Raw genomic sequence first — 144,179 nt, 5'->3', positions numbered from 1 at the left:
CGCAAAAAACATCAAAAAAGCAGACAGATGCCGTTCATGTTTTGCTGTATGTTCATGGGTGCTCAACCTTGTGTAGTGGCCCAGATGGTCCTCCAGGGTAGCCACACAGTCATTAATCCTGAAGCACCTGGCTACGTGCTCCTGCAGAGAAACAGAGGATGTTGTACGTGAGAAAGACCCTGTCTTTCCCCTTTCTTCACAGGATTAAGCTATCTGCCTGGAAAACAGCTTGCTGCTGATTGGCTGCTTGTCATTCTATCCCTTATTGGTAGAGTGGGAAAATGAGCAGGGTGAGGAAAGTGCAGGAGTTAAGACAGGAAGTGAAGGAGGAGTTAAGGGGAGTAGTGAGGAGGTTGTCGGAGGAGGAGGACATGAGAGGAGGTGCGCAGCAGAGCTGCACAGGAGTAATGTTATCTGGAGTGAAAAGCAAACACTTTCACCCTTCTAAAACAAGCTCTGTGTGGAGGAGAAAAGACTGGGACCCGTCTACACAACAGTCAGTTGCACGAGCGAGTGTTAATAGTAAAGTCAGGGAAAATGAAAGAGGCCCATCTCTGAATAACTTCAACTGTATAGTAAGCCTTTGGAAATCTACCCTCAGATAACTAGGACTGTGGGAATTCTCTTCCCCGTAACCCTAAATACAAAGAGAGAGATAGTTGAAGATAAATGTGTTTTGTGTTATCTTGATACTTGGCGCAACATTGTTATAGTGTGAAGCAATACCTCCTGCATTGCTGTGAACTGTACAATTGTGTTCAGCCGTTACAAATAGCTCAAGTAAACCGTGTACCTTCGGTTTCTCAAAAGGCTACTAGGGCTCGTGTCAAGTTATTTCAAATACTAACAACCGGAGTCCGCTAACAAAAGGTACTGGTGTCACGTGACAAACCACCATTGACATCCATCTTGTTTACCCGTGGTCTCCCCCATCTTGGCTCGACTCCGCTCGGCCGCCGCACTTGCATGTCCTATTCTCGTCCATGAAAACAGACAAGGATAGGTCATTTTCAATCTATTTCGAACCATGTAAAAAACAGTCAGTGTGAATTATGTGTTATGGGTCCGTGTGCCATCTATGGAATACGCAGCATGCACATCAAAGCTTAAAGGGGTTGTCCCGCGCCGAAACGGTTTTTTTTTTATTCAATAGGCCCCCCGTTCGGCGCGAGACAAACCCAATGCATGTGTTAAAAAAAAAAAAGTTTAGTACTTACCCGAATCCCCACGCTGCGGCGACTTCTTCCTTACCTTAGCAAGATGGCCGCCGGGATCTTCACCCACGATGCACCGCGGGTCTTCTCCCATGGTCCACCGTGGGCTCTGTGTGGTCCATTGCCGATTCCAGCCTCCTGATTGGCTGAAATCGGCACACGTGACGGGGCGGAGCTACGAGGACCAGCTCTCCGGCACGAGCGGCCCCATTCACCAGGGAGAAGACCGGACTGCGCAAGCGCGTCTAATCGGGCGATTAGACGCTGAAATTAGACGGTACCATGGCGACGGGGACGCTAGCAACGGAACAGGTAAGTGAATAACTTCTGTATGGCTCATAATTAATGCACGATGTACATTACAAAGTGCATTAATATGGCCATACAGAAGTGTATAGACCCGCTTGCTTTCACGGGACAACCCCTTTAATAGACTGCAATACATGGCAGCACTGGGAGCCTTCACTAAGCTCCAGGCTGCCATGTGAGTCCATTGGCACCCCACAGAGGTGTTGTCGGCTTTGACAGCAGCATCTAAATAGTTAATGACAGCAATCTGAGCTAGTTCGGATTGCTGCTGTTGTAAGCAGGTGTAAGCTGTCAGAAACAACCCGCACCTGCTGGGTATAAAGAGGCTTGGACCCTGAGCCCACTCCATACACCATCTGTGATCGTCCGTCATATGTTTATGGTAGGTGGTCCTTAAGGGGTTAGAAAAACATGTTTATACGCCCCATATTCCAGGACTAATGTTAGAATAGCGTCAAATGCTGTTTAGCGATTCTGTTTTGGGTCCACCTCACTAAATGTTCTGGGGTGCTCACACCTACCCAGTCTTGCTTCTCTGCAGTAACCCCATCTCAGTCACTTATCACTTGTTCAGCATCTCTTCTGACATCGAAGAAGATGCAGAAACTTCAGAAGCGGACGCTCCCTCCACCAGGGAGCCCTCTGTGTACCCAGGGGGTAGAGAGAGCAGCACGGAGCAGGTGGAACAGATACTGAGTGGACTCGGAATAGAAAGTTGACATGAGATATTGACAAGCTGCTGAACCCATCATCCACTTCCATGGACACCCCAGGGGGTGATCCGGTTGATATTAAAAAAAATCAGTCACACCTGAAACTTCCACATAGTAATATCCAAACCCCCTTCTGACTCAGCTGTAGACAAAAGACCAGGCTGTTGGAAAAAAAGGCAATCCCCTACCCCTGCTGGTAGCCACAGGTCCTCCAGTATCTGAATGGAAATATGGTGGAACATTTCATGACAGCTTCAGAGAAAGCCTGGAGACATATCTGAGAAGGGTACTGGAAGAGCTGCGAGGCAACCACTCTACCCAATAACCCCTAGGAATGCTTCCAGACACTCCAGCAGTAGCGAGTCAATGGGCTTACCACACCAACTATCTACATGCCCACTCATCTTCCTGCCATAGCGATTCCAATCTCTCCACCTCCATGCACTTCTTATTATGTGGCTCATGGACAAAGCCAACCTATGGTCTATCAACAACCCTCTCCTATTTTCTTCCAGGATATGCCACATTATGGGGGCTCACAGTTTTGAGCTGGACACCCACTAATATACTGTGACCATCCCAATACTGAGCTATAAACTGTGGAACCCCATTATGCACTATCCTTCTATGGGTCATTGCCACCACCAGGCCTCTGAAGGGTCTGCCACCACCACCAGGGGACCTTAGACTTGGGACTGTGTCCTCACTTTTCAGGTCCTATGATTTGTAATTTTCTTTTTTCACCTAAGAATGTGTCCATGTTAGTTACTCTGTGTGTCATTGCACGTTGTCGTACAGTTTTCATTTTGTTTATTTTTGGAAACAGTAAAGATTCTGTAAATCAAATTGAGTCTTTTTGAGTTGAGCAGGAGGTGGGGGTTATGTTATATACAAAAGCCCCTTAGGCCAAACAGACAGGGTAGTACATGAATTCTTATAATTTCTGAAACTCCAGAAAAAATAACATAGCCAAAAAATATGAGCACCGCTATCTGCCTCCCTGTATAGAGCCCATGGAAGATTTCCCTCAGGTGTCATGAAGTAGTCTCTCAGTCCAGAGGATGCCAATCTTGTTTGCGGTCATTGGTCAGGTCGGACAAGTCATGTAGGCTATGCTGCTGTTCTGTCATAAATCTGGGCGTAGTTGTGCAGGAAAACACAAGCTTTGATGATGTAGTTGACATTATTAACATGCATCTGGATGTTAGCACGACTCTCCAATTACTGCAGGCCCTAGTGAGCCTATGATTAAGAGTATGCTCCCTGTCATCCAAGCGTCTTCATTGAAATGGTCGCATTACATGAGTACTTCGACCAAAACCCTTATCTGCTGCATAGATAGATGGGTCAGGCGGTCCCGATGATTTGGGCAGATCTGGAGTTCATGGAACCTGAGTCTACGGCACTAAAGAAAAGTATTGTTTGTACTTGTAAAATCAAGACCCTGAGTGTGCTGGGCTCATGGTGTAATTTGGCTGGCAGTCTGGACTTTCTGTTTGTCTCTTTAGTCATTGTCTAGTCAGCCAATCACCTTTCCATCTGAGTAACAGTGGTTCTCGAGCATGAAGAAGAGAAGTGTTGCAGCATGCTGCCACTACAGAGGTTCCTTGTGTCGGGGTTGGGAATACCTCAGAAGTCCTTGCTGCAGAAGTTCCTTGTGTTGGCTGTTTGGTATAACTCAGGGTTCCCCTCTTCTCTTCCCTGCTGCATCCCCCCTGCAGTGCATGGTCTGATTGGTTGTCAGGGAGGCGGTACCGCTGGTCAGCTAATCAGTGATAATGTTATGCTACATAATCTGTCCACGCCCTGTCATGGTGCTGGTCATACTGCTTATGTCTGCGGTGATCATGCATGTCTTCCAGAGTTCTGGCCATCTAGATCCAGTTCTGCTGTCATGTTTCTACTGCATGCATGCTATGCTCTGTCAGTCTGTTTGCTCGCCCATCTGTAAATGTTCTATTTTTTTCCTATCCATCCATTGGTGGGCAAACAAGTGTGCTTCATTCTCTTTGATCCCCTTCATCTGTTAGTAGGTGGATGCTAGGTCCCTTCCATCTGTAGGTGTAAAGACGCCCGGGTCCCATCCGTCTGTAGGTGTGAGAGCACCGAGGTCCCTTCCATCTGTAGGTGTGAGGATGCCCAGGTCCCGTCTGTCTGTAGGTGTGAGGACGCCTGGGACCTTTCTGTCTGTATTTGTGAGGACGCTAGGTCCCTTCCATCTGTAGGTGTGAGGACACCTGGGTTCCTTCCATATGTAGGTGTGAGGATGCCCGGGTCCCTTCTGACTGTAGGTGTGAGAATGCCTGGGTCCTTTTCATCTGTAGGTGTGAGGTCGTCTGGGTCCCATCCGTCTGTAGGTATGAGGACACCCGGGTCCCTTCCGTCTGTAATTGTGAGGACGCCTGGTTCCCTTCCATCTGTAGGTGTGAGGGAACGCCTGGGTCTCTTCCATCTGTAGGTATGAGGATGCCCGGGTCCCTTCCGGCTGTAGGTGTGAGGACACCCGGGTTCCTTCCATATGTAGGTGTGAGGATGCCTGGGTCCTTTTCATCTGTAGGTGTGAGGTCGTCTGAGTTTCGTCCATCTGTAGGTGTGAGGACACCCAGGTCCCTTCCACCTGTAGCTGTGAGGATGTCCAGGTCCCATCTGTCTGTAGGTGTGAAGACGGCCGGTTTCCTTCCATATGTAGGTGTGAGGATGCCTGGATCCTTTTCATCTGTAGGTGTGAGGTCGTCTGGGTCCCATCCATCTATAGGTGTGAGGACACCCAGGTCCCTTCCATCTGTAGGTGTGAGGATGCCCAGGTCCCATCTGTCTGTAGGTGTGAGGACGCCCGGGTCTCTTCCATGTATAATTGTAAGGACTCCTGGGTCCCTTCCATCTGTAGGTGTGAGGACGCCTGGGTCCTTTCCATCTGTAGGTGTGAGGTCGCCTGGGTCCCGTTCATCTGTAGGTGTGAGGATACCCGAGTCCCCTTTATCTGTAGGTGTGCAGATGCCTGTCTTCTGTCCCATTTGGTGTGTCTGGTTTGGCAGTGTTCTCTGTCTGACTTGTACTTGTATCCTGTTGTCCTCTACTGTCATCTAGGGATCGACTAGGCCCTGTGGGTACGAGCTGTGTGTCTGTCCTTATCAGAATGAACGTGCTCTTTTCAGGCCATCACCCTTTAAGTCCTTGTTTCGGTTGGAGAAAGAATTCCCAGTTTTTCGTCTTTTAAGTCAGTTTTTGTCTTGTTTTGTGATGCCTGTGTAAGGCATCGTGGTTGGAGTATTGACAAGGATGTGCCATCTAGTGTCCCAATACAGTTTGGAAACTGAAAACTTCTATTAAACCCATCAGCAATGTCCAGCCATTGTTGTGCCATTTGCTCAGGCTTCATTGCTGCAGTTCGTCTCAAAATGCCATTACATTTGCTGAAGAATCCTTACAATTGATCCCAACAGGAACAAAAACTGCAGTGAGGCAAAGTTGTTTCCAAAGGCAACAAATCTACAATGACAAAAACTAGAATTAGGAATGTATTAGCTCCACATTCCTGGTCTGTTATTGTAGTGGCCCGGAGTTAACAGGGCCCTTCCATAATGTATGCATGCATTTGTCTCATGCCTATGTGTTACCAGTGTCTTTTATGTTGTATGAATATGGTATGTATTGCATAGCTGCAGCACTGAATGGGTTAACTGCCTGGTATGTGAGATGTCTGGAAAATGTATCTTGTTGTTTGTCACATGATCGTGCTATGTATATGTGAGTGCAAGGTGTTTTGCAAGGAGTTCCGCTCTGGTCTTGCAAGAGAGAGGAGCATTGAGGATCTGCAAGTGAGCCACACAGACACCTTCAGTTCTGTGTGGACCGGAGTGGAAGAGGCTGAAAGGTAACCTTAGTCTTCCCTGGGCCTGCTATACGCAGGTGATGCCAGTGATATTCTGAACTACTGAGGAGACAAGAGAGCGTGCAACCACCATGCTGCATGGAGTGCCAGCCTGCCAAATGTGCGTTCTAACCGGTAGAGAGCTGGTGTGTGTGAAGGAGTTTGTACCGGGAACCCTGCAGATAACTTGGACTGTGGATTCTTCTGATATCCTGTGATTTCCTTCCTGTCGCACAACTTTGTGATTTTGCACCATTTTCCAGCTGGCGTGAGTTTATGCCTTTTATTGGACTGTACAGTTATTGTTCAAGTAAACGGGCTCTGCCGACCGTTCCCGGCTTTGCTCCTTAAAAGTTTCTCTGTGTGTGGATCACTTATTTCATCACCTGGATTCACCGCAGAGGAAGGTTCATGAGTGACAGGACTGTTTAAGGTAAACCACATTTTTGAGTTACCCACGTGAAAGTCCCCCTAGTGGTAACTTGGACGGTTCCCATGCTACCTACGGCGGAGGAGATGGTAGAGCCCCGTGACAGGGCCCAACTCTATCCCGCTGTCTCCTCAGCTGTGGCCCGCTCCTCGGACGCTGCATTATCACCTCACCACCCCTAACATGAGATACAGTACACTAGATTTCTGGAAGCTATTGCAATTACTGTTCTTGCACATGGTGTTTTGTGCATACCCAAAAGCTGGGCAGATGACCACATTGGATGAAGGGTGCAGTATGTCATTTTACCTCAGGGTGACAATGAGTTGTTCCTTTACTGATATTTACTGCATATATTTGTGTTCTGGAAAATAATTCCATAAATCAGGTCCTCCAACAGACGTTCAAAAGTCTCAACAGACATATGGCAGAAGGCATTCCATTCATCAGGGCACTGCCATAGGTCTGCATATAGGGTGGGGAAGTGGCCTTTGTGGGCCCATTGGTAAACTATTGGATGAATCCAAAATATTTTCTTCCTCCTCCACTCCTCTAGGATTTCTTGCCAAATCTCCTTGACATCAGCCAGGTCAATAGGAAATGGTTCCTCCAAGTTCAGAACAGAGAACACATGTTCAAGAGGCCAACAACTATCCATTCTCAGAAAACACCATGCCCACTATGCTATAAGATAGCTATAATTCTCGTATATGGTAAAACAAACATAGCATCTGAGTGTTCATGTGACCCTAATTTGGGTGTTTTAAGCGGATTCAGTTTTTCTCCTTGTGGATATGAAAAGCAGACATATAGACCGCATACAGATGGCATACTGAGCTGTATGCAGAGGAAAACAGCATCAGTTTTTTATGGACACAACATGGATGAGTTATATAGTCCTGTGCATCAGGCTGTAGGCCGTATCTGGACAGCTGTGAGAAACTCTGACACTACTTGCATCAGAGAGCTGACCATACTTACGGACCCTCTGAAAACAGAAGCCAGTAGGACATGCAGCTCATGTTTTTCACATGAGCTGCATGTCCTACTTGAAAAAGACTCCGTTGGGGTTGAGACGTTGCCGCCCCATTTTTATGGATTAAATAAAACAGCAGCTTTTTGGAAGACCTGTGGTGCTGCTCCGTTTTTTTACAATCATTTGGTACTGGGGTCCCAGGAGTGGGGACCATTGGAGCCTGCATTCAGGACCGCGCCTCGCACCAGATGGTGTTCTACGACTGAGTGCTGCTGCTCCTTTGTGTTTTGTGTGAACAACATGCGATACCGGCGGCATGGAAGCTCTAGTACCCTGTTGTACCACCTCTAGCTTAGATACAGGATGTGATGCAGGCAGACATGGAGGCTCTAGTACTCTGTTGTACCGCCTCTAGCTTAGATACAGGATGTGATGCAGGCAGACATGGAGGCTCTAGTACTCTGTTGTACCGCCTCTAGCTTTGATACAAGATGTAATACAGACAGGCATGGAGGCTCTGGTATGCCATTGGTCCGCCTCTAGCTTTGATACAAGATGTGATACGGGCGGGCATAGAAGCTTTTTTACCCTGTTGTACCACCTCTAACTTAGATATAAGATGTGATACGGGTGGGCATGGAGCCTCCAGTAACATGTTAGGCCACCTCTAGTTTGGATGCAAGATGTGATATGGGTGAGCATAGAGCAGTAGTGGTGAACCTATGGCTCGCGTGCCAGAGGCGGCACGCAGAGCCCTCCCTGCTGGCACGCGCTGCCGTCGGCTGCCCACCACTAGTGAATACCGGCAGGGGCCGCGACTCCCCAGTATTCTTGTATTGTGTCGCCACCAGAAGTTAGGGGTGGCGACACAATACATGGGTTTTACATGTTGTAACGCCCCCAGCTTCTGGAAGGCTGGGGACGTGTGTGGCCTTATCAGCTGAAGTGTCAGCGGCGAAAGTATCAGCAGCAGAGGGGGCGGCAAAGGAGCAGCGCGGACCAAGGCAGAGAGATCAGCGGCAGCAGCAGGGACACTAGAGGGAGCACTGGCGGCAGCAGGAGACGGAGATCCAGCGGCAGCAGCAGGGACGCTGGAGGAAGCGCTGGCGGCAGCAGGAGACGAGATCTGGCTGCAGCAGGAGACTGAGATCCGGCGGCAGCAGCAGGGACGCTGGAGGGAGCGCCGCCGGAAGCAGGAGACGAAGCGCCGGAAGTTTGAGCACAGCCACTGTCAGCAGAGGCTGGAGGGAGCGGCAGCAACTGGAAAGCAGGGCACGGAGCGGCTGCAGCACAGACTGTGGGGATTCACTAGTACCCGGGGGGCCCGCTGGGGGTGTGTCACTGGTACCCGGGGGTCCGCTGAGGGGGTGTCACTGGTGCCTGGGGTGGGCAGCTGGGGGTGTCACTGGTGCTTGGGGGTCAGCTGGGGAGGAGGTGTCACTGGTACCCGGGGGGCAGCTGGGGAGGAGGTGTCACTGGTACCCGGGGGGTCAGCTGGTGAGGAGGTGTCACTGGTACCCGGGGGGCAGCTGGGGAGGAGGTGTCACTGGTACCCGGGGGGGGGGGCAGCTGGGGAGGGGGTGTCACTGGTACCTGGGGGGGCAGCTGGGGAGGAGGTGTCACAGCTGGGGAGGAGGTGTCACTGGTACCTGGGGGCTGCTGTGGTCTGTCGTTGGTACGCTGGGGGTGTCGCTGTGGTCTGTCGCTGGTACGCTGGGGGTGTCGCTGGTACGCTGGGGGCTGATGGGGGGTGTCACTATTACGCTGGGGGGTGTCACTATTACGCTGGGGGCCGCTGGGGGGTGTCACTATTACGCTGGGGGCCGCTGTACTGTGTCACTATTACGCTGGGGGCCGCTGTGCGGTGTCACTATTACGCTGGGGGCCGCTGTGCGGTGTCACTATTACACTGGGGACTGCTGTGCGGTGTCACTATTATACTGAGGGCCGCTGTGGGATGTCACTATTACGCTGGGGGCCACTGTGCGGTGTCACTATTACGCTGGGGGCCACTGTGCGGTGTCACTATTACGCTGGGGGCCGCTGTGCGGTGTCACTATTACGCTGGGGACTGCTGTGCGGTGTCACTATTATACTGAGGGCCGCTGTGGAATGTCACTATTATACTGGGGCCACTGTGGGATGTCACTATTATACTGAGGGCCGCTGTGGGATGTCACTATTATACTGGGGCCACTGTGGGATGTCACTATTATACTGAGGGCCGCTGTGGGATGTCACTATTATACTGAGGGCCGCTGTGGGATGTCACTATTATACTGGGGGCCGCTGTGGGGTGTCACTATTATACTGGAGGCCGCTGTGGGATGTCACTATTATACTGGGGGCCGCTGTGCGGTGTCACTATTACGCTGGGGGCCGCTGTGGGGTGTCACTATTATACTGGAGGCCGCTGTGGGATGTCACTATTATACAGGGGGCTGCTGTGCGGTGTCACTATTACGCTGGGGGCCGCTGTGGGGTGTCACTATTATACTGGAGGCCGCTGTGGGTTGTCACTATTATACTGGGGGCCGCTGTGGGGTGTCACTATTATACTGGAGGCCGCTGTGGGATGTCACTATTATACAGGGGGCTGCTGTGCGGTGTCACTATTACGCTGGGGGCCGCTGTGCGGTGTCACTATTATACTGGGGGCCGCTGTGCGGTGTCACTATTATACTGGGGGCCGCTGTGCGGTGTCACTATTACACTGGGGGCTGCTGTACTGTGTCACTATTACGCTGGGGGCTGCTGTGCGGTGTCACTATTACGCTGGGGGCTGCTGTGCGGTGTCACTATTACGCTGGGGGCTGCTGTGCGGTGTCACTATTACGCTGGGGGCTGCTGTACTGTGTCACTATTACGCTGGGGGCTGCTGTGCGGTGTCACTATTACGCTGGGGGCTGCTGTACTGTGTCACTATTACGCTGGGGGCTGCTGTGCGGTGTCACTATTACGCTGGGGGCTGCTGTGCGGTGTCACAATTACGCTGGGGGCCGCTGTGCGGTGTCACTATTACGCTGGGGGCTGCTGTGCGGTGTCACTATTATACTGAGGGCCGCTGTGGGATGTCACTATTATACTGGGGGCCGCTGTGCGGTGTCACTATTATACTGAGGGCCGCTGTGGGATGTCACTATTATACTGGGGGCTGCTGTGCGGTGTCACTATTACACTGGGGGCCGCTGTGTGGTGTCACTATTACACTGGGGGCTGCTGTGCGGTGTCACTATTACGCTGGGGGCTGCTGTGCGGTGTCACTATTACGCTGGGGGCTGCTGTGCGGTGTCACTATTACGCTGGGGGCCGCTGTGGGATGTCACTATTACGCTGGGGGCTGCTGTGCGGTGTCACTATTACGCTGGGGGCTGCTGTGCGGTGTCACTATTACGCTGGGGGCTGCTGTGCGGTGTCACTATTACCACTGTTTTATGTTTGCATGTTGCTGAAATGGGCAGGGCTGTTTCAAAATAGACAGCGTGCAGATTTTGACTGCTTTTGGCCGCCTGCAGACGAGCGGGTCGGATCCGGCGGCGAGAATTCTCGCCGCGGGACCCGACCCAAGCGCCTGCAGGGACGAGCGCGTACTCACCCGCGCTTGGCGGACCCGGCTCTTTCATGTGCCGGCTGCCGATCAGCCGGCACATGCGCAGACTGGAGCCAGCGGCCGGGTGAGTGACGTTTCTGTGCGGGGCTCTGTGAGCCCCGCACAGAAATAGGACATGCCGCGGTTTGTTTGCCGCACGAGATTTCGCGCGGCCAAACCGCGGCCGTCTGCATAGGAGTGCGTATTGTAATGCACTCCTATGCAGGCTTTCAGTGGCGGAAATCCCGCGGGAAATACCGCCGCGGGATTTCCGTCCGTGTGCAGGCGGCCTTTTGGATGTGGAAATACTGCAGAATTTTCCACAGTATTTTCCGCTGAAGACATTCTGCATTATTTCCACATCCAAAAAGCAGTCACAATCTGCACCCCGTCTATTTTGAAGCGGCCCTGTCCTTCTTAGAACGACGGCGGTAAAATCATACGCCGTGATAAGCCCCGACCCCTGATGTGTTGGCACTTTGCAGTGAATAAGTGGGTTTTGGGTTGCAGTTTGGGCACTCGGTCTCTAAAAGGTTCGCCATCACTGGCATAGAGGCTGTAGTACACCGTTAGTCTGCCTCTAGCTTGGATACAAAATGAGATACGGGCAGGCATGGAAGCTCTAGTACCTTATTGGGCCATTTCTAGCTTAGATACAAGATGTGATATGGGTGGGCATGGAGGCTCCAGTAGCCTATTGGGCCACCTCTAGCTTGGATGCAAGATGTGATACGGGTGCCATGAGAGGAACACATGTGGCTGCAGGATGGCAAGAACATATCGCTGAGCGGTCATTGTCCCTTGGAACACTACTAGGGGGACCCACTGTCGTGTGCAATGGCCCTTAGACCATTACACCAGCAGTGGGGACAGTGTGCCGCTCCACAACAAAGACAGGATTGAGGCACTCACCCCTAGATCTCAAAACATAAACATGTCCGTTGTCAGTTTCCAAAATAAACCTGGATTCATCACTGAAGACAACCCGGTTCCACTCCATAGCTGTCCAGTTTTATTGTTCACAACACCACAGCACATGGTGGTAATGGTGAGTGTCAAATGTAAAACATGTAATTGGCACCATGCTACCAAATGTCCTTCAGCCAAGCACCTGGAAATGGCTTAGACAGACACAGGGATCTGTAATGATAATGCCACCTGTCTCTGGATGAAACTGATCTTCCGATAAGCATAAGCAGATCAGACGATCCTCTCTAGTGGTGGTCTGTCGAGGGTGTCCTGAGCCCAGTCACCTTGAGTGCCCTCACACATCCACTGATCCCAACACCTCCTAACAGTCTGGTCAGATGCTCCTCTCTACTGGTGATCTGTAGGAGGCATCCTGAGCCCAGTCACCTTGTGTGCCCTCACACAACCACTGGTTCCAACACCCCCTAACAGTCTGGTCAGAATTGTCCAGGTGGGGAACAATTCATCAATATGACCATTCAACTTCTTGTTTTCCAATAACTTGCCTCCTCTCAGACATTGGTAACAGGGGGAAAACTCTTCTCTGCGTTTAGGGGTCAACAAGCTCTACAAGCAGAAGAGGTCACTACACACAAGGAGCCTCTGGGAGCCTTTTATAGGCCAAGTGGGAAACCACTTTTAGGGCCTCAGGTGACAAGACCGTTCATCTAATCACCACAACTCTGATCATTTATATATCTACCTGAGATGGAAGCACATGTTGAGTTTTGCAGCAAAATGACAACTTCTTCTGGGGGTCGGATTGTTTTTTTAGACGAGCATCGTTGTCAGGAGGAAAGTCAGAGGTCGGTATCAGGTAATCTCAGATTGCAGTACAATGGAGGAAGCGGGTATCATTGTCAGGAGGAAAGCCAGAGGTCAGTATCAGGGGGTCTCAGGTTCACTTGTTGTGGAGGAGAAGCACAATAATCATGCGCTGGTGCACTGGCAGGGTCAGACTTTTATAATGAGCCTAATTAAAAACAGAGGTGGGGTTAGGACAGGGGCTGGGTTTGGGATCTGGGAACAAGGCAGAGAGTCATACAGGGGGAAACTGTCCAAAGGCTGGAGGGCTCAGTAGTGAGAGCTACTGAATGGAGTGCAGGAGCTCCCCGGTTCGATTCCTGACAGCGGGCCCCTACTTCGAGGATGGCCTCTGGACATTCCAGGGCCTGGTTTATGGAGTACCTCTTGTGGAACCCCCCTGTGAGCCTTGGAGTATGTATATTTTCGTCTGGCTCACAAGACTTTTTCTCTGGCCCGTATCTCTGCCACTGCACCAGGTATTGAAGTCTTCCTTGGTGCCTACGGGTGTCCAAGATTCCCTCTATGATGAACTCATCATGCCCCTGAACCTTCACAGGAGGGGGAGGTGGTTGTTGTCTTCCCATGAAGGTATTTGCTTGGAGTGACACATGGATCCTCAGACTGCCCGGGAGCTTCGAGCGAAAAGCCGCCTGGCCGACCCTAGATGAAATTGGGAAGGGTCCGATAAACTTTTGCTCAAGTTTGTGAGAAGGTACGTGGATCTTCAGATTTCTGGTGGACAACCACACTGTTATGTGTGCTGCTGGGATCTGTAGTTCTAAGCTTCCTAGCAGCACAGCCCTCACAGAGTTGATTGATTGAGCTGGCTGGGTGTGGTACTTCCTGCTAGCCAATTTCCTGGGTCTGTGCTCACATATAAACCCAGCTCCTGGTCAGTTCCTGTCTGGTGTTCTTGGTGAGCAGTCATGAATCCTTGCTTGTTGAAGTTTGCTGTGTGATCTGTGTCTTGCTGGTTCATGTCCGTTTGTTCGTTTATTTTCTGTCAGTTTTGTGTTAGCTTGCTGTGTGTCCTGCTATCTGTGTCCTGTTGCAGCGTTCTGTGTTAACTCTGTCCGGTTCTGCTGGACTCCTGGTTAGTGTAGGCCCTAGCAGTATAACCAGGAGACATGAAGTGGCCTGCTAGCTTTCACGTTTTGTACAAAATGTCAACTAATGCCTGGTATTTTTATTCAGCTTCCCATCTGTTACTAGTGGTTGCATTTTGGCTGTTGTATGCTGTGTATTCTGGCTCTATGTGTCCTGTTGTTCAGTCCCTGTCATGTGGCATGTGAATGTGTCCTGTTCTGGTGCGTGGCTCCTAGGATCAGCTAGGGCCCAGATCCGAAGACCACTGGGCTGCCCTTATTGGGCCATGCCATTCCTCCCTTGTAGCACAGGGTCAGTTTGCCAGAAACCCGTGTGCGTACCCAGTCCCCTTTGGTTGCGATCGTGTGGGCCTTGTGCCTAGGTTGCCCACACGATCGTAACACACACCTTCTCTCCAACCCGGAAAGGAGGAGCTGCTTGGTGCTTTTGGTCTCCCTTTTTTGTGTAGGCATCCTGAGATTCCTGTAAAGCCTCCTTCAATTCTTTCTGAATATTAGCCAACACCACCTATCTGTGGTTGACGGTCGAGACAGGAGTGTTGATATGAAGGCCAGGAATGAAGACGGGGGTTTGTCCCATAGTTGGCATAGAATGGGCGGTTGAACTGTCTTGGGCATTGTTGTATGTAAACTCCACTATTGATAAATAATCCACCCAGTTTTCCTGAAGATGGGAAATGAAGCAGCGCAGATACTGTTCCAGGGTCTGGTATGTTCTCTCGGTCTGGCCACTAGACAGAGGAGGAAACACACAGGAGAGATTCACGCTAGTCCCCAGGGCCGTGCAGAAGTGTTTCCAGAATTTTGATGTGAACTGAACCCCTGTGTCAGAGACCACATTATCATGAATTCCATGTAGTCGGAAAACTTCCTGGATCATCAATTCCGCTGTGTGCTCGGCGGGGGGAGTCTTTTTGATGTTTCAAGAACATACTTCGCAAGAGGTGACATACCTCTTCAGATCCCTCCTGCAGTTGGGCCACCAGAAGGAATGAAGCAAGAGTTCTAAAGTCTTTGTGACCCCAAGATGACCAGCAAGCTTGGAATCATGAACTAATTTAAGTACTTCAAGTCGACGAGCCTCAGGAACATATAGTTAGTGTTCTCGCCTCCAAAGTCTATTTTTGAAAGCAAGCTTCACATCCTTAGAAGGATGACTCAGGAAAGGGTCATTTTTGTATCCTCCCTTAACCCTTAAATGGTCTTCAGGGTGCAGGATACCCCCCCAAAATTTTTGGGTACTGAATTGTCCAAATATAGTCTGTGTTTGACCCCTCTTCAGGGTTCGAAAATATCCTGGACTAAGCATCCGCTTTGCTGTTTCTGAAGCTGGGGCCGTAAGTTTACGATAAAATTGAACCTGCAGAAAAACGGGGCCCATTATGCTTGTCTTGCAGATAACCTCTTGGCAGTATGGAGAAATTCTAAGTTCTTATGGTCAGTAAGAATTGTTACTGAATGATGGGCTCATTCCAAGATGTGCCTCCATTCTGTGAAAGCTACTTTGATAGCCAGAAGCTTCTTGTTCCGACATCATAGTTTTTCTCCACAGGTGATTAGGTGTAGGACAGAAATGTACAAGGATGTAGTTGCGTCTTATCTCTGACTCGTTGTGACAGGATAGCTCCCACTGCGGAATTGGAGGCGTTCAACTCAACAACAAAAGGCAGTTCTGGTCTTGGGTGGATCAGTACTGGTGCTGAAGTAAACAGTGTCTTAAAGCGACTTGTGCCTTCGTGTACCAGGAAAACATTTGTGCTTTCTTTGTGAGGGAGGTGATAGGAGAGAGATGACCTTTGAAAAGTCCTTAATAAACCTTCTGTAGAAGTACACAAAACCGATCAGGTGCTGTATTTTCTCCAAATTTCTTGGAATGGGCCAATCCCAATCCAGGATAGCTTTATTCTTCCTGGGGTCCATTTCAGGCTAGGGAAATAATGTATCCCAAGAATTGCATTTGGGTCCGTTCAAACAGACACTTCTTTAGTTTGATGTAGAGATTATTCTTTTGGAGTCGTTCCAAGACCACCCGAACGTACCTGCGATGTTCCTCCAAGTTATAAAGCACTGTGGAATAAGTTGGCGCTATACAAATAAAGATTACTATTATCAGAAAAGATGTTGTTGAGATATGACACTACGAATTGGTCCAACAGGTCTTGAAATACATAGCTGATAAATTGCTGGAAGGTGGCAGGAGCATTGCAAAGGCCGAACGGCATTACTAGGTATTCAAAATGGTTGTACCACATCCTAAAAGCAGTCTTCCATTCGTCACCTGGGCGAATCCGTACAAGGTTATAGACCCCTCTTAGATCTAGTTTAGTGAAGATCTCTCTAATAATTCTGGAATCAAGGGAAGGGGTAGCGATTCTTGACCATAATCTTATTTTACTACCTGTTACTGATACATAGTCGAAGGGTTAAGTGACTCTTTTCCACGAAAAATATGGGCGCCCCAGCTGGGAAAGAAGGTCGATTGAGCACCTTTTTCAAATTTTTGTTCAAGTATTCTTGGAGTACCTACAACCCTGGTTCTGAAAGTCTGTAGATCTGTCCGAATGGAATAGAGGCTCCGGGAGCGACTCCACTGGGCAATCATAGGGCCGATGAGATGGCAGCTGGACAGTCTTCTTGCTGCAGACATCCCTGAACATCTAGTCCTGTTGGCCATCCTCGGGTCTTGCACTGGTTTAGGGGCGGATGGTACAGTTCTCTTGACAGTAGACGGGAAGGCAATGGTCCTTGATTCCAAGTTGATAGAAGGATTATGGGTAGAAAACCAGGGGATCTCGAGAATCATTGGAATTTAGGGGAGGAGATTAACTGGAAACTGATTGTTTCTTGGAGCTTCACTTTGATTGTCTTCTATGTAACTGGTCCTGAAGACTAGGGTGACTTATCCACGGTTTCCATATCAACAGGTATGGGCTTTGGTATACTTGTAATGCTCTTGTCAGGAGTGAATCTTAAGTCTATGAAGTTTCCTCCTGCTCCCGAATCTAATATTGCTGAGCACTGCATCTTCAGATCTCCCATTGAGATCTCTATGGGGAGAACAAAGTGGTGGAATGGAGGAAAGGTTTTCCCGACATCTTGCACTATTGGTGAGAAGGCATGTTTGGTAGCATCCCATTGTCTTGTAACAACTGGATTGGACACAACCTTGGCGTTCGATAGAGAACTGTTCTATGGCACTTATTTGGGTAGTGTAGTGAAGTAAGGGGTAAAATCCTGGATGGTGTGTATACACCACGGCGATTACTAAACTCCAGGATATAACTCCGGAGTTTGCATGAGACAGGGGCTGTCCGGGTCACACGTATATTCCAGTCCAGGAAGTACCTGAACCTGGAACACAGCTGAAAAGGATCAGGAAAAGCTCAGTAAGAGAGAGATTGTGGCAGAGTGTGTTCAGCCAGACCAGAGAGAGGACAGACTGTGTGCAGAGTCCCTGGAAAGCCGGGTGAAGAGAACCTGGAGAGCTGAGGGACGATTAAACCCTGAGGAGAAGGGTTCGGTGAGAATCCCTGCATCAGATTACAAAGACTGTTATTTTGGGTGCCTTATGGACATTATATGGCTGGAGAAAGCCTGTGTTTGTTTATGACCGAGGGTTTGGCAATAAACCCCCCTGCTTTACCATCACCGGCCTCTGCTGCCGCCTGACTGCCTGCAGCGGAAACTTACCTGTTGTGGATCCTGCTTACAGCAGTTTAAGGCATTATGTCCTGGGCTTCCACAATAAAGGCATACATTTTTAGCATGGGCCTTTCTTTTTCAGTGGCGGAAAGGGGTTTATGGATGATGTCCACCTGCATCAGTTCTGGTGCAGCCTCAGTCCTTTGCTGGGGACTAGACGCAGGTGCAATGCATCTGAGTGCAATGCGAGGTTTCCTAATGAAATCAATAGGAAACACTTCTGATCCTGTATGGCGCATGAGGCTCGCACAAGAGGATCGGAACTTCACGGATGTGATGCGAGATATTTTTGTCTGAAAATCGCCTTGCATCCACGGGTAAATTGCATGTTCACGAGCGCAATATCGGACCCAGTTTTGCGGGCCGATATCGCGCTCGCCCATGTGTAGGTAGCCTTAAAGAGGGTCTATCCTTCTCTCATGTCTGTTTTAGCATTGCCCATAATTCTGAAGCATGTTTTCTTAGATCTCTGTGTTTTTGCATTTTTTTTCCTCCTAAAAATTTCCAAACAAAGGAGGACGAGATTAATGAAGAGATGTACAGTAGTAGCTGTATGTCATATCCACCGCCATCAGACTAACGAAGAGATGTACAGTAGTAGCTGTATGTCATATCCACCGCCATCAGACTAACGAAGAGATGTACAGTAGTAGCTGAATGTCATATCCAGCGCCATCAGACTAACGAAGAGATGTACAGTAGTAGCTGTATGTCATATCCAGCGCCATGAGACTAACAAAGAGATGTACAGTAGTAGCTGTATGTCATATCCACCGCTATGACACTAACGAAGAGATGTACAGTAGTATCTGTATGGCATATCCACCGCCATGACACTAACGAAGAGATGTACAGTAGTATCTGTATGTCATATCCACCGCCATGAGACTAACGATGTACAGTAGTAGCTGTATGTCATATCCACCGCCATGAGACTAACGAAGAGATGTACAGTAGTAGCTGTATGTCATATCCACCGCCATGAGACTAACGCAGAGATGTACAATAGTAGCTGTATGTCATATCCACCGCCATGAGACTAACGAAGAAATGTACAGTAGTAGCTGTATGTCATATCCACCGCCATGAGACTAACGCAGAGATGTACAGTATTAGCTGTATGTCATATCCACCGCCATGGCACTAACGAAGAGATGTACAGTATTAGCTGTATGTCATATCCACCGCCATGAGACTAACGAAGAAATGTACAGTAGTGTCTGTATGTCATATCCACCGCCATGACACTAATGAAGAGATGTACAGTAGTAGCTGTATGTCATATCCACCGCCATGAGACTAACGAAGAGATGTACAGTATTAGCTGTATGTCATATCCACCGCCATGAGACTATCGAGGAATTGTACAGTAGTGTCTGTATGTCATATAAACCACCACCATGACACTAATGAAGAGATGTACAGTAGTAGCTGTATGTCATATCCACCGCCATGAGACTAACGAAGAAATGTACAGTAGTGTCTGTATGTCACATCCACCGCCATGAGACTAACGAAGAGATGTACAGTATTAGCTGTATGTCATATCCACCGCCATGGCACTAACGAAGAGATGTACAGTAGTAGCTATATGTCATATCCACCGCCATGAGACTAACGAAGAGATGTACAGTAGTAGCTGTATGTCATATCCACCGCCATGAGACTAACGAAGAAATGTACAGTAGTAGCTGTATGTCACATCCACCGCCATGAGACTAACGAAGAGATGTACAGTATTATCTGTATGTCATATCCACCGACATGAGACTAACGAAGAAATGTACAGTAGTAGCTGTATGTCATATCCACTGCCATGAGACTAACGAAGAGATGTACAGTATTATCTGTATGTCATATCCACCGCCATGGCACTAACGAAGAGATGTACAGTATTAGCTGTATGTCATATCCACCGCCATGAGACTAACGAAGAGATGTACAGTAGTAGCTGTATGTCATATCCACCGCCATGAGACTAACGCAGAGATGTACAATAGTAGCTGTATGTCATGTCCACCGCCATGAGACTAACGAAGAGATGTACAGTATTATCTGTATGTCATATCCACCGCCATGGCACTAACGAAGAGATGTACAGTATTAGCTGTATGTCATATCCACCGCCATAAGACTAACGAAGAGATGTACAGTAGTAGCTGTATGTCATATCCACCGCTATGACACTAACGAAGAAATGTACAGTAGTATCTGTATGTCATATCCACCGCCATGAGACTAACGAAGAAATGTACAGTAGTGTCTGTATGTCATACCCACCACCAAGACACTAATGAAGAGATGTACAGTAGTAGCTGTGTGTCATATCCACCGCCATGACCCTAACGAAGAAATGTACAGTAGTGTCTGTATGTCATACCCACCATAAAGACACTAATGAAGAGATGTACAGTAGTAGCTGTATGTCATATTCACCGCCATGAGACTAACGAAGAGATGTACAGTATTAGCTGTATGTCATATTCACCGCCATGAGACTATCGAAGAATTGTACTGTAGTAGTAGCTGTATGTCATATCCACCGCCATGGCACTAACGAAGAGATGTACAGTAGTGTCTGTATGTCATACCCACCACAAAGACACTAACGAAGAGATGTACAGTAGTAGCTGTATGTCATATTCACCGCCATGAGACTAACGAAGAGATGTACAGTAGTAGTAGCTGTATGTCATATCCACCGCCATGAGACTAACGAAGAGATGTACAGTATTATCTGTATGTCATATCCACCGCCATGGCACTAACGAAGAGATGTACAGTAGTAGCTGTATGTCATATCCACCGCCATGAGACTAACGAAGAGATGTACAGTAGTAGCTGTATGTCATATCCACCGCCATGAGACTAACGAAGAAATGTACAGTAGTAGCTGTATGTCACATCCACCGCCATGAGACTAACGAAGAGATGTACAGTAGTAGCTGTATGTCATATCCACCGCCATGGCACTAACGAAGAGATGTACAGTAGTAGCTGTATGTCATATCCACCGCCATGAGACTAACGAAGAGATGTACAGTAGTAGCTGTATGTCATATCCACCGCCATGAGACTAACGAAGAGATGTACAGTAGTAGCTGTATGTCATATCCACCGCCATGGCACTAACGAAGAGATGTACAGTATTAGCTGTATGTCATATCCACCGCCATGAGACTAACGAAGAGATGTACAGTAGTAGCTGTATGTCATATCCACCGCCATGAGACTAACGCAGAGATGTACAATAGTAGCTGTATGTCATATCCACCGCCATGAGACTAACGAAGAGATGTACAGTATTATCTGTATGTCATATCCACCGCCATGGCACTAACGAAGAGATGTACAGTATTAGCTGTATGTCATATCCACCGCCATAAGACTAACGAAGAGATGTACAGTAGTAGCTGTATGTCATATCCACCGCTATGACACTAACGAAGAAATGTACAGTAGTATCTGTATGTCATATCCACCGCCATGACCCTAACGAAGAAATGTACAGTAGTATCTGTATGTCATATCCACCGCCATGAGACTAACGAAGAAATGTACAGTAGTGTCTGTATGTCATACCCACCACAAAGACACTAATGAAGAGATGTACAGTAGTAGCTGTGTGTCATATCCACCGCCATGACCCTAACGAAGAAATGTACAGTAGTGTCTGTATGTCATATCCACTGCCATGACACTAATGAAGAGATGTACAGTAGTAGCTGTGTGTCATATCCACCGCTATGACACTAACGAAGAAATGTACAGTAGTAGTTGTATGTCATATCCACCGCCATGGCACTAATGAAGAGATGTACAGTAGTATCTGTATGTCACATCCACCGCCATGAGACTAACGAAGAGATGTACAGTAGTAGCTGTATGTCATATTCACCGCCATGAGACTAACGAAGAGATGTACAGTAGTAGCTGTATGTCATATCCACCGCCATGAGACTAACGAAGAGATGTACAGTAGTAGCTGTATGTCATATCCACCGCCATGAGACTAACGCAGAGATGTACAATAGTAGCTGTATGTCATATCCACTGCCATGAGACTAACAAAGAGATGTACAGTATTATCTGTATGTCATATCCACCGCCATGGCACTAACGAAGAGATGTACAGTATTAGCTGTATGTCATATCCACCGCCATAAGACTAACGAAGAGATGTACAGTAGTAGCTGTATGTCATATCCACCGCTATGACACTAACGAAGAAATGTACAGTAGTATCTGTATGTCATATCCACCGCCATGAGACTAACGAAGAAATGTACAGTAGTGTCTGTATGTCATACCCACCACCAAGACACTAATGAAGAGATGTACAGTAGTAGCTATGTGTCATATCCACCGCCATGACCCTAACGAAGAAATGTACAGTAGTATCTGTATGTCATATCCACCGCCATGAGACTAACGAAGAAATGTACAGTACTGTCTGTATGTCATATCCACCGCCATGAGACTAACGAAGAGATGTACAGTAGTAGCTGTATGTCATATTCACCGCCATGAGACTAACGAAGAAATGTACAGTAGTAGCTGTATGTCACATCCACCGCCATGAGACTAACGAAGAGATGTACAGTAGTAGCTGTATGTCATATTCACCGCCATGAGACTAACGAAGAGATGTACAGTAGTAGCTGTATGTCATATTCACCGCCATGAGACTAACGAAGAAATGTACAGTAGTAGCTGTATGTCACATCCACCGCCATGACACTAACGAAGAGATGTACAGTAGTAGCTGTATGTCATATCCACCGCCATGAGACTAACGAAGAGATGTACAGTAGTAGCTGTATGTCATATCCACCGCCATGAGACTAACGAAGAGATGTACAGTAGTAGCTGTATGTCATATCCACCGCCATGACACTAACGAAAAGATGTACAGTAGTGTCTGTATGTCATATCCACCGCCATGACACTAATGAAGAGATGTACAGTATTAGCTGTATGTCATATCCACCGCCATGACACTAATGAAGAGATGTACAGTAGTAGCTGTATGTCATATCCACCGCTATGACACTAACGAAGAAATGTACAGTAGTAGCTGTATGTCATATCCACCGCCATGACACTAACGAAAAGATGTACAGTAGTGTCTGTATGTCATATCCACCGCCATGACACTAATGAAGAGATGTACAGTATTAGCTGTATGTCATATCCACCGCCATGACACTAATGAAGAGATGTACAGTAGTAGCTGTATGTCATATCCACCGCTATGACACTAATGAAGAGATGTACAGTAGTAGCTGTATGTCATATCCACCGCCATGACACTAACGAAGAAATGTACAGTAGTATCTGTATGTCATATCCACCGCCATGACACTAACGAAAAGATGTACAGTATTAGCTGTATGTCATATTCACCGCCATGAGACTATCGAAGAATTGTACAGTAGTAGCTGTATGTCATATCCACCGCCATGAGACTAACGAAGAGATGTACAGTAGTATCTGTATGTCATATCCACCGCCATGACACTAACGAAGAGATGTACAGTATTAGCTGGATGTCATATCCACCGCCATGAGACTAACGAAGAAATGTACAGTAGTATCTGTATGTCATATCCACCGCCATGACACTAATGAAGAGATGTACTGTAGTAGCTGTATGTCATATCCACCGCCATAAGACTAACAAAGAGATGTACAGTAGTAGCTGTATGTCATATCCACCGCCATGACACTAATGAAGAGATGTACAGTAGTAGCTGTGTGTCATATCCACCGCCATGAGACTATCGAGGAATTGTACAGTAGTATCTGTATGGCATATCCACCGCCATGACACTAATGAAGAGATGTACAGTAGTAGCTGTATGTCATTTCCACCGCCATGACACTAACGAAGAGATGTACAGTATTAGCTGGATGTCATATCCACCGCCATGAGACTAACGAAGAAATGTACAGTAGTATCTGTATGTCATATCCACCGCCATGACACTAATGAAGAGATGTACTGTAGTAGCTGTATGTCATATCCACCGCCATAAGACTAACAAAGAGATGTACAGTAGTAGCTGTATGTCATATCCACCGCCATGACACTAATGAAGAGATGTACAGTAGTAGCTGTGTGTCATATCCACCGCCATGAGACTATCGAGGAATTGTACAGTAGTATCTGTATGGCATATCCACCGCCATGACACTAATGAAGAGATGTACAGTAGTAGCTGTATGTCATTTCCACCGCCATGAGACTAACGAAGAGATGTAGAGTAGTAGCTGTATGTCATATCCACCGCCATGAGACTAACGAAGAGATGTACAGTAGTAGCTGTATGTCATATCCACCGCTATGACCCTAACGAAGAGATGTACAGTATTAGCTGTATGTCATATCCACCGCCATGAGACTAACGAAGAGATATACTGTATTAGCTGTATGTCATATCCACCGCCATGACACTAACAAAGAAATGTACAATATTAGCTGTATGTCATATCCACCGCCATGACACTAACGAAGAAATGTACAGTAGTATCTGTATGTCATATCCACCGCCATGACACTAACGAAGAAATGTACAGTAGTATCTGTATGTCATATCCACCGCCATGAGACTATCGAGGAATTGTATAGTAGTATCTGTATGGCATATCCACCGCCATGACACTAATGAAGAGATGTACAGTAGTAGCTGTATGTCATATCCACCGCTATGACACTAACGAAGAAATGTACAGTAGTAGCTGTATGTCATATCCACCGCTATGACACTAACGAAGAAATGTACAGTAGTAGCTGTATGTCATATCCACCGCCATGAGACTAACGAAGAGATGTACAGTAGTATCTGTATGTCATACCCACCACCAAGACACTAATGAAGAGATGTACAGTAGTAGGTGTGTGTCATATCCACCGCCATGAGACTATCGAGGAATTGTACAGTAGTAGCTGTATGTCATATCCACCGCCATGAGACTATCGAGGAATTGTACAGTAGTAGCTGTATGGCATATCCACCGCCATGACACTAATGAAGAGATGTACAGTAGTAGCTGTATGTCATATCCACCGCCATGACACTAACGAAGAGATGTACAGTATTAGCTGTATGTCATATCCACCGCCATGACACTAACGAAGAGATGTACAGTATTAGCTGTATGTCATATCCACCGCCATGAGACTATCGAAGAATTGTACAGTAGTATCTGTATGTCATATCCACCGCCATGACACTAACGAAGAGATGTACAGTATTAGCTGTATGTCATATCCACTGCCATGACACTAACGAAGAGATGTACAGTATTAGCTGTATGTCATATCCACCGCCATGAGACTAACGAAGAGATATACAGTATTAGCTTATGTCATATCCACCGCCATGACACTAACAAAGAAATGTACAAAATAACTGTATGTCATATCCACCGCTATGACACTAATGAAGAGATGTACAGTAGTATCTGTATGTCATATCCACCGCTATGACACTAACGAAGAGATGTACAGTAGTAGCTGTATGTCATATCCACCGCCATGAGACTAACGAAGAGATGTACAGTAGTAGCTGTATGTCATATCCACCGCCATGAGACTAACGAAGAGATGTACAGTAGTAGCTGTATGTCATATCCACCGCCATGACACTAATGAAGAGATGTACAATAGTAGCTGTATGTCATATCCACCGCCATGACACTAATGAAGAGATGTACAGTAGTATCTGTATGTCATATCCACCACCATGAGACTAATGAAGAGATGTACAGTAGTATCTGCATGTCCTATCCACCGCCATGAGACTAGTTCATGGGGATCTCTATACAACAGAAGTAATGGTTGGACATCGGCTCCTCTCCGGCTCTCCGGTTTGTGGTGTTGTTCCATCTCTCTTATTTGCAGTCTTCCTTTTGGTCCGTTAATGCCCTTCCCAGTAACACCCGCATCTCTATAGGGCAGCAGTGATGTGGGACTCCGCACAGAACTGACTCTCATGGTCGCAGGAAGATCCTGAGAAGGGAACTGTTATATATACACTTAATACGGCCCCAGAAATGGTTAAAAGCACATTCCCCCGTCCCTCTCCATAACAAGGACTGTGTTGTAGGGTTTTACACTCTCACGTTTATGACTTCCTACCTAAACATATCTGAAACGAGTCAGGAAACTGGCTTGGCTGTGAATTCACAACTTGCATTACACTGGTGAGGGACACAATAGGACGACATGAGACGTTCCCGACCTCCGCTGAGTCAGGATGGCCGGTCACATATTTATGAATGGCTCTCACACCCTCTGCCGCCATAGCCACCCTCCATGCCCAGTGACTAACAGGTTACCAGCCAAGGGTGAATGCAAGTCCAGGAAACATGACTTCTTTCAGTGTGAACACAGAGGACACTGTATTTATTGCCTTGTTAGTCATTAGCCAGCCATTGTCTTCCCTATGATCCCCTGTCATCTGGTCGCCCTTCAGTCTATCACACAGCTTGGATGGCTGATTTAGAGATTTAACTGTTTGTGTCTCGGACATGTAAAAAACCTTTCTTTTTCTCCTTTCTACGTAATTAATAACGCCTCCTGTGCAGAGCAGCGTGTTACCGGAGTGAGAAAAGCATAATACAAACTGAAAGAAAAAATCTGAAAAAGTAGATAATATTCATTGGAGAAGTAAATGCACAATCCTAAATAAAAAAGGCAAGAAAAGGAACCGGAAATTTAAAAAAAAAGTGGAAAAGGGGGATCAAGAAATAAGAAAAGCAAAGAAAACAAAAGAAAATATAATAAAGATAAGTAAAAGGAAAAAGAAAAAAATCTGAAAAAAAAAGAGGACAAATGTGTCCAATCTGAGAAATGAAGGAAAAAAGGAACAAAAATAGCAAGGATGAAAAAATGTGGAAAAACACAACTAATCCTTTTTTTCCTTCCCCTCCTTTTCCCTGCGTTTTCACCTCGTTTATTTGTTGTCGGCACCTTTTATTGTCTTCTGTTTTCTTTGTTCTTCTTTCATAAGTTTTTAGCTGTTTTTAGTGGCTTGTCCTTTAATTCCGTAACACTTCACACAGATGTTACTTTCAAGCCTATCATAAAATCCTCGGCATCCAAAGCCTCGTGTCTGCGGCAGATCCCTAGTTCGGAGCGTTCATCACCGGGACTTTTCCTAGAAGTTTCTCATTTGAAAATCAGCAGAAAATTCTATACTTTAAATATTACAAAATGCCACAAAAACATTTATAATGTAGCTTTTTCTCTACAAGCATTTAAATCCAGTGCAGAAGCAGCGCAGTATGTCGGGGGGGCATTCGCAGCGGTCAGATCTCTCCAACGCTGCGTTTTGCACTCAATTTTTATGCTTGCAAAAATATACACGCCGTGCTCTTTTTTTGTGCACCCAAGGCACCATAGGAGCCCATGAGGGTGGGCACCCCGTCTGCACAAAATCGCACATTGAACTACGTGATTTTGCGGTGTTATTCGATATCTCCGAGGACTATTTAGGCTGCCTGACGGGCCTGGCAGCGGAGAAAAGTACAGTAGAAAGCGGAGAGTCACACACAAAAGCAGGTGATAGCGCTCAGTTCACATACAGCATATACATCATGCTATGGCGAGTGTATCTACGCAGGGGCAGACGAGCCGCAGGGGGCCATTTGTATCTATAGACAAGGAGCTTGAGGAATGAACTAGGGCTCTGACAGCGATCTGCCTGTAAGTATTCGGAACCAAGCAGATTCCCACTAGAGATGAGCGAGCGCCCAATTGCTCGGGTCCGCGTTATTTGAGTCGAGCTTTTCTTAAAATTCGAGAGCTCTACTTGAGTAACGAACCCCATTGACTACAATGGGAGACTAGAGTATTTTTGTATGTGGGATGCCGGGAGTTAAAGGGGGATTCCGGAGATCGGGCAACATTTTTAAAATTTCCCTAAAGCTTCCACTTATTACCATTATTCCAAATGCCCATCTAAACCGTCACACTGAACTCCATACGTCTTCTTGCCGACCTGCGCCAACATTCCAGCCAGCTGCATATTTCCACATTATTATTCTTAATGGCCACCGAAGAGTGCAAAGTACTACATCTCCCACAATGCCCTGCTGCCAGTTACTGATGGGTGTGCATTCATGACCAAATCTAAAGGCGCTGAGCATGTCTGACCAGTAAAACAGTGAAGCGTACAGGGAACCAGTGGAACCAATGAAGAATTAAGCGGGGTAGCACACATGTAGAGCCAGATCTCTGCAGCTTTGGAACATTATATTGCAAAATTATATGTTATCACATTATGAAGTACATAACTTTCAATTTCAATCACCGAAATCCCCCATTAAGGTGTTCCTTGTAACAGCGATCGGAATGGCTCTATTTACACTGTGTATAATAGAATCCACAATGCTCTGCAAGATCTATTGTGTGCCCAATACCACCGGTGCCCAATACCACCAGTGCCTAATACCATCAGTGCCTAAGGGACCACATTGACCTATAATGGGTTCCGTCTTGCTTGCATTTTAATTGGTCGAGTATTCTCCTATCTGTAATGATAGATCCAGTTGTGACGTCTTCCTATTAGGAGATGCAAATGTCTTGACATCTAGGAGCCACCTCTGCACATCGGGACATATCTTCAGGTTCTGACGTCTACATGACTGACCCAGGGCTTCTGCATATACCTGTCAAGCATCGAACAATGTAAGAGGTCATCACTACAAGAGGTCTGTCTATCACGTCTTCATCTTAACCATCATGCCCAGTTGTAAGACAGGTAAGTAGAACCCGTTTCCCTGTCGGTGCATTAGGAGGCCAGAGGTTCATGTTTGGGCGACTACCTATCATGGCCTTAAGTCTATATCTTAGGACGACAAGTCCATCCCCAACAGACAATAAGACTCTGTGACTTTCTCACAATCTGAGGATGAATGTGCTTTGGAAAGAGAGAGCAGCATTAATCAGCCCTGCTCGCCTCACCTTCTTCTACCCTTTCACCTCTCAGCGTGCTATAGACTGATAACTCTTTCTCTCTCCCTCCCTTTCTCCCTTTTCACTTCCTCTCTCTTTTTTTTCTCTGTGGTTACTTATATGACGTCAGGGGAGAGGCTCCAATTCTCTCTCCCTCCCAAAAATTCCTGCTTCCCCCCTCCTTTCTCTTCCATTCGCTCTCTCCTCCTCTCCCTCCCTCCTCCCACAGATCACCCAGTCTGGCTTTAAAGGAAGATAGGAGCAAGAAATGGCACTCTCTGCTCTGGCTAGAAAACAGAGAGCTGGGCTACCAGCAAACAGCAGCCAATAACTTTCTTGGGCCTCGACATGCTGCTTATCACAGGTACCCAACTTCCTCAAACTTTCCTATACATCTTTCCTCCTTGCTGTGCATCTGGCTGGGCCGTCTCAGTCTGCACCTCTAGCTCAGTGCTGTCTCACTCATTACTTCTTCCTCTCCTGCAGACCGTCTCTCGCACCCATCTTCTAGTCCTTCATCAGTCCCTGCTTGCCTTCAGAGCATTCCATGTCTTCATCACATTTAGTGCTTGGCTTTTGCAGTGTGACCTTGTTTGGGTCACAAGCGCAACTTACATGACTGTCGATGCTCCATTCTTCTTCTATTGATACAGTGACAACATATTCCACAGTGCTTTACAATGAGAGGAATCAGGACTCAGCTGTGACAACATGCACAGCAATGCAACAACACGGGGGGCGAGCTGCTATCTGTAGTGCGGTTCACACTGGCATTAGTCTCACTCCCATGCTGTCTTATCAAACTCACATTTGGGAACTTCCACTAGAATCATTTTTGCACTTGCTTTGGGAGACATATTACAACATATAGCTCATACATATATAATAATATACCAGGGGTTCAATAAACATACAAGGACTTAATAAACTGATATAGAAAAAAGACATATACTTCAGGAAATGAAGTGGCTGAAAAGGGAAAAAGAAAAGGTGTGCGTAGGAGATATGTGATGGCCGCGTATGTGTCAACTGAGGGCGAAACATGAGAGGGGCCCTGGGGACATACACTTGTAGAAAAGTGTCAATATCAAAGACGGATTGTGACATCTCTCAAAGTTCCCCACCCTGAGTATTAACACGCAGCTTGTCTGACTTGCTGGGCTTACCACCCGCGTCTTCTCCTGACTGTGTGCTCCTTGTTTAGATCACTTCCACCATGGTGCTTTCCATCTATCTCCCGGCATCTTCTTCTTAATGTTTGTCCTTTGATGAATTTCTTCTCACTCTTTAGCTTTCCGTCTAGATATACCTGGCATGTTAGAAGTCCGGTATAGCCGCCTTATACCTGGGATATCCTGCTTCTTAGCAGCTCTTCGCTTACTTGTCTGTCCTGCTTCTCATTAAGGTCTTCTTACCTTTTCCAGTTTTCTTCACCCTTGATATCTCCTCTTTCCTTTGGAAGTATCTATTTCCTCATCTTGATATTCTTGTATTCCTAACCATTACCTTCCTCATGAAGTCACCTCCATAGATCCTTGGCTGCTACGTAACTTTTTTTAAGTGGCTTTCACTTTTTGAATACAATCACCATTGATATTTCTATCTTGGTTTGCTTTTTTCACATAAGGTTAAATGTCATCTTTCAATATGTAACAAGTTCTGGAGATCTTCCAAATGGGAACCGTGAGAATAAAATAGTTTGAGGAGAAACATACTTGACCTACGTGAAACGTACATATTTTGTCCCAGAACTCGGAGAACCTTAGAAATAAACTAGGGTCTGCGTCTGCCCCTTATGTGGAATGATCTGAGCGCATCAGCGTACTTGTGTCTGATGTAGATTTGTCGTGACCTTTCTTCAACCCATATAAAATATTCTTTGAAGTATTCTGGAACAAAGGTGCCTTAATCCTTCTAGAACTGACTGTAGAACATCTCAGGGCTGTGCTGTATATTCGGGTGGACATAGTTCTGCATTTATCTTCATTCAGGCTTTTATTTGGTCCAGATCTGTTTTTTTTCGCTTATGTTGTCATTTTTGTCATTATTATTTTGCTGCTTTTTTACTTGTCTCCTGGAACATTTTTGTAATTTGGATGAAGGTGTTGAAAGATAAAGAGCTTTAGGAATATGTTGTATGTTCGGTATTTTCCTACATACACGCTTTTATCTGCTCGTTATCTGTCCTACAGACCTCCGTTTTTTTTTCTCCTATGTTGCCATTTTGTTGAATGTTTTCTCGTTGCTTCTTGTTACTTGTCCCTATTTTAGCCTGGTTCCTCTCGTATCTACAAAGCTCACATGTGCTTCCTATTACAAATAAAAACAGAGAGTAAGGAACCAAAATAGAGAGATAGAAGTGTCAAAAGAAAGAATAGATGATGAAAAAACAGGTCAATGAATTTATTTTTAATTATTTTTAATTATTTTTCAAATTCCATCTCGGTGACTTCATGCAAGTTCTAGATTTTCCCCTTTCATCCCGGCACACCGGGTACACGGAGTAGATGTGCAGCATGGAGTCTTCATTGGGCGGCTTAGAGGACGATCTGTTTAGGCTTTTAATAACTGACAATACTAACCTAACTGATCTATATAACTATGATGAAGTATTACATGTTGGACTTCTGAAGACACAGCCATGTCCTCGGATATCCGTGGATGAAGAGACCGTGTGTTCAGTGCATCATTTTATAAACAGTTGTGTCTAGGTGACTTTTTAGTAAGACCGTTTTTACATTTTGAAGTCCATCCGTTAATTGTCTTAAATCTTTTGAATATAATTGTGTTGGCCCAAAATAAAATGTAAGCCTGTCCTCTCCACCCATTCTCTTTTTAAGTCCCGGCTAGTTAAAAAAAAAAACAACTATTTTTCCTCGATTTAAATGTTGCAGAAACGTTCGTAATAACGAAGGACTAATAAATACTAAAGCAGGCTGCCCTTACGAATCATTCTATATTAATGGAAGGTCTCAATTGATAATTACCAAATAATCGGTCTCCACTTGGCAGTCATGTTATTCCTGTCATGGAACTTTCCATTCATGGAAATAAGAATAGAGAAACAAGAGTAGATATCAATGATGGATACTTTAAAAATTAATCCGAAGTCTGACCAAAGTGCAGAAATTAAAATTCATGCTGGAAGAAACTCTAATTAAAGCAGCTTCCCTATGTGTCCGGTGTGAACGTCACGGCCGAAGAGGTAGAGATCCCACAAATGGGGACTTTGTGTTTAGTAGTGGTGATCATTAATTGTGAATGGCTTCTGTGCTTTCGTGTCGGCTCTGGATTAGCTGGGGAGATACATTGTTGCATATGTTACATTTCATGTCTATTTGATACCTACTGGCCATTGTATATTGATTTTAATTCTTTGTGTTTTTTTTCTGCTTTTTTCCTTTATTGTCATTTCTCTGTGTGTTTTATATTCATTACTCACCTGCCTCTTTTATAACGAACCTCTTACTGATTGTCTCATAACACTCTGTGTCTTAAGAGGGCTCCCAAAGAGTCCTATGTACTTTGCTAGTGTCCCTCTTGCATGTCGTTTCAATTGATGCTCTAAACGTAACAGACCCTCTCGCACGGTCTTCAATTCAAAAAAGCTACGACCTCACAAAATACCTGGAGCACCAACTGCGCTCTCTGGCCGGCCCATACGTGAGTACCTTCTTCTTTACTAGATTGTTCTCAGTTGTTTACCAGCTGTATATATTTAGTGACATGACCTGTAATATGTGTGCCGTTCTCTCCAGCTGCTGGTATGGGGCTAATGAAATAATATCGCAATACGTAAAAACTTGAACTGGTTGTATAGTGAAGGCCACCTTCTTAAAAGTTTTCAATTAGAAAAGTAATCATGTTCTTGAATTTAGACTTCCCTTATACAAATATAGTTTGATGGGAATATATGGGCACTATTTCAAAGTTCTAACATAATTTTAATGTTAAATGATGAAGAAGGGGCTCTTCGAGGAAGTACGTTGACTGGAGAGCAGCAGCCGTTGTAGCACCCTCTCTACTCTCTATTCCACAGACTATGATAGGCAATACCCCACCCATGTGGAGGAGACCAGAGCACTACAGTGGGGTGGGTGTCCCTATGTAGTTTGTCCAAACAACTCCTTCATGCTACAGAATAGGGCACACAGAGGCCCACTATGGACTCTAACAGTAACACGTTTTTTTCTTAAAGTCTAAATTTCTTCTTATTTTGTTATACATAAGACTGTATATTAATTGTCTCAATTCTCAGCCCTTTTATGACAAGTTGTATCACTATGATGCCTTCATGTGTATTTCCCATGTGCACTGAACCAAAAACCATGGTCATACATTACAGATTTTTCCTTCTATGGCTCTCATGAAGCCCATAGAAATGACTCAACTCGGTTCGTCAGGAACCCGACCCTGAAAAAGGCCCCAGAACACAACAAGAAAAGAGGAAGCCACCTACTTCTCATAACCCCCAAAGAGGGGCTTACAAACTCTGTGCCCTGCTGCCGTGGCATGGTGGATGGCGGGGTGATAACAGACGGGATGATAACACATCATTTAGATCTTTTTTGAGGTTTCCTCTGTAACTATGGAAGTTTGGGTGTGTTATTGAATAATATTCTCTTCTCCCTGTATATATACAGTACTGTGCAAAAGTTTTAGGCAGGTGTAGATAAAATGCTGCAAACTAAGAATCTTTCCAAAAGTAGAAGTGTTAATAGTTTATTTTTATCAATGAACGAAATGTAAAGTAACCGAACAAAAGAGAAATCTAAATGACATTAGTATTTGGTGTGACCGGCCTTTGCCTGTCAGTCCTTCTAGGTAAACTTGAAGGAAGTCAGAGATTTTGTAGCATTATAGTCAGGTGTGTGATTACCAATTATACCAAACAGGTGATAATGATCAGCATTTTCATATGTAGGTTGAAATGCAGTCATTAACTGAAACAGCTATGTAGGAGGCATAAAACTGGGTGAGGAACAGCCACATTCTGCTACAAAGGGGAGGTTGTGGAAGACAGTTTCAGGTCACATGTCATATACCTTGGCAAGACTGAGCACAGCAACAAGACACAAGGTCTCTCCCAGACAAGGTTTAAAAGCAGACTGGGGTTTCAAGATGTGCTGTTCAAGCTCATCTGAAGAAGCACAAAGAAATGGGCAAAGTTGAGGACTGTAGACACAGCGGTCAGCCAAGGAAACTAAGTGCAGCAGATAAAAGACACATAATACTTACTTCCCTTCAAGATCAGAAGATGTCCACAAGTACCAACAGTTCAGAACTGGCAATAATCAGTGGGACCCAGATAAACCCATCTACTGTTTGGAAATGTCTAGTCAGAAATGGTCTTCATGGAAGAATTGCAGACAAAAATCCATTACTGCCATGTAGAAACAAGACCAAGCGACTCAACTATGCATAAAAACATAGAAATTGGGGTACAGAAAAATCATGTAATACCATCAGGGAGGCATCTGATTGGCTCCAAATTTATAGTACAGTAGGACAACAACCGCAAATATACAGTTAGTGTCATTAAGAACTAACTTCAGCGTAAAGAAGAACAAGGAGTCCTGGAAGTGATGATGTGGTCCCTACAGAACCCTGATCTCACATCATCCAGTCTGTCTGGGATTACATAATGAAACAGAAGGTTTGAAGTGAGCTGACATCCACAGAAGATCTGTACTTAGTTGTCCAAGATGTCTGGAACAACATCCTCACTGAGTTGCTTAAAAAACTGTGTGCAAGTGCACTGAGAAGAACTTAAGGCCCATTTACACTGAAAGATGATCGCTAAAAAATTGCTCAAACCATAGTTTGAGTGACAGTTTTGAGTGATCATTTTTGCATAACTCTTAATACCTAAGTATCTATTTAAAGAGTTAAATTCAGGCGAGCGGAACACCGCTGACAGCTCCGAGAACAAAGCAGCTGTTCTGTATATGCAAACAGCTACTTTGTTCTCGGAGCTGTCAGTTAGTGTCCTGTAAGCTGATAGCTCCGAAAACAGCTAGAGCGCTGACAGCTGCGTTGTTCTCTGAGCTGTCAGTTAGTGGCCTGCTCAGCTGATAGCTCCGAGAACAGCAGGAGCGCTGACAGCTGCTTTGTTCTCAGAACTTTCAGCTGGTATTCTGCTGAGAAGTCCCAGCGGTATACAAGGTGAAAGAATGTTATCAGCGCCACATGCTGAGAAAATCAGTGTGCGGCGCTGATAACAGTCATCAGTGATTTATAGCTGGCTAGAAATCAGCGATGAACGAATAGTGAAGAGCAGTGCACGATGGACGCGCGTTTAGACGCACTGATTACAGCTCAGAAAATGGCTTTTGAGCGAATTTTGAGCGATAATCGCTGTGTGAAAATGGGCCTTTATGCTGTAACGGGCGGTCACACCAAAGATTGATGGCATTTACATTTCTTTTTTGCACATTCTGCATTTGCATTCTGTTAATTGACAAACATAAATTATTAGCACTTCTATTTTTGAAAGGATTTGTGCCACAGTACTGTGTGTGTGTGTAAATATATATATATGCAATTACACCACTAGACCACTAAAGGGAGACCATGCCACCTGCGTGCCACGTATGAAGACAAATCTGAGGGATGTCATGCATTTTGAACAACTTCAGTTCCTCTCTGTGCTGTGAGAAGAGTCATTGTTAGTTTTTGCACCTCAAACATTTCCATGTTGCACCCAGTAGGACGGCAGGAGCCCTGCAGGATGTTGTTGTACCCAGTAGGACGGCAGGAGCCCTGCAGGATGTTGTTGTACCCAGTAGGACGGCAGGAGCCCTGCAGGATGTTGTTGCACCCAATAGGACGGCAGGAGCCCTGCGGATGTTGTTGCACCCAATAGGACGGCAGGAGCCCTGCAGGATGTTGTTGCACCCAGTATGACGGCAGGAGCCCTGCAGGATGTTGTTGCACCCAGTAGGACGGCAGGAGCCCTGCTGGATGTTGTTGCACCCAGTAGGACAGCAGGAGCTCTGCAGGATGTTGTTGCACCCAGTATGACGGCAGGAGCCCTGCAGGATGTTGTTGCACCCAGTAGGACAGCAGGAGCTCTGCAGGATGTTGTTGCACCCAGTATGACGGCAGGAGCCCTGCAGGATGTTGTTGCATCTACTAGGATGGCAGGAGCCCTGCAGGATGTTGTTGCACCCAATAGGACGGCAGGAGCCCTGCAGGATGTTGTTGCACCCAGTAGGACGGCAGGAGCCCTGCAGGATGTTGTTGCACCCAGTAGGACGGCAGGAGCCCTGCAGGATGTTGTTGCACCCAGTATGACGGCAGGAGCCCTGCAGGATGTTGTTGCACCCAGTATGACGGCAGGAGCCCTGCAGGATGTTGTTGCACCCAGTATGACGGCAGGAGCCCTGCAGGATGTTGTTGCACTCAGTATGACGGCAGGAGCCCTGCTGGATGTTGTTGCACCCAGTGTGACGGCAGGAGCCCTGCAGGATGTTGTTGCACCCAGTATGATGGCAGGAGCTCTGCAGTATGTTGTTGCACCCAGTATAAAGGCAGGAGCCCTGCAGGATGTTCTTGCACCCAGTATAACGGCAGGAGCCCTGCAGTATGTTGTTGCACTCAGTATGACAGCAGGAGCCCTGCAGGATGTTCTTGCACCCAGTATGACAGCAGGAGCTCTGCAGTATGTTGTTGCACCCAGTATAACGGCAGGAGCCCTGCAGAATGTTGTTGCACCCAGTATGACAGCAGGAGCCCTGCAGGATGTTGTTGCACTCAGTAAGACGGCAGGAGCCCTGCAGAATGTTGTTGCACTCAGTAGGACGGCAGGAGCCCTGCAGGATGTTGTTGCACCCAGTATGACGGCAGGAGCCCTGCAGAATGTTGTTGCACTCAGTAGGACGGCAGGAGCCCTGCAGGATGTTGTTGCACCCAGTATGACGGCAGGAGCCCTGCAGGATGTTGTTGCACCCAGTATGACGGCAGGAGCCCTGCAGAATGTTGTTGCACTCAGTAGGACGGCAGGAGCCCTGCAGGATGCTGTTTGCACCCAGTAGGACGGCAGGAGCCCTGCAGGATGTTGTTGCACCCAGTATGACGGCAGGAGCCCTGCAGGATGCTGTTGTACCCAGTATGACAGCAGGAGCCCTGCTGGATGTTGTTGCACCCAGTATGACGGCAGGAGCCCTGCAGGATGCTGTTGTACCCAGTATGACAGCAGGAGCCCTGCTGGATGTTGTTGCACCCAGTATGACGGTAGGAGCCCTGCAGGATGTTGTTGCACCCAGTATGATAGCAGGAGCTCTGCATAATGTTGTTGCACCCAGTAGGACAGCAGGAGCCCTGCAGGATGTTGTTGCACCCAGTATGATGGCAGGAACCCTGCAGGATGTTGTTGCACCCAATAGGACGGCAGGAGCCCTGCAGGATGTTGTTGCATCTAGTAGGACGGCAGGAGCCCTGCAGGATGTTGTTGCACCCAGTATGACGGCAGGAGCCCTGCAGGATGTTGTTGCACCCAGTATGACGGTAGGAGCCCTGCAGGATGTTGTTGCACCCAGTAGGACGGCAGGAGCCCTGCAGGATGTTGTTGCACCCAGTAGGACGGCAGGAGCCCTGCAGGATGTTGTTGCACCCAGTATGACGGCAGGAGCCCTGCAGGATGTTGTTGCATCTAGTAGGATGGCAGGAGCCCTGCAGGATGTTGTTGCACCCAGTATGACGGCAGGAGCCCTGCAGGATGTTGTTGCATCTAGTAGGATGGCAGGAGCCCTGCAGGATGTTGTTGCACCCAGTAGGACAGCAGGAGCTCTGCAGGATGTTGTTGCATCTAGTAGGATGGCAGGAGCCCTGCAGGATGTTGTTGCACCCAATAGGATGGCAGGAGCCCTGCAGGATGTTGTTGCACCCAGTAGGACGGCAGGAGCCCTGCAGGATGTTGTTGCATCTAGTAGGATGGCAGGAGCCCTGCAGGATGTTGTTGCACCCAGTATGACGGCAGGAGCCCTGCAGGATGTTGTTGCATCTAGTAGGATGGCAGGAGCCCTGCAGGATGTTGTTGCACCCAATAGGACGGCAGGAGCCCTGCAGGATGTTGTTGCACCCAGTATGACGGCAGGAGCCCTGCAGGATGTTGTTGTACCCAGTATGACGGCAGGAGCCCTGCAGGATGCTGTTTGCACCCAGGAGGACGTCAGAAGCCCTGCAGGATGTTGTTACACCCAGTAGGATGGCAGGAGCCCTGCAGGATGTTGTTGCACCCAGTAGGACGGCAGGAGCCCTGCAGGATGTTGTTGCACCCAGTATGACGGCAGGAGCCCTGCAGGATGTTGTTGCACCCAGTAGGACGGCAGGAGCCCTGCTGGATGTTGTTGCACCCAGTGTGACGGCAGGAGCCCTGCAGGATGCTGTTACACCCAGTAGAACGGCAGGAGCCCTGCAGGATGTTGTTGCACCCAGTGTGACGGTAGGAGCTCTGCAGGTTGTTGTTGCACCCAGTAGGATGGTAGGAGCCCTGCAGGATGTTGTTGCACCCAGTAGGACAACAGGAGCCCTGCAGGATGTTGTTTCACCCAGTATGACGGCAGGAGCCCTGCAGGATGTTGTTGCACCCAGTAGGATGGCAGAAGCCCTGCAGGATGTTGTTGCACCCAGTGTGACGGCAGGAGCCCTGAAGGATGTTGTTGCACCCAGTATGACAGCAGAAGCCCTGCAGGATGTTGTTGTACCCAGTAGGACAGCAGGAGCCCTGCAGGATGTTGTTTCACCCAGTGTGACAGCAGGAGCCCTGCTGGATGTTGTTGCACCCAGTAGGACGGCAGGAGCCCTGCTGGATGTTGTTGCACCCAGTATGACGGCAGGAGCCCTGCAGGATGTTGTTGTGCCCAGTAGGACGGCAGGAGCCCTGCAGGATGTTGTTGCACCCAGTAGGACAGCAGGAGCCTTGCAGGATGTTGTTGCACCCAGTGTGACGGCAGGAGCCCTGCAGGATGTTGTTGCACCCAGTAGGACAGCAGGAGCCCTGCAGGATGTTGTTGCACCCAGTATGATGGCAGGAGCCCTGCAGGATGTTGTTGCACCCATTATGACGGCAGGAGCCCTGCAGGATGTTGTTGCACCCAGTATGATGGCAGGAGCCCTGCAGGATGTTGTTGTACCCAGTGTGTCGGCAGGAGCTCTGAAGGATGTTGTTGTACCCAGTAGGACGGCAGGAGCTCTGCAGGATGTTGTTGCACCCAGTATGATGGCAGGAGCTCTGCAGGATGTTGTTGCACCCATTATGACGGCAGGAGCCCTGCAGGATGTTGTTGCACCCAGTATGATGGCAGGAGCCCTGCAGGATGTTGTTGTACCCAGTGTGTCGGCAGGAGCTCTGAAGGATGTTGTTGTACCCAGTAGGACGGCAGGAGCTCTGCAGGATGTTGTTGCACCCAGTATGATGGCAGGAGCTCTGCAGGATGTTGTTTCACCCAGTATGATGGCAGGAGCTCTGCAGGATGTTGTTGTACCCAGTAGGACAGCAGGAGCCCTGCAGGATGTTGTTGTACCCAGTGTGACGGCAGGAGCCCTGCAGGATTTTGTTGTACCCAATAGGATGGCAGGAGCCCTGCAGGATGTTGTTGTACCCAGTAGGACGGCAGGAGCCCTGCAGGATGTTGTTGCACCCAGTATGATGGCAGGAGCCCTGCAGGATGTTGTTGCACCCAGTGTGACGGCAGGAGCTCTGAAGGATGTTGTTGTACCCAGTAGGACGGCAGGAGCCCTGCAGGATGTTGTTGCACCCAGTATGATGGCAGGAGCTCTGCAGGATGTTGTTGCACCCAGTAGGACGGCAGGAGCCCTGCAGGATGTTGTTGTACCCAGTGTGACGGCAGGAGCCCTGCAGGATGTTGTTGTACCCAGTAGGATGGCAGGAGCCCTGCAGGATGTTGTTGTACCCAGTGTGACGGCAGGAGCCCTGCAGGATGTTGTTGTACCCAGTAGGATGGCAGGAGCCCTGCAGGATGTTGTTGTACCCAGTGTGACGGCAGGAGCCCTGCAGGGTGTTGTTGTACCCAGTGTGACGGCAGGAGCCCTGCAGGATGTTGTTGTACCCAGTGTGACGGCAGGAGCCCTGCAGGATGTTGTTGTACCCAGTAGGACGGCAGGAGCCCTGCAGGATGTTGTTGCACCCAGTGTGATGGCAGGAGCCCTGCAGGATGTTGTTGCACCCAGTAGGACAGCAGGAGCTCTGCAGGATGTTGTTGTACCCAGTGTGACGGCAGGAGCCCTGCAGGATGTTGTTGCACCCAGTATGACGGCAGGAGCCCTGCAGGATGTTGTTGCACCCAGTATGATGGCAGGAGCTCTGCAGGATGTTGTTGCACCCAGTATGACGGCAGGAGCCCTGCAGGATGTTGTTGCACCCAGTATGATGGCAGGAGCTCTGCAGGATGTTGTTGTACCCTGTAGGACAGCAGGAGCCCTGCAGGATGTTGTTGTACCCAGTAGGACAGCAGGAGCCCTGCAGGATGTTGTTGTACCCAGTGTGACGGCAGGAGCCCTGCAGGATTTTGTTGTACCCAGTAGGATGGCAGGAGCCCTGCAGGATGTTGTTGTACCCAGTAGGACGGCAGGAGCCCTGCAGGATGTTGTTGCACCCAGTATGATGGCAGGAGCCCTGCAGGATGTTGTTGCACCCAGTGTGACGGCAGGAGCTCTGAAGGATGTTGTTGTACCCAGTAGGACGGCAGGAGCCCTGCAGGATGTTGTTGCACCCAGTATGATGGCAGGAGCTCTGCAGGATGTTGTTGCACCCAGTATGACGGCAGGAGCCCTGCAGGATGTTGTTGCACCCAGTATGATGGCAGGAGCTCTGCAGGATGTTGTTGCACCCAGTAGGACGGCAGGAGCCCTGCAGGATGTTGTGGCACCCAGTGTGACGGCAGGAGCCCTGCAGGATGCTGTTGTACCCAGTGTGACTGCAGGAGCCCTGCAGGATGTTGTTGTACCCAGTGTGACGGCAGGAGCCCTGCAGGATGTTGTTGTACCCAGTAGGATGGCAGGAGCCCTGCAGGATGTTGTTGTACCCAGTGTGACGGCAGGAGCCCTGCAGGATGTTGTTGTACCCAGTGTGACGGCAGGAGCCCTGCAGGATGTTGTTGTACCCAGTGTGACGGCAGGAGCCCTGCAGGATGTTGTTGTACCCAGTAGGACGGCAGGAGCCCTGCAGGATGTTGTTGCACCCAGTGTGACGGCAGGAGCCCTGCAGGATGTTGTTGTACCCAGTGTGACGGCAGGAGCCCTGCAGGATGTTGTTGTACCCAGTGTGACGGCAGGAGCCCTGCAGGATGTTGTTGTACCCAGTAGGATGGCAGGAGCCCTGCAGGATGTTGTTGTACCCAGTAGGATGGCAGGAGCCCTGCAGGATGTTGGTTATATAGATTTAAACTCTGTTTTGTATAAAGTAAAGTACAATATAAGGATAAATCTCGTAACCGATGGGGTTTAAGCCTCACACCTTAGCAATTATTTCATCCTTAATACTGGACCAGATCTGCAGCGCTGCTCCCACAAATCACACACAGATAATTATATGAGATACGTCAAAGTTGTGATTTGTTGCACTCGGTCTCAATGTTCATACATAGACTTTTAGATTTTACAAAAAATCCCAGTTCTTTTGGGCAATGTCATTGCTATATTATATTAATATCCCTCCATAGACCTTTCATGTGCGCTAATCCGTACTGTGACTCATAATAACATTTTATAGGATTACATAATAACCGCTGTGTAGGAGCTGCAGATTCACACAACTTGGTGTTAGATCGCCTCGCATGTTACAGGACAATTTTCTTAAATGTACAGGGAATAGTTTGGAAAAAAAACAAATCATGCAGAAATGGACTTGGCGAGAGAAATAGAAATCGGCGCACCTCTAAACGCAGACATATATGTTCATAAACAAGATCAAGTCTGCCGCAGCAGCTGTTGGTACGCAGATCCTCACTTCCTAATTCTTTCTTGGTAATTCATAGTTGTTCCTCATGACCACTACTAGGGTTCAGCAGTTTGCCGCACTGCATCGATGAGTCTTCTGGCAGCAGGGAGTGCCATGTCAGTCTTGGTATCTGGCAGCAGATTATCCTCTCTTCCTATTGATGATATATGTCTGCTTGGCTGAGCCGAGTATGCTAGTGTATGGGGACGTCGAGAGGAATAGCTATGAGCCAAACCAGCATTTGGCCAACAACTATTAAAGGACATTTAGGCTGCGACCCTACTATATTTTATCTATTTTAGGGCGCCCACCCACTGGCGTTTTCCGCGATTTTTCCGCGCGTTTTTCGCGGCGTTTTCGCGGCTTTTCCGTTAATTTCCATTGACATTCATGGGTGCATTAGGAGAAAAATAAGGACACATATGCAACTGACAGTTCCTATGTTAAAAACGCAAACGCATCGCAAAAAAAACGCCAGTGGACAGGAACACATGTTATCTCTATGCCTGTGCAGGAAAAACGCAAAACGCAGGTAAAAAAACGCCAGTGGGTGGGCGCCCTTAAAGCGTATTCTCATCTGGGAATTTAATGGCATATTTACGGGATATTCTGTAAAAGTCCAATAGGTATTGGCCCCACATCTGGAACTTAGCTCAGGTTCAGGCCACCACCACCCCTGGCTTGGCAGTACATGTTGGCCAGGATTGGTCAAAAGGATGGAAACTGTTATGCAGGTTTTGCTATTTCCAAAACTCCTATAGAAGTCAATAGGAGTTACATAAACAGCAAGTTATATGTAGCACAGCAAGGTATACTGTTTTCATAACTCCTAAATTATAGTAACAGCATAGGTCTCTGTTCTACACTGATTGCTTAATTCCCATTGACTCCTTTAAAAACTATAGAAGCAGTGTCACCCGGTCGATCTCAGCTGCTTCTGTCCTCCTGCCCACCAGCCCACCTTCTTTTCTCATTGCGGCCTAGCTGAGAACACCTCCTTAATGAAAAGTGCTTCTCATGAATATTCATTAGGGATTATGTACCTCTACATCCTGATCTGACCTTGCATTGACTGTTGAGCAATGGTGAAGATGCTTGGACACTGAATAAACGGACGCGTCTTACCATATGGACTTCTTGTACACACCTTTCCTTAGATATGCATGTTTTGGGCACCGGACCGTATATAATTCTATCAATGCAAAGAAGAGAGTTTGAGACGCAATGCAGCCCAGTAAAATCTAACTTTAGTGTAAATATTTGTAATTTTGTAGAAGAAGGTTTACCAACAAACTTATCATTTTTATATTTAGCCGTTTCCTGCATTTCCACATAAATACTGCTAGAATTATCAGTTCTGGCACTTGCTTGGTATTTTCCCATGGCCGGTTTCAGGGGTGGCTAACTGATCAGTAGCCCAGGGCCTCTCATTTCCTGGGGATCCCTGTTACTCTGCCAGTTCCAGCTGTCTCACAGTATACAATGAGTGGCAATAAAGAGAACTGGGCAACTATTAACCCCCAACTGCACAGATCTATGTGGCATTATGTACAGGCGGTACTGAGGACACTATATGTGCGCATTATCCTGGTATTGTATGATGCTATGATTTGCACAGTTCTATTTGATCATTAATGGCACTATTATGTGGCCTAGATCGCGGGTTAGTGTTGTATGGGGACTATATGGTAGTTTGTATTGCAGCAAATTTTGAAAGTCCGAAAAAAACGACAATCTGGATGGTGGGCTACCTCTGGCTGTCCAGGGCCTCCGACTTATATGTCCTCTCTATGTGATCACATTCTCAGTCCATCAGGGACTCACACATCTACAAAGAGGGGATCATAGTTTTCACTTTCTTTCTTTCGTTGTGATTTTTATGCAAATCAAACATTCAATGTAACAAAAAGCTACAAACGATAATTGGTCAATAGTAGACGACCGATATCAGAATAATCCTTCATTTCCCACAACTATAAGAGCGATTGGGTAATCATATTTTGGGCAGGACATTTTGACCATGCTGGGTCATCTCAATGTGCTGCGGTAGTCCTGGGAGCACTCGCCGCCATCCTCCCATTCTGTGCCACGGTGCCGGCCGGCAGACCATGGAAGGCCTTGCTTCATTTTAAATGGGTTTTGTGTTCCACTCTTATTTACATATATGCCACATGTTCTCCTCAGGTCACAATAAACAGAAACATTCAGCCTTCAAACAGATCGAACAAAAACCCGACAGCCAGAAGTTTACAGGTGACCAAAAACAGATAAATCTAGTAAAAGTGAGCTTGTAGTTTATATTCTAGCAATTGTGAAGGAGCGCCGCCCGCCGCCCGCCCGACTCACCAGCTTGACTCTTACTGATAATGGTTTAGTGCTGATAGAGCGAAGGGCCGTATAGCAAACCGCTAACATCCTGACCCATACATGGACTGCAGCCTATTCAGTCTTTGGAGAAATGGAGGCGATCCATTTAACAGATTTGTAACAAAAAATACATGAAAAAAGCGCACCGCTGTTTTAATCCGGATAGGTTAGATATGGTTAAATCTTTTTAAAGCGCTACAAGGGATTATAGATGGAAAAGCTATTTGGAGAATTAGAGAGATATACGTAGAAGGGTTTTATTGAAAAATACCAGGAAATCTGTGATTCGGTTATATAAAGGGTGGGTGGAGCCCGAAGCACATAAACCCTGCAGCATACATGTCCTTAGTGGTGTGTACACATAAACACAGGTGCAGATCAGTATACATTGCTTTATAAGACCCTCTCGTCTCCACGCTTTTCACTCTCTCCAGTTCTCAAGATGTTTGGCTCGGTGCGGCCTAAAATGAGACCGCTTCCGTTGCACTGAGCCAAAAGAGGGCGCGAAAAAGAGAGACAGATGTACAGAGCAAAATGGAGAGTCAAAAAAATGCATGAGATGCAAATTGGGTGTAGAAAGGAGAAGTCGGAGGTAAAGTGAAGATGCTGGGAAAGCTAATAGAGTTTGGAGGACTCGAATGAAATAAGAGGCGGCTGTGTTTTGGTTTTGAGAAAGCCTGGTTATAATATGAAAAATGGCAGCGGTCTCGCTTTCTACACACTATGTAAACTTTGTGTGATTAAAGGCAGCGCTCCCTGTCTGTCTCTCTTCATGGACCTCTCCAACTTGGCTCTGTCCCTCTTTCCATCCTCCCCCTGCTGCAGCTTCTCCCCACCGCCTGATTATTCTCTGCTCCGTTATCTTCTCGGCTTTTCTAGAACATTTGTATTTTCCTTCTGTCCCTAAGTTTTATTCTCTTTTTCCTCGTGCCGTTCGGTCGCAGCGCTCCGCTCCTTCCTGTCATGTAATTATATCTGGACTGCCTTGGGCTTTGGTACAAATTACAGGAACATCCTGCATTCTGGGATCTGAGTCTGCTTACTGGGGCCGGCCCGCAGAAGGAAATCGTCATCCTATATTTCCTACCTACAGCTCGGAAACCTTTCCGTTTGGGTTCCCATGTTGAGGTTCCCCCTCTACAAGCGCTTATATGCGGTTCTGTCATAAGAAACCAGACATTTTGGTATTTTTAGGGAAAATAAATGAAAGCTGTGGATTCTACAAGGTTTCCATGCAGTGTTGTACTCCAATAATGTCAATGTGGGGAAATGCTACTGCGCCAATGGAGTAAGTAACGCCTATCCACTTCTGCATCTTCTTCAAGGCAAATCTTGTGACTCCTGCCATAGCAGAGGCATGTTACCACAGTGGCTGCTATTGGGTCCCTGAAGAAGGGAGGCACAGAAAGAATTAGCTTGGAGGGGGATTCTGGGGACTGGGCAAAATTTCCAAAATTTCCCTATAACTTCCACTTCTTGCCATTACTCCAAGCATCCATCTTAATCATCAGACTGAACTCTAGTAACTTTTTTTTGCCAACCTGCACCACCGCTGCTCTCCAGCAGCATCAGATTTCCAAAGTATTGAAAATGGCCACCGATGGAGAACAAAGGCGGGGGAGACTGCAGGTAGAGACAGATCTCTGTAAGACAGGCTATAACATTGTATTGATAAGTACAGGTTATCGCCTTATGAAGCATAGGACTGTCACCTTGAATCGCCAGACTCCCCCTCTAAAACAAAAGTCCTAAAAATAAGGTTATGGGGAATTAACCTAAGCAGCAAGTTCTTCTGTCCCAGGACGAGGTAGAGGAAGAAGAAACATGGTGGCTCAGTGGTTAGAGCTGTTGCCATGGACAACATCTGCATGGAGTTTGTATGTTCTTCCTGTTTTTGTGTGGGCTTCTTCCCACACTCCAAAAACATGCTAGAAGATGAACATAGATTGTGAACCCCAATGGTGATGTAAAGCACTGAGGTATATGTATCCTCCTTCTAAATAAAGATGATTATCAAACACAGAAAGAACATACAAACTCCATGCAGATGTTGGACCTTGGACCCCAATCCTGCAAGGTAACAGTGTTAACTGCTGAGCCACGAGAGGAGGACCAGGACCACCAAGATTTGGGTTTGAGCTGAACTGAACTTTTAGCAAAGTTCAACCCAAAACAGGAATCTGTACTAGTTCAGTTCGCTCACCACTAATGTTCCCTAAGAACCCCACCATCAGCCAGAAACAAGTTGTACCGTGACTCATTGGACCACGCCACATGCGAATCCTCAAGGGTCCGGATAACAACCTCACAAGCCTAGTTAAGGTAGTGTGTCCAGTGCTGTGCTGATAACCGAGGCCGCTGGTAGGTTTTCTGCTCCCATATAACATGGACACTAAGGCCTCCTTCACACGGACGACAAAGTTGTCTGATTTTCTCGCGATGCGATAATGCTACAAATCCCCCGTATGTGAAACATATGCTTTCCTGTGGGTTCCTTCACATTTGTGATGTTTTGTAGCATGCGACATTGCGAGTCAAAAACCTCACGGGGTTCGCGATATGCCCACGACTCGTGATGTTTTGTAGCCCATGTTTCCCTACGGAGCCTTCTTCTCTGTTGCATCGCACAAAAACGCGGTTTTCATGCGGTGCGATGCGACTTTGACAGTAAGCCCTGGCTTCAGAAAAAACCCCACATACATCATCTAAGAAGCGCTGTCAGCTCCGCTGCATCTTCTCCCCGATCCCCGGCAGTTATCTTCAGGCATGTCTTCTGGCTGGGGATTGGAAATTCCCCGCCTCCAGAAACCGCTGCCTCTGATTGGCCAAACGCCAAAATCCTCACACGTGGTGCTACAAAGTTGTGCAACTTTGTAGCACTACTTGCGACTTTGTAGCACTACTTGAGACTTTGTAGCACTACAAAATCGCAGTATCGCCGTGATTTAACACAGCAATATTGCATGGACCGCAGATGCGATATCGCTACCATTTTCTCATGTCGATATCACGTCGCCTGTGTGAAACAGGTCTAAACAACTCTGCACTGACCTGCGGGATATGCGTATGACGCCTCCTTCACTGAATGTGGATGTGATTTCTGCCAGACTCAGTGGTCTGTCCACATGGACAATTTTAGCCAGATGCGGTTGGTTGCAATCATTACGCACCCGTTGACGGCCACTACGTTGTACGCTGATGGTTTTACGTCTTCTAGAACGTTTTCTCGGTACACACGTGACACTGTGGATCGAGGAATGTTCATTGCCCGCACAACTTCAGAAATGGAATATCCCATCCGTCTGGTACCCACTATCATGTCTTGTTTGTACTCCAGTAATTCACATCACTTTGCCTTGGCAAGTGTTCAACCTCAATCACAAGATAACACGACACAACTTATACAGGGGTGGGCGTACCCAAGCTGTCAACTGAGATAACGCCTCGACATAACCAAATTACATACTGCTATCCCATGACTTTTGGCATGACAGTGTATTTTCTACAACAGGCACAAGGACATGGATCTAATCTCATAAGGCTGGCATATGTTAAACCCCTGAGACACCAACCCCAAAACACACACTGATGGAGCACTACAGGAAAACTGAAGAGTTACTGCCAGGTTTCTTCCCCAGTAGGGGGACACTATGTGGTCAGTTTACTTATCTAAAGCTGAATGACATCTGAACCCGCTGACTTCTGTAGGACATTCTGATGTATATATGGGAGTGCAGAGTCCGAGGAGCAGGCCCTAGCCTAGGAGACAGCGGGGATGAGTTGTAGGCCTTGTCACAGTGGCGCTACTGTCTCCTACCCAGAGGGTAACCAGCGACACGTCTAATGGGGCCAAGGGCAGGCTATTTAAACAGAGGGTAACCGGGAACTGGTTTACCTTGGTCCTTTCTCTGGGGCTGTCACGGGTGACGCCACCGTTCCCTCCTACGCAGTGAATGCAACCGATGGTTATTAAAGGATCCACACACACGGAGAAGTTTAGTTAGGAGTCACACTGGGAATGGTCAGTGAGACCCGTTCACTAACAGTTCAATAATTGCATGACAAGTTTGGTAGCTGAGTACAACTTGTGCCGCTCCACATGAGAGGGCAGGGAGGCGGAATTCACAGGAGAATATTCCACAGTCAAAGTTATCTGCAGGGTCCCGGTCCCGGACATGTATTTCCACTTTCCTTTCTCTTTCTCCCTGTTCACACTCACAATTGCAGCAAAAACATTGGAAACTCCACTCTGCGGAACGTCTTCTCTCTCACAGGGGCTTGCAGCTACCTTGTGGTCTCCTGGAATAAGAGGTATCCATGGGAGACGGGGGATACATTTTGGCTTCCTCCATTCTCACTTCCACAGCACAGGGGAATGCTGTGTACAGCGCTTCAAAAACACATCAACAGATATTCCAAACGCTCTCCGACTGGTTCAGGCTACACTAGGCCAGGAGGTGACCTTGCCAACTGACTTAGACCAGACTCCAGACTCGACTCCACCACACTCTCTGGCTCAGACTGACTTGTATTCACATTCTGCCAACATTAATCTAAAGCATGGTCCGGTGACGTCCAGTCAGAGGGGACGTCACTGGATAAACCGGTAATCTAATCCCTTCTATTGTCTCCAGAGCTGATATCCACCACTATATGGTCATTGTATGGGTGCAATACCAGTCTGTGAATGATTGGGTCATTGAGTAACAGTATGGTGTACTTGTGCCATCCCTGTATGGTGGTAACATGTAATAATGGTGTGGTGCTATTATTTGGCAGCTATATAGCGTTAGAATTGCTCATGTTCATCTTGGTACATTGAGTTTTGCTCCGTGACAGTAATACAGGGGTAATATAAAGGCTGCTAATATTAACACCTTGAATATACGGTTTACGATGTTATTCTGGGATCTGGTCCAGCGAATCGCACAAATGTAACAATAGGGTGTTAAATAAACTACGGCACAGAACTTTGTCTTGCCATTTCATGTACATGTAACACGGCTCAAACATATTCAGTATTGCTGCGACCGTAAAAGTCCAATCTACAATGTAGCGCATTTTTTATCCCGCACGCCGAACGTTGTCTGGGAAAAAAAGAAACACCAACAGAATTGCACTTTTTCGGTCATCCCATCTCCAAGAAAATATTTAATAAAAAGTGTCAAGAAGTCAAACGTATTATAAGGGGGAGTGGAAGCAGGCTGAACGAGATGGACATCGTCTCCCCTCAGCCCAACATACTAGGTTACTAGGGGACAGAAACGACAGGACGTCCTGCAAGAAGTCACCCTTCACACAACTATGTGACAATTAAGACGTTCCGGCTGTCAGAGGATCATTTTATTTTTTTTAGATATTTATTTTTTTTATAGTAGGTATTTAGTTATACCCTCCATATTATTCGTACCGACCCAGAGAATAAACATTGTGTGCGCTGTAAAAACAAGAACGCCACAAAGATGGCGGATATTTTTTATTTTTCATTTCACTCTACTTAGAAACTTTTAAAAGTTTTTCAGTACAATAAATAGTCCTGTTGAAAAACACAACTCATCCCACAAAGGGCGAGCGCTCCAGGGCGACCGCGATGGATAAATACGAGTCAGGGGAGGAAAGATGAAACAAAAGGGCCTTGTGTTCAAGGAGTTAATGCTAACGAGGGGCTCCGTATCATCATGTACGGGAATGATGTGTTGGCTGACTTGGAGATGTAGCAGAGTTAAAGCCGCCTGCAGACGAGCGGAAATTCCGCGGCAAAATTCCCCGCAGAATTTCCGCCCGTACAAGCCGGCATTACAATGCGCAATCCTAGGCAGACGGCCGCAGTTTGCCTGCGCGAATTCTCGCGCGGCAAACAAACCGCGGCATGCTCAAATTCTGTGCCCCGCACAGAAATGTCACTCACCGGCCGCCGGCTCCGCTCTGCACATGCGCCGGCAGCCTGCATATGAAAGAGCCGGAGCTGTGGGAGCAGGTGAGTGCCGCGCTGCTCTCTGCAGGCAGATCCAACCCAGCCCTCTGCAGGCGGCCTTAAGGTGTTTTTACAGGAGCCAATAATTGTTCGGATTCCCACAGTCCATCCAGAATCTGGAGCGTCATGGCTCGGTGACCGACGGATCCGCCATTCATCCATGAACAACTGTTTGCAGTGCGTGGAGGCGGGTGGGACAGAAGGACCCCGGCCCCTCCAACTCCGTTCACCAGCGATGATCCTTCCTGTATAACTAGTCTGCGATAACGTCACATGACGTCCATCCCCACCAACCGCGTTGCTGCTGATTCTGATTGATCTGCCTGCAATGAGGTTACATACTAACGCTCGTGCGCGGCGGTGATTCACGGATTATTCCGATTGCCAGATTGGAGTCGGGGAAAATTGGTTTCTACCTCATTGCTTTTTTTTGCCTTCCTCTGGATCCACATGATGGGCTGAACTTGATGGCATAAAATATACAACGTAACCCTTATTATAAATTGTTAATCACCTAATTTGCATAAACCTCAAATCTTTTCAATATATCATATATCAGAAGTAGAGATGAGCGAGCATACTCGCTAAGGACAATTACTCGATCGAGCATTGCCCTTAGCGAGTACCTGCCCGCTCGAGAGAAAAGGTTTGGCTGCCGGCGCGGGTGACAGGTGAGTTGCGGCAGTGAGCAGTGGGGAGCAGGGGGGGGGGGGGGGGAGAGAGAGAGATCTCCCCTCAGTTCCTCCCCGCTCTCCCCCGCCGCTCCCTACCAGCCGTCAGCAGCCGAATCTTTTCTTCCGAGCGTGCAGGTATTCGCTAAGGGCAATGCTCGATCGAGTAATTGCCCTTAGCGGGTATGCTCGCTCATCTCTAATCAGAAGTATTCCTTCATATCAGGCCTCTTACGCACGGGCCACGAAAATCGCAAGTTCGTTCCATGCGATGCGATAAACAAGCAGACGCCAAAGGGAAACACGGGCTACGAAACATCGCAAATCGCAGCTGTGTAGAGAATGCCGTCATTCTGTATTCTCGCAATGTAGCAGGCTACAGAACATCGCTGATGTGAAGGAACCACGGGGAGGTACGGGCTTTACATATGTGCGTTGAATAGCTCTGGCGCATTGTGAGAAAATCACGCAATTTTGTCGCCCGTGTAAAATTGGCCTCAGGGAGAGATAATAATCCTCCGTCGTAGCCACATAGTAAGGGAGCAGCTGATGCCGTTACTTCCATCCCGTCCCGTGCCGCGACGAACGCTGGGCTCCGTGCAATATACAATGTGTGCTAAATATCCGAGCGCTCCCCAATATGTCATCCGGTCGGTAAACGCTGTCCGGGGTGAGTGGGATTCATACGGGGTCCCTCACACAAGCGCTTGTCACCGTGTCATATGCAGTAATAAACCTTACATTACTTTCAACAGGGCTTCTCACACGCAACGTACAAAATGCGAGCAGGAAAAAGCTCCATCTTGGCGCATATTACGCACGCGTACAAGATAGTGTATGGAGATTTGTCGTCACGCAGTATACAATGCATTGCCTACTGCTACATGTCCCCCTCGCAGGAAGTATGCCCATGGCGCAGGAGCCGTATGAGAGAGTGCGTGAAAACGCAGAATTGTGAAGCCGATGATTTTCATTCACATTTGCGATGTTTTCACTCATGCAATGTTGCGTGGAAAAAAAATCGCGGCCTGTTCTATGTTTCTGCGTTTTCCTCTTTTTTATCGTCCATGTTTCCCTATGGAGCCTTCGTTTTATCGCAGCGCACAAACTGGCGGTTTTCATGCGATGCATTTTTAACATTAGAATATCCTGTTGGCATTCCATGAGAAAATCACGGCTAAATCGCATGACAAACACGAGAAAATCTCAAGCGGCAGCGACGTTTTGGTGAGAAAAAGCAGCGCTGACACTCGGGAATCGCGGGAACATAGACTCGATTTTGCCGCAAATTTCTCAAAGTGATATGGCGATCGCCGTGTGAAACTAAAGGGAGAAGTATGTGTGTCTCATCTGATTGTACTCCCGTAAATCCTATCTTGGGGCGTCTGACACAGGAGGAGCGGAGAGCCTGGTTGTTACTATCTGAACGGGGCGCCCGTGGAGGATCCGGGACAGGGACACATTCTAGGCATAAGAAATCAATCACTTCCTGGCCAGTGGCTTCCTGCGCGGCTCTCGTTGAGGACCAGTGGTTCTCCTGATGGTACATGATGTACTGACAACACTGGAGGGTCATAACTCTCCATATTAGGTATTTCTGTCCTCTTGCCGGTGATATGGTTGGTGCATTCAGGAGTCATACTGGTTGGCAGGGAACTGGTTCACATACTTTTATGGTTGACGAGGTCGAAGAAAGACAAAGATCAAGTCCAATCAACAGTCCAACGGTGTTGATCCAAAGAACAGCAGAAGCCTTCACTTCTCCGGACGTGGCGGCCGCCTCTGGTGGTGGATTGGGAATATGTATGAACAGATCGTTAGGTTCATGCAGGTCCGCTCTGAGATTGAATTTCGGAGGGGGGGTCATCATTAACATAGCGCACCTATGCGATTTGTGTAGCCCAACTCAACCATATGTCAATAGCTACACAAATTGCGTAATGCACCAAACTATCGTTCAACATGCTAATTGAGCAGATGCAGCGCGCCGAACATTAGTATATTTGTACACAGTAATTGGTTGCTGCCCACATTCCACTTCTGCCCCATCCTTACACACAAGTGCCCAACCATTGTACACAATATTCCCCACGCGCTTTAGTGATCGGTATAGCCACAGAACTGTTTTTGGGAGAATCTCCACCTCTTCTGAAGTTTCCCATGATTTTATTTTTTATTTGCCTTGGTAGCAGCTACTTGGCACTGGTTGCTAAAGTTAAATTTATAGTCTATCAATATCCCAAGTCTCGTCTAGTGAGTTTTCCGCAGGTTATTACCATTTAAAGGGGTATTCCAGGACTTGTCTATCATCAATAGCAGGAATAAATAAGGTCCCAGAATGCCCCTTTAGTACATACAGTAGATGTAAAATGTGTTGTCTACCCCAAGGACACAGCCGCCCGCTTCCCCGGATCCCCCTGTAGTTTTATACTATCCTCTTCTGTGTTTACCCCCAGGCGGGAGGTCCCCAACCTTTTGTACCTTGAGAGACACTTGAACATTTAGTGATGGTTGGGAGCCACAGACGACCGGTGTTGGGGGGTGGAGAGGGCAACTGCCCCCAAACACACACTGCACTGATATGTGCAAATATACAGGCAAGTCGCAACGCCCTCCCTGAGCAGGGGAATTGCAATTGCAGGGCCCATAAGCTAGGGGCCCAAGGTCCCCTCACCCCTAACACGACCTTACAAATAGCAGGCATTGTGCTGCCTTCTCCCAGTTGACAAGCCCTCAGTAGTCTCGGTGTGTAATCCCCCAGCCCTGCTATATGTGCTATACCTGGTACAGGACCCACGAAATGTTTGCATTGAATAACCCCCTTAAGCAGGGGTGCAGCTAAAGTCTCACGGGTCCTGGTGCAAAACTTTGGCTTGCCCCCCCAGCAAGCACGCCCCTCCTGCTCAGGCCACCAGCCACATCTTGTACGTGACTTCTAGCTGCACAGCTGCGTCTCTTAAGTGATCCATCGATGCAGTACTGGCAGTCAGAGGTGTCGCTAGAGTCTTTAAAAATTCACGAGCCTCAGGAAATATCTTTTACCCTAACCAATAAAAAAAAAATATATATATATACATACACACACTAGTACACAGTATATATATGTAAATAACATATTTGGTAGCATGGCAGACTCAGATACAGCAGCTCAGCTCTGGTACCTGCAGTCATCCATTATTAGATACCAGTTGTGTACCGTAATAGTGATTGCAGTGCAGTTACCTCCGGTGATCATAGGGGACGTTTCCATTGATTGATGTTTCATTTTCTTTATCTGGGCCAAGACAACTTGTGTTTGCACACTCTCCTTCTCTTTCTGCTACCATAAGCCCTCTCAGTGCCCCAACACATAGTACTAGTATCCCTGTTTGTATCCCTCATTGTACCCACCACTAAATAATAGTGCCTCTTTATGCCTCACAGCTATAGTGCCCTTCCTGTTGCCCCTGCACAGTGATAATCCCCTAAGTTGATACTGCTCCATTAGTGCCCCACAATTATATTGTCCCCATTGTGTCCCCCACAAAGTAATAGAGCCCCTTTTGTACCCCTTCAATGTAGTAATGCCCAGGTGCCACCGTTGTGCCCTCCAGAAGGTAACATTGTCTCCTCTATGCCTTCAATAAAGTAACAGCACCTCCATTGTGCCGTGCAAAAGGTGACAGTGCGCCCTTTCTGCCCTCAATGAAGTAACAATGCCCTCTTGTGCCTCGTAGAAGATAATAGTGCCCAGGTGCCCCACAAGGTAATAGTGCCCTCGCCACTAATGCCCCTTACTGCCCCTTTTATGCCTTTTTGAATAGTGTCCCTCTTATGCCCTCCACAAAGACCCCTTTATTTCCCCCTGCACACAGAGTAAGGGCTTGTTCACACCCGTGTTAGTCATTTCCTTTCCTCTGTTCCGTTTTTTGGAACAGCAAAACAGAAATAAAACAGGAATTTAAGTTTCTGCTTTTTCTTCATTGATTTGAATGGGCTTCTCAAAAAATGGAAATATTTTCATTTTGATATTAAAAATTGAATGGAATGGAAGCAAATGGAGAAATTTCAGTTGAATCCTGTTTTATTTGCGTTTCTGTGCCCCGAAAACGGAACAGTGGAATCACTAATGCTAGTGTGAATAAGCCTAATACTACCTCCCCCATCGTCCCCACACTCAGCCACGGCTTCGGTAGTAGTACTTTACGGATTCAGTACTACTTTTGAGGTTGTGAATGAGTGTTGGGGAGTATTATTACTTTGTCTGCAGGGGGGACAAAAAACTTTGCTGAACCCTTACAGCCTCAGAAGAGATCAGATGAAGATACAAGACAGTGACTGCAGCAGGGCGCACGCTGCGGAGGCTGTAAGCATGACACTGCAGGCAGTGCTAGTGTGGCAAGGAGGGCCTGTGGGCCCCCCTAGCTTAGGGGCATGGTCACAAATAAGACCCTTGCGACCCCTATAGCTATGCCACGGCCCATAGGGCTCACTCACACTTACATTTGGGTGTTTTTCATGTGAGTCATATGCTCATGACAAACAACAGCAGGTCCTATTATAGTGTGTATTTGGGGAGTTTAAAATACGCAGTGAATATGCACATTATATGCGTGCTTAACAGTGTACTAGGTGCTATCTCAGGCAGATCGGTAATGAATAGAGTTGTGGTGATTAGATGGACGGTCACCGGAGGTCCTAAAAGTGGTTCCCCCCTTGGCCTATAAGAGGCTCTCGGAGGCTCCTTGTGTGTAGTGACCTCTTCTTCCACTTGTAGAGCTTGTTGGCTACTAGACGCCTCTACGACCCAGAGGAGAGATTTCACCCTGTTACCAGAGGGGGGCGCATTATTGGGATGTGAGAAGCTGGATGGTCGTATTGATGAATTGTTCCTTACTAACCGTTCTGTCCAGACTGTTAGGTGTTGGGATCAGTGGATGGGGACACACAAGGTGACTGGGCTCAGGATGCCCCCCGACAAACCACCAGTAGAGAGGATCATAGCATAGTAACATAGTATGTTAGGCTGAAGGGAGGCAATGTTCATCCAATTCAGCCTGTTTCCACTGCCCCTTGTTGATCCAGAGGAAGGCAAACAGAAGATCGTCTAACAAACACGAGCAACTCCAACTGTTTTTATTGTCTGCCATCTAGAGACAGGGGACGCCATCATTACACCCTTGTGTCTGTCTAAACCATTTCGAGGAGCTTGGCTGAAGGACATTTGGTCTCACGACGCCCATTACATGTACTACCTATGGCACCTACCGTCGCCTGCGTTTGCAGTGGTGTCGTAAACAATTAAACTAGACTGCAAAAGAATCAAACCGGATGGTCTTCAGCGGTGATTTCAGGTTTAGTTTGGGCACCAGTGATGTTTGTGTTCGTGTCTGGAGAACTAGGGGTAAGCACCTCAATCCTGCCCCCACTAATGGTGTAATGGTCTGGGGGCCATCACATACAACAGTTGGTCCCCCCTAGTGGTGGTACGAGGGACAATGACCGCTCAGTGATATGTTCAGGACATCCTGCAGCCACATGTGTTCCTCTCATGGCGGCTTCCAGCAGGATAATGCTCGGCCGCACACACAAGGGGGTCACAGGAGCCCCCACAACATTGTCACACCTCCATGGCCGCTCGGTCATCAGATTTATCACCAAGAGAACATGTATGGGACCATCTGGGATGCCAACTTCCACAGCCGACGAGTTTGTACATTGTAGAGGCAGTTACAGCAAATGTAGAGCGAAGTGCCACAGTATACAGTACAGAACCTAAAGCCTCCATGCCTGCCTGTATCACATCTTGTATCCAAGCTAGAGGTTGTAAAACAAGGTGCTAGAGTCAAAAAGCACCAATTGTATATTTATATAATCGGTACTTTTTGGCTCCTTATTTTGGAGTGACCTTCATATTTTTCAAATGTATAGACATTTAAATAAAGCAAAGGAGCAAAACATAAGAAATGCCATGTATTAAATGCTAAATTAATTATGGGTTATCAAGAACAAAGCTTGAAACATAAGACATTAAAAACAATAAGGCCCCCTGCACACCGACGGATTTTTGCTGCGAAATCCGGATTGGCTGCGAATTCCGTGGGAAAAGCAGGAGTTTTAAAAAAATGTCTGTGCTGCGCATGTGTGCCGGTGCGATGGCCTTCGCTTCTGCGCACATCCGCAGTACAGAAGGAAGAAATAGACAGGTATGCAGGTTCACTTGATTCCATGTGGCATTCCCCATGTGGGATCCGTGCGTGCCCGTGTGCATTCGGCCCAAAAGCTACTAATATGATGGGTTACACAACGCCTCTCTACATGAGGCCCAAAGATGAAGGTCCCAAATGATGCAAAATACAAAAATATAAACCCAGAAATTAATACTAAATAATAATAATAATAGTTACAATCCCCCAATTCACATGTATATACACATACATATATACATATATAACCATTAAGGGCATATTCACAGTGCATGTGTATAAACATGCTTACAGCGGCCATGATGTCATATTACTGGTGGTCATGCAAGGAGCGGGAGTGTCAGTAGGCGGTCGGCGGTGCACCATTAGTATGGGATTGGCTGGCTAACTGAATAGCCCGTTATACGAGGAGCTGCTGCTAAGTCTTTGGCTTTACCCAGAAAGAAACGAGATGGGAAGATGACACTTTCCATTTCTCCCACATCCTCTCCACTGATGCCAACACACTTCTTACATCGGTATTCCTAGTTCTGTAAGCCTTGCAAAAAGAAGGATTTCGGTTGTGCCACAAACCAGTCATCTGTAGCAGCCATGGCATCAGAAATGGGGTGAAATTTGGTACCCTTGAGGTGTTTCTTCAGGTTTGGAACCAGATGCTAGTCGGAGGGAGCTAGATCTGGTGAATAAGGTGGGTGGTCAACCAGCTGGAAGCCTAGCTCCACCAGTTTTGCCGTGGTCGCTTGTGCAGTGTGAGCGGAGGCGTTGTCTTGCAGGAACAAGATTCCTTTGGACAGCTTGCTGCACCTTTTGGCCTTCAGAGCTGCCTTCAATTGGTCCAAAAGTTCAATGTAATACCCTGATGGTGGAACCATTGTGAAGATCGTCCACTAGCAGCACGCCCTCCTTATCCCAGAACATAGACGCCTTCACCTTAGTGGCTGAGGACCACTGTGTCTCCACTCTGACTGCTCCTTGGTTTCAGGGTCATACAAATAAATCCAGGTCTCATCCATGGTGACCAGTCGATCCAGGAAGTTCTTATCAGTCCGGAAATGCTGACAAATGGACCGGGAAGTTTTCACTCGATGCTTTTCTGATCTGTTGTCAGACATTTGGGGACCCACTTTGCAGATGGCTTCTTCATGTTCAGATGTTCATGGATAATGACACAAACACGTTCTTCAGAAATCCCCATGATGTCGGCTATTCCTGCAGCTGACATTGGCCGATTCTCCAGTATGAGGTTGTGCGCAGCACCGACGATCTCCGGAACAACCACCGCTCTCGGTCGTCCAGGACGTTCCTCATCATTGGTGCTGAAGTGGCCCGTTTTAAATTTGGCAACCCAGTTCTTAACTGTAGAGTATGAAGGGCATTGTTCCCCGATGTCTGCCACATATCACTATCAATATCCTCTGCTCTCATTTGCTGTGAATATCATCTTTTTGTGACTCCGCCATTTTGTTTTCCCGAGGCCTAGATCACTGTTGCCATAAGCTACAAACACATATATTAGACACATAAGGCTTTCATGTGATGTAACATGCGTTACCATGGAAACAAAAAAAGAACACAAAGCCAAAGACTTATCTGCAGCCCCTTGTATAACCCTTGCCATGAACTTGGCCAAGTACCCCAGATGAAGATCTGGTTGCGGGTCTGCTACCCTCTTTGAATGTTCATATGCATGCTTACATTCACTAGGCATTTAAGTAAGTGAATCCTTCCATTTATTAACCTGTAGATCCCACTTTAAAGGTAATCAGCCCACCGAACGTCTCCTGTAGCTGCAAGTTATGGCGCAGCGCAGTTTGTAACTCAGTCCCGTTAAGGGGGTCCAACCTATGGATGTAAGGCCCCATTGAGCTTCTCCTGCACACATGTTGCTTCCACTCCTTCTTCCGGTATGCCAGGTCTGGGTGGAGGGAGTGGAAATAAGTGATCTAGGAAGACCTGGTGACGGGGATGGTAATGTACAGATCGAGTGACGCTCAGGAGGGAGATCCGCATGGGATCTGGGAGCGTTCTGGTGGTATACGGTAGGTTTATGTGGGACCATAATGTATACTGCTATGGTGATTAAAAGGTTAATGAACTTGGCTCTCAGGTCATTCTGTCAGGTAATAGTTGGTGATGGTCTCCTGCTGTGATTGGCCGGGGTGTCGTTGCCAGGCTGTTTTGAGGTAAAGCTGGCAGCGGGCATTGATTGGTGGCCTAAAAGAGCGGGAAGCTCTGCCCGTTGCTGGGCAGGAGTGGTGTGGTGGAAGCCGATGTGATTGGATAACGGGAGTGGAGGGGGCTGTGAACAGAGGGCATTTAGGTAATCAGCAAAGAGGTCCCGGGCATCTTTGGCTGTAAAGCAGCTTCCCTCCCTGCAGGCTGTCGCGGTTGATTGATGGGGATTTGTAGCCCGCATTAGGCGGGTGGGCAAGGGGACTTGGGGATTGTGGTTGGTTTTAGCGCGTCTTAAAGACGGTATTTATTATTAATGGTGTTGTTTCATTTGATCCCCAAGTGTTAATAAAATCCCATCAATAAAGACCGCGGCCTGCTTGTTCCAACCTGGTTGTCCGTGTTTGATTTATCTATTATTAAAGGGTTAAGTTGGTGAGGATGTTGTAACAAAGGTAAGTTAAGGAGAGCGTAAGATTCCATGTACCCTGCGTGAGGCAGGACTGGAATGGGAGGGCCTGCTCCTACGCCAGGTCACATTCTGTACCAGCGGTTTCTGATGCCCCAGTGTTCAATTAGATTGATACAGTTTTATCATATGGTCCAGTATAAGGTTTTATAGTCTAGTCTGTTCTAGTTTATATTGTATAGTCTGATAAAGGTTTGATTGTTAGTTTTATATGGTTGGTTATATTGTATATTATGTTGGTCACAAGTTCTATAAAACATAATCAGCATAGATGTTTGTGTGCTATTAGTTCAGCTGATTGTCTATAATTGTGGTTTATATAAAAGAATCAGGTTACATTTTACTAGTAATCTATGCAGAAATCCAAGTAATTCCAAAGGGTTCACTTAGTTTTTCTCCCAACTGTATGTAAATCAGTGATGCCATTCTGTGTACCCTTATGTTATAATACTGCTGGTTGCAGATAATATTTTCCTTAGGCCTTATGCACACGGCCGTGACGGGCTCTGCAAGCGGAATACTGCAGCAGAGTCCATCACGGCACCCCCCCCAAAGACCCCATACTTACCTCTGGATCCGCTGCGCAAAGTCCCGCATGGCGCTCCGGAGCGCATGCGCAGTACAGTGCATGACGTGCCGGCAGCATCATATGATGTGGTCGGCGGTGGGCATGGTTCAATAGAACCTAATAGCTGCAGTGAAACGCCGTGGATTTCCATGGGAATCAGGCCTTAAACTGCTGGGACTTAGATGAAACATTATAGGTCACTAGCCATAATATCCGTCGGGTGCAAAAATGCAGTCAGCTCTACAAATTTGCCGGCCCTCACTTCATTCATCATGGAACATTGAAATACAACCTGAGGAAGCAGTTGTAGATAATTCTCCCGGACCCCTCCCTGTGACGCACCGGGGTTTAGAGGTGTTTTTTTTTTTTTTATGGTTTTATATTTGTTACTTTCTAAATGTTCTTGTTTTCTGGTTTCTGCATATAGAAAATTAGTTACAAATTTGTCATCAAAAGCTGAAAGATTTCTTTTCATCCAATGGCATTCTGATTACAGTGTAAGGAGCAAATGTATCAGCATGTTGCACAACGTATCAGCATTCCGTACAGTGTATCAGCATGTTGTACAATGTACCAGCATGTTGTACAATGTATCAGCATGTCGTACAATGTATTAGCATGTCGTACAATGTATCAGCATGTTGTACAATGTATCAGCATGTTGTACAATGTATCAGCATGATGTACAATGTATTAGCATGTCGTACAATGTATCAGCATGTTGTACAATGTATCAGCATGTCGTACAATGTATCAGAATGCCGTACAATGTATCAGCATGTTGTACAATGTATCAGCATGTTGTACAATGTATCAGCATGTTGTACAATGTATTAGCATGCTGTACAATGTATCAGCATGTCGTACAATGTATCAGCATGTCGTACAATGTATTAGCATGTCGTACAATGTATCAGCATGTTGTACAATGTATCAGCATGTTGTACAATGTATCAGCATGATGTACAATGTATTAGCATGTCGTACAATGTATCAGCATGTTGTACAATGTATCAGCATGCCGTACAATGTATCAGCATGTCGTACAATGTATTAGCATGCTGTACAATGTATCAGCATGCCGTACAATGTATCAGAATGCCGTACAATGTATCAGCATGCCGTACAATGTATCAGCGTATTGTACAATGTATCAGCATGCCGTACAATGTATCAGAATGTTGTACAATGTATCAGCATGCCGTACAATGTATCAGAATGTCGTACAATGTATCAGCATGTCGTACAATGTATCAGCATGCCGTACAATGTATCATCGTATTGTACAATGTATCAGCATTCCGTACAATGTATCAGAATGTTGTACAATGTATCAGCATGCCGTACAATGTATCAGCATGCCGCACAATGTATCAGCATGCCGTACAATGTATCAGCATGATGTACAATGTATCAGCATGCCGTACAATGTATCCGCATATTGTACAATTTATCAGCATATTGTACAGTGTATCAGCATGTCATACAATGTATCAGCATATTGTACAATGTATCAGCATGCCGTACAATGTATCCGCATGTTGTACAATGTATCAGCATGCCGTACAATGTATCAGCATGCCGTACAATGTATCAGCATGATGTACAATGTATCAGCATGCCGTACAATGTATCAGCATGTTGTACAATGTATCAGCATGTTGTACAATGTATCAGCATGATGTACAATGTATCAGCATGCCGTACAATGTATCAGAATGTCGTACAATGTATCAGCATGTCATACAATGTATCAGCATATTGTACAATGTATCAGCATGCCGTACAATGTATCAGCATATTGTACAATGTATCAGCATGCCGTACAATGTTGATAAATTTGTTGCATCTTTAAACACGAGCAAAAATTTTGTGACTTTTTAAGAAGCCCCATTTCATAAATGTTGTTAAATCGTGGCCACGCAGCAAGCCACAAACGCGTTTCACTCGTCTTTTAAAAGCGGACATGCATAGCGCGAGTGGCGCTTATTATGGTTAATAGAAGCGTCGCCCACAGCATTATGGGGTAAAATACACCAGGAAAAAGGTGCAAAAACATTCAGAAGTACGGACCGATTTTGCAAATCAGTTGTCAGAGTTGGTAAATGAGTTGCCTTTCTCTAGCCCATGGACAATGTCAACATTTACATCATCAACACATCTTTCTTCTGGGGAGGAGGTACATAGTTTTTTGGGGGTCACATATTTTAGGGAGAATATACTTTGCAGGAGTCACAGAGCTTTTTCGAGAGGCACATATTTTTTAGTGGGGCACATACTATTGAAGAATTCAGTCATTGACAATGCAGCTTGCCTTGTATATAGGGAGAATGTCTCATTTCTTGGCCTACTCTCCACAGATACGAAGGTCTGATGTTTTCACTTTATACTATGAATTGGCTAATAAGCTGTATTTTCTTGGGTTCTGTTACGAGCCGCTCTGTTCCTTTCAAGCCCAGCTTACTGACAGTCACTTGTTATTACACCCCCCACTTACGATGCCGCTGTTCTGTATAGCTGGAGTTCTTCACATTGCTGCAGCTCATTTGATGAGGAGTTCCTGATTTGTTGGCGTCTCTTTCCATTTTTCCTGGATTCTACAATTTGTCGCTGTTTATAGTGTATTCAATCTGCATTAAACTCAGTATTTCTTATATTCTTCTAGTCCAGCTTTTTGCTTGTCGGTATAATTGCTGGGGTTATTTCCAGCCCTTGCTTATTAGCTTATAGTTTGCTGTTTTGCCTTTTCGCTGTATTTATCTATCGTTCTCTTGCTTTTTAGTTAAGCTGTGATCAGCTTGGTTTTCCTGCCTCCAGGTCTTACTGCCCTCTCATTGCTTGTCAGGGTCAGAGGTTCAGGTAGTGTCATCATTGAAGGGGTTTTCCAGTGAAATAGTATTGATGACCGATCAGCTGAGCAGGCGCATGTTGTCAGCGCCGCAATAACACAGAGGTCAGAGCCTCCGCGCCGACCTCCATGTAGTGGCCGGCGCTTGTAACTGCGGGCACGGCTCTTATTGAAATCAAAGGGAGCTGTGCCTGCAGTTACAAGCGGTGGCCACTGCATGGGAGGTCGGCGCGGATACTTCTGCTCAAAGTACACAGAGGTCCAAGCGAAAGCCTTTGCGCCGACCTACTTATAGTGGCTGACACTTGTAACTGCAGGCACGGCTTCCATTGATTTCAATGAGAGCCGTGCCTGCAGTTACAAGCGCTGGCCACTACACGGAGGCTCCGACCTCTGTGTTATTGTGGCGCTGACAGCATGCACCCGCTCAGCTGATCGGTCAGGGTCCTGAGCTAAGGACCCCAGTCGATCAACTATTGATGACCTATCCTGATGATAGGTCATCAGTAGTATTTCACTGGAAAACCCCTTTAGGGATGCCTTTGCTGTCTGGTTTTGGGGTCAGCATCAGGGATACATTGGGGGAAAACTTGGGGAGATTCAAGGATGCCTCTCTTTATATTAAAGCCACCAACAGAGGAGGACCTCCTAAAACAATTAATACAAAGCATAGTAACATGTAGTATATTAGGCTGAAAACAGACCTATATCGATCCAGTTCAGCTTATCACCCCCCAATGTTGATCCAGAGAAAGGCAAAAATCCAAATGAGGTAGAAACCAATTTTTCAGAATAATCCCCCGATCACCGACCCCACTGAGTAATCAGTGATATAACGTAATATTGTAACACTAGAGAAAGGCATCGAGGCCCCTCTTATACTTATATATCGTAAACCTGGGTATAATAGATGATGGGAGAGATCTCTGTACTGACCCCTGATATATCTATACATAGTTATTAGAGCGCCCCCTTGGTACAGTCCTAGGTATAATAGATGATGGGAGATATCTCTGTACTGACCCCTGATATATCTATACATAGTTATTAGAGCGCCCCCTTGGTACAGTCCTGGGTATAATAGATGATGGGAGAGATCTCTGTACTGGCCCTGATATATCTATACATAGTCATTAGAGCGCCCCCTTGGTACAGTCCTAGGTATAATAGATGATGGGAGATATCTCTGCCTTTTGGACTAAGCCAAGAAAACAACAGAAATGTCCAAGACAACATAAACAGGTTTGCTTCCTTCTGTATCCATCGGACCTCCAGTATGCCCACTTCAGACTTCCTTGTAAGCCAGATGTTTTCTGGTTAGAGACCTTTTGTTCGGACTCCAGGTGTTCCTCAGGTATTTACCGTCCGTCCGGAAACAGAATAGAAAAGGATACAATTACTAAGGAGGTCATACCCCACCAGGACTGATGCTGCACAAAGAGGTGTTACAGAAATTGTAGCAGAAGCCACAGCAGGAGCTGCACCGACCATCTCTATTACAGCGTGAATATATACATCATTCTTCATTTGTGATAATTATACTCTCCATAATACAGTTTAGCATATGCAATATATATACACACACGCATTTGTTTTTTTTTTACCCCCTCTTTTCTCCCCCATGTGGCCTAAATATAAACCTAAAAACAAAACCATATCTCAAAAAGAAAACATAACCCAAATACCCGCCTACAGAAATAATGGACAGAAATATAAACCTTTTTTTTTTTTTAAATAATATACATATATTTATATACATACATTTTTTTTAATTAAAATTTTTTTTTATATATATATTTTTTATTTTATTTTTTATTTATTTATTTATTCTTTTTTTTATACTTTCTTCTTCTTAGTTTATACTAATATGACACCTTATACCCTACATACCACACACCTTATACCATTAAGAAGCTCAGGTTCAGTGCTTACAAGCCCTCTTTTCTTCCTCTATTTACTAAAACAAAAAGCTATCAAGTGAATAGAATTAGCCCATCACCGGGAAAGGAGACCCCAGCTAGGGCACTCCAAAAGAAAGACCCCTCCATAGGCGAGAGGCCCTGAGTGCACCCAACCTGTTGAACTCCAAAGAACGCACCTTCACCAGGTCACCGAGGATGTCCCTACACACCACATCCACAGGGAGGATTTTTTGACGCGTCGAAACTAAACACCGCGTGTGCCACATGTAGTACCTAACCACTAGACTAACTAGATATAATGTGCACCTGTCCCGTCCACCCAGATCTCTGAATGCCCCATAGGCCCACTCAGGATAGGAGAGGACAGCCAGCCTAGGCCAACCGATGGAAGCCCCTACCCTTCTATAGACCTCTGTATTAAAGGGACACTGAAGTAAGAAATGCTCCATAGTTTCCACTACAGAGCCACACTCCTCGCGGGGATTAACGAAAATCTTTCACACGCCCTCCTGTCTCCCATTCCTGGAAGAAAGGCTGAAACCATGCCTTAGAGGAGACTACCCACAAAGGAGCCCTTCCTGTATTCCAGAAGTTTGCTATATTTGTTTTAAGAAAGGTATTCACTAGGAATACCACAGGGTTGACCATACACAACCCCCCTAGTCTCCTTGTGCGGTATGTGACCTCCCGCTTTACTAGGTTTAGTCGGTTCCCCCACAACAGCTGGAAGAACAGACTATAGACCCGTGTCCAGAGAGGCTCCGGCAAGATACATACACTGCCCAAATAGATTAACAACGGGAGCAGGAAAGTCTTGATAAGGCTAACCCTTTCTCTCAGGGACAAAGACCATCCCTTCCACTGGTCAACCTTCTGACTGGCATCTTTCAGTTTACCGTCCCAATTTCTCCCTGGGTAATCACCCTGGCCAGATTGGATGCCTAAAACTTTTGCAAATTCTTGAGGCTCTGGGAGAGTGTCCGGGAGACTGAAATCAGGATCTCCTACCCCCAGCCAGAAACTTTCACACTTGTCCCAATTGACTCGGGATCCGGAAGCCTCCGAATACCTAACCACCTCTGACATCACCCATCCAGCCTCCTCCTTGGACGAGACAAAGACAGTGACATCGTCAGCGTAGGCCACCGCCCTAAGTGCAGACTCCGGCCCCTCCAGGCCCATCCCGACCCCCGCCAATGGTCCGCCACTCAACCGCCTTAAAAAGGAGTCAATTGCGAACACATATAGCAATGGGCTCAAAGGACAACCCTGGCGGACACCGGACCCCACCCCAAAGAGGCGCCCGACCCAACCGTTCACCAGCGGGAAACTCTCAGCCCCTGCATACAAAACTTTAAGCCAATCAATAAACCCTATTGGTAAACCGTATCTCAGAAGGACTGACCAGAGGTACTCATGGTCAACCCTATCAAAGGCCTTTGCCTGATCCAAGGACAGCAAGAACCCTTTCCAATTACCGGCCCTACCCTGTTCCACAGCCTCCCGGACACCCAGTACAGCACTGAAAGTACTTCGGCCAGGAACAGAGCAGTGCTGGTCCCCCGAAAGTAGTTTGGGTGCAAAATGCACCAGCCTGTTAAAAATGATCTTTGCAAGAACCTTCCGGTCCGTATTGAGAAGTGCTATGGGACGCCAATTCTCAATCCGGGATGGATCTTTACCCTTTGACAAAATGATCAGGGCTGACCTCCTCATTGACTCTGGCAGAATGCCCGAGGATAGACATTCATTAAATATCTCAGTCAACAGGGAAGCCAATAGCTCCTTAAAGGTCTTATAAAATTCGGATGTTAAGCCATCCGGACCTGGCGTTTTCTTGAGCGCAAGCCCATCAAAGGCCAGTCTCACTTCCTCTTCCCTGATCGGTTCCGTCAAAACGTCAAGCGACGACACCACCCCCTGCTCAGGGATGGTATCAGCAAGGAAAGCCGACATCTTGACTCGATCTAGATCCTTCCTTGCCAAAAGGTGTGAATAGAAAGATCTGACGACCTCCAGGATCCCTGAACTGGACCTTTTCAGAGATCCTGTACTATCAACCAGACCCGTTACCAACCTACTATTCACTGACAACTTACAGTTTCTGTAGGGGTCGGGCGAGCGGAATTTCCTGTAATCCCTCTCAAAAACTAAAGATGTGTGCCTATCATACTGACATCCCTTCAGCAAGGCTTTCACCCTGGAGGCCTCCTCACGGCTGCCCCCAGTCGAGACAATTTGCTCGAGTTTCCTCCTCAAAGCTTGATATAAACGGTACTGGGTCAAACTTCTGAGGTTTGAGAGCTCACGGAAATATTTTGCAACCCGTTTCTTGAAGATCTCCCACCACTCTGACTTACTGTTACAAAGGCCCATGAGTGGAAGCTGGCTCTGCAGAAAATCCTCAAAGGACTGTCTTATTTCCTCCTCCCCCAGGAGTGCCGAATTTAACTTCCATAAACCACTTCCCATCCGAGGGGTTTCTGAAACATTCAGAGAAAACATAATTAAACAGTGATGCGAGAATTCCACCTCCACCACCAGAATTGGTGAGGAGACAGCCTCCTCCTTTAAATAAAACCTATCTATTCTAAATCTACAACTACCTCGATAAAAAGTGAACCCCGTGTCGCCTGTGGTGTGCCGAACGTGGACATCCACCAGGCGAGCCTCACTCACTATATTATTCAAAGCGACACTGTCGTAAGCCAACTTGTCTCTGGCACCTCCCCTATCACAGAGTCTCGAGACATTATTGAAGTCTCCGCCAAAGATCACCAGTCGACTCGTAAAAAAAAAGGGCTTGATCCTTATGAAGAGGTCCTTCCTCTCGTTCTTGCTCTGAGGACCATAAATATTTATGAGCCAAAGCTCTTGACCTCTCATAAGGACGTCCAAGACCAAGCACCTCCCCATTTCCACCTCAATTACCCGTCTGCATTCAACCGCAGCGGTTTTAAAAAGAACCGCCACCCCGCTATATGGTTCGGCCGCAAGAGACCAATAGGAGGGCCCATGAGTCCACTCCCTCTTTGCTTTATGGATACTGGCCAGGTTTGTTAGCCTGGTCTCTTGCAAAAACAAAATATCAGCTTCATTCCGGCTGAAAAAATCAAAGGCCATAAAGCGAGCCATATCAGACTTAATGCTAGCGACATTAATGGTCGCCAACGTCAACGGGGTGAGTGCCGCCATCAAGGGTGATCGAGTTGGACAGCTCTCTTCTTTACATTACCCGATTCCCCACCAGAATCCCTACCACCCCTTTTTAAACACTCCGACATATCCATTTCTACAATATTTATATTTTTTACATGATTGTTTATTTCTTTTTGCGAACCCCCCTCCAGATTCGGAGAGGAGCCCTCACCTTTGTCCCGTGGCACTGAGTCTCCCCTAACCCCCGGAGGAACTTGTGGCCCCCCGGGGGGAGGGGAGCGACGTCCCTCACCGGCATTACTCTATTCCTTGGCTCCCCCACCTCCTCCTCCTCTAATGAGGAGGATTCAGGGTCGCCTCCTTCAGAGTCTGAAAGCGGTTTGTTAAGATGACCAGAGGGGAGCCGGTTTGGCCCTCCTTTAGCATCTGACCTGGAGGGGGAGAAGATTTCTTTTTCCCCTTCTTTTTATTCTGTTTACCCTTCTTACGTTTTTCCTTTTGCCATTCCATACTCTCCTCATCCAAACTGTCTTCTGGATGGGAACTTGATAGGGAACTGAACCTTTCGTCCTCCTCTCTTGCCAGTCTCCTGACCTCTTCCTCCAAATCGCTGCCCCTTATGTCCTCAGAGGTGGTCACTGGCCCTTGGGAAACAGGGACCAGGGTCATCCTACTGGATTCCTCCCCTTCCCCTGCCTCCTTTCGGGACATCTGCTGTCTGGTCTTACTCACTCTTCCACCTTTTTCCATCACCGGACCTCCAGACCCCCTACTTCCGCCCTCCCCCTCTCCAGCTGAGGCCCCGCTGCCCCGGGGTACCCCAGTCGGATCAGGAGCAACATCAGCACGGGCACGCTGAGGACAGCGACTGAAGGGGTGTCCTAGGACACCACACAGGTTGCAGCAAATGTCTGTACACGAGGCGGCATGGTGACCCTCTCCCCCACACAATGTACACATCATTTTGGTACTTGCCGCACTGAAATGTGTGGGGTCACCGCACTTGTGACAGACCTTTGGCTGCCCCTGGTAAAAGGCCAGGATCCTATCTCTTCCCAAGAAAGCAGAGGAGGGAATGTGGGTAACAGAGTTTCCGGACCGCCTCAATTTCACCAGGAAAGTCCAGGCTCCAGACCAGATGCCGTATTCGTCACGGTTTTTTGTGGGGTTGCCCTGCACCTCCCCGTAACGAGATATCCAGGTCATGATGTCAATGAACGACAGTGACTCATTACGGGTTAAAACGGTCACTGACTTCACCGTGTCCTGGCGGGAAACGGGAATCACCTCGAAATCCCGCCAGTCGGGCCTAGTCTGAACCAGCTCATAATTCGACCAGAAAAGTTCAAGACCTTCTGACCGAACAAAGCTGATATCAAACTCCGAGGTGCCAAAAGGATGGATCAGGGCAAAGATGTCATATGCCCTGAAGCCCATATTCAGCAGGAGCTCAACCACCTTCCCCCGTTTTGGGCATGTATCTCTGCTACCTATATGCCGAAGACGGACTACATTCCTTCTGGCCCCCGATGGCCCGCTTGTTGGGAGCGACCAATTCCCTCGGAAGGCCCCAAGTCCATGCCGCTGGATCCAGAACTCGAGGTTAACCTGCTCACCCTCTATATTGGCCGTCTCTTCTCCCCGCCTCAGGGCCTCCAAGAGACGCCGCTGTAAATTTCCCTGTCCAGCCCCACGGGAAAAAGGCCTCTCTGCCCCCCCGGTAACTGCTCCAGCATAACTTTTGGGGCCAGGCACCACCGGGAGGGGAGATGGGTCAGACACAGCCCCCACCGCACCCCCCACTACGGCAACATCAGCCCTGGCCTGTTCCTGGACACCAGTCCTATTATCTGTAGATAATGCAGCATCTCCACCAAAACCATCTGAAGATGCAGCACCACTAACCATAGCACCAGATGGGTGGGCAATCATCCCCACAGCATCCCTTTCTGGACAAACCGCCCTCCCATCCCTAGACTCTGGCTGTTGTACGTCGGCAGAGGAGGTGACCAGGTTTTGAGCCTCTCCCCACAATCTAGGACCAACTACACCCTGCATGGACCCCCCGGTCACCCTTATAATGTCCGGGCTAGTCTGCATAGCCGGACACCCTCCTGACTTTCCTAATTCAGAAGAAACACTCTTTATATCACTCACGGTTTCCCATCCCACTGCACCTGCCACTACCATCCCAGACATCCTCTCCTCCCCTCCTGTGACTCTGGATCCACTACCATCCTCAGTGCTCCTACAAGCATTCCTACTACCACCCTCCTCCTCTGCAACCACAGTAGATATGCTACACCCACCCTCATGTAGCCCCTTCCCCTGGACCTCCTTCACACTTTCACGTCCCACCACCTGCATCCCTGTTGACACTAGTACCCCTGAAACAGGAGAAGCCTTCTTCACTCCAACTGCTATTTGACCTCCATGACCTGATGTCACCGATTTTGCCACTGTAATGTCACTAGGCTCCGCCCCCTTCCTAGATGCCCCCACCGCCGCCGATGCCCTGGTGTCCCGTGCTGCCGGAGCAGCTGCGATCCCGCGCCTAGACTCTGACACCGCCGCTGATGTCTGCCTGCTCCGGGCATCAGGATTCACCTCTGACAAGGTGATAGCCTGCACCCCCTCCCCGGATGCCTGCGTGCTCCGGAGGGCGGGGTCTATCTCGGAAGACGGCACGCCACCCGTGAGCGTGCAGTCCATGGGAGTCTCAACACCCACCGCAGGTGCCTGACTAAAAACGGATGGCATACCTGTCCCTCCCTGCTCAGCATCCCACACCATTACTGGTACCGGGGTCGGCTGAGCAGGGGGGTCTTTCCCATCCTCCCCCTGGGTGCCGCTGGGAAAGATTCTCTCCCTCTGATCCATTCCCGGGACCACCACAGATGCCGAGTCTGTTTGACCAGAGGGGCTAGGAAATGGTACAAAACGGGTGCATACGACCTGTAATTGCTTCTTCTTGTTTTTCTTCTGCTTGCCTTTTCCTGATCTTTCTTTGCCCTCCTCAGGTAGGTCGGCCCCAAAAGAAAGATTAGACATATTAGTGGGGGATTCCATTCTTTTAATTTCTGCCATTAAATAACCACCTTCTCCCTCCCTTTCCTCCTCATCTGAGGAGTAAGAAGCACTCAGCCTTGGGCTGGGCTGCCTTGGGGGGATGGGCTGGGAAATCTCCACAGGTGATAGATCTGGAGACGCCCTGCAGGACATCACACCTGGAGGTGCCATTACACCTGCCTCATCCTCCTCACTGTCAGACACAGAGGTTACTGCCAACTCCTTCCCAGAGAGGTTCCTCATGCTGTCGAAACTCTCTTGGTTGCTCAGTCTTTCTTTAAATCCACCAGCATTCTGTAAAATGTACTCTTTTCTAGTAGGATGAAGCTTAATGGCCTCTCTCACCTTCCCCATCTCTTCTGATATTGTAACACGGTCCTTTCTCCTTGTAGCAGTCTCTGCCCGAGCCTTCAAAGATTTCAGCTCCATCTGCAGCTTTTTAAGCTTCTGACCGCATGCCTCAAATTCATTAGTACATAGATGAATTCTGGTACTAAACTTGTTGGTGGTCTCCCCGGGACGGCGCTCACCCCACCCCTTGTACTGGATAAGGGAATCGCCACCATCCCGTCCTTGGGAAGACTCATCTTTCTTTCCAGGATGGCCTGCACTCTCCATGGAGTCTTGCTGCATCAGCCTCTGGGATCTTCTAAGTCTTTCTCCTCCTGAGACCAGTAACACACCGTCATTCCCCGCTGGTCTCACCCGGGGAACGGTGGAGGATGTGCTAGATTGCACACTCATGGAGGCCCCCTCACCTCTCCTGGAGAGGAAGAGGGCTCCAGACACGTCTGCTCAGTAGCTCAGCTCTGCTCAGACTGCAAGGCTCCACCTACTCCCAACCTACTCCAGCCCCCTTGTTACAGTCCTGGGTATAAATAGATGATGGAGAGATCTCTGTACTGACCCCTGATATACTATACACAGTTATTAGAGCGCCCCCTTGTTACAGTCCTGGGTATAAATAGATGATGGAGAGATCTCTGTACTGACCCCTGATATATCTATACATAGTTATTAGTGCGTCCCTTGTTACAGTCCTGGGTATAAATAGAAGTTGGGAGAGATCTCTGTACTGACCCCTGATATATCTATAGATAGCTATTAGAGCGCCCCCTTGTTACAGTCCTGGGTATAATAGATGATGGGAGAGATCTCTGTACTGACCCCTGATATATCTATAGATAGTTATTAGAGCGCCCCCTTGTTACACTCCTGGGTATAATAGATGATGGGAGAGATCTCTGTACTGACCCCTGATATATCTATACATAGTTATTAGTGCGCCCCTTGTTACAGTCCTGGGTATAAATAGATGATGGAGAGATCTCTGTACTGACCCCTGATATATCTATACATAGTTATTAGTGCGCCCCTTGTTACAGTCCTGGGTATAAATAGATGATGGAGAGATCTCTGTACTGACCCCTGATATATCTATAGATAGTTATTAGAGCGCCCCCTTGTTACAGTCCTGGGTATAATAGATGATGGGAGAGATCTCTGTACTGACCCCTGATATATCTATACATAGTTATTAGAGCGCCCCCTTGTTACTGTCCTGGGTATAGTAGATGATGGGAGAGATCTCTGTACTGACCCCTGATATATCTATACATAGTTATTAGAGCTCCCCCTTGTTACAGTCCTGGGTATAATAGATGATGGGAGAGATCTCTACTGACCCCTGATATATTATACATAGTTATTAGAGCTCCCCCTTGTTACAGTTCCAAGTATAAATAGATAATGGTAGAGATCTCTATACTGATCCCTGATATATCTATACATAGTTATTAGAGCGCCCTCTTGTTACAGTCCTGGGTACAATAGATGATGGGAGAGATCTCTGTACTGACCCCTGATATATCTATACATAGTTATTAGAGTGCCCCCTTGTTACAGTCCTGGGTATAATAGATGATGGGAGAGATCTCTGTACTGACTCTTGATATATCTATACATAGTTATTATAGCGCCCCCTGTTACAATCCTGGGTATAATAGATGATGGGAGAGATCTCTGTACTGACCCCTGATATATCTATACATAGTTATTAGTGCGCCCCTTGTTACAGTCCTGGGTACAATAGATGATGGGAGAGATCTCTGTACTGACCCTGATATATCTATACATAGTTATTAGAGCGCCCCCTTGTTACAGTCCTGGGTATAATAGATGATGGGAGAGATCTCTGTACTGACCCTGATATATCTATACATAATTAATAGAGCGCCCCCTTGTCACAGCCCTGGGTATAAATAGATGATGGGAGATATCTCTGTACTGATCCCTGATATATCTATACATAGTTATTAGAGCGCCCCCTTGTTACAGTCCTGGGTACAATAAATGATGGGAGAGATCTCTGTACTGACCCCTGATATATCTATGCATAGCTATTAGAGCGCCCCCTTGTTACAGTCCTGGGTATAATATATGATGGCAGAGATCTCTCTACTGACTGCTGATATATCTATACATAGTTATTAGAGCGCCCCCTTGTTACAGTCCTGAGTATAATAGATGGTGGGGGCGATCTGTTTACTGACCGCTGATATATCTATACATAGTTATTATATCGACCCCTTGTTACAGTCCTGGGTATAATAGATGATGGATCTCTGTAATTATTCACAGTTATTAATTCAGCTCTTAGCTATTCCTAAACTAAGTTAAATAACCTCAGTAGTGATAACCTCTCTGGGTATTGTAGTCCACTTATTCCATTTATTACTTTAGTTGCCCCCTTTGTACCCGCTCAAGCTCTGATATGTCTTTCTTGAGTACCGGTGCCCCAAACTGTCCACAATATTCCCTGTGTGGTCTGACCAGTGACTTGTAAAGAGGAAGATGGTTTTTAATTCCCAGTCATTGTTAAAAAGAGTCTAACATTGACTTGCAGGAATACTGCCTTCCAAAAGGTGGCGCTACAGAGGTATTGTTCTATCTTCCTTATTTGCATATTTCCCAGAGGAGCATGCATGGCCTTATAAACCTCCTCACTAACCTTCTAGGTGCTCTCCTTAAGGGCTCACACCCACTTGCGTATTTTTCCCTGCGATGCGACAGCGATGATTATGAACCCAATGATTTTCACTGTTTTATACTCATTTGCAATGTTTCAGTAGAGCTTCGCATCACAGAGAAGAAATCTGCGATATCGCTCAGTGTTTTCACTGGGGCCAGCGGCAGCAGCGCCAGCCCCATCACAAACATAGGGAGTATATCGCGGACTTCTGCCATCCAGGATGAAGGAATCCTCTGTCAGAGCTGTGGCAGAGGTCAAGCATGCTATCCCATTGCTTTCAATGTGGTTGGCGCTGCTGGTTTTGTGGCAACCACTGCAACATGATTTTCGAAGACGGGCTTGAAATATAAGCCCTTCCCTAAAATTCATCCCTAGCTGCTTAAAAAAAAACAAAAAAACTTTACTCACCTCTCCGCCGCTCAGACGCGTCCTCCGGCTGGCTCCTCTGCACTGCGTTGCCCGAGGGGATGAAGGAAACTTCTGCCACAGCTGTCACATATATACTCCATGTTTCCGATGGAGCTAGCCCTGCGCTGGCCACATTGAAATCACTGGCAATATCGCAGCGTTTTTGTTGCGCTGTGAGGCGAGTGTTTTTTTTAACTCCCTCTCGCAGCGCAAGAAGTAAAAACGCCAGTGGGTGTGAGCCCTAAGAAGAAATGATGCTCTTTCCGAACCGTGTAAACAGTAAGGACAATGTTCTCATCATGTGCCCCTAGAACTCTTCTGATGCACCCCATGATCCCATTTACCTTTGCAGCAGCTACCTGACACTGGTTGCTCCAGTTAAGCTTACAGTTAACTAAAACCCCCAAGTCCTTCTCCCTGTCGGTGTCCCCAGTGGTTTCCCATTTAGTGTGTAATGGTGACATGGATTTCCTCTGCCCATGTGCAAAACCTTAGATTTATTTAGTGTTAGCCCCCATTTACCACTTTCTGCCCAAACCCCCAACTTATCTAGATATTCTTGCAATCACCAGGTCATTAATAAATATATTAAAAATAATAGGTCCCAATACTGCCTCCAGTGGTACCCCACTAATAACACTTCAAATACTGCCCCCTGTGGTTCCCCACTAGTAATAGTAACCGCTCTAGTACTGCTCTCTGTGTAGTGGCCCAGTACATGCTTTCCTGGCCCCCTCCATAATGTCATACATGTAATGTCTTATATTGGTGTGCTGTCTAGTCATTCTGTTATGTGTATTGCACAGCTGCAGCATGTGATGGGTTAAGTGTTTGCAAGAGCCTGCAGATTGCCTGTGAATGTATCAGTTTATGTCCTGTATGAGTGAGAGTATAAATAGGAGTGCTTGAGAGCCAGAAGAGGTCCATGTCTTCTGGGTTCCTGATAAAGAGTCCCAGTTACATGGAACTCTTTAACCCTCATGTAGTGAAGAATTGAAGAGGAGGAGAGGTTCCCTGGATCGCTTGATCTAGAATGAGAGAGGAGTGAGCCCCCAATTGGAGAGAGAGCGAGAGTGAAGTAAGTGGAGTTTTCCCCAAGGCCCAGTGAGAGGTACTCATCAATTGTTCATACTTGAGTGTCCTGAATTCTGAGACCGCTGAATGGAGGTACTCTTCTTCAATTGTTCACACTGGGCATCCTTAAGCCTCAGATCACTGTGTGGAGGTACTCCTAATCAAGTCTGTCTAAATTCCTGCACTTGGAAGATTGTTTACTTTGCCTTGTACTGCTGAAGTTTGTCTAAGTAAAGTTGATCCAGGCCCTGACCGTTCCCAGGGACCCGAGGTACGGTATATCTGTCTGCGGCTCATTTATTATCCGCCAAAGGTTATTCTGGTGTGAATCAGCACATCTGCTGTCTTATGTAGTGTAGTTTTTAGTAGCTCTGCACGGTTCCTTGGAGCAGGCCCATGCTGGAGTGTTGTGTTCACCTAGCAGAATTTGTTCTTGTAAATTTGATGACATTGCTTTTAAAACTAGCAGCCCACCTGCTGTCTTGTGTAGCCTATTACTTGGTAGATAAGGTACTATAGATAAGACCTGTATCTCCATATTGTGTAGCTCTGGGTGTGGACATAGCTCTCCATATCAGCTTTAGTCAGCATTGTCCCTACCTGGAAGCATATGTCCTTTATTCTCTTCATCATTGTGGCAGCCCCATCTTCTGGGAAATGAAATTTGGTAAACAACTAGAAGTAGAATCAGGGGACTTCTATTCACATTCACGACTAGAGGTGGAGTACCCTCTGATCCACATTTCTGGTCAGAGAGCTGTGAGAGGGAGCCATGGCTACCATGTTTTAGCTGAGGCTGTGTGTCCTGCTAGCCCTGACTGCTGAAGTTCTTAAGTTACTGGTGGACGGTTTCCTGCTCCTTCTGCCCAAATCTGATGCACAGTGAGCTGAGGAGACCAATTGTTGGAGTTTTGGGAGGGGAATGTTGTCCCATTCTTCTCTGATGGAGGATTCTAGCTGCTCCACAGTCCTGGGATTTCATAATGCACCAAATGTTATCTATTGGTGGAAGGTCCGGACTGCAGGCGGCCGGTTCACCCCGGACTCTTCTTCTGTGAAACCATGCTGTTGTGATGGATGCAGTATGTGGTTTAGCATTGTCTTACTGAAGTATACAAGTCCTTCCCCGACAGAGACGTTGTCTGGATGGAGCAGATGTTCTTCTACGACCCCTATATATGGCTCAGCATTAATAGTGCCTGTCAGAATCTGTGCGCTGCCTGTGCCATAGGCACTAATGTTACACCATGCCATCAGAGATGGAGGCTTTTGAACTATGCACTGTTGGTCCCTCTCGTCGTGAGTCCACAGGACACGGCATCAGTAGTTTCCAAAGCGAATTTCACATTTTGATTCACAGAACAGTTTTCCATTTTCCCTCAGTCCATTGTAAATGAGCTTTGGCCCAGAGAAGACGCTGATGTTTCTAGATTATTGATATATGGCCTCTTCTTTGCGTGATACAGCTTTAACTTGCATTTGTGGATTCCATGGTGAACTATATTCACAGACAGAGATTTCTGGAAGTATTCCTGAGCCCATGCAGTGATTTGCATTACAGAATCACGTCTGTTTTTAATGTAGTCACGCCTCAAGCATCCAATATTGACCGTCAGCCTTGTCCCTTGTGCACATTGGTATTATTGTATCTTGACGCCACTGGAAGCTAGGGATGTGACAGGGCTTAGATAGAGGGACGGCACATGAATGGCTGATTGTCAGTGTGCAGTCCCGTCCCCCCAACTGTCTTACTGACCACCCCGCCACAGCTGCTAAGAATGTGGGGCACAATGTAGTGGGTCCCTCTGTTGATGCGACTGTGGCTGCTGCCACTCATGCGCTCATCCTCTGGCCGCCCCCGCTGCTTCACTCATGCCACTCTGGCCACCGCCGCTGCACTGCTGATCGGACTGTAGCCACTGCCGCTGCTCCGCTCATACTGTGGCCTCCGCTGCTCTGCTCATACTGTGGCCGCCGCTGCTCTGCTCATCAGATTGTGGTCGCCGCCGCTGCTCCCCTCATCCTCTGGCGCCGGCTCCGCTGCTCTGCTCATCCTCTGGCAACTGCTCCGCTCATCCTTTTTCTGCCGCTACACCGCTCATTCTGTGGCCGCCACCACTGCTGCACTCATCCTCTGGCCGCTGCCACTGCTGCACTCATCCTCTGGCCGCCGCCGCTGCTGCGCTCATCCTGTGGCCGCCGCCGCTGCTGCGCTCATCCGATGTTGGGACTCCTGTCATCAGGCCAGCTTTGCTAGTAACAAAGGGGGAAAGCAAAGGTCAGTGCCGGCCGCCACTGTGACCGTGTTCTCCCCGGTCGCTCACATACCACAGCAGCACAGGTCAGTGACGGGGGAACAGGGACACAGACTCTGGGGCTAGGGGTGTTACACAGTCTCCACAGCTTGCGATTAACTGCCAATTGGAAGCTAGGAGCTTGTCAGGGGGCATTAACTTTTGCTAACCCAGATCAGCCCCAAGCTTTTGGTGGTGACAAGATACAATAATACCGTGCACATTAATTTCTCCAGAGTCTCTCAATCTTTTGATAACATTATGTACTGTAGATGGTGGGATCTTCAAAGTCTTCACAATTTGTAGATGCAGTTTTTAACAGATCAATGAACCTCTGGCCATCTTTGCCTCTGAGAGACTCTACCTGTTTAAAAGCTTTTTTTTCTAATACACAGTCATGTGATGTAGTAAAGAATTGACCCTCCAGCTGTTTTTCATTAGTACCACTTACTTTTCCAGCATTTTGTTACCCCTGTCCCCACTTTTGTGAGATGTGTTGCTGCCATCATTTCCAACAGAGTTAATTTTCTTAAATGAAAACATTTGTTACAGGATGGACTTTCATTAGGTTTAATTGATACCAAATAAATGGATTATTTTTAGTAGAACATCCAGTCTGTCCCATATTCATGTGTTCCCAAAAACTCATAAACCATCTTTTCCTCTGACTTTTCGCCCTATTAGAGCAGGCGTTGGATCTGTTAGAGAGATTATCTTCCTGGCCTGATGACGTTCTGCAGTCTCTTGTACATTGTATAATGAGACCGATTACGGAAACAAAAGAACTTCTAAAATTATGGATACACTTATCTGGCGTATAAATTGCATCTCACTCTATATGTCCATTTCTTATGACATGTCTAAAACGGTACTTCACAATAAGTATAGTGACTGCTCTCCTGATGTAAAAGAATGTATCACTCCCGTCACTCAGTACTTGTTGTGTAGCAATTATTTTCAGCGTGAGGAAGATTGCAGTTCTCTGTTTGTGGTCTGAGGCGTCATTCAAAGTCACCAGTACGGCCACTACAAACTATTTGCAGATCTTACGCAGTTAGCAGTGGGATGAGGGGAATTCACCTGACCATGGACACGTGGTCCAGCAAGCATGGCCAGAGGCATTACATATCCTTCAAAGCCCACTGGGTAAATGTTCTGCAGGATGGGTATGAAGCCGAAAGTGGTGGTCCACATGTCATGGTATCCCCAAGAGTTGTAGGACACTCCTCTTCCTCCTCCACATCCCCCCTGTCTGTTCAGTTCAACTTGTAGAATTTATTCTTTGAAAACCTTATGACATTGCTTTAAAAAAAAATCTCCACTTCTGCTGTCTTCCTAGGTGTAAATGTTGGTAACTGTACTGCCTTTCCTTGGAGGAGGCCGTGCTTGAGTGTTGAGTTTCTTGTAAAGTTTATGACATGGCTTTTAAAACCAGCAGTCCACCTGAGGTCTTCCTGGGCACAATTATTTTTCTCAGAGACCCTATATGGGCCTTCTTTTGTTTTCAGTGACACCCATCTACTGTGATTGACCCATACACCACTGTACACCATTTTGACCAATTTTTGGGAGGAGCATGGTGTTCCCCAGATGTGTGGCTGTATTCCCAATCAATTTGGGAAGATCTGGCTGCATTGAGGACCTTCTGGAGGGCAAATTAGTGAACCCGATTTTTACTCACATTGACTTTAATGGGAGTCAGAATTAGCTGACCTGTTTCACAATGATTTTCATGAAATTGGCCTGATATCAACATAAATCAACTATTCCACTAATCGCTCATCACTACTCTGTACATTGTGCATGTCTCGGGTTGGTACTACTGAAATGCATTAGACTCAGCCTGCAGCACCAATCCGGCAACTGCAGAAGGTACAGATCTGTCTGCTTCGTGCAGCGAGGAAGCTAGAAGTGAGACCCCCCTGAAGAGGACCTGCCGCTCGCTTCACGTGTTGGTTTTATAAACATTTGCATTCCTCATAAAATTAGAATGCTGGGGCATCTTTTATTTGAGCTCTTCATTAGGTTATTCCTCTGTTATTCCTTCTGGAAGTGTAATAATAAATTGACAATTGGGTGTAACCATAACTCGGTGTAACCTTGCTGTTATGAATGGAGCCCATTCCTACACAATCTAACACTGCAATCAGTGCTAACAGTGCCTCATTGTGTAGAGACCTATATTGACTGACTGCCAGAAGCAGCAGCGCCTCCTCTCACCTCCCTCAGCTGCTGCATCCCATCATTCCTCCGGCCACTGCCCATCACCCTTAGGGTACCTGCATGCTCAGCCTGCCTCTTAAAGGGTATGCACCCATCTTTCCTCTCCCCATCCTGTCCCAGCCTTTCTTGGGTTATTTAAGACACCTTCCCCAACTGAAAGCTACCTGAGTAATAAGGTTCTTAGTGTTCCACTGACGTGGTTTCTGTATTCTGCCTGCTAAATATCCCACTTTGTCAAACTTTGCGTACCCCAACCATGCCAATTTATAGCCTACATCTTGCCTGCCCTGACCTCCTGCCTGTTTACTGTATTGTATGAGCTCCACCTGTCCTGATCTGGCCTGTTATCTGACTGTCTGAGCACAATCCCATGGTACCACGCTTCGGTAGTTTTTGATCCCTCGGGGTCAGCTGTCATTCTATTTAGACTATTTCTGAAATACCGTCCAGGAGGTTCTCTGCAACAAAGACCAGATCCCTCTAAAAAAAAGAGTTTAAAGTGAAATATTTCTTATCTGCCACTCATTCGGTCATTCCTTTCATTCACACACCCTGATTAGGCAATGGACTTCTGAGATGAATTATCTGATGTCAATGGGACAAATGGTAGTTTGAATATACTTGGACATCATGGATAGAGTTCATTTCGAGTCCAGGAATGGATCAATGGCTTGCTTAAGTCACTGACCAGTTTATAATTGCTATATACTACAAGCATTATATTACCTTTATCCCCCCCCCCCCCCCCCTCCCCATCCTTGTTTTTCCTCTTTTCTCTCTTCTTTCTTCTCTCCCTCTCTTTCCCTTTCTCTTTTTGTTCTTTTCCTCCGATACCTTTAAGCTGACTTGGTTTTCTCTGTTTTAATTTTCCTTTCCTCTCCTCCCACCACCTACCCTCTATGTAAATCGTATGTTGACTGGTAGGACAATACTTCATCCTAAAGACAATTGTATTCTAGTTTTGGAACTCTTCTTCACATGCTATCAGCTTGTATGTTCATTCTGCACCTGCTAAAGTGATGATGTCTTTGTTGCCTCCAGGTTTTCTCTAGCATGCCACTAAGTATATAGCGTAATGATTGCGGTCTGATAGCTTTACAGAGTGCATCATTGGGATGGTTGGAACTTTGCACTTTGTGTTCTCTTTGTTATAAAGTTGAAAAACTTTAATAAAAAATATTTAACGCCAAAAAAGGGGTTAAAGGGTGAAGAGCAGGGACCTCTTGGAGCTGCTCTCAGGGGTAGCCCTAAGTCGAATCAGTGCCACAGTGGGTCCATGCCTGCAACACAACGTGTCATGGATCCAGCTGCACCAGATTGCTACTGAAACATCGTGTCCTTAATGTCTGAAGAGGCATTGGTATAGGTCAGAGGCATAACTTAAAGCTTCGAGGCCCCAATACAAAATCTGTAACAGGGCCCTCAACTGTAATGCATTATTCATAGTACTGGGCTCCCTATATGAAGAAATGAGGACTAATGGGCCCCCTAAGGCTCCGGGCCCGGGTGCAACCACATCCCCTGCATCCTCTATAGTTACGCCCCTGGTATAAGTGACTCCCCTCTGGGATCACAGAGACCCTGTCACAGCTAATATAAGGCACTTCCTAGCTTCATTCTGAAAAGTTTTGGAGGAGCCTGGTGGGACCTCCTCTGTCATTAGATCTGTGCTACATCTATGCCAGAACACCAGAACTACAGGCCAATACACCATTTTATTTCATACCCTTGCTTAAAACTGTCCTGGAACAACAAGGCTCTGGTTTCTGTCTTCTGGAAGGTGGCATTAAGGATGACAACTTTTGGGGGAGGTAATTTTTTTTGTTGTTGAAATGCATGTATTTTAGCCTGAAAATCATTTTTCCAAAAAGGTTTCCTTAAAAATGTTGCACTGCTTAGTTTCTGCAGCTTCTACCTATCACTGTATACAGTAGCTGCAGACTGACTTTGCCATCAGATCAGTAACAACTTAGTTCACCCTCCTCTCTTAGTAAAGTATAACTTAGCAGAGAAGAGGAGAGATAAAGACTGAAATCCAAGCTGGCAGTCCAGCTACACTGGACAATGTGCTGCTCCAGACAATCAGGTTAATCCTCAATACCCAAAATGTTATGCACACCCTAAAACACATCTCTTTAGGGCGAACAATCACATGCCCTAGAAATGCATAGGGGAACCCATCCAGCACTTGACCAACGCACGGTAATGTGCTGAATGTTTTCCTCTGCATTGCTATAAGTAGTTGTCCTGTGCACCCATAGAAGTTCCAGGTTTAAAGCTGCTACATGGACTCTGTTTATCAGTGGAGGTGAGCCGCCCGTGAAACTGTTTGCTTTATCCCATTCTCTCGTCTATACTTTGTTGGCATTGAAATGCTTCTACATTCTCCAAGACTTTTCCTGAGTTGCAGCAACTCTCTGGACTGCGCTACCCCAGACAATCAGGCTAAGCATGTCCTAAAAACACATCACTTGACGGAGGCCTATCACATTTACTAATTTAACTAGCCCTCTTCTAAACTCTTCCTTAGAACCTGTTACCTTCACTCAAACTCCTTGCCCTAATGCACTTCCTATTAGTGCATACACAGATAATGTATAGTATTCTATTTAGTAAAAGATAGCCAGACCATCATACAGACATTTTCTGCCGCCATCTTCGGCACACAATAACTTTTTTATCTTTCCATCGACGTAGTTGTGCGCGGGCTCATTTTTGTGGGATGTCCTGTAGTCTCTGTTAGTACCATTTTGGAAAACATATGACTTTTTGATTGCTTTTTATTGCATTTTTTCTCGGAGACAGGGTGACCAAAAAAGTGCATTTTTGGTATTCTTAATTTTTTTTTTTTCGGACGACATTCACCATGCGCGGTAAATAATGCGCTACTTTGATAGATCGGATGCAACCATACCAAATATGTTTATTTATTTTACTACTTAGATTTAAAAGACAAAAAGTTTTTTGTTTTTTTTTAAATTGTAGTACTTTTTTTATTTTTAACAATTAGTAAAACTTTATTGTTTTTATTTTTACTTTTTTTTAGCCCTTTAGGGGACTACAACATGCGATGCTTTGATCGCTCCTGCAGTATGATGTAATGCCATAACATTACTTCATACTGCGATCGGGCAGTCAGTCTATCAAGCCACCCCACGGGGATGGCTTGATAGGCATTCTGCCAAGACAGCTGTGGGGCCTTTCAGAGGGCCCCTGGCTGCCATGACACCCACACGGTGTCATTGCAGGGGGCCGTACGAGTCCCCCGAACATTGCCCACGGGCATTTAAAGGGTTAAAAGCCGCCATCGGCCGAGCAGCCGATTGCAGCTATTGCCGCCGTGTGTCGGATGTAATAAACAGCCTGCACCCGTGATGCATGAAGAGAGATCGCCCCGCGATTTCTCTTCATACATACCCCGACCCTGCAGGACCTAACTGTACATCCCATAGCAGGAAGGGGTTAATATTATATGTAATGTCTGATTTTGCCCGTTCATAAGTGCTGCAGAAAATGTTGGTGCTACATCGATAAAGATTACTAACATCATCATGGGTATTGCTCATCTTACTGCCCATGATAATGCATGTTTGCTCATAACTGGATATGCCTTTCCCGCAGATAAGGACATGGCTCATTGTATTCTTCGGGGGATGACCTTCAGTAGAACACGTTTATTCGGAAGCATGTATGTTGAGTAATACTTTTATTAGCTCGAGTAGAAAGCATACGGTAGATAGATTTCCATATAGCACCGAAAATAGTGGCTTTTGACTAACTACCTTCAGCCACGTCTCTTACCTCTGCTAAACCTTAAAGGGGTTGTGTCATTTATTTATAAAACAATGTTATACTCCTCTATTCCTCCACAGGCAGTCTTCTTACGGCATCTTCTCCTCCCTGAGCTTCTCCAGTCCCCGGGTCACATCACCTCCAGCCAGCCGGCTACTTATGAAGCCTGCATTCCTTCCTGCAGGTCAGTGAAGGTCATGTCCCTGTGATGTAGCGTTCACTGCCTAGGAAGGAATGCTGATCTATGGCAGAGACAGCAGGCATGAGCAGTCTCTACAATACCTCGGCACTCCCCCTGCTGGGCTGTGAACTGTGATGTAGCGTACATTACCGGACACGAAGGAGACTGCATGTGAATATACATAACGTCACAGGAAGAAGTATCAGCCACCTGGAGGGGAGGTGACCCGGGGGACTGCAGGAGAAGATGGGTGAGGTAGAGATCTGGTAAGTAGACTGACGAGGAAGGAATAGGTAAGTATAGAATTTTTTTTTAATGCTCAGCTCACTCTTAAAGGGGTTCTGTCAGGAAAAAAAAATCATACCTACCTGTGCCTTACAGGGCCTGTCACCGGGAACCTGCTACTCTTCTCCTCTTCCTCCGGCAGCCGTCCGATCGCAGGGCAGAAGCTAGCAAAGTGCCAGCTTCCACCCCTGCTCATACCACTGCCAGACGGCCGCCCGGGTCAGTGGGAAGTCCTGCTGCCCGTGTCAGTGGTCGACGCGTCGCCCACTGATTGGCCTGGCCGCGACTAACCACTACTGTCCTTGGGTAGTCGACAGCGCGTACGCATGCGACCACTTTCCCGGTGCACTTGCGACTCTTCGTGGACGGCATAGGTTAGACATGGCCAGGTCGGCGGGAGCATGCTAGAGCCGCTGGGAGATGACCCCTCACGTGGCACCTAAACAACGGAGGGACCAAGTACAACGGGATTAGGTGAGTATGCTTTGTTTTTTTAACTTTTCTCTTTCCACAGGTTAGACTGTAAAGTGATGCAGAGCAGGATGCAGGGGAGTATAATTTTTTTTATTTTTTCTGACCGAACCCCTTTAAGCACTATACCATCAGGGTCCAAAGTGGGTTAAAACTGTCCAAAAATCATCCTGCTGCAGCGTCTAAGGAGCGGGCTCACAGCCGAGGAGATAGTGGGGTAGATTGCGGTCTTGGGGCTTTACCATCTCCTTCCCTGGGGGTAGCACGGGACCCGTCCAAGTTACAGCTCGGGGAGTTTCACGAGGGTAACCCAAGGTGTGAATTACCTGAAGGTTCTTTTGTCACTTGTGATGCCACCATTCTTTCCTCTGCGGTAAATCCAGATGGTAGAAAAATAAGTAGTCCACACACAGGGAAACGTTTAAAGCAAAGCCGAGAACGGTCGGCAGTGCTCCTTTACTTGAACACAAAGTGGTGTGACAGGGAGGATTCATAGGATAACAGATGAGTCCACAGTCCATGTTATCTGTGGGGTTCCCGGCTAATCTCCTTCACTGTCTCCAGCTCTCTACCGGTCAGCACTCACATTTGGCAGACAGGCATCCTCTCTCTCTCTCTCTCTCTCTCCCTCTCCTCTCTCTCCTCTCTCTCCTCTCTCTCCTCTCTCCTCTCTCCCCTCTCTCTCCCCTCTCTCTCCCCTCTCTTTCCTCTCTCTCCTCTCTCTCCTCTCTCCTCTCTCTCCTCTCTCCCCTCTCTCTCCCCTCTCTCTCCCCTCTCTCTCCCCTATCTCTCCCCTCTCTCTCCTCTCTTCTCTCTCTTCTCTCTCTTCTCTCTCTCTCTCTCTCTCTCTCATTGAAGCTCAGCTTTAAATTAAGATCTCCGGTGACAGGTTCCTACCCTTCCTGCTCCCCATTCCAGTACCACTTGCCTACCTTTGTTGTTCACCCTCTTCACAACCTTAAGGCTGGGTTCACACAGGGCGGATTCCCGTCGGAAATCTCGCGGTTTGGCCGCAGCAAAAACCGCGAGATTTCCGCTTGGAGAACCGCCGCGGTCTAAGCTGCGGCGGCTTTGAAGCGGCCCGGCCGCATGCTTTTCCGTTGCGGCCGGCTCTCCCATAGAGGAGAGCGCGGCCGTGACGAAAATAACCAAAAAAACTAAAGTAAACAGACATGCTGCAGCCGCAGTTTCAACCGGGTTTACCGCAGCGGATTAGCCGTCCCGTGTGGACGAGGTTTCTGAGAAACCTCGTCCACATGGCTGGCTAATCCCGAGATTAGCGGCCGCGGGCGGATCTGCTGCGGCAGAACCGCGGCAAATCCGCCCTGTGTGAACCTAGGCTTAAAGCTGCGCTGGAGTTCTGTAATAAGTATACAGGCTGGGGCAAAAGTCACCAGACATAGATTCGGCTTTGTATGTTTACAGGTAACTGTGACGGTCTGGAGCATCACATCGAGGACATCCCGTGAAGAGTCTGCAGCACGATGTATCTCACTTTGTATCTGTTTATTACAGTACTGACATCAATTACATGCCCTGCCCTGTGTGTTGTTTTTGGAGCACAGACCTATTTTAAGACCCGTTGCCAGCTTTTATTTTGTAAATTTCCCAAAGTTGCTACAAGTTAGTCTCAGAATGGAAAGTAAACTTTGGGTCCCATAAATGGTACCACGCCTGGGGCCTAGCAGAGCCTTGATTTTGTACTTCAAACCACAAGTGAAGTTGCTAAGACGAGACTCATGGCGAAGCAGTGCGGTCTGCGTGATGAGATTGATCCTGCTGTTTATTTATTTCAGGAATGTCAATGAGTAAACATGAAAGTTGGGAGCGTAGATCCACATATACTTGGTGTGTACACAGATAGCCTTACACAACGACACATCCCCCGGGGCAACAATCAGCCGTTGTGTATACACAGGGTAAGCGCAAGGTGTCATTGGATCTATGGACTATGCATAAGCTGACATAAACACTCACTTCAGTATATACACACACATTCACAAATAATTATCTCCTCAAGGTCGTTCCCCTCCTCCTCCTCTCCAACTCATGTTCCTCTCCTCCTCTTACACTACCAAGAACTCACCATGACTCCCCTGGGGCCGGATCGGGAAATTAGTGGCTCCGAGTGATATATACCTCGCCAGCTACTTATGTAACATGCAAATAAACAAGTCGACAGCAGTATGTTCCAAGAGCAGACAGACGGAGACAGATATCACCTTCCAGTTTACTAGGTACCTATGTATGGGGGCACAAGCTTACATTCTCTTTCATGTTCTATGAAATCTGACAGACCCAACAGACCGGTCTGTAGGTTACTAAAACAAATGGAGTAACACACATGGCAGCTTAGATACACCTGATTTCCCTGACATGTTGGGTTACATGTCTAAAATGACTGTGCGAATGTAATGGTTTCCAGTTACTGCGGAGTTACTGCACTTAGTATTATAGGCGCAGTCCACGGCTGTAGCTACTATGTCACATGCCATCAGCAAACTTCTGGGAAGAAGAAACTTTAGGGTAAGTGACTCAAAATTACTGCAAAACCTGTCATTTACAAATTCTCTCAACCTCTATGTGGATTTCATACTGTGTAATGGTGTTCACAATAGCATTGTCTCTGTGCAGAGATTTCTAACGCAGGTATTTAGAACTCTCCAGTACTTTTAAGTGTCACCCTAAATTCAGATTTCAGATCTAAACTGAGCCATTCTGGAGATCCCGTCCCATAGTGGGCTGGAGCTGACATTAAAGCTGGCCATACATTAGATTTCCCTCTGACTTTGCTGGATTTGGACTATCATTTAATATGTATGGTGTCTCCGGATGCTTCCCCCACAGCAGACGTCGAGGCAGAGAAGGATCGGGCAGTTGGATGTCAGCTGGCTGATCCTTTGGTTTTCAGGAAATAAGCCGAATGTGTATAGAGGCGTCGCGCACGATAGTTGTCAGAGGAACGCTCAGCTATCCTTATATGTATGGGAAACCTAAACGCCCATAACAATTACTAAATACTGGCAAAAATACATTAAACCTGCCTTAGGAGCTTTTACACTCTTGAATATCCCCAGCAGGACACTAGCAGGAACCAGTGATGATTGTGCTTGGAGAATGTTACATTGTATAAAGACCCCTTGTGTTACTCTGGCCTATGACACATGGCTTTCAGCTGTCATTTTTACCACCTTGGAGGGGACTTAGTTGTCTGAACCTCTAAGGGGGCTTGTAATCAGATTAATGGTGTACGCTGATAGGGCAGAGGGTCCCACAGCCACACGATCACTTAGGAGCTTAAAAGCAAGCAGAATTAGTAAGGCAACGTACTTTAGAATCTCGCTCACACCCAGCTGTGCCAACCTGTGTATGGCTGACTTCTCTGCTGAGCAATGTCCTAAAGTGTTACAGTGATACTCTGCTCATTGGCCTGCCGAGTTTTCTGAGGCCTCATGTCCATGGGTGGGTCAGATTCCGCAGGTGGGAGCCCGCATGGAATACCACCCTGCCCGCGGCAAGAGGACATTGCTTACCTGTACAGATCCTCTGCGTGGCTGTGCAGGTCTTCCATCTCCTCCACTGTGGATGTGAGCGTGGGCATCGCCACACATCTAGAACTTACCTCCTCGTAGAAGCTGAAATCCTTTAAGTAATATAATGACATTTTACTCAGAGCTTTAACTCTTATTCACCGACTATGGATTTCTTGAACAGGTTAAGTGAAAAAGGGAGAATGAAAACCCATATAAGGCCGGGTGCGCACTTGTGTGCGAGTTGCACCTGAGAGGCTCAGTGGCAACTCGCCTCGAACAGCACACAGTCACCAGTCCGTCTGTGTGCTCTCCAATTTAGGCAGAGGACCACATTGACATTTGCATGTTCTCTTTATCCTTCGTGATATGGACAAGAATAGGACTTGCGGTGAGTTTTTTTCAGAGCATCAGTCCATGTGAAATAACGTCAATGTGTATAGCCCCACAGAATATAATGGGGCCATGTGTTGTCTGTGAGTTAACACAGACAGTGCATGGCCCCAAATACACAAGCGGCCCGAAGACCTAAGATATATTTTTATCAATTTGTGCCAAAAGTACAGATTTATAAATCCTCATCTGCTCTTCTACATTCTAAATCGTGTTTTCTTTCTTCTTCCCTCAGCTAAATTACCTTGGTCCACCTTTCAACGATCCTGACTTCAACCCTCCACGTGCTATAGGACCAGAAACTATTCCTAGTGCCTCAGTGGACCTTCACATGTGGCGGAATCTGAATGACAGTCTGCGATTGGCAGAAAACCACAGGGCATACAGTGTTCTTCTTTGCTACTTACGTTCCATTGACAGTGAAGTTGCACGGACTGAGCTACGGAGGAGCTTGGGTCGCTTCTGTACCAGCTTACAGGGCCTAGTTGTTAGCATTGCTGGAGTAATGTCTTCACTGGGCTACAACCCCCCACCTGAACTGGCCACTTCTTCAACTCCTACAGGCTTAGGCTTTGGGAAAGGTAACGACTTTCTACGTAAAATGGAGGACTTCTGGCTACTCAAAGAGCTCCAGATTTGGCTTTGGAGGTCAGCAAAGGACTTTAATCGATTGAAAAGAAAAGTACCAGCAGTTGTAGCCTTCCGAATGGAATCCCGTGGCTTTTGAAGATAAGGGGCTACTGGAGCACCAGCATAGTATGGACCTATGACGTATTTGGCGACAAGAGGGAAGTGTAACCCACAATAATGTACTCTCTGATTTGTTCTTGGGCATTTAGCTTCCTTATCAATTAGACAAAAGATGGGGTATTTAAAATCCATCAAACACAGCAAGTGGTAGAAAATTCAGACCTGACCATGCAAAGATTGAATACTAACTTCCTCACAGCCTAGATTTCCTTCTTTTTTGCAAAAAAATTTGAAAAATACACAGAGAGGAAAAATATTTATCAAAATGGCAGCCGCTTTAGATAGGACTCAACAAAGAGAAACGAGACGGATGGTGAAGTCATGCAACCGTGCACATTTCTAGAATATTTAAGGTTAAAGAGCTTTATCAACCAGTCTTTCATTTGATAGATGTTGGGGTTCAGTATCCCTAGTTTATTTTTGAAAATGTTTATGGTGATGTTTTATGGATTGCCAAAAAGTGAGCAGATATTCTTATGGCCAACCAAGATGTAAGCAGCTTTTCCATTATGAAGTTGCTCAAAAAAACCAAAATGATGAACCTTCTATTCAGAGACGTAGATAGGTTTTCTGTCACCGAGGGCAAATAATCAGTCTGACGCTTCCTGCCCCTCCCAAAATAACCGTTAGTTTTCTCTCCAGGTGCAGGACCATGCACCAGACATGACCGCTGCACATGCAATATACCTGAGCCAACCTCTAATGGCTGGAGCTCCAATTCTATAAGTGCTATAGACATGCGTTGGGTGTCATTTTAAAGCCTAGAATCCTGGTTTTGATTTGGAACAAGATCAGTTTGTCCAAAACTGAAATTTCCTTTTCCTGCATAACCAGCTCTGTTCCAGGTAAACTGTAGGGAGTTTAAATTGCCACCTCCCCTTCAGTCTTGACTGCACCCGGGGCACATGCCCCCCCCCCCCCCAACTACGTCCCTGTTCTGTTGATCACCTACTAGCAAAGCTTTGCACCAGACATATAAACAACTGAAGCATTACAGACAAAGACACGTTAAATATACAGGTTGCTTTGGTGTGAAATATTAAAAATAAGGAAACAGTAATAAAGTCGATGGCTCAAAAATGGATTTGGACAGGTCTGACGTTGTTACATTGCTCCTCCTCTTTTACTATGTGATGTAGTACCTCGTTAAAAGGGTGTTCCAGCTTAGAGAACCCCTTTTATTTTACCTTATTAGAAGATTCTGAGTTAAAGCAGCTCTCCAATAAACTTCTGCCTGGGAACAGAGATGGGGGGGGGGTGGGGGTAGGGTATATTACCTGCAGTTGTTCTTCTTTGTCGTCCTATTATTGGTTTTCCAAGATGTCCAAGATCTAATATTTTACATCTGTCCAAGATATTATGCCATTTTTTAAGAACCTAATGCATAGTGTGCACTGCTTTCTGATTGGCCCACATTTATCAAATCAGCAGTGCTGGCCAATCAGAAAGCAGGTATAGCGCATTGGTAGCCTGTATTGGTAGTCTAACAATATCAATGCACTGTGTAGATTAAGTAGTCTGAAGACCGCAGTGGCGCATTTGCACTAATGAAAACAGGACTTGGAGCCGGTAGATTGGAGGGATGGCAGAGAAGAACACCTGCAGGTAATGTACTCCTTCTTCCCCTTCAGTCCCATGACAGAATTTTGTTCCAAAACTGAAAGGTCGCTTTAATAGATCACGGCCCTCTGTTCCTCTTTTTTTAGAACAAATACAAAGATTATCTCTTTTGCTTTGGTGAACGTCATGTCCTGCATTGCACAGACAACCCTCTTGACTTGAATGGCTGCTCTGTAGAGATGAGCGAGCATACTCGTTAAGGGAAATTACTCGAGCGAGTATGGGCATTTACGAGTACATGCCTGCTTGCCCAAAAACATTCGAGGGCCGGCGGGGGAGAGCGGGGGGGGGGGACGGGGGACGGGGGGGTGATCTCTTTCCCCCCCTGCTTCCCCATGCTCACTCCCGCAGCTCACCGCTCACCCCCGCCGGCCCCTGAATCTTTTCGGACGAGCAGGCATGTACTTGAAAATGCCCATACTCGCTCGAGTAATTTTCCTAAACGAGTACGCTCACTCATCTCTAATGCTCTGTAATGCTTCATTGTATGGTGCTGTAAGTGCTAGGTACATTGTAAAGAGCGGCATGTGATGACACCCATACAATGAGATTGGTCGTCTGTATAATGCATGAACCTCTCCGAGACAGAAGTGATGATGTAAACCTCGGACACCTTCCCCTCTGTTACATCATTAAATATGTTCTTTAAAGAAACGATCATTTGACAATATTTTGCTTTGAACAGAAGTCTTAAATGCAAGACTTCCATTAGTCCGATGAAGATAGGTTCAAAATATTGGTGTATTTTAAAGGTCTTCTATCAGATAAGTTTGTCTCTGTGTAGATGACAACAATTCTGGCTCCAGATCCCCCCAGGCATGTTGTGGTAATAGAAACATTAGGTTTTGTAGCAACCAATCAGAATCCACCTTTCATTATTGTGCTACAGCAATCTGATTGGCTGCCAAGAGCCCTAATGCCCCATAACATGACTAGTAGTAAAAGTGGTTTCACATCTGCGCCCAGGGTTCTGCTTTCCTGCTCCGTTTGGAGCAGGGAAGGGAAATCCCGGTGGCCAAACGGTTCCATCTCTGGACAGAACCGAGCAGCGCCGGGTGGACCCCATTGACTATAATGAGGTCCATCCGCTTTCTGCCCAACTGCCCGGTTTTTGGACAGAAGAAAAGGCGCTGCAATGCAGATGTGACACAGGCCTGGTAACGCCAGTAATTCTTACTTAAGCAGAAATTAAATCAAGAATTGGACTTGTTCAGCACAAACATATGAAAGAGGAGGAAAATGATTCAGCAAACATATAATGATGGACAATGCAGATGCTAGTTCAGTCCTGGGGTTCTCATAGTCAATTAGCTTTATTTTCTTAAGAATAATTCCCCCACAATCGTGATTACCTGTAACTGTTTGGTTACTGCTGCTCTGTGCTGTTCCCTCATTCCCATAGTATTCAGGGCCCAGCTTTCCTGCAGCCACTCTAGGCCTTATCTGAAAGTTAAACAGCTTCTTCCCTATCATCTTATCTAAATCTTATTTTAATATTATCCAACCTTGTATTTGTTGTAATAACACCACAGTAGGAATATCAGACACTGGTAAACAACCTGGGTCCATGCAATCAAGACTGACCTACGTCCCAAAAATACAATGCCAAATATGGTCCATATGGATCCAGCATATAAGCTGGGGAAGCCTGTGCATGGGACAGCTTCATGTGCAGAGAGAGTCGTCCGGCTTCTGCTTATTAGCTGCAAGTTCTAGAAGTATAAATGATCCTACTGGTTGACAGCACATGCAGTTATGTATGTGGAAGAACCAGTTCTACAGTGGTATTAGTGCCAGCTCACATTGTAAATGTGCATGTACAGATACATATGACTGCAGCTGATAGTCACCCTCCCAGACAAGTTTCTTTTAAAAAGTTCTTCATGATCATTTAATACGGTGTAGCACAGAACACAATTATCGCTGTACCCAAGAACCAACATTTTAGAGAACTCAACCTACTTACCTGTTGTCACCATCAGAAAAACTGTATGTCAGGGTTCCATCAACTCCTACCTTATTGCATGCATCTGGTCGCCACGTGGAGAAGGCTTCTAGGGCACAGTGGGTCATGAAGTATAATCCAGTCTTTAGATTGCCTCTCAAGCTCATACCATAAGCTTGGTGGGCCTATGGAGGAGGAGGAACAGAATTCTAAGGCCAGTACATTTATAATTGTGTGAAATGAAGGCAGCCTGATGGAAACCATGTTGGTCAATTGTTAAATAAGACCTTTTCATTTTCTAAGGTAAATTCATAGCTCCATGCAGCACGTATTGAGTAGTAGGTAGGTGGCAGCTACAGCTAAGATTGGGCCCCTTATTTGCCTTGTTGACAGTACCACTCGTACTGCCCAGTTGGTAGCGCTAGCTGCCACTAATGTTTTGCATCTGTCTTCGGTTGCCCTATGCATATAGGTGATATACAGTACAAGTGTGTACATAGTTGTATTTCTGTATAAGCAGATATCCTTATTTTGGGGCTTTCCTGTACATTGCTCATCTTCATTTACCTTCCAAATTGGGACAGCGTCACTGAGGACCCCGAGGCCAGGATACAAGTTACCATGTGGAGAGCAGCAACTACTTACAATAAGTACGGTCGTCTGCCTCATTATTTGAGAGCTGGATATTTTGGTCATCAGTATAAACCGCCCCCCACCATGCAGTTTTAGTTATTCTGCTTCATTAGTGAAGTTGTGCACCAATTAGGGGTCTAGAATGCAAAATTCAATCAATATCTACTACTTGGCTCAAACCTGGATACTTAGCACTTTAGCCTATCTCACCCGTCGCCTCATCTTACAGCAGAAGTCTAATTTTTGATTCCTTTCTTTCGCTTGTTATTTTTTTCCACCATCCAACTAGTGAAATTGGTCTTACAGGGTTTTATCCAAGCATTCGCATTGAAGCCTATCTCTGCATTTCATAATGATTGGTTTGGGATGAACAATTGTAGATGATTCGGCCTACTGTAATCCAAAGATCAGTTTCCTGCAGCCTCTTCCAATTTATGCTCCCCATTATTAGACTACTGTAGATTCAATCTGGAATGACCGGAGGGGTCTGCTGTTTCCTCACTATTCAGCACAGCCATCAACTTCCAAGTGATCCATGACCTCTCCTAATGTGGCCATGTCTTGTAATGATCCTGAAACCGAGAGACTCGCTATCAATCACTGTAAGAAGTGATCAGAATATACTTGGCAAAGGGTGTCCATAGTGCCGTCTAGGCTGCATCTTCTCAAGGGGGTCAATATTCTAGGAGATGAACAATGGAGCAAGGGAACACAATAGACCATATAAAAGTGACCCAGCCAAAGAGGCTGCCCGTTAGTCCTTAGAAAATAAAGAGATGCCTCAAGAGACGGGAAGGCAAAGCTTAATTTACTCTACCCACCCAATGGGCAGAGGAAGATGTGCTTACTTATTTGTGTAGCCAAACAAGGGCATCATCGTGTGTAGTGCTCCTCAGATTCAGAGCATGTATGGTCAGATATGTTTGTCAAGCCCGTCTGATTGTCTATCCCTATGCCACTTGGTTACTGTATATCTGTGTGTGGTGTAGGAGCCCTCTTTTTTTCCTATGTATGTACATATTTATTTATTTGAAATGTTATTTATTTTCTTTGTATTTATTGAGGTATCCCTGGAGATACTGCACTTACAGGTATCCAAAGACTGCTTATATATACCTATAGGGAGGTCTGACTGTATATATCTAAAATGGGTCATTTTCACTATCTGTTGTATTGGCATCCATCGCTAGTGTCTTAAACGTGTGTCACATGACAACATACCATGCATTATAGAGGTAAGTCTCTATATACACACAAGTCCTAGAGTTATACATATGTTTTAGAATGTATAAGTAATGTACTCAATAGACCAGTTCTAGTGGTATGGATACAGGCACGCCACGTGTCTCCGGCTGAGTGTTTAATAAACTGATTATTCTTTATCTTTGTGCTCGTGTAATCCTGGTGGTAATTGTTTTTCTGGCACGCAGTTTATACACCTGTGTGGATTAAACCGTGCGACTATGTCAGGCAGAAAATGAAATCATGCCCTTCTCATTCCTTAACGGAATCTCCACCCAGTGTCAGATTTCTCACTTCCAGCCAAGTTCCCTTGAAACAGATGAAATCAGGTCCATTATGCAATCGATAGAACAGCAATCTATCGTGATGTACTGTAGGGTGATTGACCTGTTGTAGCAACGCCTGGAGAGGCAATGACCGAGGAGCAATCAAGGGTTGTATCAACTGTATCGGCCAGACGCTAAGAAAGGCACTATATGGCTACACATCATGAAAAAGCAGTTTAGATGGAGATAGGGAGGGTTGGCCTCCATGGCTGACCACTCACAGGGGTTGAGATACCATAAAGGCAGACCATGCAACTGTTATGGGACCCTTGGGGAGAGGGGCCTAGCTCTGAATGCACCATCCGTTCTGCTATTAGGTAGCCAGAAAGTATGCAGAAACTTCCTCCAAAAAGTGGTGGAGAATTGGCCTAAAGGGCAACAAACCATTTAGGTTTTTCTATGGGCTCCATCTCTTCTATGTATGGCACTGACTGAAGTCTCTGGTAGATCTTGGCTTCATTACAGATGAATTATCCAACTTGTTGGAAAATCAGTTGGTGCAAAAAACAGAAGACTTCAGTCCGTCATAAGCTTTACTGATTTAGTACTGGATCTATATAGTGATTTTTGAATGATAGCGGAATGATGCCATCCTAAGAGGAGGATTGAATATGGTGGCCTAGATGGGCAAAAACAAACAAGCTGATGCTATTGTGGTTGTTATAATGTGAAATGTCCCTCTGCTTATATGGAAATACAGATATTATTAACAAGGCCTGTCCTGATACCCGTCCAGTCAGTGTATGATCTCGTATGATGATCGCCGTAAACCACTAGTAGAATCTCAGACACTCGCTGGGCAAATAAATGGAGCAAGATAATGAGACTAGCGCTTCTGTATGCACAGAGGGACTACAAGTCTCATGTCTTTTCAAATGAGCCAAGGGGCCTCCGACTAGCCGCTCCAGCGATGCTCAACAGGCAAGATCCAAACACAAGACAAAAGTGCCTAAACATGAAGGCATCTGATGGCACTCACCAATGGGTGTATTAGGATGAGGAACGGACGGCCTTAGGGCATGTCACATACCCCCACACTAGATCAAGGCCATTCACCCGAACCCCGCCCCTTATATAGCATTACTTTAATGATGCACTAAACATGCCAAATTACAATGCTAAAAACAACGAATAGACAATGAATCCAAAAAGCTGTCAGGTAGCAGCGAAGACACGAACCATCAGAAGATGGTACTACAGGAAACAAAATCACCTCTGTTAAAATGCCTCCATCTTTACAATCAACTCAGTTTCCTTCTTAAGGCCTCAGTCACATGGGCACATCGACACCCGTACACCAGCGCCGATGCGCCCGTGTGACTGACGGCAGCAGACGGACGTACCTGAAGATGGCCGTCTCTCTCCAGCGCTGATCATAGAACACATGACCGGCAATGGAGCTGGTCACGTGTTCTTCCTCCCGGCGCTGCAGAGAGACGGCCGTCTTCAGGTACGTCCGTCTGCTGCCGTCAGTCACACGGGCGCATTGGTGCCGGTGTACGGGTGCCGATGCGCCCGTGTGACTGACGCCTAAGGGTGACTACCCACTACAGTTTTTTTTTCACTGCGAAATTCGCAGCGTTTTTTTTCTGCAGGGATCTATAGGACTTGTAATGTTAAAATCGCGACTTCACAGTAAATTGCGATTTTGCGCGATCGCGATTTTAACATTACAAGTCCCATAGACCCCTGCAGGAAAAAAAACACTGCGAATTTCGCAGTGAAAAAAAAAAACTGTAGTGGGCAGGTCACCCTTATATATATAGACCGCTGTATAATATATACATATACTCCTGTAGTGGGTAGTCACCCTAAAGGTGCTGTCCCACAGAGAATATTGTTTGGAGTAAAATCCGTCCCCAAAATTCTAAACATTTTTTATATTTACATTTATTTTTAAAAAATGATATCCCTAGAAATTCCAGGAATAATGTTAGGATAGCGCCACCTGCTGATCCTATTCTGTGTCCACCTGAGTGATTGGTGAGCAGCCGCTTCTGAAGCTGCCACGTCTTCTCTGATGTCAGTGACCAAAAAAGGAAGAAAAACTCTCTTGCGCTCCAAAAATGTTATTGATATCCTTAAAGTTTAATGTCCCCAAACATGGGGGTAAAAACCAGCAGACTGACAATAATCTGTGGCTAACATGCAATGCATTTCTGCACCTAAAGCGCCCTTATCAAGTGTAGTTAGGTCACAACAAATACATATTTATATACTCCATGTCCATTACTTCTCTCATGTAGTCGCCCCATTGCGTTCTTGTGGCGCGCATATCGCCGTCGTGAATGTCGCTGGACACAGGCCTCACTTCCGGCACGGCCTACTCCGCGTCATCGTGGCTACTGTATGGAATTCATCATGCGTTCCAAAGGGGCAAACATCGCGTATAGCACGGGCCATCTACATGTCCGTCATTACGGCCTCCAGTATGGAACATAGAAGTATTGTCCGGCGTGACTCATATTGTGTCATTACGACCATCGCGGGGAATGTTACGTATGTTACAGTGTGAGCGATCTGCACTGTCCACTTCTCTTGGAAGACCTTATCCCCTCTGACCTGAAATCGAAAAGTACATTTTATTCCATTGAAAATAAAGGTAACCATTAGAGATGAGCGAGCACCAAAATGCTCGGGTGCTCGTTACTCGGGACGAAATTATCGCGATGCTCGAGGGTTCGTTTCGAGTAACGAACCCCATTGAAGTCAATGGGCGACCCGAGCATTTTTGTATATCGCCGATGCTCGCTAAGGTTTTCATGTGTGAAAATCTGGGCAATTCAAGAAAGTGATGGGAACGACACAGCAACGGATAGGGCAGGCGAGGGGCTACATGTTGGGCTGCATTTCAAGTTCACAGGTCCCACTATTAAGCCACAATACCGGCAAGAGTGCCCCCCCCCCCCCTCCCCAACAACTTTTACTTCTGAAAAGCCCTAATTAGCAATGGATACCTTAGCTAAGCACCACACTACCTCCAACAAAGCACAATCACTGCCTGCATGACACTCCGCTGCCACTTCTCCTGGGTTACATGCTGCCCAACCCCCCCGCATGACCCAGTGTCCACAGCGCACACAAAAGTGTCCCTGCGCAGCCTTCAGCTGCCCTCATGCAACACCACCCTCATGTCTATTTATAAGTGCGTCTGCCATGACGAGGAACCGCAGGCACACACTGCAGAGGGTTGGCACGGCTAGGCAGCGACCCTCTTTAAAAGGGGCGGGGCGATAGCCCACAATGCTGTACAGAAGCAATGAGAAATATAATCCTGTGCCACCACCATCAGGAGCTGCACACGTGGGCATAGCAATGGGGAACCTATGTGCCACACACTATTCATTCTGTCAAGGTGTCTGCATGCCCCAGTCAGACCGCGGTTTTTAATTCATAGACACAGGCAGGTACAACTCCCTATTGTGAACTCCCTGTGGACCCACAGCATGGGTGGCTCCCTGGAACCTACCGGCGGTACATAAAAATATCCCATTGCATTGCCCAACACAGCTGAGGTAGTAATGTCGTGCTTAATGCAGGTGGGCTTCGGCCAACACTGCATGCCCCAGTCAGACTAGGGTTCTTTAGAAGTGGAAACAGATGCATTTAAAACTCCCTGTGGACCCACAGCATGGGTGGGTGCCAGGAACCCACCGGCGGTACATAAAAATATCCCATTGCATTGCCCAACACAGCTGAGGTAGTAATGTCGTGCTTAATGCAGGTGGGCTTCGGCCCACACTGCATGCCCCAGTCAGACTGGGGTTCTTTAGAAGTGGAAACAGATGCATTTAAAACTCCCCGTGGACTAACAGCATGGGTGGCTCCCAGGAAGCCACCGGCGGTACATAAATATATCCCATTGCATTGCCCAACACAGCTGATGTAACGTCCGCTGTAATGCAGGTGGGCTAAAAATTCATTTGATTACATTGTAGGCGAGGGCCCACAAAAATTGCTGTATCAACAGTACTAATGTACATCAGAAAAATTGGCCATGGCCAACCAAGAGGGCAGGTGAAACCCATTAATCGCTTTGGTTAATGTGGCTTAAGTGGTAACTAGGCCTGGAGGCAGCCCAGTTTAACGAAAAATTGGTTCAAGTTAAAGTTTCAACGCTTTTAAGAGCATTGAAACGTATAAAAATTGTTTAGAAAAATTATATGAGTGAGCCTTGTGGCCCTAAGAAAAATTGCCCGTTCAGCGTGATTACGTGAGGTTTCAGGAGGAGGAGCAGGAGGAGGAGGAGGAGGAGGAGGAGGAATATTATACACAGATTGATAAAGCTAAAAGGTCCCCGTTTTTGATGGTGATAGAGAACGATGCTTCCATCCGCGGGTGCAGCCTACGTATTGCTTAGGTATCGCTGCTGTCCGCTGGTGGAGAAGAGAAGTCTGGGGAAATCCAGGCTTTGTTCATCTTGATAAGTGTAAGCCTGTCGGCACTGTCGGTTGACAGGCGGGTACGCTTATCTGTGATGATTCCCCCAGCCGCACTAAACACCCTCTCTGACAGGACGCTAGTCGCAGGACAAGCAAGCACCTCCAGGGCATACAGCGCGAGTTCAGGCCACGTGTCCAGCATCGACACCCAGTAGTTGTAGGTGGCAGAGGCGTCAGGGAGGACGGTCGTGCGATCGGCTACGTACTCCCTCACCATCCTTTTACAGTGCTCCCGCCGACTCAGCCTTGACTGGGGAGCGGTGACACAGTCTTGCTGGGGAGCCATAAAGCTGTCCAGGGCCTTAAAGACTGTTGTATTGCCTGTGCTGTACATGCTGCTCGATCTCCGCACCTCCCCTGCTACCTGGCCCTCGGAAGTGCGCCTTCTGCCACTAGCGCTGTTGGATGGGAATTTTACCATCAGCTTGTCCGCCAGGGTCCTGTGGTATAGCAACACTCTCGAACCCCTTTCCTCTTCGGGAATGAGAGTGGAAAGGTTCTCCTTATACCGTGGGTCGAGCAGTGTGTACACCCAGTAATCCGTAGTGGCCAGAATGCGTGTAACGCGAGGGTCACGAGAAAGGCATCCTAACATGAAGTCAGCCATGTGTGCCAGGGTACCTGTACGCAACACATGGCTGTCTTCACTAGGAAGATCACTTTCAGGATCCTCCTCCTCCTCCTCCTCCTCCTCAGGCCATACACGCTGAAAGGATGACAGGCAAGCAGCATGGGTACCGTCAGCAGTGGGCCAAGCTGTCTCTTCCCCCTCCTCCTCCTCATCCTCCTCATGCTCCTCCTCCTCCTCCTGAACGCGCTGAGATATAGACAGGAGGGTGCTCTGACTATCCAGCGACATACTGTCTTCCCCCGGCTCTGTTTCCGAGCGCAAAGCGTCTGCCTTTATGCTTTGCAGGGAACTTCTCAAGATGCATAGCAGAGGAATGGTGACGCTAATGATTGCAGCATCGCCGCTCACCACCTGGGTAGACTGCTCAAAGTTTCGAAGGACCTGGCAGATGTCTGCCAACCAGGCCCACTCTTCTGTAAAGAATTGAGGAGGCTGACTCCCACTGCGCCGCCCATGTTGGAGTTGGTATTCCACTAGAGCTCTACGCTGCTCATAGAGCCTGGCCAACATGTGGAGCGTAGAGTTCCACCGTGTGGGCACGTCGCACAGCAGTCGGTGCACTGGCAGATTAAACCGATGTTGCAGGGTCCGCAGGGTGGCAGTGTCCGTGTGGGACTTGCGGAAATGTGCGCAGAGCCGGCGCACCTTTCCGAGCAGGTCTGACAAGCGTGGGTAGCTTTTCAGAAAGCGCTGAACCACCAAATTAAAGACGTGGGCCAGGCATGGCACGTGCGTGAGGCTGCCGAGCTGCAGAGCCGCCACCAGGTTACGGCCGTTGTCACACACGACCATGCCCGGTTGGAGGCTCAGCGGCGCAAGCCAGCGGTCGGTCTGCTCTGTCAGACCCTGCAGCAGTTCATGGGCCGTGTGCCTCTTATCTCCTAAGCTGAGTAGTTTCAGCACGGCCTGCTGACGCTTGCCCACCGCTGTGCTGCCACGACGCGCGACACCGACTGCTGGCGACGCGCTGCTGCTGCTGACACATCTTGATTGCGAGACAGAGGTTGCGTTGGAGGAGGAGGAGGAGGAGGGTGGTTTAGTGGAGGAAGCATACACCGCCGCAGATACCACCACCGAGCTGGGGCCCACAATTCTGGGGGTGGGTAGGACGTGAGCGGTCCCAGGCTCTGACTCTGTCCCAGCCTCCACTAAATTCACCCAATGTGCCGTCAGGGAGATGTAGTGGCCCTGCCCGCCTGTGCTTGTCCACGTGTCCGTTGTTAAGTGGACCTTGGCAGTAACCGCGTTGGTGAGGGCGCGTACAATGTTGCGGGAGACGTGGTCGTGCAGGGCTTGGACGGCACATCGGGAAAAGTAGTGGCGACTGGGAACTGAGTAGCGCGGGGCCGCCGCCGCCATCATACTTTTGAATGACTCCGTTTCCACAACCCTATACGGCAGCATCTCCAGGCTGATCAATTTGGCTATGTGAACGGTTAACGCTTGAGCGTGCGGGTGCATGGCAGCGTACTTGCGCTTGCGCTCAAACACTTGCGCTAGCGACGGCTGGACGGTGCGGTGCGAGACATTGCTGGATTGGGCCGAGGACAGCGGAGGTGAGGGTGTGTGGGTGCAGGCCAGGAGACGGTAGTGCCTGTGTCCTCAGAGCGGGGTTGGATCTCAGTGGCAGGTTGGGGCACAGGGGGAGAGGCAGCGGTGCAAACCGGAGGCGGTGAACGGCCTTCGTCCCACCTTGTGGGGTGCTTGGCCATCATATGTCTGCGCATGCTGGTGGTGGTGAGGCTGTTGGTGGTGGCTCCCCGGCTGATCTTGGCGCGACAAAGGTTGCACACCACTGTTCGTCGGTCGTCAGGCGTCTCTGTGAAAAACTGCCAGACCTTAGAGCACCTTGGCCTCTGCAGGGTGGCATGGCGCGAGGGTGCGCTTTGGGAAACAGTTGGTGGATTATTCGGTCTGGCCCTGCCTCTACCCCTGGCCACCGCACTGCCTCTTGCAACCTGCCCTGCTGCTGCCCTTGCCTCCCCCTCTGAAGACCTGTCCTGAGTAGGCGTTGCAAACCAGGTGGGGTCAGTCACCTCATCGTCCTGCTGCTCTTCCTCCGAATCCTCTGTGCGCTCCTCCCTCGGACTTACTGCCCTTACTACTACCTCACCGATAGACAACTGTGTCTCATCGTCATCGTCCTCCTCACCCACTGAAAGGTCTTGAGACAGTTGCCGGAAGTCCCCAGCCTCATCCCCCGGACCCCGGGAACTTTCCAATGGTTGGGCATCAGTGACGATAAACTCCTCTGGTGGGAGAGGAACCACTGCTGCCCAATCTGAGCAGGGGCCCGAGAACAGTTCCTGAGAGTCTTCCCGCTCCTGAGCATGTGTCATTGTAGTGGAGTGAGGAGGCTGGGAGGAAGGAGGAGCATCAGACAGAGGATTCGGATTTGCAGCAGTGGACGGTGCAGAACTGTGGGTGGACGATAGGTTGCTCGAAGCACTTTCTGCCATCCACGACAGGACCTGCTCACACTGCTCATTTTCTAATAAAGGTCTCCCGCGTGGACCCATTAATTGTGCGATGAATGTGGGGACGCCAGAAACGTGCCTCTCTCGTAGCAGGAGTTCGGCCTGTGCCCACACCCTGACTTGGGCCTCCGCGTCCTCGCCCGCGTCCACGTCCTATAGGCCTACCCCTACCCCTCAGCATGCTGTATTACCAGTGATTTGATTTCCCAGGCAGGAAATAAATTGGCGCAAGCCTGCTGTTAAACGTAGCTGGCTGCGTATGATTTCTGTTTACGTTCTCCACCCACCACACACGTACCCAGAACGCTGAGGACTGTCAGAGGCAGGTCAAATAGAATGTTTCCCTTTTTTTGTTAAAGAAAAGGCCCACTGCGTATATTCAATCAATAATATAGGTCTTCTGGCCCTGCAAATGTGTCACAGAACTGCAGGGTTGCAGAGTTATTAACTACAGCAGAGCGGTGATTTTTCCCAGGCAGGAAATAAATTGGCGCAAGCCTGCTGTTAAACGTAGCTGGCTGCGTATGATTTCTTTACGTTCTGCACCCACCACACACGTACCCAGAACGCTGAGGACTGTCAGAGGTAGGCCAAATAAAATGTTTCCCTTTTTTTTTTAAAGAAAAGGCCCACTGACTATATTTAATCAATAATATATGTCTTCTGGCCCTGCCTACACAATTCTGTCCCTGTAGTATTACTGCAGGGCGCAATGCTCTGCACAGCCGATTTAAAAAAATAAAAAAAAATGCAACACTGCTAACAGCAGCCTGCACAGTTCTGCACACGGTTAAATGTGGCCCTAAGAAGGACCGTTGGGGTTCTTGAAGCCTACACTCACTCCTAACACTCTCCCTGCCTAACCACCACTTCTGTCCCTGTAGTATTACTGCAGGGCGCAATGCTCTGCACAGCCGATTTTGAAAAAAAAAAAAACGGGCAACACTGCTAACAGCAGCCTCCACACTGTTAGATGTGGCCCTAAGAAGGACCGTTGGGGTTCTTGAAGCCTACACTCACTACTAACACTCTCCCTACAGCAGCTCCGGCACCAGCATCACTGTCCCTCAGCTAACTCACAAGGCATCTGTGGCGAGCCGCGGGAGGGGCCGACTTTTATACTCGGGTGACATCTGATCTCACCAGCCACTCACAGCAGGGGGTGGTATAGGGCTTGAACGTCACAGGGGGAAGTTGTAATGCCTTCCCTGTCTTTCAATTGGCCAGAAAAGCGCGCTAACGTCTCAGAGAGGAAACTGAAAGTAACCCGAACATCGCGTGGTACTCGTTAAGAGTAACGAGCATCTCGAACACGCTAATATTCGCCCGAGCATCAAGCTCGGACGAGTACGTTCGCTCATCTCTAGTAACCATATAACCACATTTTATGATGAAGTGTTCCATACAGTAGCCGCGATGACGCGGAATAGGCCGTGCCGGAAGTGATGTCTGTGTCAGTTGGATTTAACCCCTTCACCTGGAGTATGGGGGATCACTCTCTGCTGCCGCCTTGGACCGCTGGAACAGAGGACCTGGGATAAAGTTTTGATATCTATGAGCCTACTCGGGCTTCAGGTGCCGAGCGGGGAGTCCCTCTGTACAACGGGGTCCCCGCTCAGTACCAGGTGAGTCAATTATTTTAAGGACCCTTTTCGTATACAACAATATGCATTTAGTGCTTTCCCGTATCGATTGTCACACTTCTCTGATGTCAGAAGAGATGCTGAGTAAGTGAGATGGCGTTACTGCAATCCCTCGGCACTTCCTCTGACAAGCAGAAAATATACTGCAGCTTGAGGAGCCGCCGCTGAGCACACCAGGGACCCCTACATATAACCAGTGGGGTAGAGAGAGGCACTGAGCATGTGTGACCAGCGTGGAGAAATGATTGGGCACAGAATAGTGAAAGCATACATCTCAGCATCTAGATAGTGCCCAATAAGCATCAGACAGGAGGCTGCACTACAAAGAAGTGACTGTAATATACATAGGAGATGTATAGAGTGTGACAGACAATCAAGTGAGGCGTGTAGGGTTTTCATTCCAGTGGCTCTTTAAACAGGTCAAGGGTGGAAATACACAGCCAAAGCACCCCAACCTGTGATGTCCAATGGTCATGGGTGGGCATGATTTGACTATGCGTGGTCAGCCGTACTGTGTGTTTCCACTCTTAAGATGTTTTACTACTCACAGTCGAGTATTTTGTGTTTGCGTCTCAGAATAACATTTTCCAGCAAGCCTCTGATGGGGCTATTGCCATCCGGGAGCACAGTAACAGCGCATTAACAGCTGGCATCATAGCACAAGGGCCCTTAGAGCACAGCACCACAATATAGAAATGGTAATAGCTGCAGCTAGCTAATGTATATGGGCAGCAGCTTTAAACTGACTAGCAAATAGGGTGCATGAGCACTAAAAGTGAGCTCTGATTATGATCCTGCACCTAAGGGCCAAGGCCACACAAACACTGATGCCTATTAGCAATCATAGTTTGGATTGGAGCCCAGGTGTAGTAGCCAAGCCGGACTGGAGAGTAGTCAAGTGGAGGCCGGGTCATTAGCAGGTGGTCTCAGTTGCAGTACAGAGGATGAGGCAGGAATTGGAGTCAAGTGTAAGCCGGGTCATTAGCGGGGGGTCTCAGTTGCAGTACAGCGAATGAGGCAGGAATCATAGTCAAGTGTAAGCCGGGTCGTTAGCAGGGGGTCTCAGTCTCAGTCGCAGTACAGAGGATGAGGCAGAAATCGTAGTCAAGTGTAAGCCGGGTCATTAGCAGGGGGTCTCAGCTGCAATACAGGGGATGAAGCAGGAATCGTAGTCAAGTGTAAGCCGGGTCATTAGCAGGGGGTCTCAGCTGCAATACAGGGGATGAAGCAGGAATCGTAGTCAAGTGTAAGCCGGGTCATTAGCAGGGGGACTCAGTTGCAGTACAGAGGATGAGGTAGCATTGGAGCTGATTACAGGCTGGGAGATAAGTATTCACACACTGAAGGAGTGGCAGGGCTAGGCTTATAAAGGAAGTGCAATCAGGAACAAAGGCGAGGTCAGGACCGGGAGGCAGGAACTAGGTAACTGGGAAATACTGAACAAGGCTAGGTTTCAGCAATGAAACTGTCCAAGTCTCAACTAGCATGCAAGAAGTCGTGGGTTGAGCCCTGACACCAACATTATCTATATCTAAACCTATATCCAAGAGGTTAAGTCAGCCTTATAGGCCAAGTATAAATCCATTAACATCCTTATGTCACTAGAAATGTTATTAAGCTGCATTGTTACCACTTAGGGAGCACTTGGGGGTAAAATTACTGTTAAGGGGGCACTATGAACAGTGGAGAAATATTAAAGGGGTGGTCCAAGTTATTGTTAAACTGCAAAATTTAGTTGCATGCACTAAAACAACAAACAGTGCTGTACCCATCTCTGTCTGGTGCACCACTTTGGGGGTCCCCTGTGACGTCACATTTACAGGCTGCCCCACCTTATTTAAGGGACGTCATAGGCGCTGCAGCCAAAAACAGGGCTCAACGATCGATTTCTGAGCTCAGTTATTAGCTGCAGCGCCTATGACATGCCATAAAGGACTGCAGACTGTACACAAACAGAGCAGTGGAGGACCGGGCACCGGCGAGAGACACAGCGGTAATGGGGAGAGGGGAGTATATGCTTATTTGTTGTTTTACTGGGGGGGGGGGGGCTGGTTGTATGGAAAAGGTACAAATCGGGATACCCCTTTAAGCTTGTCTACAGTTATCTTCATTAGGCATCTCTTCAGCACCCTGCAAATCTGAAAATGTGTTAAAAAGACAGATCCTCATGCACTAAGGAAACATCTTGAGAACTAGGTCTGATGGACACAACTCCGGACTATCCTAGACAGCATTCTTCGGCAGCGTGTTCCCCTTATGTAGAAGAATGCTATCGGGAACAAGCAATCACACAGTATTGACAATTGTTCATCCCAATGCTACTGATCCTCTGCGCTCTTTACAACATCCAGAAAAAAGGCCCTAAAACAAGGGAATCTTCACTTAAGTTGGGTTGAGTCGGTGCCTTGCCCGATTGAGGTAGTTAGAAGTTATGTGTCAAATAGATCTAGTTGGGTAATGATCCAATCAGCCACCAAATGAGCCTGTGTAAAAGCTTCTTAACTGGTCAGTTTTGATACTGACTACAGAATATCATTCATAAATTAACCAAATGCGGATGATTTATTTTTCACCACTAAGGCCCATTTACACTGAAAGATGATCGCTCAAAAATCACTCAAACGACAGTTTGAGTGACAGTTTTGAGAAATCATTTTTGCATAACTCTAAGTAGCTAATTAGCTATTAAAGAGTTAAAAAGTTAATGCAGGGGGAGCGGGATACCACCGCGATCACTACGAGAACAATGCAGATGTTTTGCAAAGCTGATATCAGCCTGCGCCGCTGATAAGAGTCATCTCTCATTTCTAGAAAACTAGAGGTGAGCGATGAACGAACAGTACACGATGGGCAGGCCTTTAGACGCAGCGGTTATCGCTCAAAAGACGGCTTTTGAGTGAATTTTAAGACGATAATCGTTGTGTCTCAATGGGCCTTAATTCTCAGAGTCGCAAAGAACACTGAAACAGAAGCTGCCCTAAACACAACCACCTCAAATTCCCGAAAACAAACCTTAAAGGGGTTGTCTCGCGGCAGCAAGTGGGGTTATACACTTCTGTATGGCCATATTAATGCACTTTGTAATATACATCATGCATTAAATATGAGCCATACAGAAGTTATTCACTTACCTGCTCCGTTGCTGGCGTCCCCGTCTCCATGGCTCCGTCTAATTTCGCTGGCTTCTTGCTTTTTTAGACGCGCTTGCGCAGTCCGTGCTTCTGCCTGGTGAATGGGGCCGCTCGTGCCAGAGAGCTGGTCACCGCGTCGTTATCATAGCTCCGCCCCGTCACGTGTGCCGATTCCAGCCAATCAGGATGCTGGAATCGGCATTGGAACGCACAGAGCCCATGGTGCACCATGGGAGAAGACCCGCGGTGCACCATGGGAGAAAACCGCAGTGCATCCCTGGGAAAGGACCGGCGGCCATCTTAGGGAGAAGATTTTTTAAACTCCTTATTTCGTCGGATCGGTGAGTAGCAAGCGGTTTAAAAACCGCTTTAATTTGCTATTTTATGCCAGGGGGGTGACAGGGGGAATGGGGTAAGGTAAAATTTTTATGCTTGCTGCGAGACAACCCCTTTAAGTAAAACATCAACACATCCCAAAAGTGGTTAGTCCTACGAACATCAGACCTAAAGCAGACTCTTCTCTTACCTTTCACTGCAAACCATTCAACTTAAAGGGCCACTCCAATGAAAACACATTTATCCATCCTTGCCTCCGTCACACTGGGCTAGAAGAGGAAAAAGAGGAGTAGGGTAAGTTCAGCAGGGGCTGGCTAGGCCGGGTGCAAAAGCTCCCTACATATATTTTCTCTGCTGATGTCGCCATCCTGATTTTAGAGGCCACTTCCACCTCATACAGCCCTACCGACAGCCCATGGAAGAGTGCAGGAACACAAGCCATGACTTTCAGCGGCCCGACACAGCACAATGAGGTGATTCCTTCGACCAGAAAAGGACTCTATGCTCGTCAAGTTTAGGTAAGTATCTTTTGGGGGGGGGGGGGGGTTGGCATTTGGGAATTATTATCACTAAGGCAGCAGCATAATGTAAGGCTTGAGGGACAGTTAGGAGGGAAAGCCTCATGGGATCTGGGAGCTTTATGTACATGATGGATGGATGATATGTCACCTTCTATGGAGACTCATGGGATCTGGGAGCTTTATGTACATGATGGATGGATGATATGTCACCCTCTATGGAGCCTCATGGGATCTGGGAGCTTTATGTACATGATGGATGGATGATATGTCAGTCACCCTCTATGGAGCCCTTATGGGATCTGGGAGCTTTATGTACATGATGAATGGATGATACGTCACCCTCTATGGAGCCTCATGGGATCTGGGAGCTTTATGTACATGATGGATGGATGGATGGATGATATGTCACCTTCTATGGAGCCTCATGGGATCTGGGAGCTTTATGTACATGATGGATGGATGATATGTCACCCTCTATGGAGCCTCATGGGATCTGGGAGCTTTATGTACATGATGAATGGATGATACGTCACCCTCTATGGAGCCTCATGGGATCTGGAAGCTTTATGTACATGATGGATGGATGATATGTCACCTTCTATGGAGCCTCATGGGATCTGGGAGCTTTATGTACATGATGGATGGATGATATGTCACTCTCTATGGAGCCTCATGGGATCTGGGAGCTTTATGTACATGATGGATGGATGATATGTCACCTTCTATGGAGCCTCATGGGATCTGGGAGCTTTATGTACATGATGGATGGATGATATGTCACCCTGTATGGAGCCTCATGGGATCTGGGAGCTTTATGTACATGATGGATGGATGATATGTCACTCTCTATGGAGCCTCATGGGGTCTGGGAGCTTTATGTACATGATGGATGGATGATACATCACCCTGTATGGAGCCTCATGGGATCTGGGAGCTTTATGTACATGATGGATGATATGTCACCTTCTATGGAGGAGGTTTTCTGGTTAACCATGATATGTTACAAAGGTCATTACTGGGTCAGATGAGATGGCAGAGAGTGAGTTCTGCCCAGTGATGGACTGGTTGGCAGCAGCAAATGATTGGCTGTAGAAAAATGGCTGGAAATGCCTGTGGTTGTCAGGCAGAATCTGGTGGCCTGACAGTGGCTGGTGATTGACCCAGAGGAACAAGCTGAGAGGAGCAGCAGTGAGGTATGGAGGTGCAGAGATGTGGGCCATCATCATCTGGAAAGGAAGCAGCTTTATTACCACTAAGGGGGCACTTGGGAGCGCTACTAACTGTAAGAGGGCACTATTATCACTAAAGGGAAACTTGGGGTGCTATTGTCTCTAAGGGGACACTTGGGGCACTTTTTCCAATAAGGAGACACTAGGGGCGCTATTATTACTAAGGGTACACTGTTACTATTAAGAGATCATTTGGCACAATTACTATTAAGGGGATTTTTGGAGATCCCTATTACTATTTTGGGGGTGCTAGAAATATTAAGTTGCAGTGTTACCACTTAGGGAGAACTTGAGAGCAAAATTATTGTTAAGGGGCTACTATTACCACCAAGAGGGTACTTTGGGGCACTAATCACTATTACCACTGAAAGAACATTTTAGGGCACTATAACTATTAAGAGAGCACTTGGGGGCACTATTACTTTGTAAGGGTCACAACAGTGGGCATTATTCCTATATATATAGACAAAGGGGGAATTCTTACTGTTTGAGACCACAAAGGAGTGAATACTATTTTGTGGACACTAATAGAAGCACTATTAATGTTTGGGGTACAGAAAATCAAACTTTTACCGTGTGCTTCACTATTAACATCTGTACAGTAATAGGGGCAGATAGGGCAATAACAGGCATATAATTGTATTATCAGCAGTGTTTCTCTAGGTTGAGAAGAGATTAGTGGGGTGCTAGAAAAGCAGTGACACAAACATGTCTGTGTTTCTGTGTTGTAAACTATACAGAGACAAGTCATGGCTGGAAGGAATAATTATGGTGGTCTGAGCTGAATGCAAAAGAGAGGAAGACTGAGCTCGAGAGACGATGTCACCTGTGAATCACTAAATGTAACTGTACTGTAATCACATATATAGTCTGTAAATCGCTTGTGTAGAACTAGTATCTACCACTATATAGTCACTGTATGGTGGTAATATGAGTGTTTGTATAACCCATATGATCAGGATGTACCTCTAGGGTGCTGTGAGTTCAGGTTAGTAGACCCGAGATTGGACTGGACACTCATCTGTATTAGGAGCACACAAATGCCGCCTTAATACTCTGGTCTGAAGCTGGCCATATTGAGAAGGAATATAGTTATTGGTTCTGGTACTGTATTTATCTACTGAAGATAGTTCTGGTACTCTATTTATGTTATGAGCTTGTGAGCTTTGTTCTGTATGTATAAGATGCCACTGGTTCCACCAGCACTTTTGAGTCCATATCCCTCCTGTCCCAAGAGTGATGTCCTATCCAGCTTGACTGATGAAGAGGTTCACCCTGAAACGTGCATCTTATGCTGGTTTTTAATTTATCTAATAAAAAGAGAAGTTGGATATTACATCCTACTGTCTTACGCTCTTTATTGGAGAGTGGAGCCATGATACTAGCTGCTGGCACTAATCCCGGGTGCACACTGTGACATCAGTGTGCTGCCAGACACCGGGATCAGCATTGCTAGCAGCGCTACTGTGTGAATACCGGCAGAGGATTACCTGCTGGTATTCACTAACGTGGTGAATGGCCAACGGCGGCGCGTGCCAGCAGGGAGGGCTCTGGGTGCCGTAGGTTCACCACCACTGCTCTAAATTAACATGTAATCCCTGATAAGGGCAGTAACTTTGACTGCTGGAGCGCAGTGAGTGCTCGTATCCCAGTACATTAGTGATCTTAGGCATCTGACCTACCTTACAGTAAAACGGTAAGTGGTGACAGCATGTATTTTTGGGGTATGTAGGTTTTTGTTTGGTGTGATCTATATTCTATCTTGCAATGAGTGCAGGTTGTGGTTGTGGAAGGAGATCAACCCCCTGCGGTCATGCCTACACTCCATGCTGAAAAGGCTCAGTTGATGGCAAATTTGACATAGAGCATTGAGATAGAACATTCATAAATGCTGTGTTTAAAGGGGTTTTCTGAGTTATTACTTTTTTTATAGTTTTGGGCTCCCCATGTCCAAAACTATAGGAAATCAAAATACTCATTAAGCCGCCAGACCACAGGTTCGGCAGTCCAGCACCACAGCATCTGTCAGGTGACATCCCCTTTGCCGAAGGCCTGGTGACATCCCGTAAATCTGTCACATGGAAGCCACGAGGCAGGTTTATGGAAAAACGTTGATGACATCCCTGCCGGCCTCCTATTGGAGCACACATAAACTCACACTCTTAAAGAGCCAGTATACATCATGGAAAATCTGCCCATGCCAATCGTAAGCTTTCCCTGGCTATGTTAGGCACACTTTCCCTATGTAGGGTGCCTGCGTTTATGGTCTTTTGGTCCAGCTGAAGGTGCTATCTAGTGTTTTCTGATTCTCTGGTTCCTGACTTGGGATTTTCCTGACATAATTGCATACTCCTCTCCTGCTCTCAGCTTGGTATATTAACCATGCTCCTGTTCGCTGCCTGCCCTGACCTCTGCCCTGTTGTTCCATGCTCAACCTGTTCTGTGTATCTTTACCTGCATTATATTTCTAATTGTGAAGATATGCTGCCTGCTCCAACCTGGATTGATCAGACTATGTCTGTGTTCACGCACTCAGGCACCACGCCTTGTTCTATAGTAGTGTCAGCTTGCACAATACTGGGACTACTTCCAGAGTAATGGTCTGGGGACCCTGCAGTGACTCCCACATTTCAATTGGCCGAGTTAAAGGCCAGGATGCCTCAGGTGTTGCCTTGGATTTGGCTCTAAGTCAATCCAGTATGTGGCACATTGGATCCACATTTGATGATGCTGAAAGCAACTCAGGCCATGGATTCCACTTGTACTCAATCTGCTAGACAGGGTCTAAGCGTGTGTCAATAAACTTCCCAGAAGTATGTTCTACAGAGCTTCCAGCAACTCTCCACCAGACTGGATGTCATTGATCACTCTCAGATGGTTCAAGCTGCAGATACAGCCACCCGGTAAACTGCTACACAAGTGGCAAACAAGTCTGTTCTCAAGTTGTCTACCCAGCTTTCTGTTCAAGCTACTCCATTACCCTGTCCTGTGTCTCCAGGTTCTTTTGAACCTCACCAAACATTGCCACCTTGATATGAGGGGGACCCCAAGTTATTCTGTGACTTCATAAACCAGTACTTGATCCAATTCAAATTGCAGTTTGCCCAGTTTCCCATACTGTTTCCCAACATGGCTTTCAAATCAGCAAACATCAGTGGTGAATTTCTTGGAGGGCCTATCTAGTATAACTAAAGATGAACTGGCAGGCTGTGAGCTTTCTACCACTCTTGATGACCTTCTTGAACTATCTGCTAGAATTGATATTCACTTTACAGAATGACAATGGGAATCCATACAAGATCGGAGAAGTTCTTGACTGGCTCATACATTCTTGCGTCCTCTACAGTCAAGTCCTCTGTTTCATGTTGAAGTACGTCTATGAAGCTTGAAAGAACCCAGTCATCTTCTGCTGAGCATCAAAGAAAACATGCTGAGGACTTATGTCTGTATTGTGATCAAAAGGGACACTATCTACACTTGTGCCTAGTGAAGCCGGGAAACTCCACCACCCAGGAGTAGAGTAGTTTGGCCTGGCTGGATGAGACATTGCAGTGTTCACTAACTCTTGTCTGTTAGTGAAATAGACAGATAAATAGTGCAAATTTCTCAATAATAGTGAAATAATTAGCACTGCAGAATTAAAAATACTTCATTTACAGTGGCACGAAGGACCCAGGATACAATATTTTTCTTGAAATAAAACATATGAGAAATGAAGAAGTAGTCTCTGATACGGGGAATGAAGACACCTATAATTTACCATACAACAATCTGTAAATAAAAGGGAATAGAGATACATAACTAGTTTTTATGTCATTGTCCTTGTTTAAGGGAGTCTCTAAGAACCGAGGTCACTCAGGGCAAAGGACTTAGTTACAGAACTGGGTAAAAAAAAATTAAAAAAGGGGGCTACTGCCCAAACAGGAAAATGGTTCAGCCTGCTTGAAAAGAAACACACAGCTAGTTCATGTACAGTCTTTGATTTAGGAAATATGGGGAACTGGGACATAGATGCAGCCACTAAAGCACAAGGCACACCACTGAGGAGATGACGGGGTAGATGTTTAGGATTGTCACTACCAACTCCTTACCTGAGGAACGCGTGCGATCCTTGACCACCGCCCTGACAGGCCTCTCCAGGCAACGCCGGTGCAGCGGTTACCTGAATAAATTGTGTAGTGGACTTGAAGAAGTCTGTCACGGGTGACGCCACTGTTCCTTGCTCTGCGGGAAGTCCAAGAGGAGAATAAGAGTCCACATACTGTTAACTTGATAACACTGAATTGCACTGGTTGCTGGGAACGGTCAGCAACCAGAACTTTACTTGCAATCACTTTCTTGATACAGATTTACAATTCTCTGTGGGTAATTTCACACTCCAGTGCAGAAAAACAAATGAAGGAGGTCAGGGAGGAAGACACAGGATGACAGCGGGCCTACAGTCCTAGTTATCTGTATGACTCCGCTCCTGGACACACACACTCCAGAGGAGGACAATAATAATTTTTATTTGTATAGCGCCAACATATCCCGCAGCGCTTACATGGACGGGGAATACAGAAAGACAAAAGTACAAAAATTACAGAACCACGGTTACATAGTAATCCGCTGATGGAAACAATAGGGGTGCGGGTCCTGCTCCAACGAGCTTACATACTACAAGTAATGGGGTGATACAGAAGGTAAAGGGCTGGAGATGTGCATGGTATGGTGGGGTGGAGAGTGAGGGGTGATATACACAGACAATAGTCAGACATTTAGCCGCGTGATGGCAGAATCGGTATGACTGCAAGGGCAGTTGATGGTGGCTGGCAAGGATTGCAGTCAGTAGGTCACTCCACTGACATTCACTCTCTAAAGGCTTCTGGACACCGCACGGTGGATTCCTTTCTCTTCTTCTCTCACACTCTTTGACTCTTAGGGTAGGGGTCCTGGGAATAGACCTCCAGGGTACCCTTTCTTTTTCCTCCATTCTTCACCACATGACGGTTGAAGGTACTCCCATGCGGCCAGCACTCACTCCTTAGGAACAACCACCCCCAACACACCTTGCACCCATATATATATCAAGCATACCCACGTGACAACACAAATTGTTACTTTCCAGACATAACCCAGACATTCACAGACATTAACCTCTGACATGCTGCAACTGTGCAATACACAAAACAGTTTGCGCAGAACATCTACATTTAGGACATGACATTTAAAACAGTTGTAGACAATTATGGAGGGGCCGGATATATGTATTTCGGGCCACTACATAGAGGTAGTACTGTGGACTGGGGCATCATTTGAACCTGAGCTTACTCTGAGTATCTGGCAGGTAGCTGGCCCTTTCAGAGCACATGATAGGAATGCTTCCATCTGGAATGTCAGGATACATTTGAAATGCTGGTTCAGGCTGCAGGTTAGTAAGACTTGCAGATAGAGGTTCCGGATCACTTAGGGCAGCTTCACACAAGCGTAATTCACTGTGTGCTGCCCACAAGAGACAATCGCGCAGCATGGAGCAAGTAGGTAATGACATGGCCTACTTGCTGGATGCCACCAATCACCATGCACTATCTTGGCATGTATGTGTGCATAATACACGCTAGGCTAGAACATGCTGCAATCTTTATTTTGTGCAATATGTGTGAGTGGCAACATGGAAGCCTATGGCAGGTTGGTAAAGCTTATTGTACGTGTAAAACCCGTGCATATAATAAGCTGTCAATACACGTTCATGTGAAGGAGCCCTGGCTGCAAACCTCTGCAGGTGGAAGGCTACCTATGGCACAGAACACCAGGATAGTAGTTTGGCTGGATTCATTGCTGGAAAGCTTGGCTTTCATCCTCCCTCAGGTTCGAATGGTTGTACATACTCAGGTAATTTGACTTGGAATACCAAGTTGGAAGAGATGTATTCTGCAAGACTACTTTAGCCAGTTTCTGTGGTGAACTTTAGGTTCCTGGCCCTCTCGCTTGATACAGTAGATGACACTCCCGTGGCTTGGAAAGGCTTGAACAATGTATGGTTGTTTTTTTCACTGGGTAACCATCTTGCCAGCTCAATGATTATTTTTTTTACCCATTTCTTGTCTCTATGTGGAAAGGTTCAGTTCTTGCCTGCTTGTTGAAATCATGTTGTTGCAATTTCACTATTGATTCCTCTATGGACTCCACTATTTCTTGTGCATCAGCCAGGCATTTGTGATGGACACTCAAGGTGAGTTCAACAGGTAGTTAACCTTGAGACTTAAATACAAGGTAGTATGGGGTGTAGCCGGTGGTGCAGTTCTCTGTGTTGTTGTACACATATACTATGTTGACAAAAGTATAGGGACACACATAGAAGGGGATGAAATTCAATTTTATTTACATTTTTGATACGTGGTCGGGCCGCTTTTGGCCTCAATGACTGCAGTAACCCTCTTAGACTCGCTTACCGCCAAATTACGATAGATGTGTGAAAGTATTTGCTTCCATTCCTTGAAGAGAGCTTCAGATAGTGACGCGGGGGATGATGGTCGTGTTGGGTGTGCACAGATATGACGCTTTAGTTCATCCCAAAGATGCTCCATGGGATTGAAATCCAGAGTTTAGACTGGCCAATGAATTTTGCAGACAATCTGCTCCTCAAACCAAGCCTAAATACTGCGTGCTGAATTATATGGTGCTTGGTCATCTTGGTAAAAACGTGGAGCTGTACCAAAGTATTGCCACAAAGTAGGTGATGCCACATTGTTCAGAATGTAAGGCTTGAGGGACAGTTAGGAGGGAAAGCGTCATGGGATCTGGGAGCTTTATGTACATGATGGATGGATGGATGATGTCACCCTCTATGGAGCCTCATGGGATCTGGGAGCTTTATGTACATGATGGATGGATGATATGTCACCCTCTATGGAGCCTCATGGGATCTGGGAGCTTTATGTACATGATGGATGGCTGATATGTCACCCTCTATGGAGAAGGTTTTCTGGTTAACCATGATATGTTACAAATATCATTACTGGGTCAGATGAGATGGCAGAGAGTGAGTTCTGCCCAGTGATGGACTGGTTGGCAGCAGCAAATGATTGGCTGAAGAAAAATGGCAGGAAATGCCTGTGTTTGTCAGGCAGAATCTGGTGGCCTGACAGTGGCTGGTGATTGGTCCAAAGGAACAAGCTGAGAGGAACAGCAGTGAGATATGGAGGTGCAGAGATGTGGGCCATCATCATCTGGAAAGGAAGCAGCATCCCGCCCTCCCTCCCTTAGGTTTGTCGCGGTATAGTTAATGGGGGATTGTCACCCGCATTAGGCGGGTGGGCAGGTAAACTTGGGGAGAGTTTGGTGGTGGTAAACTCGTGTCTGTCGGACAGAGCTTACATGAACTGTTATGGTTACCGATTGGTTAATAAACTTGGGTCTGTAACAGAGTTTACAGGAAGTGTTATGGTTATTATTGGTTACATTTCCCCCCAATGTTTGTAACCCCGTTAATAGACACCGCGGCCTTTTTTATCCAATATTGATATCTGTGTCGGTTATTTATAAGAGTTTGGTAAGGTTTTAATAAAGCGTAAGATCCCATGTTTCTGTACCCATTAACGTTGAAGGGGGGCTTCACTATAACCAATGGCCCTAGTTCTTCTCAGCATGAACACATCCACACCACAACAAAACCTCACCAATAGAAACTGCTCTCCAGGCAACCGTCACACCCAAGTGCTGCCATATGAGTGGAAGACAGTGTGCCATGATTCATTTGCCTACAATAGTTGTGTCCACCCATTTACAATCCAAGAATGAAGCTCCAAGCATCATTGCAGGTGCCTCTGTGCATTCACTGCCTCTGTGATGTTGGGCTTGTGTGCAGCTATTCGTCCATCTTAACCCTTCACATACAGTTCCCTACAGATGGTTCTGGTACTAATGGGTGTTACAATGGCCTGTCAGATCTCAGATCTAAGTGACTGTTTTGGCAGCCAATAGGAGTGATGCCTTCACAGTTCACACAAGGCTTTTGTTGGAGCAGTGCTGAGATCGCTGCTGGATTAACCGATAAGCAACAATCATTCAACTTAGGTCCACGATTTATCGGTCCATCCAAAATCATGAAAGAAATTAATCCGCTGTCTTTTCGTTTATAGATTCCTAGTTCGATGAGAATTTATAATGTATTTCTTAAATCTCTGTTGAAAAAGTTTGTGGACTCTGGCAATGGTTCATCTCTGCCGACTCCGGTCGTGGTGGATGGAGATGTTCATTTTGAGGTAGGTCGCATAGTAGACTCTCGCCTGGTTAGGAGATCTCTTCAGTATTTGGTGCATTGGCGTGGCTATGGTCCTGAGGAGAGGACGTGGGTACCGGCAGCAGACGTCCATGCGGACCGATTAGTTGGAAATTTTCACAGGTCAAATCCTAGGCGACCTGGTCCTAAGGCTCCTGGGGCCCCTTCTGGAAGGGAAGGTACTGTTGCACCAATACTGAGATCGCTGCCGGATTAATGAAGTTTGGTGTGGGTTTTAGATTTGGTTCTGTCAGTTGCTCTGTCAGGACCGGCAGCTCGCAGGTCCGTTCCCTCGCCAGTCCTGTCACACAGGCAGCTGCCGTGCGGCACAGGGGAGCCCCAGTCCTTGTCATCTCCACTGGCTGCCAAGGCTCCTCCTCACTGCCGGGTTGCTAGGGACGCGGTGGGGGCCGCGCTGCGTCCTCGGCTCCATGGCAACCCCAAACTCATCTTCTCCACCCCCAGCAGGGCTGGGTGTTCCCAGTGGCTGTCAGACTCCCCACCCCAATCAGCTGCTGGGGCGGGAGCTGTGACAGGATTTAAACCTGTTTGTGTGTGCAAATGGTTGTCTTTGTTTTTGCCTGACCCCTTTGTACCACGTACCCTCCTATCGCCGACCCGGATAGTCTGACCATTCTACTATTTGTTTGTCTCCAGTGTCTGCTTGTCGTTCCCGTGTCCCACTTCCCTAGTTAAGTGTAGGGACCGCCGCACAGTTGTCGCCCTGGAGTTTAGCCCAGGGGGGCAAGTAGGCAGGGACAGGGGTTGCGGGTTTCTTCAGGGACTTCCAGTATCCCGGACCCTGTGCTGACATGCTCGCTGTCTGAACTGGTAGTAAGTGGCTCCCGTGGACAGCGTGGTCTCTGCTGTGACGTGAACAGAGGAGAGCTCCATGTGCTGCGACTTCACCACCAGCTAAGTGTGGTGTTTCATTTTAGTTTCCTTTTGGGGTTTGCTTTGTCCTTAATTTTGTTGGCCAAGTAGGGTTACTTAGGTCCCAGGAACGAGTGCAGGCCCGCATCTATCGAAGCGATCAGTCTGCTGTGCTAGGCAGGGCCCTCTCCCTCGTGGTTACGTATTAAGGGAAAGACTTCCTGTTTAGTTTGTGTTGTATATTTCAGTTGCCGCACTTTGGGCTATTATTGTGCATAACCACAGGTGCTGCTCCAGCACGTCCTATGCGGAAGTAACAGAATTCACAGCCGTACTTACTCGGTGGGATATTACTTATCTGCATGACCCGGGTATAACGGAGTCGTTGCTGCTATGACCTTCCCATTAAATCCCCCTCCCCACCTACCATTACCCGTACAGACCACCGACACCATCTGTTGGATAAACATTCCCCCAATGGAAAACCTGAGAAGAGGACCTTGGAGCCCCTCCCACCTCTAAAAATATCCTGTCGCCTCAAACCAACAAAAAAATAGCTGTCCCGGTCACCCGCCGCAACTTGGCTGACTCAGGCGATGCTATTTCCATAACCTTCTTCCTCCCGCCGCAGGTGGCAGACTCGGGAGCCCAAGCAAACTCCCAATTAACCTCCGGCTGCCGTTTCTTCCCGACCCCGAGGCCGGCTAGCCACCCCTGGCTAGCCTCTCCCACCGACTATCAGGGCTCCGCCCTGTAACCCAGGAGGCGACAGGCCAGGATTGACCAAACACAAAAAAGGGGGGAAGGGGCTATGTAGCCCCTGCCTTCCCCCACTAACCTTCTACACGGGCTCCAAGGGCCCCTCCCCCTCCCCTGCTGCTATGACGAAAGCCCTCTCCCGTGATCCCACCCCTCTCCCCCCCTGGATTTCCTCTAGGGCGGGCGGGCGGGACTCTTCTAACTTCTGCTCTTTCTTCCTCTTCTTCTGGACACTGTAATGGCCTTTCCCTACTCTATCCCCTCTATTTAACCCCCTCTTCCTAAGCTCCACCCCCTCCCGGCATCCTCTACTCTAATTAACCCCCTCCTCCCCGTTAACCCTATCATGCTGCCTTCCTCCTACCACCCTGCGGGCTTCCGGCTCCAGCAGACCTATAGGATGAATCCCATTGAGGTGTTATCTAGTGAGCTGAACACGCTGACACTGGAGGTTGCTGAAATCAAACAGCAGCAACCTATCCTGGGGGCTTCTATTAAGAAGCCTAAGATAGACCTTCTGAATCGTTTTTCTGAAGATAGGATAAAATTTGTTTGTTTCAAAGAGTCTTGCAAACTTCATTTCAGGTTACGCCCTCTGTCCTCGGGTGACGAACTTCAGAGGGTGGGAATCATTATTTCTAGATTGCAGGCTGCTCCCCAGGCATGGGCATTTTCCTTGCCCCCCTCTTTTGAAGCTTTGTCCTCTGTGGATCAGTTTTTTGAGCCTTAATCTATGATGACCCTGATAGGGTCTCACTGGCAGACGGGAAGCTCAGAGGCTTATATCAGAAAGATTCTCCTATTGAGGAGTTCTGCGCCGAATTTCGCCGCTGGGCGACAGAGACTAATTTGAACAACCCTGCGTTGCGGAGTCAGTTTTATTGCGGCTTAGCAGAGAAGATTAAGGACCTTTTGGTGGGGTATCCCGTGCCTCAAAGCCTTAATGCAGCTATGTCTTTAGCCATAAGAGTAGGAAGACGGATTAGGGAAGACATAAGGAGCTTTCTCATATCCCTGCTTCACTGCCTACGGATAGAGGGGAACCCATGCAACAGGGTTAATTGGTTGGCAATACCCGTAGGTGGAAGAGGGGTCAAGGCAGAGGGCGGTGTTTTCACTGCAACCAGACGGGACATTTCCTACAAAATTATCCTTGCCGTAACTCTCAGCCAGGAAAACCAAGTAGTCTGGAGTATAGAAGGGAGGCCTCTAAAAGTCCACTGATTGCTCGGCTGTCGCCCTCCAGGTTGGTTCTTCCCGCTGAAATACTTTCTGAGGGTGGTATTGAGCCTATCACAATCTTCTTGGATTGTGGTTCGCGTGTCAATCTTATCCATACACACTACCATTCCACCACCATGCTATGTGTGTTGCTTGGCAACCTGGGGTAAAACTGGATGTGACATCACATGGGTGGGGTTATACACATTACCATTCCACCACCATGCTATTTAAGAGCAGACTGCTGCACCAAGTGGGCATACGGAACATGGAGTCTGAACCGTGTTGTCACTAGTTTGTTGGTACGTATCATCACAGTTTTTAACCTTTATATTGTGATTTGCACGATTTTACATTTGTTTGCACATATGTTTGTATGTGTATATATTTATACCCAGTGGCTATACTTGTTTGTCATTGTTTTTGTAGGCTTGAAAAAGACCTTGTTTGTAGGTCGAAACGTTGCCTCTTTTAAAACTGTGAAACAATAAAATATCCTCCTTTAATTAAGAAGTTTTTTTCGCATCATTACATGCTGCCACAGCTTTGCTATAGTATTGGGATCGCGGAAGGGGCTTAGTTCCATAGCCCCGTTGCTGGCTTTGCATGAATATTTTTCGCTACAGAGAAGGAAACCTTTTTAATTTCTCTCTGTCCCCCCCCCCCCCCCCCCAAGTTTTCTTTTCTGGCGGGGTCGAGTGAGTGCCCTGGTTCTTTTTTGCTAATTACTGTCAATCTTATCCATCAAGAGATGGTCAAGCATTGTGGGTTATCGGTAAAACCTCTGGATTCCCCCATCCCCATCTCTGGTATTGATGCCTCTCCATTATCTCAGAGGTGTCTGAGACTTTGTGTTCCAAATGTTTGTTTAAAAATTTGATTATTTCACACAGAAGTTATCAACTTGTATGTGATGGAATCCCTTCCAGCGCAAATAGTCTTCGGTTTACCCTGGTTGCATAATCCAATTATAGATCGGGAGAAGGGAGACATTGTTAAGGGGAGCCCCTACTGTAATGATTGTTGTATTTCGGTAGTCTTCTGTACAAGCCGAGTTACCGAGTATTTGTCTGACTTTGCTGATGTGTTTCCACAAGAAGGGGCAGACAAATTACCGCCTCTCAGAGAAGGGGACTATTCTATTGAATTCATTCCCGACTGTAAAATTTCCCAAGAATCGCATGTACAGCCTAACTGCGCCAGAGAGACAGTCTGTAAAGGGCTATATTCAGGACAGTCTAAAAAAAAGGCACATTCGTCATTCAAATTCTCCGTTAGCCGCTGGGTTTTTCTTTGCTAAGAAAAAGGATGGGGGTCTGCGACCCCGTCTGGATTTCAGAGAGTTAAACAAGATCACCAAACGTAATCCCTACACATTGCCTCTCTTTCCTGATCTGTTTGCTCAGTTGAATGGTGCCAACTGATTTTCCAAGTTGGATCCACGAGGGGCATATAATTTGATTCGGATCAAGTAGGAGGACAAATGGAAAACGGCATTTAACACTCCAGAGGGGCATTTTGAGAACTTGGTGATGCCGTTTGGGTTAACTAATGCGCCTACAGTGTTTCAGTCTTTCATTAATGAAGTCCTGTATGAATTTATTGGCCACTTTGTCCTAGTATATCTTGACAATATTTTAATCCTTTCCTTAGATTTTGAGACATGCATTGCCCATGTTCATCAGGTTCTTCCGACTTTACGCAATAATAATTTTTTTGTAAAAAAGGAAAAATGTGTTTTTTTTCCGTTCAGGAGATCGCGTTTTTTGGACACATTATTACACCAAAAGGATTCAAAATGGATCCACAGAAGGTCCGGGTAGTACGAGAGTGGGTGTTACCCGAGAATGTGAAGGTGCTTCAGAGATTTTTGGGGTTCGCAATTTATTATCGAAAGTTTATCAAAGGTTTTTCGGTTTTGGTTAAACCCTTGACAGATATGACTAGGAAGGGCTGTTTTCGTTCTAAATGGTCCCCAAGGGCGTTACAATCCTTCCAGACATTGAAGGGATGTTTTGCGAAGGCTCTGGTTTTGGTACAACTGGACTCGTCCACACTGTAGTAGAGGTGGATGCCTTAGAAGTGGGGGTAGGTGTGGTGGTATCCCAAAGTACCAATACATTGCAAGATCTTCAGCCTTGTGCTTTTTCTTCTCACAAGTTTTCGTCAGCTGAGCGCAATTATGACATTGGTGACAGAGAACTGTTGGCGATTAAGTGGGCGTTTGAGGAGTGGCGACACTTGTTGGAAGGGACGCAGCATAAGGTGACGGTTTTTACGGATCATAAAAACCTAATCTACCTGGAGTCAGCCAAGAGACTTAACCCGAGACAGGATCGGTGGTCATTGTTTTTTTTGCACTTCGACTTTCTTGTTACATATCATCCGGGCAGTAAAAACGTTAAGGCTTATGCTCCTTCTAGGAGTTTTATTCCCGTAATTTTTTATGAACCTCCCGCGCCCATTCTAGGTAGTGGTGGATCGGTTTAGCAAGATGGCCATTTTGTAGCGCTTCCCGGTCTTCCCAATGTTAAAACTTTTTCCAAATTGTTTGTCACTCATATTGTGAGATTACACGGGTTACCAGCTAATATTGTCTCCGATCGAGGGGCTCAATTTGTGTGCAAGTTCTGGTGTTTTGTTTGCTCTCGCTTGGGTATTGAGTTCTTGTTTTCTTCGGCCTATCATCCTCAGACTAATGGACAAATGGCAAAATGTAACCAAAGTTGGCAACAATACTTGCTGTGTTATGTCTCTGAGAGACAGGACGAGTGGTCAGAGTTCTGTTGGATCCTACAGGGATGTCAGCCTTTTTTTGCAATTATGGTTTGCACCCGTGTTTTGGTCCCTTTTCTAAGGGAGTATCAGAAGTTTCTGAGGAGAATGATTTTACCTCTAACATCGAGAAGGTGTCGGAAGAGATTCAGAAGAATCTTCAGAGGACGGCTAAAAATTTTAAGCGGGTGGCGGATAACAGACGTTCGGAGGGGACCAATTTCTTGCTGGGGGATTTGGTTTGGTTGTCTATTAGGAACATAAAAATCAAACAACAATCATTCAAGTTAGGTCTGCGATTTATTGGTCCATTCAAAATCATGGAAGAAATTATTCCGGTGTCTTTTTGGCCCCTACTGTTGCAGCAATGCTGAGATCGCTGCCGGATTAATGAAGTCCGGTGCGGGTTTTAGATTTGGTTCTGCACCTTTTAGCTCAGTAGGTGTGACATAATGTAGTCCCATCTGTGGGTAATTAGCTGCGTATTTACCTGGGCTGGATAGTGAGCTAAATGTTACCATGCAGGGCGGCGCAGGGTCCCGCGGTCGGCACGCACCTCTCCGGTGTCGGCTCCGGTGTCCTGGAGCTCTGGAGTCGGGGCTCTCCCGGCAGCGTGGGGCAGCCAGTGTGCGGCGGCGTGAGCGTGTCCGCCCATAGGGTGCCGCCCGCACTCATCCACCTCTCTTATGCCACAGTGGGAGAGTCGGCTCCTCCCACTCTCCACCCCTGAGCGGAGGCTTGCAGTTATAAGGCTGGCAGTGACCACCATCCAGTTGTCCACCTGGGCTTAGCCAGGGCCGAGGCAAGTAGGCAGGGACAGTGGGGTGCGGGAAGATCAGGGCACCCCACCTGGTGCTTGGGGGGGCAGAGTGCCGTAACATAATAACTGACACTTTAAACCGTTTTCATGGAGGCGATCAGCGCCCTTGCGAACGAGCTGCAAGCCCTGGTGCCGGTGGTCCAGGATTTGTCTGCCCGTATGGCAGCCCAGGAGCAGTAGGGGTCATTGCAGGGTCCGGACACCTCAACCAGCCCAGAACCTAAGTGCCCTCTTCCCGAAGTGTTCTCTGGGGAGAGGAACAAATTTTTTGTTTTCCAACAGGCGTGTCGCTTATTTTTTCGGATGCGCCCCCGTTCGTCCGGGTCGGAAGCCCAAAGGGTCGGGCTTATAATGTCCCTGCTGCGGGGCTCAGCCCAGACCTGGGCTTTTTCAATCCCCGGGGGTTCCTCCTGCCTGCAGTCCGTGGACTCCTTTTTCCAGGAACTCGGGGGTATCTTCGACGAACCGGACCGAGCGGGGTTGGCGGTTTCGCGGCTGCTGGCGCTGCATCAGGGGTCGTTTTGTGTGGAGAATTATTGCTCCAACTTCAGACGCTATGCGGGGGATACGGCATGGAACGATAGCGCTCTGAAAGACATTTTTCTGCAGGGCCTATCAGACGTTGTTAAAGAACTGTTAATTTCCCATCCTGTTCCCGGGTCTTTAAGGGAGGCTATAGAGCTAGCGGTGAAGGCAGATAGGAGGCTCAGGGCTAGGAAGCAAGACAGGCAGGCCCGTAGGGTCCGGGAGGTCGTCTGTCCTGGTCCCCCTTCTTCCTTACCCGTCTCTGTTCCCGAGCCGATGGAGGTGGATCCGCTGGAACCCAAAGAGCGACGCCGGATCCGATTGTAGCATCGTCTCTGCCTCTACTGCGGGAAAGCTGGACATTGGGTGATAACCTGCCCACTGAGGTCTCAACGGTCGCAGCCGGAACCGGTGGAAAACTCTGAGTCCTAGGCGATTGTAGGGAGGATCGCCTAGGACTTCAGGTACTTCCTAAGCTTCTGGTACCGTGTCAGGTCAGATTCCGTGATTTTTCCCGATCAGGACAGGCGTTTATTGATTCCGGAGCCGCCGCTAACTTGATAAGCCTGTGTTTTGTCCGATCCCTGATGGCGGAATTTGTGACGCTGAAGACGCCAATTCATTTTACCAGTATCGATGCTACCCCTCTCTCTACAGGCCTGGTACGATGGAGGACCCCAGGATTACAGTTCACGGTGGGGGTTCTCCACTCAGAAGAACTGTCTTTCCTGGTTATGGAAAAAATGTCGGTGGATGTGGTGCTTGGTATGCCCTGGTTGGCACTGCACAATCCCCAATTTGATTGGTCCACCCGGGAATTGACTCATTGGGGATCATCCTGTCATAATCACCTGTCTACTATAGCTGTGTGCTCCACAGATACGGTGCTCATTCCGGAGTATTTGTCAGACTTTCAGGATGTATTCTCCAAAAAACTGTCTAAGGCTCTGCCTCCTCATAGGGAGTGGGACTGTGGTATTGATCTGATTCCCGACAGTCCCATCCCTAAGGGAGCCATTTTCAATTTGTCAGGCCGTGAGGCCCTCAAGTCCTATATCTCGGAGGCTCTGGCCAACCGACATATCCGGCCGTCCAGGTCCCCTGCCGGGGCAGGTCTCTTCTTTGTTGAGAAGAAGGACGGGACACTAAGGCCTTGTGTGGATTATCGGGCCTTGAATAAAATCACAGTGAAGAACCAGTGCTCCTTGCCCCTAATTCCTGACTTGTTGAATCAGGTGGTAGGGGCCCACTGGTTCTCCAAACTGGACCTGCGGGGGGCTTACAATTTAATTCGCATTAGAGAGGGAGATGAATAGAAGACGGCGTTCAACACCTCGTTAGGACATTTTGAATGTCTGGTCATGCCTTTCGGACTCTGTAACGCCCCCGCTGTGTTTCAGGGTTTTATGAACACGGTTTTTCACGACTTCCTGGGGGTATTTCTGGTCATCTATCTGGATGACATTCTGGTGTACTCGCCTGACTGCGACTCACATGTGCGGCACCTGAGGTTCGTCCTGACCCGTTTGCGCGAGTATCAACTTTTTGTCAAGTTAGAGAAATGCACATTTGGTTCTAAACAAGTATCCTTCCTTGGTTATGTAATCTCACCCACGGAGATTCAGATGGAGTCTGATAAAGTAGCAGCAATCTCCCAATGGGTCAGACCAGACAACCTCAAGGCTCTCCAGCGGTTCTTAGGTTTCGCAAATTTTTACCGCAAATTCATTAGGAATTACTCGGTTATTGCTCAACCCCTGACCGACCTCACTAAGAAGGGGGCCGACTTGGTAAAATGGTCACCTGCAGCCCTTGAGGCCTTTAGTCATCTAAAGAGGGCATTTACGACTGCCCCGATGCTAATACAGCCGGACGCACGACTACCCTTTTTCATTGAGGTACAGTAGATGCGTCTGAAGTGGGGACAGGAGCAGTATTGTCACAGGAAGTCAGTGGGAGATCTGGGTATAGCCCATGTGCGTTCTTTTCGCGGAAGTTTAATTCAGCAGAACGCAACTACGACGTGGGTAACCGTGAATTATTGGCTATAAAATGGGCTCTGGAAGAGTGGCGACACCATCTTGAGGGTGCTAGACACCCAATTACTGTGTATACCGATCACAAGAATTTGGTGTATCTCGCCAATGCTAAAAGACTCACAGCTCGTCAAGCCAGGTGGGCGTTGTTCTTCGCCAGGTTTAATTTCGTTGTGACATACATCCCAGGAGAGAAGAATGTGAAGGAGGACGCCCTGTCACGGAGTTTCGGGGTGCCGGATAGTGAGACTATGACCCCCAAGAATATCTTAGCCCCTGGCGTGGTGGTGGCAGCTGTAGAATCTAATGTCGTCCCTCAACTACAGGATGCTCAGCAGGATGCTCCTTCGGGGATGCCGGAGGGCAGATGGTTTGTGCCAGAGACCTTACGTCCTAGAGTCATGGATGAATCTCACTCGTCGGTTCTCGCAGGGCATCCAGGGTTTCAGGGGACCCTGGATCTTTGTTCCAGACACTTCTGGTGGCCAGGCATGTCTCAGGAGATCCGCAACTTTGTTAGGGGATGCTCGGTCTGTGCTCGCAATAATAGTCAGCGGCGTCCTCCGGAGGGTCCCCTGAGACCGCTACCGGTTCCTACCAGTCCATGGTCGCACTTATTGGTAGATTTCATCACTGATCTACCAGAATCCCAGAAGTGCACCACTATCCTAGTGGTGGTCGACCGGTTCTCAAAGATGGCATATTTTGTGGCGTTAAAGAAGCTACCGTCGGCAAAAGAATTCGCCAAGATTTTTGTAAAAGAAATAATTCGCCTACATGGGGTTCCCCAAAATATTGTATCTGATCGCGGGGTTCAGTTTGTGTCGCAGTTTGGACGTGCCTTCTGCAGAAACCTGGGAACGTCACTTTCCTTCTCTTCAGCGTTCCACCCACAAACTAATGGTCAGACTGAGCGGAAGAACCAAGATTTAGTGCAATATTTACGGTTGTTTGCTAGCGAAAAGGCTCATCAGTGGGCAGAGTTCCTGCCATTGGCAGAGTTTGCACTAAACAACCGCCCTTGTTCTTCCACTGGGGTATCTCCATTTTTCTGTGTATACGGTCAGCATCCTCGCTTCCTTACAGCAATCCCTACTCCTTCGGTCTGTCCTGCAGCTGATGTCGCCACAGATACGCTTCGGGGAGTATGGGAAGAGGTACAGAAAAACTTGGAAGCAACGGGGACTCGTATGCAGTTTCGTAGTGCTAAGAGTCTGTCTGTATCTGAACCTTACAAGGTGGGACAGAAGGTATACCTGTCTTCTAAAAATCTCAAATTAAGGGTTCCATCCCTGAAGCTGGCGCCACGTTACGTGGGTCCGTTTGTCATCACGCGTGTGGTGAACCCGCTCGCCTACGAACTGGGGTTGCCAGCTACATGGAGGGTTCACAAGGTGTTCCATAAGTCGTTATTGAAACCTTTTGTCCCTTCGGTGGTGTATTCTGCAACAGAGTGTTGCCATTGCCGTAGGTTATGTAAACTACCTTCAGCTGTGGCACAGTGATTAGGATCATCAAAGATCTGATCCATACTGGTAGTGAAGGCAACAAGGCTATTGAGGAGGTTACTGTAGGTCTCTACATGCGGTGAGGCCCATGCAAGCGCCTCAGCAGTGAGGAGGTTGATGATAAAAAGTACCTTCTTCCTGTCACTGGTAAACAAGGTGGGCTGCATCTGGAAAATGATTTGGCACTGGTTAAAAAAAAAACCAACACTGATCGGGATCCCCGATGTACTTTGCTGGCAGTGGCATCAGGACATCTGAGCCTGACTGCTAGGAAACTTCTGGATTTCTATGTAAACTGATTATTTCCTTCTGATCTAGCACCAGTGTCTGTAATCCAGGGAACTTTTCTTCATAGGAGGAACAAAATTCTTGGAGCTCTGTAACTTGCTTCTGTAGGGTGGTCACTACGGACTCCATGTTGGGCATGATTATTTTGTAGCATCTTCCGGCACTGGATAGGAGCCACAGGTGTGTAAACCTGCAGGTCACCAGAGAGTAGTCAGGAAAGCCAGGAGTAGTTATCGGGAAAGCTCAGGTCATGGTACAAATAGAGGAGACGAGTAGCATTGGCAGGAGGAAATCCAGGAGTCATTATGGGGAAGTCTCAGGTCACGATACAGATGGAGGAGGCGGGTAGCATTGATGGGAGGAAAGCCAGGAGTTGTTATCAGAAAGTCTCAGGTCGCTTGTAGTGGAGAAGGAGGAGAGGAGCTAGATCACGGCTGTAGAGCACAATAATTATGTGCTGGTGCAGTGGCAGGGTCAGGCTTTTATAATGAGCCTGTTAGAAGCAGAGTGGCACCAGGCAGGGAGACAGTAACTGGATTTTTAGGAGCATAGAACAAGGCTAGGTTCAGCAGGGCAGTTTGTCAAGCAACCTGGATAGGTTACTAGGGAGTCCGGAGCACATGAGGTCCGAGTTTCTAATCCTAACAAGACACTAATGCTAGAAGTCTGATCAATAAAGTACACCAACTAAATATAAATTTACTTTATATAGATATATTTGAGGGAGATGAACACATACGGGTAGAGAAAACACTAATAAAATCCTCATAGGTTTTAACAGAATCGATTGAAAATCTGTTACTGAGGCAAATAGATGAAGCAACAAATCACAATGAGGTAATCCTTATAGGGGCCTTTAACTATCCGGATATAAACTGGGAAGCTGAAGCCTGCAGCTCTCATAAAGTTAACAAGTTTATGTCAATAGCTAAATATAATTACCTTACCCAGCTTGTACAGGACTCAACTAGAGGGATTGACATTTTGGATTTAAAATTAACCAACAGACCTGACAGAATAACAGGGGTTCAAGCTGAAGGGCACCTGAGAAATAGTTACCATAATATATAATAAATAACTACTTGTCTTTAAAGAAAGAGTTTTATCAAGCAGCTTCGAAAATACTAAACTTTAAGAAGGCCACGTTTGATCAGCTCAGAGATGCCCTTAACCTTATTGACCTTATCCACAGATATAAGAGTACAGACAATAAATGTGAAATGTGTAAAAGCATCTTTAAAAAAAATACTTATTTTGAACGGTTCATACAATACAGGAATAAAAGGTTTAGGATTACGAAAAAAACTATTTGGCTCAAAAAAGATGTAAAGGGGGCAATAAACAACAAAAATAAAGCATTTAAAATACTAACTAAAACAGAAAGGCAGCTAAATAGCACTAAAAACCTATAAGACAAAAAAACTAAATATGTAAAAAGCAGATAAAAGTCGCAAAGGTGGAGACAGAGAGACTTATTGCCAAGGAGAGTAAAACCCTAATCTGTTTTTCAATTACACAAATAGTAAAAGATTAATACTGAAAGTGTTGGCACTTTAATAAATAATGTAAGAAAAATTTTAGAGGATGTTGAAAAGAAAGCAAATCTATTAAAAAGTTTTTTTTCTCCAGTATATACATAGAGGAAAAGGAAATGTCAGATGAGATGCAGAGTGATAATGTGAACTCTCCACTAAATGTCACCAGTCTAACCCAGGAAGAATTGCAGCGGCATCTTAAAAAGATAAATAAAGGCAAATCGACGGGTCTCGATGGCATATACCCCCGGGTTATAAGGGAATTAAGTAATGTGATAAACAGACCCTCGTTTCTTATAATGAAGCTCTCTACAGTGATGAGATCTGTTCCACTGGATTGGCACATAGCCAATATGGTGCTGATATTCAAAAAGGGGTCAAAAAGTGAACCGAGAAACTACAGGCTGGTAAGTCTAACTTGTATTGGGGGTAAAATGTTTGAGCGGTGTCTAAGAGATGCTATAATGAAAACAAAGGTTTGGTACCGTGGTAGCCAGTAGAGCAAAATGTGATTGTTCCCAGCAAGAGAAACCACGTAATCTTGTAGATATGATACCTTTTAATAGCTAGCAAAAATACATTATGTAATAATAGCGAGCTTGCGAACCAACACAGGGTTCTTCTTCAGGCTTAAATGGATTGGATCTGAAGAGGCATGAATATTTATACACACTTATAACATACATACTTATGACAAGGCACAGATATGGATGTGATTGGTTCGCACTTAAAAGGAATTCTGCAACAGCAAACAAACTTTTTTTGTCTAGGCACTGATAGCGGAGTGAAAGTTTTATGGTCCCTAAATTACTGTTGGGGGTTGGGGTGGGGGGGGTCGTCAGGCTAGAAATGCTACAAGAGGTACACAAACATTGTTAACTAGACACTGATAAGGGAGTGAAGATTCATGGTCCCTGAATTACTGTTGATGGGGGGGTCTTATCTGTGCAATAAATGTCTTACACCTCCCATTCACGCATAAACCCACTATTCAGCGTGTCAAAGGTTGTTATTAGAGATGAGCGAGCGTACTCGTCCAAGCTTGATGCTCGTTCGAGTATTAGGGTACTCGAGATGCTCGTTACTCAAGGCGAGCACCACGCGATGTTCGAGTCAATTCCATTTACTTCCCTGAAAGTTTTGCACCATTTTCTGGCCAATAGAAATGCAGGGAAGGCATTACAACTTCCTTCTGTGACGTTCCAGCCCTATCCCACCCCCCTGCAGTGAGTGGCTGGCGAGATCAAGTGACCCCCTCACCACAGTCACACACTGGGAGAGATCAGGGACAGTGCTGGTGCTGCTATAGGGAAAGTGTTAGTGTAGGATCCTGTGTACAAGAACCCCAACGGTCCTTCTTAGGGCCACATCTGACCATGTGTATTACTGTTGTGGCTGCTGGGAGCAGTTTTGCAAATTTTTTTCTTTTTTGTATATCAGGCGTGCAGCCCCATTACAGCTATAGCGTTCTCAGGCTGCAGTCTGTACTACATAGTATAGGGACAGCGTTGCTGAGATAGGGAAAGTGGTAGTGTAGGATCCTGTGTACAAGAAACCCAATGGTCCGTCTTAGGGCTACCTGTGACCGTGTGCATTTTACAGGTTGTCTGATGGGAGTTGTAGTCCATCACTATTGCACAGCTAGGCCTGTTTGCAGCCTTCCGTATAATTTTTTTCTGGCTGCAGTTAGCGTTACATAACCGCTGTCAGCCTTCAACTGTACGCCAATAATTCCAACATTTTTTACACCGCTCTGTCTGCCGTCAACTTCACGCTCAGCGTACGGCGACAGCCACTGATAGAGGGAAAGTCATATACACGCTATATAGCCAGTATTCTTTTTCAAAAAAATTTTTAAATAAAGGCTCCTTCTTACGGCTACCTGTGACCGTGTGCATCTTACAGGTTGTCTGTTGGGAGTTTTAGTCCATGACTATTGCACCTAGGCCTGTTCGCGGCTTTCCTGACTATTTTTTTCTGCCTGGAGTTTGCCTTACTATACCGCTCTCAGCGACAAAGACTACGCACATAATTCCAAGATTATTTACACCGGCCTGTGTCTGCAGTGAATTTGACGCTCAGCATACGGCCAACACAGGTACTTATAGAGGGAAAGTGATATACACAGTATATAGCCTGTCTTCTTTTTAAAAAAAAAAAAAAAAAGCTCCTTCGTTGGGCTACCTCTGACCGTCTGCATTTTACTGGGTGCCTGGTGGGAGTTTTGGTGCATCACTATTGCATTGCTAGGCCTGTTTGCGGCCTTCCTTCCATTTTTTTCTGCCTGGAGTTAGCATTACGATTCCGCTCTCTGCGTGAAAGTGTATGCATATAATTCCATAATTATTTACAGCGGTCTGTGTCTGCTCTATTCGTAATCCACCATGCTGAGTGGTAGGGGTAGGGGTCGAGGATGTGGACGCGGGGGCGAGGATGCGGAGTTCCAAGTGAGGGTGTGGGGACAGGCCGAGTTCCTGGTCCAGGTGTATCCCAGCCGGCTGCTGCGGGATTAGGAGAGAGGCAAGATTCTGGGGTCCCCAGCTTCATATCACAATTTATGAGTCCACGTGGTAGACCTTTATTGCAAACAGAGCAGTGTGAGCAGGTCCTGTCGTGGATGGCAGAAAATGCATCCAGCAATGTATCGGGCACCCAGTCTTCTACGCAGTCCACTGCTGAAACTCTGAATCCTCTGGCTGCTGCTCCTCCTTCCTTACAGCCTATACTGCTGCTACAAAAATGGTACTGGGGTCTGCATATGCTTCTGCTGCATAAATGTTACAGGGGTCTGCTGATACTGCTGCTACAGAAATGTTACAGGGGTCTGAGTATACTGCTGCTAGAGAAATGTTACTGGGGTCTGCCTATACTTCCACTACAGAAATGGTACTGGGGTCTGCCTATACTGCAGCTACAAAAATGTTACAGGGGTCTGCCTATACTGCAGCTACAAAAATGTTACAGGGGTCTGCTTATACTGCTGCTACAAAAATGTTCCTGGGGTCTGTTTATACCTTTGGCCACCTCCTCCTCCTGCTTGGGGTCAGGTGATCAGCAATGCGCATCATGTATTTTCTCTCGTGTTACCACAGTTATCTGAGAAACTTGTTTGGGCCAAAGGAGAGGAGCGTAACTGCATTAATGTTACAGGGGTCTGCCTATACTTCAGCTGCAGAAATGTTACAGGGGTCTGCCTATACTGCTGCTACACAAATGTTACAGGGGTCTGCCTATACTTCAGCTGCAGAAATGTTATCGGGGGCTGCCTATACTTCAGCTGCAGAAATGTTACAGGGGTCTGCCTATACTTCAGCTGCAGAAATGTTAGCGGGGGCTGCCTATACTTCAGCTGCAGAAATGTTACAGGGGTCTGTGCATACTATGGGTGCACTAAGTTTTCCCATCGCGGTGTTCTACCTATCTGGCCCCAAAAAAAAAAACACTGACTGACTAGGGCATGGAGTGTGGGCTGAAGCCAACATGTATTTTCTCTCACGTTACCACAGCTATTTGGGGCACTGCAATGGGATTTCTTTATGTACCTTCTCTGGGTTCCTGGGACCCACCCATGCTGTGGGTGCACACAGACTTCCCATTGCGGTGTTTGACCTGTCTGGCACGAAGACACTGACTGACTTGGGTAGGGGGCAGAGTGCAGATGGCTTTCCCCTTGCGGTGTCGATTGAGCTATCTGACACCTAGGCAGAATGAATACTGTGTGGGCACATAGATTCCCCATTGCTATGTAACTCATGCCCACGTTTGCGGCTCCTGACAGAGGTTGGCACTTTATTGGAATGAAGATCGAACGTCAATTTCTCATCGATTCTCAACAGCATTGTGGGCTATCGCCCCGCCCCTTTTAAAGAGGGTCGCTGCCTGGCCCTGCCAACCCTCTGAAGTGTGTGCCTCTGGTTCCTCCTGATCGCAGACACACTTATAAATAGACATGAGGATGGTGTGGCTATGAAGTGAGCGTGTGGCATGAGAGCAGCTAAAGGCTGCGCAGGGACACTTTTGTGTGCGTTGTGGACGCAGGGTCGTGCGGGGGGGGGGGGGGGGGTTGGGCAACATGTAATCCAGGAGAAGAGGCAGCGGTGTGTCCCGCAGGCAGTGATTGTGCTTGGTTGGAGGCCCACTCTTGCCACTATTGTGGCTTAATAGTGGGACCTGGGAACCTGAGATGCAGCCCAGCATGTTGCCCCTCGCCTGCCCTATCCGTTTCTGTGGCGTTTCCAGCACTTTCTTGGGTTTTCCAGATTTTCACAAATGAAAACCTTAGCGGAGCATGGCTGATATACAAAAATGCTCGAGTCGCCCATTGACTTCAATAGGGTTCGTTACTCGAAACGAACTCTCAAGCGTCGCGAAAAGTTCAACTCGAGCAACGAGCACCCGAGCATTTTGGTGCTCGCTCATCGCTACTGGTTAGGCATTTGCAGGCATTTATGCATAATTAAGCCCTAGTTCCAGTTAATTAAAAAAAAGGCAATGTAAATAGTGTCCAGGCAGCTATACATGGTAAAAGTAAGATCTTATGGAGCAAAAATTAGTAGAAGACCCTGTCTTGTTTTCGGGGAGACAGGGATGATGGACAGTCATTATCTCGCTTTTAATGTATAATGTTGCTTAAAACTGTTTACAGGTGCGGTTTTATTGGAGAACAAGTAGACAGATGGGGATCATCTCGGTTTAAGTTGTACATGCGCCTGAATAATATGGGGTACTAATTCTTTTTTCATTTTAGGAATTAAGAAAAGTATTGTGTGGATTGTTGGACCCTCCTAGGTGTACCGGGCTTGGAGAACGGCAGCAGATCGCTGTTATTCCGAAATTTGGGATTGTACAGATCACAGTTTGAAATTTTTGGTGCGGTAATAGATGTATGAGGTGGAGTGGATTAATGGCTGAACTGATGTATAGAGAGTCACGTGGGCTTAGAGAGTCACGTGGGCCTAGAGGGTCACGTGGGCCCTGTCCAGATGTTTTATTTTTACACTTAGGGGTTAATGACATAGAAGAGAAGACATTGATATGTCATGGGACATTGAAAGGGAGAAGTGGAACATTAAACAAGGTTCCAGATGCAGTGATAGTTTTTTCATATATTGTTCCTCGATTATTATGGTCCTTGCCGAGGTCTGTATATAGTGAGAGAATTCGGAGAAGGGTTACCCCGGTGGTAGAGCTCATGCCAGGAGCGGATGTTTTCTTTTTAGACATGCTGATATGGAAGGTTTGGTTCCAGGCTTCCATAAGAATGATCTAGTAGACTTGTCAGAGGTTGCGTTTGGTATCTTTAATATGGATTTGTGTAGTTGGTTGAGGAGGCTGCGGGTGTTGGGGGGGCCATGTCATTAGTGGATGCCATGGCCTGGTGGGGGATTGTCGCCAACATTAGGCGGGTGGGCAGGTAAACTTGGGGAGAGTTTGGTGGTGGTAAAGATAGACTTTACAGCAAGTGTTATGGTTATTATTGGTTACATTTCTCCCCAATGTTTGTAACCCCGTTAATTAACACAGCAGCTTTATTTATCCAATATTGGTGTCTGTGTTGGTTATTTATAAGAGTTTGGTAGGGTTTTAATAAAGCGTAACATCCCATGTAAGGCTTAAGGGACAGGTAGGAGGGAAAGCTTCATGGGATCTGGGAGCTTTATGTACATGATGGATGGATGATATGTCAGCCTCTATGGAGCCTCATGGGATCTGGGAGCTTTACGTACATGATGGATGGATGATATTTCACCCTCTATGGAGCCTCATGGGATCTGGGAGCTTTATGAACATGATGGAGGGATGATATGTCACCTTCTATGGAGCCTCATGGGATCTGGGAGCTTTATGTACATGATGGATGGATGATATGTCACCTTCTATGGAGCCTCATGGGATCTGGGAGCTTTATGTACATGATGGATGGATGATATGTCACCTTCTATGGAGCCTCATGGGATCTGGGAGCTTTATGTACATGATGGATGGATGATATGTCACCTTCTATGGAGGAGGTTTTCTGGTTAACCAAGATATGTTACAAAGGTCATTACTGGGTCAGATGAGATGGCAGAGAGTGAGTTCTGCCCAGTGATGGACTGGTTGGCAGCAGCAAATCATTGGCTGAAGAAAAAAAACGGGAAAAGCCTGTGGTTGTCAGGCAGAATCTGGTGGCCTGACAGTGGCTGGTGATTGGTCCAGAGGAACAAGCTGAGAGGAGCAGCAGTGAGATATGGAGGTGCAGAGATGTGGGCCATCATCATCTGGAAAGGAAACAGCATCCCGCCCTCCCTCCCTTAGGTTTGTCGCAGTGTAGTTAATGGGGGATTGTCGCCCGCATTAGGCGGGTGGGCAGGTAAACTTGGGGAGAGTTTGGTGGTGGTAAACTCGTGTCTGTAAGACAGAGTTTACATGAACTGCTCTGGTTATTGATTGGTTAATAAACCTGGGTCTGTAAAACAGAGTTTACATCAAGTGTTATGGTTATTGATTCGTTATATTTCTCCCCAATATTTGTAACCCCGTTAATTAACACCGCGGCCTTCTTTATCCACTATTGGTGTCTGTGTCGGATATTTATAAGAGTTTGGAAAGGTTTTAATAAAGTGTAAGATCCCATGTACTAATTACACTAATATACTGATCACAGTAAACTAACACTACACTGACTGATCACACTACACTAACTACACTAATATACTGATCACAGTACACTAACACTACACTGACTGATCACACTGTACTAACTACACTAATATACTGATCACACTATACTAACTACACTAATATACTGATCACACTACACTAACACTACAGTGACTGATCACATTATACTAACTACACTAATATACTGATCACACTATACTAACTACACTAATATACTGATTACACTACACTAACATTACACTGACTGATCACATTATACTAACTACAGTAATATACTGATCCCACTACACTAACATTACACTGACAGATCACACTGTACTAACTACACTAATATACTGATTACACTACACTAACATTACACTGACTGATCACATTATACTAACTACACTAATAAACTGATCACACTACACTAACATTACACTGACTGATCACATTATACTAACTACACTACTATACTGATCACACTACACTAACACTACACTGACTGATCACACTGTACTAACTACACTAACATACTGATCACACCACAGTAGCACTACACTAACTGTAGTGACAGATCACACTTTACTAACTACACTAATATACTGATCACACTACACTAACTACATTAATATACTGATCACACTACACTAACCTTACACTGAATGATCACACTATACTAACTACACTAATCTACTGATCACACTACAATAACACTACACTGACTGATCACACTGTACTAACTACACAAATATACTGATCACACTACAGTAACACTACACTGACTGATCACACTATACTAACTACACTCATATACTGATCAAAGTGCACTAACACTACACTGACTGATCACAATGTACTAACTGCACTAATATACTACTCACACTACACTAACATTACACTGACTGATCACACTATACTAACTACACTAATATACTGATCACACTACACTAACACTACACTAACTGATCACACTATACTAACTACACTAACATACTGATCACAGTAAACTAACACTACACTGACTGATCACATTATACTATCAACACTAATATACTGATCAAAGTGCACTAACACTACACTGACTGATCACAATGTACTAACTGCACTAATATACTGATAACACTACAACAACACTACACTAATAAACTGATCACATTACACTAACACTACACTGACAGATCACACTATACTAGCTACACTAATATACTGATCACACTACACTAACACTACACTGACTAATCACAATGTACTAACTACACTAATATACTGATCTCACTAGACTAACATTACACTGACAGATCACACTATACTAACAGCACTAATATAGTGATCACGCTACACTAACACTATACTGACTGATTACACTATACTTACTACACTAACATACTGATCACAGTAAACTAACACTACACTAACTGATCACAATGTACTAACTACACTAATATACAGATCACACTACACTAACACTACACTAACTGATCACACTGTACTAACTACACTAATATACTGATCACACTACACTGACTGATCACACTGTACTAACTACACTAATATACTGATCACACTACACTAACACTACACTCACTGAACCACTGTACTAACTACATTAATATACAGATCACACTACACTAACACTACACTGACTGATCACGCTGTACTAACTACACTAATATACTGATCACAGTAAACTAACACTACACTGACTGATCACACTGTACTAACTACACAAATATACTGATCACACTACACTAACACTGCACTGACTGATCACACTACACTACCTACACTAATATACTGATCACACTATACTAACTACACTAACTGATCACATTATACTAACTACACTAATATACTGATCACTGTACACTAACACTACACTGACAGATCACACTATACTAACTACACTAATATACTGATCACACTACACTAACTACATTAATATACTGATCACACTACACTAACCTTACACTGAATGATCACACTATACTAACTATACTAATCTACTGATCACACTACAATAACACTACACTGACTGATCACACTGTACTAACTACACAAATATACTGATCACACTACAGTAACACTACACTGACAGATCACACTATACTAACTACACTCATATACTGATCAAAGTGCACTAACACTACACTGACTGATCACACTGTACTAACTGCACTAATATACTACTCACACTACACTAACACTACACTAACTGATCACACTATACTAACTACACTAATATACTGATCTCACTAGACTAACATTACACTGACAGATCACACTATACTAACAGCACTAATATAGTGATCACGCTACACTAACACTATACTGACTGATTACACTATACTTACTACACTAACATACTGATCACAGTAAACTAACACTACACTGACTGATCACAATGTACTAACTACACTAATATACCGATCACACTACACTAACACTACACTAACTGATCACACTGTACTAACTACACTAATATACTGATCACACTACACTGACTGATCACACTGTACTAACTACACTAATATACTGATCATTAAACACTAACACTACACTGACTGATCATACTACACTAACACTACACTCACTGAACCACTGTACTAACTACATTAATATACAGATCACACTACACTAACACTACACTGACTGATCACGCTGTACTAACTACACTAATATACTGATCATACAACATTAAGACTACACTGACTGATCATACTACACTAACACTACACTCACTGATCACACTGAACTAACTGCGCTAATATACTGATCACACTATACTACCTGCACTAATATACTGATCTCACTATACTAACTACAATAATATAATGATCGCACTACACTGACCCTATACTGACTGATCACACTGTACTAACTACACTAAATACTGATCACACTACACTAACACTACACTGACTGATCACACTGTACTAACTACACTAATATACTCATCACACTACACTAACACTACACTAACTGATCACACTGTACTAACTATACTAATATACTGATCACACTACACTGACTGATGACACTGTACTAACTACACTAATATACAGATCACACTACACTAACACTACACTAACTGATCACACTATACTAACAGCACTAATATACTGATCACACTACACTAACACTACACTGACTGATCACACTGTACTAACTATACTAATATACTGATCACACTATACTAACTACACTAATATACTGATCACACTGTACTAACTACACTAATATACTGAGCGCACTACACTAACATTACACTAGTATACTGATCACACTACACTAACATTACACTGACTGATCACATTATACTAACTACACTAATATACTGATCACACTACACTAATACTAGACTAACTGATCACACTGTACTAACTGCACTAATATACTGATCACATTACACTAACATTACACTGACTGATCACACTGTACTAACTACACTAATATACTGATCACACTGTACTAACTACTTTAATATACTGATCACACTACTCTAACAGTACACTGACTGATCACACTACACTGACTGATCACACTACACTAATATACTGATCACACTACACTGACACTATACTGACTGATCACACTATACTAACTACAATAATATACTGATCACACTACACTAACACTACACTGACTGATCACACTATACTAACTACACTAATATACTGAGCGCACTACACTAACATTACACTGACCGAACACACTGTTCTAACTACACTAATATACTAATCACACTACACTAACACTACACTGACTGATCACACTGTGCTAACTACACTAATATACTGATCACACTAATACTACAGTGACTGATCACAGTGTACTAACTACACTAACATACTGATCACACTACACTAACACTACACTGACTGATCACACTGTACTAACATTACACTGACTGATCACACTGTTCTAACTACACTAATATACTGATCACACTACACTAACACTACACTGACTGATCACACTGTGCTAACTACACTAATATACTGATCACACTAACACTACAGTGACTGATCACAGTGTACTAACTACACTAAAATACTGATCACAGTACACGAACAACACTACACTGACTGATCACACTACACTAACATTACACTGACTGATCACACTGTTCTAACTACACTAATATACTGATCACACTACACTAACACTACACTGACTGATCACACTGTACTAACTACACTAATATACTGATCACACTACACTAATATACTGATCACACTACACTAACACTACACTGACTGATCACACTGTGCTAACTAGACTAATATACTGATCACACTGTATTAACTACACTAATATACTGAGCACACTACACTAACATTACACTGACTGATCAAACTGTAAGGCTTGAGGGACAGTTAGGAGGGAAAGCCTCATGGGATCTGGGAGCTTTATGTACATGATGGATGGATGATATGTCACTCTCTATGGAGCCTCATGGGATCTGGGAGCTTTATGTACATGATGGATGGGTGATATGTCACCTTCTATGGAGAAGGTTTTTTGGTTAACCATGATCTGTTACAAAGGTCATTACTGGGTCAGATGAGATGGCAGAGAGTGAGTTCTGCCCAGTGATGGACTGGTTGGCAGCAGCAAATGATTGGCTGAAGAAAAATTCCCGGAAATGCCTGTGGTAGTCAGGCAGAATCTGGTGGCCTGACAGTGGCTGGTGATTGGTCCAAAGGAACAAGCTGAGAGCAGCAGCTGTGAGATATGGAGGTGCAGCGATGTGGGCCATCATCATCTGGAAAGGAAACAGCATCCCGCCCTCCCTCCCTTAGGTTTGTCACAGTGTAGTTAATGGGGGATTGTCGCCCGCAATAGGCGGGTGGGCAGGCAAACTTGGGGAGAGTGTGGTGGTGGTAAACTCGTGTCTGCAAGACTGAGTTTGCATGAAGTGTTATGGTTACCGATTGGTTAATAAACTTGGGTCTGTAAAACAGAGTTTACATCAAGTGTTCTGGATATTATTGGTTACATTTCTCCCCAATGTTTGTAACCCCGTTAATAAACACTGCGGCCTTATTTATCCAATATTGCTGTCTGTGTCGGTTATTTATAAGAGTTTGGTAAGGTTTTAATAAAGTGTAAGATCTCATGTACTAACTACACTAATATACTGATCACACTACACTAAGACTACACTGACTGATCACACTGTACTAACTACACTAATATACTGACCACACTACACTAACACTACACTGACTGATCACACTGTACTAACTACACTAATATACTGACCACACTACACTAACACTACACTGACTGATCACACTATACTAACTACACTAATATACTGATCACACTACACTAACACTACACTGACTGATCACACTGTACTAACTATACTAAATACTGATCACAGTAAACTAACACTACACTGACTGATCACACTGTACTAACTACACTAATACACTGATCACATTACACTAACCTTACACTGACTGATCACACTATACTAACTACACTAATATACTGATCACAGTAAACTAACACTACACTGACTGATCACATTATACTAACAACACTAATATACTGATCACACTGTACTAACACTACACTGACTGATCACACTGTACTAACTGCACTAATATACTGATCACAGTAAACTAACACTACACTGACTGATCCCATTATACTAACAACACTAATATACTGATCACACTGTACTAACACTACACTGACTGATCACACTGTACTAACTGCACTAATATACTGATCACAGTAAACTAACACTACACTGACTGATCCCATTATACTAACAACACTAATATACTGATCACACTGTACTAACACTACACTGACTGATCCCATTATACTAACTACACTAATATACTGATCACACTACACTAACACTACACTGACTGATCCCATTATACTAACAACACTAATATACTGATCACACTGTACTAACACTACACTGACTGATCACACTGTACTAACTACACCAATATACTGATCACACTGTACTAACTACACTAATATACTGATCACACTACACTAACTACATTAATATACTGATCACACCACACTAACACTACACTGAATGATCACACTTTACTAACTACACAAATATACTGATCACATTACACTAACACTACACTGACTGATCACTTTATACTATCAACACTAATATACTGATCAAACTGCACTAACACTACACTGACTGATCACACTGTACTAACTACACTAATATACTGATCACAGTAAACTAACACTACACTGACTGATCCCATTATACTAACAACACTAATATACTGATCACACTGTACTAACACTACACTGACTGATCACACTGTACTAACTACACCAATATACTGATCACACTGTACTAACTACACTAATATACTGATCACACTACACTAACTACATTAATATACTGATCACACCACACTAACACTACACTGAATGATCACACTTTACTAACTACACAAATATACTGATCACATTACACTAACACTACACTGACTGATCACTTTATACTATCAACACTAATATACTGATCAAACTGCACTAACACTACACTGACTGATCACAATGTACTAACTGCACTAATATACTGATCACACTACACTAACACTACACTGACAGATCACACTATACTAGCTACACTAATATACTGATCACACTACACTAACACTACACTGACTGATCACAATGTACTAACTACACTAATATACTGATCACACTATACTAACACTACACTGACTAATCACAATGTACTAACTACACTAATATACTGATCACACTACACTAACACTACACTGACTGATCACAATGTACTAACTATACTAATATACTGATCACACTACACTAACACTACACTGACTAATCACAATGTACTAACTACACTAATATACTGATCACAATGTACTAACTGCACTAATATACTGATCACACTACACTAACACTACACTGACAGATCACACTATACTAGCTACACTAATATACTGATCACATTACACTAACACTACACTGACTAATCACAATGTACTAACTACACTAATATACTGATCACACTACACTAACACTACACTGACAGATCACACTATACTAACAGCACTAATATAGTGATCACACTACACTAACACTACACTGACTGATCACACTATACTTACTACACTAACATACTGATCACAGTAAACTAACATTACACTGACTGATTAAATTATACTAACTACACTAATATACTGATCACACCGTACTAACAACACTAATATACTGATCACACTGCACTAACACTACACTACCTGATCACAATGTACTAACTACACTAATATACAGAACA

General features: G+C 46.5%; 1 protein-coding gene across 1 annotated transcript; it reads left to right on the top strand.

The window, feature by feature from the left end:
- Positions 1-28,838: 28,838 nt before the first annotated feature.
- CLCF1 (cardiotrophin like cytokine factor 1) lies at positions 28,839-91,258 on the top strand. Its single transcript, XM_066586050.1, has 3 exons — positions 28,839-29,013; positions 32,149-32,312; positions 88,932-91,258. The coding sequence occupies exons 1-3, from the start codon at positions 28,998-29,000 to the stop codon at positions 89,421-89,423; spliced, it is 672 nt and encodes a 223-aa protein (XP_066442147.1). The 5' UTR covers positions 28,839-28,997; the 3' UTR covers positions 89,424-91,258.
- The last annotated feature ends 52,921 nt before the right edge of the window (positions 91,259-144,179 follow it).

The sequence above is a fragment of the Eleutherodactylus coqui genome, chromosome 13, assembly GCF_035609145.1.
Source record: "Eleutherodactylus coqui strain aEleCoq1 chromosome 13, aEleCoq1.hap1, whole genome shotgun sequence".
Lineage (NCBI taxonomy): Eukaryota > Metazoa > Chordata > Amphibia > Anura > Eleutherodactylidae > Eleutherodactylus > Eleutherodactylus coqui.
This window is presented reverse-complemented; position numbering and strand designations above follow the sequence as displayed.

Bases quoted from the DNA above. Each gene is read 5' to 3' on its own strand.
- CLCF1 (XM_066586050.1), top strand. The intron at 32,313-88,931 runs GTGAGTACCTTC...TTCTTCCCTCAG, and splicing joins GCTCTCTGGCCGGCCCATAC to CTAAATTACCTTGGTCCACC.